At 29.3% G+C, this 121,896-nt stretch overlaps 10 protein-coding genes across 32 annotated transcripts in view; 5 read left to right on the forward strand and 5 right to left on the reverse strand.

The window, feature by feature from the left end:
• The window catches only part of LOC119605397 (uncharacterized protein DDB_G0287625), a 6,797-nt gene extending 4,668 nt beyond the window's left edge, over positions 1 to 2,129 (reverse strand). For both annotated transcript variants that reach the window (XM_037958473.1, XM_037958474.1), the window contains exons 1-2: positions 1,877 to 2,129; positions 872 to 1,259 (exon numbers count right to left, since the gene is read on the reverse strand). In XM_037958473.1, the coding sequence (XP_037814401.1) occupies positions 872 to 1,135 (264 nt within the window). In that variant the 5' untranslated portion in view covers positions 1,136 to 1,259; positions 1,877 to 2,129. The remainder of the gene's footprint in view (positions 1 to 871; positions 1,260 to 1,876) is intronic.
• Positions 2,130 to 5,970: 3,841 nt separating this feature from the next.
• Positions 5,971 to 9,204, reverse strand: LOC119605410 (adenosine 3'-phospho 5'-phosphosulfate transporter 1). The gene is made up of 5 exons (XM_037958506.1): positions 8,368 to 9,204; positions 8,037 to 8,269; positions 6,606 to 7,468; positions 6,402 to 6,527; positions 5,971 to 6,264 (listed from the first exon to the last, which is right to left on the reverse strand). The coding sequence occupies exons 1-5, from the start codon at positions 8,397 to 8,399 to the stop codon at positions 6,094 to 6,096; spliced, it is 1,425 nt and encodes a 474-aa protein (XP_037814434.1). The 5' UTR covers positions 8,400 to 9,204; the 3' UTR covers positions 5,971 to 6,093.
• A 1,966-nt stretch (positions 9,205 to 11,170) lies between these two features.
• Positions 11,171 to 13,960, forward strand: LOC119605416 (zinc transporter ZIP1). Its single transcript, XM_037958515.1, has 5 exons — positions 11,171 to 11,846; positions 12,231 to 12,487; positions 12,559 to 12,811; positions 13,315 to 13,693; positions 13,828 to 13,960. The coding sequence occupies exons 1-5, from the start codon at positions 11,589 to 11,591 to the stop codon at positions 13,836 to 13,838; spliced, it is 1,158 nt and encodes a 385-aa protein (XP_037814443.1). The 5' UTR covers positions 11,171 to 11,588; the 3' UTR covers positions 13,839 to 13,960.
• A 36-nt stretch (positions 13,961 to 13,996) lies between these two features.
• Positions 13,997 to 20,261, reverse strand: LOC119605414 (centrosome-associated zinc finger protein CP190). Of its 4 annotated transcripts, none has more exons than XM_037958511.1 (4): positions 20,060 to 20,261; positions 19,054 to 19,550; positions 16,081 to 18,546; positions 13,997 to 15,951 (listed from the first exon to the last, which is right to left on the reverse strand). In XM_037958511.1, exons 2-4 carry the CDS (start codon positions 19,456 to 19,458, stop codon positions 14,737 to 14,739), a joined length of 4,086 nt encoding a protein of 1,361 aa, XP_037814439.1. In that variant the 5' UTR covers positions 19,459 to 19,550; positions 20,060 to 20,261; the 3' UTR covers positions 13,997 to 14,736. The 4 variants fall into 4 exon arrangements, with proteins under 4 accessions (XP_037814439.1, XP_037814441.1, XP_037814442.1 ...); XM_037958513.1 differs by having other exon boundaries at positions 19,054 to 19,545; positions 20,060 to 20,253; XM_037958514.1 differs by lacking the exon at positions 20,060 to 20,261 and adding an exon at positions 19,789 to 20,027 and having other exon boundaries at positions 19,054 to 19,545.
• Positions 20,262 to 32,934: 12,673 nt separating this feature from the next.
• LOC119605406 (cytochrome c oxidase assembly protein COX16 homolog, mitochondrial) lies at positions 32,935 to 33,509 on the forward strand. Its single transcript, XM_037958499.1, has 2 exons — positions 32,935 to 33,154; positions 33,214 to 33,509. The coding sequence occupies exons 1-2, from the start codon at positions 33,027 to 33,029 to the stop codon at positions 33,398 to 33,400; spliced, it is 315 nt and encodes a 104-aa protein (XP_037814427.1). The 5' UTR covers positions 32,935 to 33,026; the 3' UTR covers positions 33,401 to 33,509.
• An 891-nt stretch (positions 33,510 to 34,400) lies between these two features.
• Positions 34,401 to 37,185, forward strand: LOC119605401 (nuA4 complex subunit EAF3 homolog). Its single transcript, XM_037958494.1, has 4 exons — positions 34,401 to 34,634; positions 34,745 to 34,862; positions 34,924 to 35,036; positions 35,904 to 37,185. Exons 1-4 carry the CDS (start codon positions 34,607 to 34,609, stop codon positions 36,953 to 36,955), a joined length of 1,311 nt encoding a protein of 436 aa, XP_037814422.1. The 5' UTR covers positions 34,401 to 34,606; the 3' UTR covers positions 36,956 to 37,185.
• Positions 37,186 to 37,771: 586 nt separating this feature from the next.
• LOC119605402 (18S rRNA aminocarboxypropyltransferase) lies at positions 37,772 to 38,778 on the reverse strand. The gene has a single exon (XM_037958495.1). The coding sequence runs from the start codon at positions 38,642 to 38,644 to the stop codon at positions 37,829 to 37,831; it is 816 nt and encodes a 271-aa protein (XP_037814423.1). The 5' UTR covers positions 38,645 to 38,778; the 3' UTR covers positions 37,772 to 37,828.
• An 82-nt stretch (positions 38,779 to 38,860) lies between these two features.
• On the reverse strand, positions 38,861 to 39,897 carry LOC119605403 (probable phosphomevalonate kinase). Its single transcript, XM_037958496.1, has 3 exons — positions 39,566 to 39,897; positions 39,312 to 39,508; positions 38,861 to 39,251 (listed from the first exon to the last, which is right to left on the reverse strand). Exons 1-3 carry the CDS (start codon positions 39,649 to 39,651, stop codon positions 38,977 to 38,979), a joined length of 558 nt encoding a protein of 185 aa, XP_037814424.1. The 5' UTR covers positions 39,652 to 39,897; the 3' UTR covers positions 38,861 to 38,976.
• Positions 39,898 to 53,366: 13,469 nt separating this feature from the next.
• Positions 53,367 to 103,881, forward strand: LOC119605398 (tropomyosin-2). 17 transcript variants are annotated; one of them, XM_037958489.1, is made up of 10 exons: positions 53,367 to 53,586; positions 58,748 to 58,897; positions 59,031 to 59,156; positions 76,637 to 76,770; positions 77,002 to 77,119; positions 88,791 to 88,861; positions 89,066 to 89,141; positions 91,044 to 91,106; positions 97,213 to 97,282; positions 103,431 to 103,694. In XM_037958489.1, the coding sequence occupies exons 2-10, from the start codon at positions 58,784 to 58,786 to the stop codon at positions 103,514 to 103,516; spliced, it is 858 nt and encodes a 285-aa protein (XP_037814417.1). In that variant the 5' UTR covers positions 53,367 to 53,586; positions 58,748 to 58,783; the 3' UTR covers positions 103,517 to 103,694. The 17 variants fall into 17 exon arrangements, with proteins under 17 accessions (XP_037814417.1, XP_037814414.1, XP_037814418.1 ...); XM_037958486.1 differs by lacking the exons at positions 77,002 to 77,119; positions 88,791 to 88,861; positions 103,431 to 103,694 and adding exons at positions 79,723 to 79,840; positions 87,983 to 88,053; positions 100,782 to 102,072; XM_037958490.1 differs by lacking the exons at positions 91,044 to 91,106; positions 103,431 to 103,694 and adding exons at positions 92,063 to 92,125; positions 97,750 to 98,548.
• An 8,107-nt stretch (positions 103,882 to 111,988) lies between these two features.
• Positions 111,989 to 121,686, forward strand: LOC119605418 (tropomyosin-2). 3 transcript variants are annotated; one of them, XR_005231584.1, is made up of 6 exons: positions 112,002 to 112,162; positions 116,333 to 116,766; positions 117,360 to 117,579; positions 117,656 to 117,833; positions 118,072 to 118,789; positions 121,211 to 121,686. XR_005231584.1 is itself a non-coding variant. In XM_037958519.1 (5 exons), the coding sequence occupies exons 2-5, from the start codon at positions 116,393 to 116,395 to the stop codon at positions 121,291 to 121,293; spliced, it is 855 nt and encodes a 284-aa protein (XP_037814447.1). In that variant the 5' UTR covers positions 111,989 to 112,162; positions 116,333 to 116,392; the 3' UTR covers positions 121,294 to 121,679. The 3 variants fall into 3 exon arrangements, 1 of the variants encoding a protein (XP_037814447.1); XR_005231583.1 differs by having other exon boundaries at positions 118,072 to 118,777; XM_037958519.1 differs by lacking the exon at positions 118,072 to 118,789 and having other exon boundaries at positions 111,989 to 112,162; positions 121,211 to 121,679.
• The last annotated feature ends 210 nt before the right edge of the window (positions 121,687 to 121,896 follow it).

The raw sequence follows: 121,896 nt of genomic DNA on the forward strand, positions 1-121,896 counted from the left end.
AATATTAGGAGCTCCGATTAAGATTCTGCATAGAGTTCTAGTGTTGTAGGTACCCAGGATACAGTGTTAAGATCCAATAATATTCTTTTTTGGCAGCAATACTTTGTTGTATCTCTATTCCCAAGCAGTATGCTCTTTTGCAGGATTCTGGTAACTGAGTATGAAGTGCGAAGCTATATTCTCGCAAATATATGAAAAAACTAAGATTTCTAAGGAAAATTGTTGAAATTTCTGGATCCCAGGAAACTTTAAAGATTATTGCTTTTCCCAATTTGTTTGAAGATCAGCAAGTTAAACGCATTTTAACTTAATTTAAAATCCCTGCAAACATTCGTCAGAAAACGTTATCCTCACAAATTCTTCCCATTTATTTCCTTATACAGAATTTGTCGCAATGTCAACTAGTTAAATCGAAAAATCCAGTTACTAAGCTTTACACTTAAAGCTTTCATGAACTGTTTGCTTTATAATAAAAAATAGTTTTCTTATGGAAATCAAATTTTCCAAAACGCTTCAAATGCGTACGCTAGAGGTTAATGCCAAAGGTTAGATCATAATAAAAGTTTTAAATAGAATTGGGTTTTTTGTTTTGAAAAGGGAGTTTAGAGTTAGGCCGTGACTATTTCTACAGAATTTCTCAAAAATCATCTGAAGGAGAAGTTGAAAACTTGACCAAGGCCGTCAAAGTAAGTAACCATAAGTGGCTGCTTATGCATTTGAGTTTATGCTATTCATGCGCAGGCCACATTCTTTGCATTTCAGATGTTTCAAAAGAAAGTTTTTTTTAGCTAAATTCCATTTCATGTAGAATTTTTAGTATTTCTTCCTTGTTTTTAAATAAAAATTTCTTTAAGTTTCATTTAACACATACACGTTTCAATTTTAAAGCAGCTTGTACTTTATGTTTCCTCTGGAGTTGAGCCAATAACCGTTGATTGGCTCGTGATGTTACACGTTCGGCTGCAGCTGGAACGGGTACTTGTCGCTGTACACTACGGCTGCGACTACGGCTGCGTCGGGTTGTACCAATATTGGTTACAACTTTTGGTTGTGTTGATATGGCCGTAAAACGTTCATTTAAAGAAAGACCCGTTGAATTTGTCACATGGATTTTACTTAATGTTGAAGACATCATGTCTTTCTTTTAATTTTTTTTAAGGTATTTTTATTTTATTACGATTTTTACTTCAAAAAATATTTTTTTTTTTTGTTGTTCTAGCAAATAGTTAGTTGTGAATTAACTAAATTAAAAAGTCAAACTGCAATAAAGGGAAAATATAAAAACTTATTTATTTTTTGAAAGAATTGGTAATGTAATATAGGAATATAGGAGCCATAAATCCTATATATAGAAGACTAGACTACTCTATCCTCATTATGATGATAGGTTAGGTATTATTTATAAAGACTCGACCTACCAATCAATTGGCTTCTATAGAATCTTATAATAGGGATACATATAGATATACAGTATGTGTATTAGTTGTTATAGGAAAAAATGAGTTTTTACAGAACAGAAAATGTACCAAACTATTAAAATGTCCCTATTTAACAAATCATATTGATTTTAAAATATGCACATATAAAAACGTCTATAGCTCTTCTTTGTTTAAAAACCAAAGTACATACTATTTGTTATTATTAGATATTTAATTATAGCTTGTGACTCATAAAATATTGAAAAATTATGCATTTTTGTTTTTGCCCCCCAAAAAAAAGTGTACATATGTACATACAATATGGAAAATGGCGAGAAGATGAGGACCTCTCACTAATTGAGGTTATACGTATACTAAATCATTTAAATGATTAGTTTTTCTCGATTATAATTAAAATTAATAGATTTGAAATAATTTTTTAATCTAAAATAACTTACCTTCTTTGTTAATTGCAATAAATGTTCTTTGTTCACAGCTAATTATAAATTGTTCTTAAAATCTTTAGTTTTTATTTATTCACTTTATTTCAATAATATATTTTGATTGTTTTTAAGTTTTTTTTAAGTTCTTTTGTAAATTGAATAATATTTATTTTTCTTTTAAAAAATGCACAGCGGAGAAAATATTTTCTGTATGTACTTAATTTTTTCTTCACAAATTATGAAATAAAAAATGGCTGACAAATTATGGGTCGGCTTTAAAACAGGGTTGTTTAATTTACTGTAAGAGACTGCCAGACTGTGCAAATCTATAGAGTAGCCATATTGTGAGTACTGTTGTAATATTTGAAATTGAAGATTTAAAAAAATTAAAAATTATTAAACTATAAACCAAATTTACTGAAGCAAACATATTGATTACAAAACTAACAAATAAAATTTTGTTTATCAAAAATTAAGTTTGTGTGAGAATATGAATAATTTAATTGGATGCAGTTCATTAAATATGCCATAGATAGATAGATAGATCTATCTATCTATCTATATCAGAGGAGCGCAAGATTGCCATTACATAGCACGCGTGATAGGGTAAGAAAATTCTGCTGACGCTAAGTTGATACACATACACTATAGGTTTAATTCTTCTTCTTTTTATAATGAGCAATATCAGTGGGTTTGCTCTCAACTTGAAAAACAAAATCAAATCAGTTGCTGATCAGCACTTGTCGAAGCAAGGTCTGTACGCGACGTTTTTAAAATACACACAGAAATACAACAACAAAATTTTGAGAAAGCCGAATTAATGTAGGAGAACATGAGAGAACAGTTGTTAGTTTTTTATATATAGACTTTGATATACGCTGGCTGTCAAAATCCATAATAAACATTTGACAGTTAGCATATACTTTATAGTTTATAGTAATTTTATTAGTATACTTTTATTTTGAATTGAATTCTGTTCTCTGCTGCTTTACCAACACAAATAAAACTATGGTACTCTATGGTAGTATGTGTTTGAGCAACACTGATCTATATATATATATATATATATATATATATATATATATATATATATATATATATATATATATATATATATATATATATATATATATATATATATATTTAAGAAGCAATAAAATTATGAAATATGATTGTGAGATTTAAAATTTATTTTTTGAGATCGCTAAAATAATTTGTATAAACTACATTTGTCAAGTATTTACCAATTAAACATTTATAAATAAAAATATATCTTTAAAACGCCATTAACAATAAAATCTCAACTTGCAGACAATTTAAAGCCAAAAGATTAAAATATTGAAAATTTTTATTTAAAAAAATTTTCAATATTTTAGCTATATGTGTACATTTGGCACTTAGTTAAATTTCGAAACAAATGTTTATTTTGTTACAATTTTTAACTAAGAATTGTTTAAATTAAAATCTTATATTTTATAAACTACTTTATCTCACTATTGAAATTTTTTTCATATAATTTGTTGAAAAAAATTAAAAATGAAATAAAATTATTTACAAAATAACCCCGCAAATAAGTTGTAACTTTATGTTAAGTTTTTTTACTGAAAATGGCGCTAAAAGCGTATTTCCCTTAAGTCTTAAAATACAATTAAACATCTTCCGATTGTTCATTATTCTTAAGAGGAGAAATTCGTATCTCACTTAATTCTAAGCGCAAAGCATCAACATGATCGAACAAACGTTGCTGGGCTTTTTGATAACGTTCGACCGTATCTTCCAGAGCTTGTATACATAACTCTTGCTTCTGTATCACCTGTAAAAGTTGTAATCTATTCAAATTTTGATATTTATCATTTTGCACGGCAGCTTCAGCCAACTCCTCTCCTGAAATATCAAAATCTGTTGAATCTTGAGTTTTCAAAGAATTACCATCACAAGATTGCTGTAGACAAGAGGCCGATGAGACTTCAGCTTCCGATAACAAATTAGATTTGATTGGTTCTAATATAGCGCTTTTTTGTGGATTTTCATCGAGAGCATTAGTCCAGTCGGATTCGATAATTTCCTCGGACATAAGGACCTCAACATCGGAATCGGTGCCGGAATAAGTGGTTTTACGTTTTTCTTGATATTCCGAATTGATTAACATTAAAACTTCAGTAGATTCTTCACAATTACACAAACGCCGGGTTTTGTGGGGTTTTTGTAGGACAGTGAAGTCTTCATGTTTATCCACAACATCAACGGCCCGTAAAAATACTTCATCACCCTCCTCACTTTCAATAAACTCATCAGCTACACCATCGTCTACTTCGTCATCATCGTCCACATCATGATCAGGCAAGAATTGTATATCATCATTTGTGTAGTGTGAGTCCAAAACACAAATGTCCGTATTATTGGTACTAGCCGAACTAATAGTGCTCTCTTGCAGAGGTCCGCGATAGGTATTAGATGGGGTCTCTACCACTTCTATACTCTCCGATTCATTGCCATTAGGTGAGTTATCTTTGCTGCCCAAAGGAGTCTTATACTGGTCATCTTTAGCGTTTTCATTATGTTGAAAATGATCAAAACAAAATTCGGCAAAGTTCAATTGTAAATCCGTATCGTCCATTGTTATTTTGTGCTGTTTATCGTGTTAGTGCGTGTGTTTTTGAGGAATGTTTTTAGTTTGTTATCTATTTTATTTTAATTTGTTTATTTTTTTACATTGTTATTGTGTTTTATGTAAATAAACTGCACTTTTTGTAAAGAAGCAAACAAAAAACAATAATAATTTTTGTATTTTATTTATTATTCTCTTTTTATAGTGAATTTATTGAGGTGATATGAGTGATGAATTCATTATTAGCTTTTTTACATACAGTTTGACATTTCAGTATTAGATGGATTTTTTATGTGAATGCTTTGACATTTCACACTTTAATTTTCTTAATCAAAAAGCTGTCGTTGTCACCTTTTTTATATTGTCGTTATTTTGCTTTTCTCTTTTTGTTTGAAAGTTGCCACTAATAACTTTGATAACATTAGCATAATGCTACCAGACTATATGGCTGCTGACAAGAAAAACAGTTGTGGCTAAAAAAGTTGGCCGCATAAAACAGTCTGAGTACAATTGACACAGTCTACCACAAGCGACTGTTGAGAGGACTGAACAAGAATTGAATTAAAACTAAAATAGAAATGAACTAGTAATAAACTAAAATGAACTAGAACTAAACTAGAACCAAATTAAGATTAGCCTACACTAGAGAGTGTTTGCGAAAAGTAAAACAGAAATACTATTGATTTATGTATATAACTTTGTATCTTTTTGTTACTTTATTTACTATTTTTATAAAGATAAGTATCTTTAAATTATTAAGGGCGGGTTTCTTACTACTCAGTTAAACTAGGCTTAACTTGCTGTTAGATTAAACTCGGAACAAATTTAGGCGGACTTTAACCGATGATTGTGTTTTTCAGTTATGGATTTAAGTTCAGTTAACTTTGTTAGTATTGCCAACTTTTCACTCAAAAACATAAACAATGAACAGCTGTTTTTTGCAAATAATACTTTTGTAAAATGAAAAATTTTGGATAAATGTTAAATAAACATTTAAAACAATAATAAATAAAACAAAACAAATCGGAAAATTGCAATTTACTTAAAATATTAAGTTTATGTTCTTCCGAAATCATTGTTTTATTGTTTTTATTAATTGTGTCTTCTCACTTATAACTTAAGTTTAATTGGCCAATAACACTCAGTTAAACTAAGATAATAAGTAACGTTACTGTTTACTGAAAAACACAAAACATATATTAAACTAGGTTTAAACAAAGAATGTAGATTATCTTTATCTGAAAAACCCGCCCTAAGTATTTCTTTAAATTAAATTCTATTTTAAAAACAGAGGTGTGCAAAATAATATATTTTTTAAAATTCAATCTAAAACAAATAAAATTCGATGTTTTAAGTCTGGTTAAGATTCTTATGCTCATTTTGAATAATAATAATAATAATTATATTATATACAAACAATTTACACTAATTATACTAAAATTATAAACGATTACTATAAAAGAACTTATTAGCACTTATTTTGAGCCTTGGTTTTGTTTTAAAGGTATTTTGCTTACCAGAAGCTTATAATATAAATTAGGAATAATTTAAATCTTGTTTATTCGAATAAATACTTGTAATCAGCCACTCTATTGCTACGAACGCAACATTCCGATAACAAATACTACACCGCCATTTTTGGCTTATGAGCCTCAGCACGCTTGCGCATGGCCTTCATGCGTTGGTTACAATAGACCCTCATAAATATGGCAAAGAATACTACCATAACACCAAATATGCCCAGCACTGAAATGCTGTGATGATAAATTAGACAAGAAAGTAAAATAGCTGCAGCCTGAAATTGGAGAAAATAATTAATATTAAAAAACAGTTGTTTAAATAAACCACTTGTTTTGGAATTAAGCAAACAAATGAAATAATTTGGAGCTTGTATGGAGCATGATGAAAAAATAAAAAATTATATTTACTTACTTGTCTTAATGTCATAATAATGGTAAATACAACTGGTCCAAATACAGATATGGTATAAAATATAAACAATTGACCGACTGCTGAACTAATAGACAGTATAACAATATCAAATACAAATTTGGGATGCTGTTCAAATAAAAAAGAAAATTAAATTTAAAATATGTTTCAAAAACCACTTTTTTCGTAATTTCCTTCGTATCTTACCTCCGTTGCAAATTGTAATGAATCCATAAAACCTCCCTGTACACTTAAAGAGGCTGCCGTAAATATGGTGGAAAATAGATTTACCCCACACATCATTTGTAAAGGAGTCATGCCGTATCCCTTAAACAAATCACCCTGCCAATTAGCGGTAAAACTATCGAATACCATGTACATCGCCAGCAGAAATATACCCGTCATAGTGGTTACACCATTAGCCTTCGAACTATCTGCCGAACCCATCATGAAAAATATCATACCAGTGGAGATTAGAACAGCCGTAAAGTATTCATAACATTGATATTTATTTTTCGATAGAATTTTGCCCATCAACATGACGGGTATAATTTTACATGATTTCGCCAAAACTTGTGTAGGAAAATTGACAAACTTCAAGGCTTCATATTGAAACCAGGCGCTCATTATATTTGAAAATGATGCAAAGGAGTATTTGTAGAGCGGGGCCTTATGACGGGTGGGTGGTCGTTTGTATTGTAATACTATTATAGCCACTATGAAGGCTAAAATACGATTAGAAAACACTAAGAATTGTGAATCCTTGAAGTGAGACGTCTCACCATCAAAATTATAATATTCTTGCGTCATAATTTTCTCCTGTAAAACGCCCCATGTTAGATAGGAAACCATGAGACCGCCAAAACACCATAGCAGAAGCATGGCTTCGTGTGAGTTTGAACGTTTAGGTGTTGCCGCAATAGCCGCTTGAGGTGGTGGAGGTGTACTTAAGATTGTGGCCGTTGGATCATTTGGTAGGAGGGTTTTTTCCGATGGTTCGTCACGATCGGGCTCGTTACCAGTATTACCGTTAATACACATGCTAACGGCCATGTGTATATAGGATTTGTCTGAAATTTTAAAACAAACAAATTCGATTTTTAAAAGAACTTTTCAATATATAGTATAGTACTAGTAGTTTATACCAGCCATCGATATTTGTCAAGACTTTTTCTTAAGAACTCAACTAGATCTAGAATCTGATCTAGAACTGAACAAGGACAGAAATAGAACTGAAATAAAACTAAACTAAACTAGGACTAAACCAGCGATATCTGTATCAACCGAAAGTTTTTCCCCAGGAATGAACTATCGGCCACAATCGAACTGTCACAACAACAGAACTAAACTAGAACTAATTTAGAACAAAACTAGAACTGAACTTGAACTAACAATTAAGACTATAGACTACACTAACCCCTATCATCTCAATGTCTGGTTATATTTTATCGTAAGGTTAAATTGGCTGTTTTCATACAAAAAATATTTTAACCAACAGAATATCTGCAGGTTAAACTATAACCGGAGATGCAGTTAACAGGGCTAAGTATATACAATACTATAGGCTAGATGCCAGACTATACTATAGTCTTGACTATATACTTAATTGCAATCAAACCTATAGCAGAACAAACTTACCGCTTTTATCCAAATAGTTTGTGCGTTGAACATATTTATAAATTAAAAACCCAGGTACAAAAACACAACTATAACCAAAACAATTCACTAATAGTTTTAATATCCAAGAATAATCTTTGGACTGTGACTCTATCAATTGGGATAAGGTTTTATGCGTATCATAGCCACCCAAGGCAGACCGTAAAACATCGGAGAAGAAGTGTATGACGAGTAAAGTGATAAGAAAGAAGCCGCTAAAAATATAAATAAAAATATTAGATTAAATTAATTAAATTTTAAGCACTTGATTAAGTATTATACTAATGAGTCTTTTGATAAAATATAAATTTACCATATTATGATATCCGGTGTTTTAAAAGCCATGTTTTTAATAAAATATTTCTTTAAATTGGTTTTTTTGATATACTACAAATTGTGCTGCAAATTCTAAAGTTGCTCTAACACTCGTCTGTTTAATGTTTACTTGAGCAATTGTTATTGTTGTTAATTTTAAAAAATAAATTGTTTGTTTAAAAAAACACTTTGTATAATTAATAATGCTGAGTTAAGCAATCGCACGTAGCAGCGGCAGCCTAAACAACAGCTAGAGTTGTACCCAAAATATTACGATGAATGCCTTTTGGATTTTTCAAATTTTGCAGGGCTATTATTATAACATTTAACTTTCCACTATTCTAGTTTTGGTTGTTGTTTTTCTAAAAGTTATTAACAAAAACTAGCAAAAACCAAAAGACTCAGAGGTTACAGCGATGATTTCTTCTTTCTAGAGATTTTTTTGGCCTAAAGTTCATTAACCGTTTCAGTCTGTATTGACTGATATTAAGAAATATTTGTTGTTTTGTTTAGAATCCAAGCAGTTAATAAAAAAATGTATTAATAATGTGCATAACTTTCGTTCGTTTGTTTATAGTAGAGGTGTGTGTGTGTGTGTATGTTTGTTGCTACACATACGCACACTTATTTGTTTATATTTCTTTTTTAATGATATTTCCATCTACTATATCAGCAACTATCCACTTTAGCTGCCAATGTTTTAATAAACTAATCAGTTCTATCGAAAATATAATTAATAAAAACTAACGAAATCGAGCCAGAAGAAAAATGTTAGAAAACTAGTTCTAACTATTAGAACAACAGCTGCAAGAGGAATTAATAACGAAGTGAATTCATTAAAACAGTTGTCTGCTTTTGTTTATATTGTGGCTGTCAAATTCTGTATATAAAAACAATTTCTCTCTTAAATAACGCTGTCAAACTCTATTTATAAAAAAAAAGAATTTGTTTTTAACTACATCTTGAAATATGTTATGAGCAACAGCTGTTGCGGTAGAGTTGGTCTAACGTTAATTACTAATATATACATATTTCAAATATGGTACTTTTCAATAAGTAATACTATGTATTTGTTTATATTTATATTTTTTAAAGGTTTCTTAAAAAACGAACATTACTGATTGTAGTGTTTTCATTTTACCGTTACACAGTGGTGCAGAATAAAAATTTGTTGAAAATAAATATGACATGGACATAGCCAAGGAGTAGTAGAGTTGAGGTTTTTAAAATGGAACCCACAAATGCTCTAGGGCGGCGCTTTAGGGGGCAGAATTCGGATGGAAAACCTATCAGAGCGAAGATCCAATTATCGTGAGAACGTTACCAAAAAAAGTACTGTTTTACCACATACAAAATCTAGTACCATACATGCTGTAAAACAGAATAGAGATGCCTTACATATATGTACATACACTAGGGTTATATAGTTGAAACGAAAAGTCGACTTTTTGCATTTTATGAAAAGTCGATTTTTCGACTTTTTTTATTTAATAAAAATCGACTTTTAGACTTTCGACTTTAAGTATTTTATAAATAGTAGACTTTTCGACCTTTTTCCGACTTATCGATTTTTTTCGAATTTTTGACTATTTTTTGACTTTTTTCGAGTTTTTCCGACTATTTTAGAGTTTTTCACTTTTTTAAAATTTTCGACTATTTTTGACTTTTTTCTACTATTTTCAAATTTTCGACTTTTTTCGACTTTTTACGACTTTCGACAAAATAGTCGACTTCGACTTTTTTCGACAAAAAGTCGATTGTACATACTTGAGATTAAAGTTATGTAGTCGACTCTACCATTAGAAAAAGTAGTTTTTTCGTCTTTTAAAATTTTTAAACCGTTTTTTTCGACTTTTCTGATATTTTAAGCCAAAAAGTCGTCTTTAATTTTGTTAAAAAGGTTTGCCGTTTCATTGCTTATTTACAGCAGTGTTCTTTTTTCATTTTGTTTTGTTTCGTTCAATTCAAACAAAATAAAAAAACAGCTGACCCTGACAGTACTAAAAATTCGTTATTAGCTAAACATTAGTAATCTTTGAATTAGGGTTCTATAAATCGACTTTCGAATAATCGAACAATCGACTTTTTGTCGAAAAAAGTCGAAAAGTCGAAGTCGACTATTTTGTTCCAAAAAAGTCGATAACTCGACTATCGTCTGTGAAAAAAGTCGGAAAGTCGACTTTGTGAATAAAAGTCGAAAAAAGCCGAAAAGTCGAAAAGTCTGAAAGTCGAAAAAAGTCGATAAGTCGAATAAAGTCGAAAAAAGTCGAAAAAAGTCGGAAAAAGTCGAAAAAAGGCGAAATGTCGGAAAAAGTCGAAAAATCGAAAATTGTAGAAACAAGTCAAAAATAGTCAAAAATTTAAAAAAAGTGGAAAAAAAAGTCAAAAACTCTAAAATAATCGGAAAAACTCGAAAAAAGTCAAAAAATAGTCGGAAAAGGAAAAAGTAAAAAGAAGTCGAAAATAGTCAAAAAGTCAAAAAAATCGAAAAGTCGAAAAAAGTCGGAAAAAGTAGAAAAAAGTCAAAAAGTCGAAAAGTCGAAAAAAGTCGAAAAAAGTCGAAAAGTCGAAAAAAGTCGAAAATTCGAAAAAAGTCGGAAAAAGTCGAAAAGTCGACTATTTATAAAATTCTTATAGTCGAAAAGTCTAAAAGTCGACTTTTATTTAAATGAAAAAAGTCGAAAAGTTGAAAAATCGACTTTTCATAAAATGCAAAAAGTCGACTTTTAACTAAATGAAAAAAGTCGAAAAGTCGACTTTTCGTTTCAACTATAGAACCCTATTCGTTATTAGCTAAACATTAGTAATCTTTGAATAAGCAGAAAAATAATAAACTGAAGTATCACTAGATAATAATAAGCAGAAAAAAGAAAAGTGAAAAAAGAGATGAAATTTTGAATTCCTTATCAGTTTTCAGATAACATTTGTTACAGATTCAAAAAAATAACACAAGGCCTATTAAAAACAACAATTATACTATTAATTAACAAATCATTTGTGCTGAAAAATGTAAACAAAGACAGCGGGCGGGCAAGCAGACAGCAATAACAAACAATCTACCCTCACGAGATTTTTTGAAACTGTTATAAAGATTTTACAGATATTAGAGAGTAAAACCATTTGAATTCAGTACCATAATAAACGTTATACAATAAAGTTAGAAAAAAGTAATCACTGTCAGTCAGTACTCCTCTAAATCGAACGTAACGATACCACGAAATGAATTTAACACAAAATTTTGAATTAGTATGGCCGAAATTAAAAACTTTCAATGCAACTGCTGGACAGGAGGGCAATGGTGAAATGGAAAAAGTATTGGCTATGGTTGTATTGGGTTTGGGCAGTTTCGTAGCTGGTATTTTACCAGCATTTATATCTGAACGTAATCGTCGAAGATTTCCTTTAACTACATCGCTCATGTTGTGTTTTGGTGCGGGTATATTATTGGCCACTGCCCTGATTCATATATTACCGGAGGTAAGAGTTATGATTTAATAATATTTTAGTCTAATTTATAGTCTAGTCTAATGTCCAATCTGGTTCACACAAATTCGTTTGAATTTAATCTAGACCTAAAGTCGTGGGTTCGATTCCCATCAGAGACATTAGTAAAGGAGCTCACAACAGTCTCGCTGCTTGTACTGAACATGAAAAGAACTAAAAATGAAATTAAACTGAACAGAACTAGAATTGATCTAGAACTGAATTAGAACAGAACTAAAACTGACGTATATAATAGACTATTCTATAAACTACACTACACTTGCTTTTAGTCTGGCCTCTAGTCTAGTTTATAGTATTCTACAAATTTGTCTAAATGTTTGCGAAAAATCCAATTAATCTCTTTAAAACTTCTTGCAGGTACGCAATCAAATGAAATCCAATTGGGCTGAAATTTCACTGTGTGCAGGATTCTTTGCTATATACTTTATCGATGAATTTATTCATTATTTCTTCGGCGAAGCTATACAACATTCTCATTCGCACGATAATAACCATAGCCATAATACAACACCAGGAAATACAACTACAATATCAAGTAATCATCGTCATAATTATGGTTCTTTACAAAATTCTGAGTCAGCGCCTTTATTGGGTGATCACAATACAGAGGCAAAGTAAGTTTATATCAATAACATTATTATGTGTACATACTTGTTTTAATTATATTTTTCTTATAACATTTAAGCGGGAATTCACATAGTCATAATCATCACAGCCATGAACATGACAATGGCAATCATCATAGCCATGAGGTAGATCATGAACATGCTCCATGCACTGACGAAATAGTTGAAGATGCAAATGCACGTATTTGTCATACTAGTCATACTGAACCCTGCTCCCAATCAATGACCGGTACATTGGGTTTATTTGTTGCCTTATCTTTGCACTCAGCCATTGAAGGTTTAGCTATAGGGGTACAAGATTCTTCAACAAAGGTTAGTTTTCTTTCAGATATTCAAATAAAAAGTTTTTCTTCAAACGACTTAAGAAAAATATAGGTCACGCAACAATATTTTTAAGGAAAATTTTCACTTTGTAAACGCTTAAATATAAAAAAAACTATTCTAATCTAAATTTAACATAAATACTTGCTCTTGTATCTACTTAAATTATAATGCGAAATGTATAATAAACAAAACGCTTCTTACGTTATCTGTTAAATAAGTAAATACTCTACATTTTAAGCAAAAATTTGCATTATAAAATATAATCCTCCTACAAGTAGAGCAAAAAATGCTTCCATTGATAAAAATAACTAGAACTAACAGCTTTATCAACATAGAAGTTTTGTAACTAATCTTGACCTATATTTGATAATATTTATGTGTGTTTAACTATAAGTTTATTGGATCATTCTTTGTAAATACATGCACACATCCATACACAAACAATTATAACTTTAAAACGATGTCATTATTAACTAAATTGTTTATTTCAGGTTTTATTTCTTTTGGGAGCTGTGGCGTGTCATAAATTTGTTATGGGTTTTTGTTTGGGTTTGGAATTCCGTTCAAACCCTCAAACTCCTTTAAAATCGCAAATAATTGGCATATCAGTTTTCGCTTTGGGAGCTATATGTGGCATTGGTTTGGGCATGATTATAGTAGATATTCCTAGCTCGTGGTCAACAACCGCTTTACCCGTTATACAAGGTTTGGCAGGAGGTACTTTACTCTATGTAACAGTGTGCGAGGTAATACCTCGTGAAAAAGCTAGATGGCATTTGAATTCGGAGAGACGTTTAGCTGGTTTTGCTCAGTTCCTAGTAGTAGCTATAGGCTTTACCACCATGTGCATAGTAAATTTTTATTTAGATGGTAAGTTTCATTATAACTGATTCTTTTTTATATTTTTTCTTTTAATTTCTTTTTATATTTCCAAATATACTATATATTTTTTCTTTTTATTTCGTTTTAATCTTCAAATACATTATTTTCTTTCTTCATTATAGATGATGCTTGAATATTATAACCTCACGCTGCTGTAATATAAGATTAAGTTAATATATGTATAAGGATATTTTGTTATTTGTTTTAATCGAAAATGGAGTAACTAATAAATTCTCATATTTTTTATATATAGAATAAAAACTAATAGTATGTTTTGTTTTCTTGATTTTTTCATTTATGTCTTCTTATTACCTACAAAAAATTTTTCAAATTTATCTCATTCTTCAAACTATAAATAGGTGAATATGTTATTAATATGTATGTATATATTATTGCTAAGCCTAAAAACTTTTGTATGGTCTCTTTTGAATATGTTGTGTTTTATTTATTTTTTTTTTTCTTTTTCTTCAATCTGAAACCAAAGGCAAGTTAGTTTTTTATATTATTTTGTTTCAATTATGAAAATTCTATGAAAAAAAAACTATATTTTTTCGAGAAATATTTTTAACAAAGATTTAATCTTTTGTTATAATTCATTCAGTATTAATTGGGTAAATTTTTAATTCATTTGGAAAAATTCATGCTTAACTACAGTTTTATAATTATTGCATATATATTTAGGTTTATGTACGTATGTATTAAAATAAAAACAAGATTTTTTAAAAATATATTTTCAATTTTAAATATTCCAGAGAGAAAAGTTAAGAAAATATAAAAAAGAATAACTAGTATATATCTAAATCAGATATAATCTACTACACACAAAGATTTTTTAATTATGTTTAAAATTAAACAAGATTTTTAATAGTTAAAATTAGGCTTTAAAAACTAATAAAATATTCAAAAGAGAAAATCAATTGATTTTATGTATTTTTTGCTCTAATATTAGAAATACATGTATGTATGGGTTGGGTTTGTGTGGTTGGTTATATTATATGAAATTTTACTTACAAAGTAAATAAATCTAAAATTCATAGATTTGCTGTTAAATCTGTATCATTGTCATCCTCATCTTCATCATCACCCCATTCACTAATAAGACTTTTAACACGTTCCTCAGACGATATTGTGGCATCTTCCTTAGCTGTAGTTGAAGAAGCCTCTGCCACCTCTGTTGTGTTTGCGGATTCAGTCGCAGAAACAGCAGCTGTAGTAGTAGTAGATGTGGTAGCAGTTGTCGTGTCGTTATTATCAATTGCAGTTTCTTCGTTTGTGGTTTTATCGGCTGCAATATTTAAAAATTCATCTTGCAAAGAGGGAGTATCCTCTGCTAGAGCGGTTTTTGTTTCTTCCGTATCAGTTTTAATTGCAGCTGAACTATCTGTCGCGATTTCCATTTTGTCGACTACTTCTTCTATTTTTGCTGCTGTAGTTGTTGGGGGTGTTTCAGTTGCAGTGTCTTCCATAGTTTCTGCCTGTTCGCTTAAAAGACTATCGATTAATTCTTTTTTAGTTTCTTCATCTACTTCCATAGCCGTGGATGATGTTTCGGGTTCTGCAAGTGTTTCTAGTTCTTTTACTAGTTTTTCTTCGGGTTTATCCTCTTCAACAATTTCAGTATTTTTTGTTTCTTCTTCCGCTTCAGTTTTTTCTTCAATAACTTCATCTTTTTTAGTTAATTCTTTTGTTCCTTCATTGGCCAATTTCTCTACTACTGCCTCCTCCATTGTTTCAACTGTCTTTTCTTTTGCTTCGTTTTCTTCTTTCACCAGAGTTTCTTCGATTACCTCTGCAGCTTTTTCCTCTACCTCTTCCAAGTCTTCTTTGTGTAGACTTTTCAAGGCCATGTCAATGTCATCTTCATCGATATTTTCTACATCATCTTCTACTGCTGCTTGCGCTGTATCGGTTATTACTTCTTTATGTTCTTCTAGATCTTCTTTGCCTGTACTTTGTAAAGAAGCCAATAATTCGGCATGATCTTCGAATTCTGGAGTTTCTTCTTGTTCTTTTGCTAGTCCGACGCTTTCGCTTTCTTTCTCTTCTTCGGCTTCGGCCATTTCAGCATCCCCTGCTTCCGCTTGTTGTGGTTTTTCCTTTACAATTTCTTTCATTTGCGTTATTTCGGGCAGAGGCTCTTCTTCAGGCATATCATCATCGTCATCATCTTCGGACCAATCTCCGGTAAGTTCTTTAAGTTTCTTACTTATTTCATCTTGGGACTTGTTATCTTCGTCCTTTAATTCCTATAAATAAGAACAAATATAATAAAAAACGTAATTACGAAAAAATTTCACGAAAATAATTCTAAAAAGTCAGCTTTTGTTTAACATCCACTTAAAATGTCCAACATCTTATTTTCCTCTTATGCTTACCTCTTCCTTTTCCTGTGTCTTAATGCTTTCTGTATTTTCATTTGTAGCCTGGGATGATGACACTTCATCAGCTAAATCATGTTCCGAAAGTAAATTTTCAGCCCATTCCAGATTATCTATTGATTCTTTACTTTCTTCCAAATGTTCAGTGCGCTGATCATGTTCCGCTGCCCCCTCTTCCTCTTGTTCATGTTCTGGTTCCTGTTCTTCCTCGTTTTCCGGTTCTTCTTCCGCCTCAGCAGCCGCGTCAGTTTGACTTGTGGAATCATCTTCTAAATTTGAATGTAATGCTTTCATTTCATTATATATTTGATTATCATCATGTTGATCATCTTCCTCTGTCACCCGTTCATGTTCTTCTTCAACCTCTTCCTCCTCTTCAGGACGTTCTTCATTGGTAGCTGTAGTAGCTTGCGAAGTTTCATCATGACTTATGGCACCTTGATCCGATTGTGTCTCACCACTTGTATATTGTGATTGTTGTTGTGGATTTTCATTTACGACCATGACAACACCGGCACCTTCGTGTTCTTGATTCAATTGCGATAAGATTTCTTTGCGCTGTTCTGGTGTTAGGATGACCTCACTGCCATCGGCCGCTACAAATTTCGTTTCAGTATGTTCTTGCTGTTCGTGTTCTTGATCTTGCAAATATTCTTCGGAAGCGGCGGAGGTAGTCGACTCGTGTTGCTGTATAAACGAGTCCGTCTTAATAATCGAACTAGCAATGGGTAAACTTATATCGGAAAGTATGTTTATTTTCTTTTCCTGATGCGCTTGATCTTTATGTTCTACTTCCATTTCTTGGTCATATTCCGCTGGTGGTAGTTGTAGTGTGGCTTGACCTTGATTTTCATCATCAGAATAGTCAATTATGCCATCTTCGATGGCTTGTTTCTTGTGGAACGTCTTCATGTGCGTGTAGAGCTGTAATTCCTCGGGGAAGATTTTATTGCAATAAATACACTGTTGTTTATTTTCATCCGGATGACTGTCGATCAAGTGCTGATTAAGCCCATCACTATCGATGCACATTTGTTGGCATAATTGACATTCGGGGAATATGTATAGATTGGTTTTAACTTTATGCTCCAATTGCATGTGGAAATGTAATTCTCTCTTGCTGGACGAACGCCAACCACAGTGTTCGCATAAAGCTGGATCGATTGTTTCCTTGTGGGTATTAATCAAATGACGACGGAAGCCACGATATGAAGGTATACTAATGGGATGTCCATTCCGGCCACAGCGCAGACATAGCCAGGGTCCAGTGGTATTCTCAGCTCCTAAAGCTATAAGAGCATGCATGGTTTTACTATCTATACGACGTTTTTGGGTTTGTGCCGTAGTTGCTGCTGCACTTGCTCCACTGGTCGGCTGTGCTTTATTTATACCAGATTGTGTGGCTTTGGCAGCACTTGAAGTTATCTCTGCTTGTTGTTGTTGCTGCAGTGGTTTTGGTCTATTGGCCACTATGCTGGCCGCTAAGGATTTTGATGACTGCTGCTGCTGACTCAGCTCGCTTATTTTTGGTACTACTGGCAATTTAGTGGGCGGTGGTTGCATTTGTTTTTCCGGTTCCATTGGCTCTTTTTTCACAATAATCTTTTGTGCCTGTCCGCCAGCATTGGGCATAATTTTCAACTTAATATTTTTATTGCTCTTAACTAAATGCGGATATTGACGTAAAACTTCCGAAATAATTTTAGCATGATTCATTTTTGAATTGGAGTTATCCTTAACCACTATGGTGGGTGGTTTATCGGGACCCTCATGTTTAACAATAATGGTGGTAGTGCCAGGAGGATCTTCCGATTGTTGCTGTTGTGTTTGCTGTGACGATACGGTTTGTACACCAGCTGATGCTGAAGTGGCTGATGTTTGTGGTGTTATCATTTCATCGTCGTCGTCATCATTGTGTATGGTATCGTCGTCCATAATATTGCTGGCATCATAATCATCATCACCATACTCGGCCGCAATTTGTTTGCGCATACGTTGTTGTTCAGCAAATTCTTTAACATCTTCCAAATTTGGCTTTTTTGCTGGTGGCGAAACGAACGTCGAAACTGCCGGGCGTTTATTGTTGTTGTAACCCTTTCGCAATTGTTCAAAAGGTGAAGTAGGTTGTTGGTGTTGTTGTTGTTGTGGCGACTGTTTTAGTAGTGTATAGCCTCCTGCAGATGTTGGTGTATTACTATCATGATGTTGTTCATTTTCTACCTTAATGCGTGTGAATGTTGTCGAGCCAATTTGTCTAACAGGCAATTGTCCCGTGGTGGGTAGACGTGTTAGGGTATTACCAGCGGAAACATGACGTTGCTGTGATGCAGTATTATTTGATCCAATTACCAAACGTTTCCCTTGACTTGTTTGTATCAAAGAACGTCCGCCTGTGTTAGTGGGTAAACTTGCGGCGGCTGGTGTTTGAGCTGCTGTTTTGCGTCTTGGTTTAGGGCTGGCAGGCTAAAATTTTTAAAAAGAAAACAATAAGAAAATGCAATAGGGTAAACTAGATAGATAGATAGATAGATAGATAGATAGATAGATAGATAGATAGATAGATAGATAGATAGATAGATAGATAGATAGATAGATAGATAGATAGATAGATAGATAGATAGATAGATAGATAGATAGATATATAGATAGATAGATAGATAGATAGATAGATAGATATATAGATAGATAGAATCGACTCAGAAATCGACTTTCAATCAATAATCGGAAAGCAATTTTGAATAAAGTCAGAAATAAATTCCGAATGTATCCAAAAGTTGTTTTGAGTTAACTCTGAAAATGATTCTAAATCAATTGAAGGACTTTAAGGTGAGTTTTTGTTCCATTTTTTATTATTTTTTTTTCAAAATATCAGTATATAATTACTATACCCACCGTTTCCTATAGAGGTTTTGTATAGTAATACCTATTAATATTTTAAGGTTAGAAACAATTTCTATAATTAAAACTTACAGCTGCAGACTTTTGTGGATGCATTTCCATGGTACGTCTATGAGCTTCTAGCAATTTTAATAACACAGTCATGTTCATATCTTTAGCGGTACGCAGCAGACGATTATACATTTTCAACTCAAATTCCAAAGTGCCGGTATACATGAAATTAACAATTGGCACCACAACATCTGCCTGTAAGCCATTGGGCATAATGATGGCATCATCGACCACTTCACAGGTCTGTTCCAAAACATTGAAGTAATCGGTGCAAGCACTCAACACCAAACGATGGACTTTCAACTGGGAATTGTCACGAAATTGTAGAGTCAAATCACAATAATCGGTTTTATTAAAGAAATTCTGTAGTTTCTGTAGGAAAAATACTCCCCAGTTGTCAACTTTAACAGATTTTATTTCACCCATGATGCAGCAATTGGTGGCGGAAAATTGTTATAAATTTGGTAATTTTTTTTCTCGGTTTCTCCTCTCTCTTCACTCTTTTGTTATAGACTGTACTGCAGGGAATGGAAAGAAGAAAAAAGGAAATTTTATTGTAATTTATTAAAAAATAAAATGGATTTTTACTCGCTTTTTAGCACAATTTTTTCTGAAAAGCTTACGGCTAACACATTTTTTATCCAATAATATTAATAACAATAACACAGTGTGAAAAAAATCAGCACACAACCCAAACAACATTCGTTAAAACCGTAGACCCCCCTTAACCAACAGAAAACCCAAACGATGCTGTACCTTTATTAACTTTACAACTAGCGTCTCGTTTTATATTTATAACATTTACTACAAATATCCTTTAGTTTTAGTTACTCTGAAATAAAGGTTTTCCACAAATTTTTAGCAAAACTTTTCTATCAGAGAAGTTTTAGTTTTGTCATATTTTTTTTTTTCTTTTTCACTTGTCGATTTTGCTTGTGCGACTTATTGGACGAAGAGACGGCCTTTTTATTTTTGTTCTAATTTTTTATATCGATACTTTTTATATTTTAACACTTTTACCGCATACCTTATGGAAATTCTTAAATGCTGTTTATGTTTTTTTAAAGGTTTTTCTACAAAAATTTGCACAATTTTCAAAATTTAACAGCTCTTCTTTTTTTCTGTTCTTTGCACAATATTTTTTCTTACACTTTTTCGCTCAGTTTTGTTGGAAAAATATTTCAGCGTTGGTTATTTTCGCTCAATGATGCCACCATTTTCGTACTAAAGCAAAATGGCGACTTAACGAAAAGTGGCATTGGTGTGTGATATACATAGAGAAAATAAACGAAGAAAATATATTGCATACCAACGGAACAGCTGATCGCTTTTAATAAACATTGTTCGTGAGTGGTGAATTATTTTTGTTGCAGTAAACATGTTTATATACATTGAAATGTTGCAAAATATAAACCCCTTCAAAGTTAGCCACATCGGGCTAAAAATCGTTCAAATTCCTTTATAATACATCTTTTAATTTTTAAGATGTAATTGGCCTATGAAAGGTCGGAAATGTTTTGAAAATATGTGCTTTTCCCTCAGAAAAGTTAGACGTATTCAAAGTTAGAATATGTAAAAAAGGACCATTTAACCTTGACCAATTTTGAAAAAATAGTCAGAAATCGTAAAATAATGGCTCAATATTTATATAACAATTTATGTTCCTTAAATATATACAAAAACTATTTACCATCACATGGTATATAAAGTCTCAGTGGGCAGATTAATTATTACTGAATTGTTTAAAATTTAACACTTTTTTCCGTTTTAACAAATATTTTGACCTTTAAAAAATATGTTTTAAAAACTTAAGAAACCGCATATCTATACAACGTCAAATTTTTAAATTTTACCTTCGGCTAAGTTTTGGCGGACAAAATGTATTGCCTCATTACAGGGGTGAAAGTTTAAAATTTCGGTATTTTGTTTATTTCGATGATAATATGTTAATGCTGTTGCTAAGGGGTTTTGGTCTAGGGTTTTTTTGTTATTAATTGCCAATTAAGGTTAGGTAGCACACTAATTAACTCATCAATCCAGAAAGAACGATCAATATATAGATTTCAATTCATATCACTTATTCCCAAAAACTCATTTTTAAATTTTTCTTAAAACTAAATTCTTACAGATAATTTTTCCTTACATACTAAGCAGTATCGTCCCAGGACTTATCATCTAAGGCATTATACATATTTACAGCATATACATACTATATAATAATAAATCAATCAAGTGAGTTTATCTTATTATATATTAACCAAAAAAGGTAAAACGGGATCAATATATATATTTTAAAACTTAAAATAAAAAAAAAAATAAAATAATTAACTTTTTGCTATATCATTGCCCTGTTGGCTATTAATTTTATATAAAACAATTGGCAATTCTAATTTGATTAACGAATGCATTATTTCAGTCTGGCATCTTTGTCAACAGCTGGCAGAGACTTGCGCCGATTCGGCTTAAGCCGACTAAGTCTAGCCGCCGAACAAAATGTCAAAGCCGCCGCCGCCGAAAATTTTTCAGCTTAATACGGCTTGAAAATTTCGCCATATTTTGTACAATTTACAGAATACTTACGCTAAATTTATGGAATTTTACAATATAAAATTAATTTGTTTTCATTTAAGCAAGTTTTCTTTTATCTAATAATAAGCCGCTCATTGAAATTTGGCCGGTGTAGAACTTTGCTCAACGTTCGATGTATATGCTTCGCCTCAGATATTTTCATGTTTTCGCGCCTAATTCGAGTCGCTGCTTTGACTTCAAACCAGCTTCGTTGACGTCAACGGAGCTACACCTTTTTACATTGCTGGTATGTCATACCGTAAAGGGCTAGGGTATCGAACATGTGTATTTCAAATGGGAAGTGCAGTTGATGTCAATTCTGCCGACTGCGAAAAGAAATTCTGCTAGAATTTTTCGCGCCAAACTGTTTTCTGCATTTTTTATTTGCAAAAAAAATCTGTTGTTGTGTGTGTGCAAAAATCTAAAATGACAGAAATGATATTCTTTAAATAAAAAAATAATTTTTTACTAACAATTTATATTAATAAGATTGTATGCTATGTTACTATACCGAGGGTCATTGTGCGAAGAAACAGCAAGTGTTGGGTTTAATTTAGTTAAATTGTTAATAACTATGATGAAAATGTTTTTCCAGGCGGGGTTTGTTTTCGTTTAATACCCAAAAGTGTTTATTGAAATCTAGATTTGGCATATTTGTGAGATCTAGAAGATTAAAAAATGTAAGTAATGGTGTTAATTATTTATTTATTTGTCTGTAAAGAACGTCTTTCTTTTCAAGAAAGAGGAGTCATCATGATGGTCTCCTGGAACAATGCCCACAAGAGAGTGGCAATTGTATACCTCCCTAGTCAGCTAGGCGGGTGGTGGTCGGTCGGCTAGTGGTGACATGGTATAGAGGCAATGGACATACTTATTATTATACCATTGATCTCAGCAGAATCACTAACATACACCCATAATAGAGCGCGATGTCTGTCTGGTGTGCCTTTCAGTGAAGCTCTTGTTGTCTCCAAACACTATGGTGGCCGAATATTTACAAGAAACAATTGTTAAGCCGCCTTTTATACAAATTTATAGCTTTGTAGAGAATGTCTTCACGTACCTAGAGGATATAACCTGGCTAGGTATGTAGATGTTGTTTGGGCAAAATATTGGTACTAACCATTGTAGGCAGGATGTTAGTCTCCCCCCAAATGTATCCAATAAGACGGGATTTTTGGAAATTCGATTTTTTTGGGGGTTAAAAAAGGGTAAAAACGTAAATTCGGTAAATAAGCTAATGGGGTGTTATTTGGAACACCGGTACCAAGTGATATTTTTTGGAAGTTTTTCATTCTCCAACAGGTACTTTTTGAGTTTTCTATGATATTGAAATCGAAACATGAAATTAATAATTAAGGGACTTTTCGGAACTTTTTGGTTCTACAAAGGTACTTTTTGAGTTTTCTATAAAATTTAACCTAGAAACATGAAATTAAGCAAGTAGAGTCCGGAGTAAATGAGAATCTATAAAATGGGACTTATTGGTAATTTATCGTACATCGGCTGGTACTTTTTTGACTTAGAACTTAGAAACATGTAATTAAGCACTTGAGAATCTATAAATATGGACTTTTTGGTACTTTTTCGTTCTTCAAAAGGAACTTTTTGAATTTTCTATAATAAGAAACATGAAAGCGTTTAGAGCCCCGATTAAGTGAGAACCTGGTTCTTCAAAAGGTACATTTTAAGTTTTTGTATAATAATGAACCTAGAAACGTGAAATTAAGCATGTAGAGCCCGGATTAAGTGAGGTCCTATAAAAGGGGACTTTTTGGTACTTTTTCGTTCTTCAAAAAGTACTTTTTGAGTTTTTTATTAAATTGAACATATAAACATGAAATTATCTATAAAATGGCACTTTTTCGTTCTTTGACTGGTACTTTTTAGCTTGCTACAAACTTTGAACCTCGAAACATGAAATTAAGCACTTAGAGCCTGGAGTAAATGAGAATCTATAAAAGATGAACTTCGACTGGTACTTTTTGAGTTTTACATAAAATTAAACATAGAAACATAAAAATAAATATGTAGAGCCCGGAGTAATCTATAAAAAGGGACTTTTTAGTACTTTTTCGTTCTTCGACTGGTACTTTTTGAATTTTTTATAATATTGAACCTAGAAACATGAAATTAAGAATATACAGCCCGGATTAAGTGATGACATATAAAAGGTACTTTTTCGTTCTTCGACTGGTACTTTTTGAATTTTTTATAATATTGAACCTATAGACATGAAATTAAATCTGTAGGGCATGAAGCAAGTTAGAACATATAAAACGCGACTTTTTGGTGCTTTTTCGTTCTTCAACTGGTACTATTTGAATTTTCTATTATAACGAGCCTAAAAACATAAAATTAAGCAATCAGGGACTTGAGTGAATGCAAATTTAAACTGGAGTATTTCTGGTAATTTTTCGTTCTTTAACTGGTACTTTTTGAATTTTCTAAAATATTGAATATATAAACATAAAATTAAACACGCAGTATCCTAATTGATCGAAAATTTATCTCGTACGTAGAAACGTTAAAATTGATTTTAACGTTTTCTACGTACTTAATAATCTATATATATAAAATTCTAACGTTACTGACTGACTGACTGACTGACTGACTGACTGACTGACTGACTGATTCACTGACTGATTCATCATCGCACAGCCTAAACGGTTGAAGCTAAAGAGCTGAAATTTGGACAGGAGGTTGGTCTCCCGCCAAATAGATCCACTAAGACGGGATTTTTGGAAATTCGAATGTTTAGGGGGTAAAAAAGGGTAAAAACGGGTAAATTCGGTAACCTTATATCTCCTAAACTAGAAAAGATACAAAAACAGTTTAAAGCTTATCGCCGTTCATTTAAAAAATAAACGGACAGGTGTCTGGTACTTTTTTAAAATTCGGCCCCTTTAGGGAATAAACGGGTAAAAACTGTATTTTGGTACTTTTTTCGCACCCCATGTATCTTTTAAACCAGTGCACATTCAAAAAATATTTTTGACTCCTTCATAACTTAACGAAAAAATAAAAATATAAATTTAGTACTTTTTGGATATTCGGACGTTTAAGGGGTTAAAATTTTACCTATTTTTGGTACTTTTTTCATAAAACATTGTTTTTGGTTTATTAACTTATACATATGAATACATAATAAGGGGCTCCCACTACGATGTTGCAACTTTTTGGAATAGAATTTTTATTTCGTTAATGGGGAGGAAAAAAGTACCAAAAGGGGTAAAAATGGGAAATTTGATTTTATTCAACCACAATGATCGAATTTAGATAAAATTTTTAAATTTAAAAACACTACATATCCTAATGGGGTGTTATTTGGAACCCCGGTACCAAGTGATATTTTTTGGTACTTTTCATTCTCCAACTGGTCCTTTTTGAGTTTTCTATGATATTGAAATAGAAACATGAAATTAATAATAAAGGGACTTTTCGCTACTTTTTCGTTCTACACAGGTACTTTTTTGAGTTTTCTTTAAAATTAAAGCTAGAAACATGAAATTAAGCATGTAGAGCTCGGAGTAAATGAGAATCTATAAAATGGGACTTTTTGGTACTTTTTCGTTCTTCAAAAGGTACTTTTTGAATTTTCTATAATATTGAACCTAGAAACATGTAATTAAACATGTAGAGACCGGAGTAAATGAGAATCTATAAAAGGGGACTTTTTGGTACTTTTTCGTCCTTCGACTGGTACTTTTTGAGTTTTCTATAAAATTTAACCTAGAAACATGAAATTAAGCATGTAGAGCCCGGAGTAAATGAGAATCTATAAAAGGGGACTATTTGGTACTTTTTCGTCCTTCGACTGGTACTTTTTGAGTTTTCTATAAAATTTAACCTAGAAACATGAAATTAAGCATGCGGAGGCCTTAGTTAATGAGAATCTATAAAAGGGGAATTTTTGGTACTTTTTCGTCCTTCCACTGGTACTTTTTGAGTTTTCTATAAAATTTAACCTAGAAACATAAAATTAAGCATGTAGAGCCCTAAGTAAATGAGAATCTATAAAAGGGGACTATTTGGTACTTTTTCGTCTTTCGACTGGTACTTTTTGAGTTTTCTATAAAATTTAACCTAGAAACATGAAATTAAGCATGTAGAGCCCTTAGTAAATGAGAATCTATAAAAGGGGACTTTTTGGTACTTTTTCGTCCTTCTACTGGTACTTTTTGAGTTTTCTATAAAATTTAACCTAGAAACATGAAATTAAGCATGTAGAGCACTTAGTAAATGAGAATCTATAAAAGGGGACTTTTTGGTACTTTTTCGTCCTTCGACTGGTACTTTTTGAGTTTTCTATAAAATTTAACCTAGAAACATGAAATTAAGCATGTAGAGCCCTTAGTAAATGAGAATCTATAAAAGGGGACTTTTTGGTACTTTTTCGTCTTTCGACTGATACTTTTTGAGTTTTCTATAAAATTTAACCTAGAAACATGAAATTAAGCATGTAGAGCCCGGAGTAAATGAGAATCTATAAAAGGGGACTTTTTGGAACTTTTTCGCCTTTCGACTGGTACTTTTTGAGTTTTCTATAAAATTTAACCTAGAAACATGAATTTAAGCATGTAGAGCCCAGAGTAAATGAGAATCTATAATAGGGGACTTTTTGGTACTTTTTCGTCCTTCGACTGGTACTTTTTGAGTTTTCTATAAAATTTAACCTAGAAACATGAAATTAAGCATGTAGAGCCCTTAGTAAATGAGAATCTATAAAAGGGGACCTTTTTGGTACTTTTTCGTCTTTCGACTGATACTTTTTGAGTTTTCTATAAAATTTAACCTAGAAACATGAAATTAAGCATGTAGCCCGGAGTAAATGAGAATCTATAAAAGGGGACTTTTTGGAACATTTTCGTCTTTCGACTGGTACTTTTTGAGTTTTCTATAAAATTTAACCTAGAAACATGAATTTAAGCATGTAGAGTCCAGAGTAAATGAGAATCTATAATAAGGGACTTTTTGGTACTTTTTCGTCCTTCGACTGGTACTTTTTGAGTTTTCTATAAAATTTAATCTACAAACATGAAATTAAGCATGTAGAGCCCAGAGTAAATGAGAATCTATAATAGGGGACTTTTTGGTACTTTTTCGTCCTTCGACTGGTACTTTTTGAGTTTTCTATAAAATTTAACCTAGAAACATGAAATTAAGCATGTAGAGCCCAGAGTAAATGAGAATCTATAAAAGGGGACTTTTTGGTACTTTTTCGTCTTTCGACTGGTACTTTTTGAGTTTTCTATAAAATTTAACCTAGAAACATAAAATTAAGCATGTAGAGCCCGGAGTAAATGAGAATCTATAAAAGGGGACTTTTTGGAACTTTTTCGTCTTTCGACTGGTACTTTTTGAGTTTTCTATAAAATTTAACCTAGAAACATGAATTTAAGCATGTAGAGCCCAGAGTAAATGAGAATCTATAATAGGGGACTTTTTGGTACTTTTTCGTCCTTCGACTTGTACTTTTTTGAGTTTTCTATAAAATTTAACCTAGAAACATGAAATTAAGCATGTAGAGCCCAGAGTAAATGAGAATCTATAATAGGGGACTTTTTGGTACTTTTTCGTCCTTCGACTGGTACTTTTTGAGTTTTCTATAAAATTTAACCTAAAAACATGAAATTAAGCATGTAGAGCCCGGAGTAAATGAGAATCTATAAAAGGGACTTTTTGGTACTTTTTCGTCCTTCGACTGGTACTTTTTGAGTTTTCTATAAAATTTAACCTAGAAACATGAAATTAAGCATGCGGAGGCCTTAGTTAATGAGAATCTATAAAAGGGGACTTTTTGGTACTTTTTCGTCCTTCGACTGGTACTTTTTGAGTTTTCTATAAAATTTAACCTAGAAACATAAAATTAAGCATGTAGAGCCCTTAGTAAATGAGAATCTATAAAAGGGGACTATTTGGTACTTTTTCGTCTTTCTTCTGGTACTTTTTGAGTTTTCTATAAAATTTAACCTAGAAACATGAAATTAAGCATGTAGAGCCCTTAGTAAATGAGAATCTATAAAAGGGGACTTTTTGGTACTTTTTCGTCTTTCGACTGATACTTTGTGAGTTTTCTATAAAATTTAACCTAGAAACATGAAATTAAGCATGTAGAGCCCGGAGTAAATGAGAATCTATAAAAGGGGACTTTTTGGAACTTTTTCGTCTTTCGACTGGTACTTTTTGAGTTTTCTATAAAATTTAACCTAGAAACATGAAATTAAGCATGTAGAGCCCTTAGTAAATGAGAATCTATAAAAGGGGACTTTTTGGTACTTTTTCATCCTTCGACTGGTACTTTTTGAGTTTTCTATAAAATTTAACCTAGAAATATGAAATTAAGCATGTAGAGCCCTTAGTAAATGAGAATCTATAAAAGGGGACTTTTTGGTACTTTTTCGTCTTTCGACCGATACTTTTTGAGTTTTCTATAAAATTTAACCTAGAAACATGAAATTAAGCATGTAGCCCGGAGTAAATGAGAATCTATAAAAGGGGACTTTTTGGAACATTTTCGTCTTTCGACTGGTACTTTTTGAGTTTTCTATAAAATTTAACCTAGAAACATGAATTTAAGCATGTAGAGCCCGGAGTAAATGAGTATCTATAATAGGGGACTTTTTGGTACTTTTTCGTCCTTCGACTGGTACTTTTTGAGTTTTCTATAAAATTTAACCTACAAACATGAAATTAAGCATGTAGAGCCCAGAGTAAATGAGAATCTATAATAGGGGACTTTTTTGTACTTTTTCGTCCTTCGACTGGTACTTTTTGAGTTTTCTATAAAATTTAACCTAGAAACATGAAATTAAGCATGTAGAGCCCTTAGTAAATGAGAATCTATAAAAGGGGACTTTTTCGTCTTTCGACTGGTACTTTTTGAGTTTTCTATAAAATTTAACCTAGAAACATAAAATTAAGCATGTAGAGCCCTTAGTAAATGAGAATCTATAAAAGGGGACTTTTTGATACTTTTTCGTCCTTCCACTGGTACTTTTTGAGTTTTCTATAAAAATTAACCTAGAAATATGAAATTAAGCATGTAGAGCCCTTAGTAAATGAGAATCTATAAAAGGGGACTTTTTGGTACTTTTTCATCCTTCAACTGGTACTTTTTGAGTTTTCTATAAAATTTAACCTAGAAACATGAAATTAAGCATGTAGAGCCCTTAGTAAATGAGAATCTATAAAAGGGGACTTTTTGGAACTTTTTCGTCTTTCGACTGGTACTTTTTGAGTTTTCTATAAAATTTAACCTAGAAACATGAATTTAAGCATGTAGAGCCCAGAGTGAATGAGAATCTATAATAGGGGACTTTTTGGTACTTTTTCGTCCTTCGACTGGTACTTTTTGAGTTTTCTATCAAATTAAACCTAGAAACATGAAATTAAGCATGCAGAGCCCTTAGTTAATGGGAATATATAAGGGGACTTTTTGGTACTTTTTCGTTCTTCGACTGGTACTTTTTGATTTTTCTATAAAATTTAACCTAGAAACATGAAATTAAGCATGCAGAGCCCTTAGTTAATGGGAATATATAAGGGGACTTTTTGATACTTTTTCGTCTTTCGACTGATACTTTGTGAGTTTTCTATAAAATTTAACCTAGAAACATGAAATTAAGCATGTAGAGCCCGGAGTAAATGAGAATCTATAAAAGGGGACTTTTTGGAACTTTTTCGTCTTTCGACTGGTACTTTTTGAGTTTTCTATAAAATTTAACCTAGAAACATGAAATTAAGCATGTAGAGCCCGGAGTAAATGAGAATCTATAAAAGGGGACTTTTTGGAACTTTTTCGTCTTTCGACTGGTACTTTTTGAGTTTTCTATAAAATTTAACCTAGAAACATGAAATTAAGCATGTAGAGCCCTTAGTAAATGAGAATCTATAAAAGGGGACTTTTTGGTACTTTTTCATCCTTCGACTGGTACTTTTTGAGTTTTCTATAAAATTTAACCTAGAAATATGAAATTAAGCATGTAGAGCCCTTAGTAAATGAGAATCTATAAAAGGGGACTTTTTGGTACTTTTTCGTCTTTCGACCGATACTTTTTGAGTTTTCTATAAAATTTAACCTAGAAACATGAAATTAAGCATGTAGCCCGTAGTAAATGAGAATCTATAAAAGGGGACTTTTTGGAACATTTTCGTCTTTCGACTGGTACTTTTTGAGTTTTCTATAAAATTTAACCTAGAAACATGAATTTAAGCATGTAGAGCCCGGAGTAAATGAGTATCTATAATAGGGGACTTTTTGGTACTTTTTCGTCCTTCGACTGGTACTTTTTGAGTTTTCTATAAAATTTAACCTACAAACATGAAATTAAGCATGTAGAGCCCAGAGTAAATGAGAATCTATAATAGGGGACTTTTTTGTACTTTTTCGTCCTTCGACTGGTACTTTTTGAGTTTTCTATAAAATTTAACCTAGAAACATGAAATTAAGCATGTAGAGCCCTTAGTAAATGAGAATCTATAAAAGGGGACTTTTTCGTCTTTCGACTGGTACTTTTTGAGTTTTCTATAAAATTTAACCTAGAAACATAAAATTAAGCATGTAGAGCCCTTAGTAAATGAGAATCTATAAAAGGGGACTTTTTGATACTTTTTCGTCCTTCCACTGGTACTTTTTGAGTTTTCTATAAAAATTAACCTAGAAATATGAAATTAAGCATGTAGAGCCCTTAGTAAATGAGAATCTATAAAAGGGGACTTTTTGGTACTTTTTCATCCTTCAACTGGTACTTTTTGAGTTTTCTATAAAATTTAACCTAGAAACATGAAATTAAGCATGTAGAGCCCTTAGTAAATGAGAATCTATAAAAGGGGACTTTTTGGAACTTTTTCGTCTTTCGACTGGTACTTTTTGAGTTTTCTATAAAATTTAACCTAGAAACATGAATTTAAGCATGTAGAGCCCAGAGTGAATGAGAATCTATAATAGGGGACTTTTTGGTACTTTTTCGTCCTTCGACTGGTACTTTTTGAGTTTTCTATCAAATTAAACCTAGAAACATGAAATTAAGCATGCAGAGCCCTTAGTTAATGGGAATATATAAGGGGACTTTTTGGTACTTTTTCGTTCTTCAACTGGTACTTTTTGATTTTTCTATAAAATTTAACCTAGAAACATGAAATTAAGCATGCAGAGCCCTTAGTTAATGGGAATATATAAGGGGACTTTTTGATACTTTTTCGTTCTTCGACTGGAACTTTTTGATTTTTCTATAAAATTGAACCTAGAAACATGAAATTAAGCATATAGAGCCCGGAGTAAATTGGAAACTATAAAAGAGGACCTTTTTGGTACTTTTTTGTTCTTCGATTGGTACTTTTTGATTTTTCTATAAAATTGAACATAGAAACATGAAATTAAGCATGTAGAGCCCGGAGTAAATAAGAATCTATAAAAGGAGACTTTTTTGTACTTTTTCATTCTTCGACTGGTACTTTTTTCAGTTTTTTATAAAATTTAACCTAGAAACATAAAATTAAGCATGTAGAGCCTGGAGTAAATTAGAATCTATAAAAGGGGACTTTTTGGTACTTTATCGTACTTCGACTGGTACTTTTTGAGTTTTCCATAAAATTAAACCTAGAAACATGAAATTAAGCATGCAGAGGCCTTAGTTAATGAGAATCTATAAAAGTGAACTTTTTGGCACTTTTTCGTCCTTCGATTGGTATTTTTTGAGTTTTCTATAAAATTCAACCTAAAAACATGAAATTAAGCATATAGAGCACGGCGTAAATGAGAATCTATAAAAGTGGACTTTTAAGTACTTAAAATTGAGTACACATATACAATCATCATTTCTTCAAATTAGGGAATTACCAATATTTAAAAATTTGTAATCTTTGTAATACATATTATTTTTTCCTTGCTAAATGAAGAGCCAACATATTTCTCATTCTATAAAAACCCTCGCTAACAAAGTAGCGGGTAATAAGCTAGTACCATAATAAAACAATTTTTGTTGGAACGAAAATATGTAATGTAAATATGTATATGAAATCTTCTTCAGAAAATGACTTAAACGCACATAAATGGCTTTCAAATGTCGATGTCGAAGAAAAAACATTTTTAGGAACCGAAACCTACATTTATGAAAAATAAAATTTTGAGGATCGGTCCTCCAATATAACCCTCTTACAGAAAATCAGTTTATAGCTAATACATCATTCCAAAAGTTATCATTATGATAGATTTATGGTAGAATTAAAAAAAATACTTTAAATTATAGAGAACTTTGTCCATAATTGACCCAATTCCACATTTAAGTCTCTAATCCGAAAATCACGGTGACGTTCTTATTAATCTAATGATCAAAGTCCATATATATATGTATATGACCACTTCCGAAGTTTGCTTTTTTACGACAAATGATTTGCCGAATATAACACTTCTCCTTACTTATTTTAATCATAAAGAAATTACCGCTAAAATAGGAATACTCTGCCTTTAGAGTTGCGAGTTTTCATACACTCTAATAATGTTTTCAAAGTGAAACCTTTGGAATATTTTTCAATCTCTTTGTGATCCCTTTAAATGATGTTGTTCTGGAAGAACTTTAACATCCATGTAAACATTTTGGCTAATAAACTGGGGGACTACCAATGAGGGGAGCGGAACCTCCCATATAAATTAAATACAAAAATTCGTTTATCTGGGAAACTAATATAACTAAATTCTTCAAATTTTGCACGAAGAACTTTAATATTCATCTGAACATTTTGGAGAAAAAAGGGCGGACTTTCATCTGGGGGGCTTGGAGCTCCCATATGAATTAAATAGAGAAATTCGTATATCTGAGAAACTATTAGAGCTAGAATCTTCAAATTTTACTGAAGAACATTTAGAGAAATTGCAATAATTTGCGTGGAATCTCCCATATGCAACAAATTGTATATCTGGAAAACCATTGTAGTTAGAATCATCAAAATCGTTAACTGGATTTCTTATTTATATTGCTTTTAGGGTAGCACAGCACAAGTAAATAAACAAATAAAATATCTTTGTTTTTACGTTTTATATGGAGGATAGGGTTAAATATCGGCAGATCCTCGTAAAACTTGGAGAAAGGATTTGTTTTTAATTTTTAAGAATTTTTTTATTCACCCCTGCATAATTTCTCACACAACTTTTGAGCTTGATCTGTTTTGTTGCTATAAACAATATATTTGCTTCCAAAATCCCACTTTCTGATCTCTCTGATTCCGTTTTTATTTAAAATCGTTGAAAATTTAAAAACTAAACGTTGTTGAAAACTTAGCCGGCTTACAGTCGATTTTAAGCCGCCGCCGACATATTTAGTGTCAGTCGCCGCCGCCGTTAATATTTGTCGGAGCAGGGCTCTGACAGCTGGCTGCCCTCTGGGTTTATGTAAACACAACATTAAACTTAATTAAAAAATAAAAATATGGAAAAAATGTCGTTTGCACAAAAATTTAATAAATTAAAACGTAATAAGAATTTTAAATATGGTATACCATTTTTAATACTTATGGTTGGCGGATCCTTTGGTCTGCAAGAATTCAGTCGCATCAGGTTTGTTTCACAAATTTCCGTAAAGTGTCGAAACGTTTAATAATCTCTCCTTCCCATAGATATCAGTTTTCTAAACAACAAACCGTAACGCCTGATGAAATGGAAGAACTTGGTATTCCTATGAAAAAACCTGAAGAGGTCACCATAGATAAGATTTATGAAAAAGTGAAAACTTTAAATTTAGATGACTGGGAAAATAAAAGAGGACCCAGGCCATGGGAGGAAAATTTCAATACCAACAAGTAGTAATCAGTCATATAAGTTTATTATAGTTTTATTTTAGTTAAACTTAATGTTAACGTTATGAAAAAATGATAACTTTATATTGTAAATAAATTTATTTAGATAAAAGAAATTTCTATATTAGTTTTTATTAATTTTTAGTAGAACTCATGGTATAACTTTTTTGATAGTTAATCGAAGTGATCACAGATATTGATTTTATCGATTTATTGATCGAAGGTTTTTGTTATTTTCTCAATTAGGCTTCTATTCAGTAGTTTATTATTATTATTATTATTTTATTTATTCGATTAATCGAATAAAATTTGGTCGATTATTTGAAAGTCGATTTTTAAAATTACGAACAGGCATTCATGTTTTTTTTTATCTGGCAATATGTCTAATTACTTTCGTTTAATAATTTAACGAAGCTACACAACAGAGATCGAGCAGACTAAGCCTAGCCGCCCAAGCAATTTTAAAGCCGCCGACGCCTAAAATATTTCTTATTTATAATTAATGGAATTTTACAATACATATTTTTTAAAATTTAAGCAGGTTTTCTTTTTTCCAAAATTAAGAAAAGTTCTGCTGCGCTTACGAAGAAAAAACTTTTTTATCATTGAGCTTTTTTATAAAAATTAATAAAAAATAAAAATCAATGTATAAAACGATATAACACTTTACAAGGATACCATTGATATAGTTCTTATGGCCAAATCATGTTTCTTAAGTATGATTTTTTCCGTCAAAATTTTTCTATAATCGTAACTTGCGATTCCTGTAAGATATAAAATATGATTTTAGCTATTAAAATACCAAATTATTAAAATATACTAGGCAGCAGAAAAATTTTCATATATAAATGCTGATTATATATATGACAATTTTCAAAATACCTATTTTTTAACACTTGGATTTCGCCATTATTTAAAATCGTTGAAAAATTTTACATCTGCTGAAAACTTAGTCGGCTTGCCGCCTTCGAAATTTTTAGTGTTATACGCCAACGACGTTAATGTTTGTCGACGCAGGCATCTGCTACACACAGCTGTGTGATTTTAACGAATGCAACAACAACTATACAAGAATAACACAAAATCCAAAGAAAAAGTTTGTGTTTATTTACAAAATTTGTCAAAAACAAAAAATATACAAATTAATTGAGGAAATTCACACTTTTCTTTAACGAAATTATAAAAAGCCGCCAAAATAACGTCGACAACAGAAATGCAACCCAAATATAAATTCGCCGAAGGTAAGAAAGTGCGCCATTATTGTGGAAGCGTTTTGCCCAGAAAAATGTTGGCCACCTAGAGCAGAATTCTGCCTAAACATTCAGAAATAATTTTAAATTGTTTATTACAGGCGAAAAAGTATTATGTTTCCATGGTCCGCTGATCTATGAGGCGAAAGCATTAAAAAGTACCACCACCAAGGATAAACAATTGAAATATTTTGTACACTATGCCGGTTGGAATAAAAAGTGAGTATGGCAGTTAGCCGTAGAGATACTTATTAAAATGCTAATATTTTTGTCTTTACAGTTGGGATGAATGGGTACCGGAACATCGAGTTTTGAAATATAATGAAACTAATTTGCAGCGACAAAAGGAATTGCAAAAGGAACACGATGCCAAAAAGGAGAAAAATAAGAAAGGTAAGTGTTTTTGTATGAGTGTTTATGTGGCAAATGACTGAGCTACTTATAATTTTTTTGATTTACTTTGGAAAAGATCGAATAGTTTAGAATTTTAGTTATTTTCTTGGCCGTTAATTAGGGGAACTGAAGTCAAGTAGTTTTCCTCGTAAAATGTACAATTCATACAAAATATAAGTGATCCGAAAAGTTTTCGATTGGGCGTCAGTATAAGATAGTACTGCTAATTAACAGATTTTTGCTTTATCCTCGATTGGACGTCAATTTAAACTACAGATTAAATCTGTAACCATTGATTGCTTCAGGAACGGTAAAATTACAAAATTTTCTGAGTATTAGATATATAGATTTTATCGCAAACTTTGTCCTGTTTTCGATTTATCTAGGAAAACATTTGAAGGTCGTAATTCATAAAAATATTGTTTAAAAGTAATAACCATTTATAATGTTTAAAAACATCAAGTAAAAGTGAAACGTATTGAACAAAATCCTGCAAAGAACAGATAATTTCTAGATAAATGGTGTAAATGGAAAAGTATTATGAGTCTCTTTAGTAATAATGGGTCAGGGTAGAATAGAATTAGAGTAATCATCGATGTGATATCGAATGAAGTGGGAGGTAAGAGGGAAAACGGTTTTGGTTGTCTCCTAATAGTATTTAGAAAGTTAAACACATCTGAAGAAATCGCCATGGGGTTATTGGAAACCTCCGAAGAAAGACACAAAATTTTACAAATAGAAAAACGTACATTACATTAACAAATCGACTACTATATCCAACTAATGAAGGACCAACACATCTAAGAATAACTCGCCAATCAGAAAAAAAAACATAATAATAATGTAAAAACCGCATAAAACTTCTAGGTACTCCCAAAGGCAAAAAAGGAGATACAATGGCGGCAGCTCCTAAAGAAAGTGGGGCGGTTAGTAGTGGTGGTAGTGAGTCAAGAGCATCTACGCCTTCAAAAGAATTAAATACGTCAGCAAGTGCTGCAGCAGCTACAGGTGCGGCCACTGCTACTGGTGGTGGCCGAGGAAATCGTTCTAAACAGAATGCTACACCCGTGCATTCCACAGAAACGAAGAAAGATAACACAGCTAAGGAGGATACAACAACAAAAGACGATAAAGATGAACCAGCCACTAAAAAGAAACGAGGAACTTCCACATCAACCAATCCCGATAAGACAGCTAACACAACAACAGTAGAGGCAAAATCTTCTAACACAAGTAGCACAGCAGCCACTAACGTGACTACAAACACAACAGCAACAACTGCTGCTACTACTACAGCCACAACAACAGTAAGTGCTGCAAATTCAGCTTCAGCTGCTTCCACACCTTCATCTGTAAATCGTTTGGATTCGTGTGTTGAAAGCGAGGAAACATTTTTGGCTAAAATAGAGGTAAAAATTAAAATACCCGATGAACTGAAACAATGTTTAGCCGATGATTGGGATGCCATAACGCGTCAGCACAAACTTTTAGATATACCTGCTAAGATAACAGTACAAGATATAGTTGATCAGTATATAAATTTGAAAAAGTCAGCCAAATCTTCGAATGCATGTAAAGAGCTGGCTATATCAGATGTATTAAATGGTGTTATAGAATATTTCAATGTTATGTTGGGCTCACAACTTCTCTACAAGTTTGAACGTCCTCAATATGCCGAGATTTTGCAACAATATCCAGATACTCCGCTGTCGAAACTATATGGTTCTTTTCATTTGCTGCGTTTATTCGTTAAACTTGGCTCAATGTTGGGCTATTCAGCCTTGGATGAGAAATCAATGCAAATGCTGTTAGTGCATTTGCATGATTTTCTCAAGTTTATGGTTAAAAACAGTGCTACATTCTTTAGCATGTCCAGTTTTGTTAATGTTACACCGGAATATCATCGTCATACTCAATGATTTTAATTGATTTTATTTCTCATTAATTCACTTACGTTTTTATTATTCAAACGCTTTATTATTTACACATAGTTTTTTTCTTTTTCTAGTGTTTTCATTATTTCGAAGTTTATTTTAAGAGTTTTCTTTTTTAAAAAGAATGAAGGATGTTGGTATTGTTTTTATCTTCTTTTTTTTTGAAATCTAATAATTACAAATAATTTTCTCATAATAAAAAATTTAGCTATCAATTATTAGTTTTATAAAAAAAAGAATACAATTTATTACACATAAGTTTATTTTCTTCTTATAGTAGAACATTTAAAAAGAATAACTAACAGTAAACGTACATAGTTTTTTAATGAAACAACATTTTCAACAATCTTGTAAATGGTAATAAAAATTTTAGTATTCATTTAAATTAGTGATCATCATTTTTGTTAACCGAAATCGTGAACATGGAAGTAAGTGTACGAAACATTGCTGGAACTTGTTTTGATGTCAAACTTATTTAGAAGATCATGAGCAGTTGATGACCACGTATTTGAATAGTTGATATCAATCATTCACAAGAAACCTTTTACCGTTATTTCTGGATATCAATTTAACAAGTCAAGTCGCCAAAAACATTCATCCACAGATAGGAACGAAAAGAGTTTTTAAAACTCGTCTTTCCGCATTTCTTTGATGGAAATTGTCCTTGGAAATTGTTCTGCTGTCTCTCAAAATTTTGGGGTAAGCTATAATTTACTTACATTGTATGTACATATGTATTTTAATTTCAATTTTATTGAGAAGAAAAAGTAATTGACCCTATATTTTAAGTTTTTGTGGGAATTTTATTTAAATTTTCTTTATTTGTTTTTAAACACTTACACTAATTATTGTCAACTGTTACGTAGTTTTTTCTTTAGTTTCTACCTCGTCATTTTCCTCCTCTTCCTCACTACTGCTGCTGGTGGGATAGAATTCACTGTAATCCTTAGGTTTATTTCTTGCACCCTGTTCCTCTTCCAGATAGGAATTTTGAACTTGTAAGATTTCCTCACTTGACTTACAGGCCGCATAACGTTCCAACAATGTCTCATTTAGTTCCAAAAATGAATGACCCCATGAAAATTTACCCATATACCATTTAGCTTCCTCACGAAAGCCGCATATAAATAGGGTAGCAGCAATTGCCTCTACACAACTTAGTTTACAGGGTTTGCCATAGTTAATGGGATTGGCTGCGACCAAAAATGGCAACAAACGTGGATGAGGGCTACGCATTCTAGAAAATGGTGTCTCATCCAATTTAGCCCAAGAACAATCCACAACCGCTACACCAGAATTAGCCACGATATCTTTATCCACTGGACTGACACAACTAACACCGACTGGAGTTAATACTAGGCCGGCAAATTTTTGTCCCAAACGTAAGTTCTCTATAAGGCCTAATCTTGATAGTTTGCGACCTGAACACTTTTTAGGATCACAGTGATTTAGATCCCACATGGCTATTGGGAAATCTGGCGCTTTGCCGTGACCCTCAATTTCCACAGATGAGGAACTTTCTGAACCAGAACTATCCTCTGTGTCGGAAGCTAACTCACATTCTCTCTGGGCAAATGAACGTTCGCAGTTACGATTCGATTTTACATTACGATAGGGACCATGTCCACCACCACCTCCTCCACGCCTACCCTTTCCACGATTGCGGGAACTCATTGAAACAGCTTAGTGTTTTCGTTTTTATATTTAAGTTGACAATAATTAGAAATTGTTTACAATAAAATATCACTCGTGTTTTAACGCAACATCTGGTTTGTGGTATAAATAGAGTGGCCAGATTGTTGTTTAAAAACTAATATAATTATTGGACAATCTGGCATAGAAATTATTATTCGTTTACAATCTAGTTGTTAATAATTCTTTCGCATGAAGTCTTTTTTAAAGTTGCATTTATCAGAAGTTGTCCAAAATATATTTACTTTCGCTTATTACTACTTCTTTTTACACAAATTCATCAATTAACTAACTAAAAAAAACGGTTAAGCATATTAAAAATCAAATTTATTTACAATCAAATCAATAACTTGATCGCCGTCCAATTGATTATTGTTTTCAATAACTAAATCCCACAAATCGTAATCATCCAAACCGCATTCCGACTCTATATCATCGATGCCGACTGTATAAATCCAACCTCTTTCGGCTCGTATAATTTCGGGGCAAGTTAAACGTATAGTTAGAATTTTATTGCCATAATGTTGGCGGAAATATTTTATATCATTTTTACGTCTTATATCGCTAACAATGATGATTTCGGCTTGAGCTAAATTAAAAAACATTAACTTTATTAAACACCTTCAGTAATTTTTTTTAATAAACTTACCTTTTTCCATGGCCACCTTACAAAAATAACCATATTCTCTAGCTCTAACCGCATCACTCCATGTTATCATATCTTTACGATATTTTTCCTTTAAAGGACCATCACTTAATAGTTCCTTCAAGTCGAGATTCATTTTACGTGCCCATTCTGATTTTATAGGTTCAGAAATTCTTATAATTTGACTGCGTTCACCTAAGCTTTAAAATATTAACAAAATATTATGAAATCTTTATAACACAACTTCATCATCTTACCGCTTTTGTAATTTCTCTGATAAATAGTCTTTGCCACATTTTCTTTTGCCGCTTATCAAAACAACTCGTTTTATATTATTGGCCATGTCTCCCGGAACTTTCACTTATTCTATCGCAGTGATGATGTGTGCTTAGTCGTTATGTTGTTAGTAGTTATGTAGTCCTAAGCTATTTTCGTACTAAATACATCAATTTTTCTTTAAACAAAAACAATTTTGTTTTGTATTCGTATAATTTACATAGTTTTTATTAAAAATAAATTTATTTGCATTTGAATGGGGTTATATTTTCGTATGCAAATTGTAAATAAAAAAAAAACAAAATCTGTGGTGAAAATGAATGTGTAACGTGTCTGTTTTTAGAAAATGACAATTGGTTTATTAGTGTTGTCACATTTTGGAATACTCGTGGTTACTCAAGGGTGCAACGCCCATTATTGTAAATTCACCATTTTTTCCAAATATTCATATGTATGTTTTTCAATAATGCTCGTGCAAAATTTGATAATTTCAGCTCGAACGCTTTCCCTGATATGTATACGAACATTAGTAGTTAAGCTTCCACGGCCCTTATTTCTTATCCGCCAATTTATTACACAAATGTTAACAAACTTGTTCACGAAAAAGTTCAAATGGATATCAACGTTGCTCGTGCAAAAGGATTTTTTGTATTTAATTCATATGGAATGTGCCACGCCCCCAATTTTTGTCTTAAATATTCAAAATAATACTGTTTTATTATCTCAGATATACTAGTTTAATATTTTTTATATGGTACGTGCACCTCCCACCATAGCCAGTCAATCCATTTTGTACCCAAATAATCATAATGAGGATTCTAGCTCTAAAAGTTACCCATATGTACGAATTTTTGTATTTATTTCATATGTGAGTCCCATGCCCCCCATTTCTAGTTCGTCAATTTTTACCACAAAAGTAAATTTTTAAATTAGAACAGCATTCAAAATTTTACTTTTTTTTGATTCCAATTGTACCAAATCTTTATTTTTGGGCAAATTTGTATCAATAGCAAACAAAACCACTTTAAGCAGACTCCCTTAGTCAGTTGATAAATCAAAAATAATCCATGAATTTGTCAATAGTGTAATCAATAAATACGTTAATTTAGTCTATAGACTAGTCAATATACTAGCCCATAGACTAGTCAATAGACAAAAGAAAATACTAGTCTAGAAAATACTAGACAATATACTGGTTTATAGGCTAAACAATCGGTTAGTCTATAGACTTCACAATAGACTGGTCTATAGAATAGCCCATGGACTAATTCACAGACTAGTTAGAGCGGGTTTTTGAGATGGTAATCAAATGCCAATTAATAATCAGATTAGTTAATCTAAAAATAAATTTAATCTTATGTTAATCCCCTTTGATGTTTTTGAGTACAAGATTAAACTTCGCAGTGTTGCCATACAAAACAACAGAAAACTTCACTGTTTGTTATCAAAACAATGCATATTTTATAAAAAAGAAGAAGACAATTGTAAATTTAATATGAAAATTAATGAAAACTTTAATTAAAAACAAAGAAATGTATTTTGAAGTGTCCATAATTTATACTAATCAATAAATAGAACATTTTAATGTTTATATTTATAAAAATTTTATTAATTTTTTTTTGCATCACCTGTTTACACTTTTGCATTTCGTGCTTAAGATTAAACCACCTCCATTGGGCGCTTAAACTTGCAAACAAAATTAACTAATTGAGTACTCAAAAACATCTTTCGAGGATTAATTTTAATTTAATCGCTAATCTTTCACCTAAAGATTGGCCCTTAATATGCTAGACCATAGAAAAGTCATAAGACTAACCCATAGTTTAGCAAAAATGCACTTTAAATACCTTTGAACTTTGTGTTAGAATATTTCAATCAGGAAATCAATTTAAAATTGTAAAAAATAGGTCATTTGTATGCATACTATTGTACTATTAAAGATTGAATTGTACCAAAAAAAAGTAGGTACAATTGTACAATTTTGCCAACCCTAATACACACATATCTTCTTCCTATATTCTAAATCTGAAATATTCGAAGTAATAGTAAACTTTTAAAACAATACAAATATGTTTGCTCTAGTTTCAATTCAAAATAATAAAAATATTTAATTAATGATGCAAAAATTCTAAAACAATACATATTTTTATTATAATGTTAAACAATTTTGTATCTTTTATTTTAGCTTTTTTCAACATTTGATTTCCAAAATTAAATTTATATAAATGTATCTATTCTATACATATTTTAACCAAATTAATTCATCTGTAGATATTTTGTTTGTCTACTTATAAAGTTGCATTAATACCAACGTAAAATTAAAAAAATTTAAGAAAATTATTCAACCCACACAATGACGTAATAAATGAAAAGAACCTAAACTGAAATATTTAAAAATTTCTTTTCTTTTAAAACAAATGATTTTGAAATAAACACAAATCAACACAGATACACACACGCATGCAAAGATATTTTTACGATACAGATTATAAATAAATAACAAATAAATTTACACGATTTCCAAAAAGATAACAAAACAGAATAAGGAAAAATTGTTTAAATTTGAAAATATTGTAAACATTTTCAATAAAGTAATTATACAATTGTTTATTTAAGCTGTGAGGAAAATGGCCTGTAAAGCTTTATAATTTTGTATGAACTGCGCATCTTTTATATTCAGATTTTTTTTTTTTAAATATTTTTTTTTGAAAATGAAATTCCAAAACCTTTAATAAATTGATTCAACTAGGGAACATTTTAGAACTGGGAGAATCCACGTGAAAGCGAACAGCAGTCGGATTAACCATCTCCGATTTTAATAAACTTACCACACATATACTATATATAATATGTTCCACATAACATTGACTTTTTTAATGGAAACTCATTCCAATGCAACATACACATAATTGCCCATAACTCTGAAACTACTTAAAGTCCAATATAATTTTTGATTTCATATTAAAGCCAAAGATATTGTCTTTAAAATCGTTTAAATAGAATATTTTACTTCCTAAAGTTTAAAGGTCAAATTTCATAGTACATATTTCAATGTCAAATAGGTCAGACAGCCCCATGTTAAAAATTGTAAAAATAAATGGTATGAGGATACCTAAACTCTCTTCTACATTCTAGTGAAAACATTTCGAACTTTCGACTATCGACTACACTATAGACTAGACTATAGACTAGACTATAGACTAGACTATAGACTAGACTAGACTATAGACTAGACTAGACTTTAGACTAACCTATAGACTAGACTATAGACTAGACTAGACTAGACTAGACTAGACTAGACTAGACTAGACTAGACTAGACTAGACTAGACTAGACTAAACTAGACTAGACTATAGACTAGACTATAGACTAGACTATAGACTAGACTATAGACTAGACTATAGACTAGACTATAGACTAGACTATAGACTAGACTATAGACTAGACTATAGACTAGACTATAGACTAGACTATAGACTAGACTATAGACTAGACTATAGACTAGACTATAGACTAGACTATAGACTAGACTATAGACTAGACTATAGACTAGACTATAGACTAGACTATAGACTAGACTATAGACTAGACTATAGACTAGACTATAGACTAGACTATAGACTAGACTATAGACTAGACTATAGACTAGACTATAGACTAGACTATAGACTAGACTATAGACTAGACTATAGACTAGACTATAGACTAGACTATAGACTAGACTATAGACTAGACTATAGACTAGACTATAGACTAGACTATAGACTAGACTATAGACTAGACTATAGACTAGACTATAGACTAGACTATAGACTAGACTATAGACTAGACTATAGACTAGACTATAGACTAGACTATAGACTAGACTATAGACTAGACTATAGACTAGACTATAGACTAGACTATAGACTTGACTATAGACTACTTCATCTTCACAAAACTAGCTTCAAAGCAGAAGTTTGTGGAAACAACACAGAACTTAAGTTTTGAAAATCCTGCCCTTTAAATCTTACACCGTATTGGAGTGTAAGAGAGCCTAAACTGAAAACTGTTCCAAAGGTATTGGTACCAGATCTCTTGGGAATAAATAATCGTGAACGAAAGAGCTAAAATACTTGCTATATTCAAAGGGAAGGCAACTCAAGGAAGTAAATAAGATGAATGTAAGTCCGTACGACACAACCGGGGGCTGAATTAAAAACATAGGAGGGAGAATTCCATACGATCAATTGTAATAACGAAACGGTGGGTAGGGCCTCAAAGAGAAGAAAAGCCTCCTTTAGATCGATTTTTATTTTTTTATTATTAAATTTAAATTTTTTTAATTAAAAAATAATTTTCAAAATGGTGTTGAGAGGAATATATGTATATATATGTACATAAAATATATACTGACTATACAAAATTGTTTAATGTTTTAAAAAAGTGTTGTTTTTTTATTCACAAATAAAAAATTTAAATTTAGAAATTGTGTGAGTGTAAAATGCGAAAAATACAAATTTAAGGAAAATATATTTGAAAAAAAGAAAACAAAATACAACAAATTTAAGAAAAATATTTAACAATAATATTTTTTGTTTGTTTTTGAATCTATTTTTTTTTTTTAACAATAACACTTCAAGTTCATTTATTTAAACAAAAATTTTTTATTCAATATTTTTTTTGTAATAATTAGTTTAAAGTGTCACAAAATGTTTGTAATTTTCTATTTGGTTAATAAATATTAAATTTATTTAACAAAATAACAAAAGCAACAAAAAAATTAATATATCCAACTTGTTGGAAAATTATATTCCTTTTTTGGTAAAAATCAACGCTTTAAATTTGAAAACAAGCAATGTCAACGTACAAAATGCACAAAATTGCCATGACGACAAATCGACAAACAAAAATTGAACGATAACGTCAAACTTTAATTCACAAAAACAAATTTTAGTTAACAGATACTCGTATTATGGGAAAAATTGTTGATTGAATTTAATGATCAATGAACGAGTAAAAACATACACATACAACGTTGTATATATGTATGTATATTTCGATATTTTTGCGCCTTTTTGACGCCATAATGTGATCTTTATAAGTGTATTTTTATACCCCTAACAAATTTATACAGTTTGTGTTCGAATAGGCTCGATTTGTCTGGTAAACTACATTGCAATTATATTTACTCTATGACTCAATTCTATATACATATACGCTATAAAACTCCTTTAGATTTTCAAAACATTACAAGTTTTTTTCAATAGTTTTTTTTTTACTTAAATTAAGATCATATGTTATTATTTTTTTTTGTATGCTTTGTATTGATTTTACAAAAGGAAATCTAACTTTGAACTACTTTATTGACCAAAAAGATAAATAAACTTAATGTACTTTAATGGTCAAGGCAAACAACTTTTTAAATAAACTTCATGTTTTTTTATTTGTTCAAAATATCATTCAATAATTGACTAGTATTGAGTTGACATTTTAGCTAATTTAAAAATATAAGTACATATAATGTTATAAAGATGATTATTTTGTGATTAATCAATTTATTATTAAATTATGATGCTTAATGTTATATAAGAGCTTTAAAAAAGGTTTTATAGGATTTTCGTCATATTTAAAATAGGCTTTTGATATACAGTGCTTTAAAACTATTTTTGGATATAATTCGGTAGTTTTGGGACTTTTGGAAATATCCTAACGAAATTTAACAAGGTTGTGGTTTAGGACCGAATGCAGGCCAGTGTGTAGTAGGGATGCCAAACGGGACTGGCTTTTACAAATCCCGGGATTCGGGATTTTGAAAATTGCAATCCCGGGATCCCGGGATATTTCGGGATCTCGGGATTTTTCGGGATCCCGAGATTTTTCGGGATTTTACGGGATTTCGGGATTACATGAATTTAATTATTTTATATATGAAAATTTTTAAATCATCATATTTGTAAAGAAAATTGTTTAATTTTGTGGAAATTTAGCAGACAGAAGATATATTTAAATTAAAACAATCCAATTAATTCCAATTTTTAAATAAAAACTTTCAGAATTGCATACACAGAGGGAAAATGAAATATACACTCCTGGTACCAAATTGACACCAACCTGTTTATAATTTTTCAATACCATCCGTTGTCAAAGTATATACATAAGTACGTACGACAACACTATGTAATGTTGACAACATAGCAACAGTTCGTTGTCGAAATCTAAATTTTACACACATCCGTTTTCTTAATGTTAACAAACGTGGTAAGCTCACTATTGACAAACAATCCGTTGCCAATAGTGAGCTTACCACGTTTGTTAATATTTAGACAACGGATGTGTAAAAAATTTAGATTTAGACAAGGAAGTGTTGCAATGTTGACAACGTTGCGTTGTCAACATTACATAGTGTTGTCATACGTATGTATATACTTTGACAAAAGAAGTTATTGAAAAATTATAAACTCTTTGGTGTCAATTTGATACCAGGCGTGTATATTTCCTTTTCTCTCTGTGTAATTTCTGAAACTTTTTAAATACATACTTACTTCCTAAATAAATATCAAGTTCCGAAATTAGACATAAGCACTTTTTAAAACCTCATACTGTTCCATGTGAACTAATAATTATAACAGATACCAATTCAATTATTCGTACATCAATTTAGAACCTATTCTTTGAAAAATATTTGGAATTTTACACATAATACATGTTAGTTTTGGAACATGTTATTATATTCGTAGTATTAATTTAAAATTTTATGTGCATTCAGAACAAGGTAATTTACCTTTACCGGTATCATTCAGATTTGTAGAAAGTTAGAAATGTAAAATCCTCTAGTATTGAAAAATAAAGTTTGTATTCGACTGTGCCGAAATTAAATACCCACCATCAAAATATTGTAATGTATTGATATTAATATCAGCATCAATGTGATTTTCAGAGGAGGTCCAATTCTTGTGTCAATTTTGGTCCAAATTTGCAGCACAAATAGAATCAGTCTTCTAACTCGTGTTTTTAGCTTACAGACACAGAATGTGTATACTTTTTGGGTCGGTCTACGACCAACATTTCGATGTGTTAACAAGTAAGAAGTTATAGTTGGGCGAAGCCTACCATATAATACCCTACACCAGTTATAAAATAAAATGTGATTTATTGTTCATAATAAAGCATCTAAGTTGAATTGTACCTTGCCTCAGATATACTTTAGCTATTTTTTGTTGAATAAAATTGTGTACATTTAAGTCATATTTCGAAGGGGGCTTTGTATAGGAGCTAGGGTCAAATGAGGCCGTATCATCAAAAAATACATCAGGGTCATGAAGGCTAGTATAGAACTTGGCTTTGCAGCTTTTTGTCGAGATACGAGTATATTAAACATAATTATGAACTTAAAAGCCCTATTCGGCGGGTTCAGTTGTATGGGGGCTAGGTCAAGTATTGGACCGATGTTACCCATTTTCAATAGGATCCGTCTCTAGTACAATAGAAGATCATGCAAAATTTTATTGAATTATCTTCAAAATTGCTGTAGTTTGATTACAAGGTTTACACGGACGGACGGACAGACAGACAGACATAGCTTAATCGACTCAGAAAATGATTCTGAGCCGATTGGTATACTTTAAGGTGGGTATAGGACCAATATTATTGTGCATAACAAACATCAGCACAAACCCAATATACCCTCCCCACTAAAGTGGTGTAGGGTATAAAAACGAAGTGAATAAATAAATTTATATGTGCTATGTGTATGGAATCATACCACTTTAAAAAATAAAAGGTTTAAATATATATAAAATTAGCTCTGCGGAATTTAGTTTTGCATGAGTCGAAAATAAAATAAAATCGTAATTTTCAAGTTAATGAAAATTATGGCTCAAAAAAAGAAAATAAAAACAGTTTCTGAAACAAATCCCGGGATTTATTTTGAAAAATCCCGGGTTTCGGGATATTCTAATCCCGAAAAAATCCCGGGATTTATTTTCCAAATCCCGGGATTCGGGATTTGCCAATCCCGAAAAATCCCGGGAGTTTCGGGATCGGGATTTCGGGATTGGCATCCCTAGTGTGTCTCAAAGTTGGTCATAGTTGGTGATACCCGATCACATTTTTCTAAATTGTTAAAAATCCATTTATTAACCGAATGAGCCGAATCTTCAAATTCTACTCCTTAAAAAGATCTGATGCTTGCAAACACACAAAAATATTGGCCCTACACCCACCGTAAAGTATATCAATCGGCTCAGAATTACTTTCTGAATCGATTTACCCATGTCCACCTGTCCGTCAGTCCGTCTTGTCTTGTGCCCACGCTACAGTTCGAAATTTTCAAGATAATTTTATGAAATTTGACACATACTCTTCTTTTGACGAAGCTGGTTAAAATTGTTCCATTATTTCGCCTAGCCCTCATACAACCGTACCCCCTCCCCGGATACTGCTTTTGAGCTCATAAATCTGTTAAATGTGCTTGTATCTCTCCAATCGACAAAACTTAGTTTTATATAAGTCTAAATGATACTGCCAATTTTCGTAATGATTGGGCCTCATTTAACCCTAGCCCACATACAAAGTCCCCTTCAGAAAATGACAAAATTCACTTATAAACGCTAATATCACAATGAAATTCTGCATAAATAACTTTAATGTAGACGTAAATTCCTCTACCGAAATTTATAAGAATTGGGCCATATTTATCCTTAAGCCCATACAAAATCCTCTAGTAGAACATCTTTTTTTGTCAACAAATATTTCAGAATTAAGGTAAAAATTTTACCACTTTCTCCGTTTTAACTAAAATGTTGACATTTAAAAAATATTTTTAAAAATTTTAAAAAGAAATTAAATTCTTTAAAACTTATTATATAATTATTTTATGTAAAATCTCTAACTATTTTCATAAGAAATTTTTTAATCTACAGAAATTTTCGCTTTTAATTTAAATTTTTGTTATTTTTTATTTCAAGGTTTTGTAAAACGAAAAAAAAAAACTTTTCAAACATTTGTTATAGACAAATATTTATTTATTTTGTTTTATGAATATCAAATAGAATTAAGCGAGTAGATCAGCTGCCAGGAAATGTAAATATAAATTACAAAATTTTTATTGTATGGCCATTGTCATTTTATTTTGATTTTTTAGGACCTAAATTATAGAAGAAAAATAATTTTTGTTAAAAGCAAAAAAAAAATTTTTTTTTTTTTAATTTTAAAATAAAAGCACATAAATATATAGTATAATAAGTATAAATTTATTTTGAAATAAAAAAGTTTTATTTTAAAAGTGATTAAAAGGCGATCTGGCAATGTCCATACGTCCGTGTATCTGTTGAAAGCAGATGGGGCTTAAAATGATTAAATTTTCTCAAAATATTCTTTCTATTCAAAAGTTTTGTTTGGTATTGAAAATGAGCAATATCGGTGCCCGATTTTACCTATATCCTATACAAATATCATATACATACATATATATGTATTTATTACGAAGAAATCACCATAAAATGTTACATAGGATAGATTTATCTACCCAGAAATGGCGAATATCGGTTCATATTTCAATTTAGGTCGACGTAAACAAATTAATTAAACAAGATTATGGTCGATCCATAATTGACAGCAACCCTAATATGTCTTATATGTAAAATCAGTTTATTATCAATAAATCGTTCAAAATTAAGATAGAATTTGACAAAAATGATTTGATCTATGTTTGAACTCTATAGAATTTTTTTAAATTCTAGAGAATAAGGTCCATAATTGATCCTTGTTCTCACTAAAGGATAAAAACATTCTTACTAAGTATATACGGAATATAATACAATAATCATTAAATGTTTCAGACAATGTTTTGGACAAAGAAAATAATTATATTGCAAAAGCAAATAGAATGAACTGCCAATTTCTGATTTTTTCATATACGATAATATATTAACTTATTTTTTAGTTTCTCTAGAGCAGTGATGCCAGGAGATTTTTTCCAGAAATCCCTACTCTTATGAGAAAAAATCCCTTTTTTCCCTACACTCACTTTTTATTTTCCCTACATTTTTCCCTACACTACTTTTTTCCATTTTTTTTCAAAGTTTATCTTAAAAAAATACAAAAATAACATAAAAAACTAAAATATTAGCTCCGTTTTATAATATACATATATATGTATTTTTTTAATTTTTAGGAATGAAATTTCTAGAATTTAAATTTAAAATTTTTTTCTTTCAATTTACATCATCCAACCCTGACTCTTCAGTTAAGATTAAAAAAACAAGACAATTGAAAGATTTATGGCAGTATCACGATTCGATGTTAAAAATTTATTTTATGTACCTCCAACAAAAAAATTTTCATAAAATAATTATTTTGAATAAGGCTTACTTTTGCGTTTACTTTTTGCGGTTTACTTTTATAAATTTTCAGAACATTAAATTCATTCTTTCAATCCTGAGTTACTGCATTAAGCCCCCGACTACTCTATCTATAAGGAGTCAGAATATATCGCCCTACAGGATTGGCATAATCCAAAAAGTCGTTTCAAGAAAAATGGATATGAATATTTAATGACATTTAACAATTTTTTTAATAACTTTTAAACAAATCAAGGGATTTTAAAAATCCAGATTCAGATAGTTGAGGTTAATATGTTTCTCATCTAAATTGAAATTAAATTTTTAGTTGTCTAATATTACCGAAAACGTGGGTTTTAGTTTTTACGTTTACAAAAAATCGATTTCACATCGAAAATAATAGACATATTTGAAATTTGATAAATCTATATAAAAGATTTTAGTATGTTTTGTAAACCTCAGTTCAAGAAACCCGAATTTTGGGATATGCCAGTCTTGTAGCGATATGTAGGTACATGTATTGTAGAAATTACAAGCGGAATTTTTACTAACGATACACTTAAAACTGATTTCATTTTTAATTTTAACGTTTAGTACATGAAAGAGTATATTTTTAGTTGTTAAAAACTATGAAATTGAAAAATCCCTACAATTTTACAATAGTAAGAAAAATTTCCCTTTTTCCCTACACGTGAAATTTTTGAAAAAATTCCCTACAAAAAGGGAAAAATCCCTACACTTGGCATCACTGCTCTAGAGCAACCCTTTTTATGACGGAGTGACCTTAATATCATAAGGTTCCATTCCTATTCCATTCGAATTGTGTTACAGACTAAGAGAAAATTATAAACGGTGATCTTGAACAATTATTAAATTTATAAAATAGGTCCTGACAAATTTCTATATGGTGAATTTATAGATAAAATTGAATTGAATTTGAGTAATTGTAATTCTCAAACATAGAATATTGTTTAAACTAAATTCTTCATATACAAAGTATTCCAAATTAGGTTAATAATTATTAATTAATTAAATAAATTTTCAAATTATAAATTTTTTACTCAAAAAATTTTACATTTAATAAACAAGTGTTTTCAATAAACAAATATTGCAAAATAAATATTCCAAAACAATTTCCAAAAACAAAAATATGACATGAATTTATTTGTTATTTTTTTCTATTTTTCATCTACAATTTTGGTATCGATAACGGAAATTTAAAAATAAATTTTAATATTAACAAATTCGAGTACAAAAAACAAAAAAAAAAAAACTTTAATAATCTGAAAAAATCTACTTGTATGTATAGTATATAAAAGAAATAAAATATAAAGCAAGTCAATAGTATTTTGCAAGAAGAAAATCCCACATAGATTTCAAAATAATTGTATAATTATAGAAATGGGAATGTTTGTGAGTTTGTTACGCTTTGGCGTTTAAACAATTGAAAAGAATTGTACGGAATTAGTTATACCGATAGATTTGGTTTTTTGGGAGGAACTACAGCTTTTTTATTAATTGTTTGGATGTCATGCCCTGTTTTACGCCCATTCTTTGCAAAACTAGTTCTATGTCATATTTGTTAATAAAACTTAGATAAAAGATTAACGAACTGATTAGATGCCACGTCTCTTTTTGCGTCAATTTCTTCAAAGTTATGCCAAATCTGTATCCCATTAAGTTATATAATATGCACGGTCCATTGTGAATCTTAATTCTGCGGAAGTCGTGCTGCATTCTCATGTCCAGATTTGATACCTTAGAAAGATAGATAGATAGATAGATAGATAGATAGATAGATAGATAGATAGATAGATAGATAGATAGATAGATAGATAGATAGATAGATAGATAGATAGATAGATAGATAGATAGATAGATAGATAGATAGGTAGATAGATAGATAGATAGATAGATAGATAGATAGATAGATAGATAGATAGATAGATAGATAGATAGATAGATAGATAGATAGATAGATAGATAGATAGATAGATAGATAGATAGATAGATAGATAGATAGATAGATAGATAGATAGATAGATAGATAGATAGATAGATAGATAGATAGATAGATAGATAGATAGATAGATAGATAGATAGATAGATAGATAGATAGATAGATAGATAGATAGATAGATAGATAGATAGATAGTAGATAGATAGATAGATAGATAGATAGATAGATAGATAGATAGATAGATAGATCGCTCTCGCTCGCTCGCTCGCTCGCTCGCTCGCTCGCTCGCTCGCTCGCTCGCTCGCTCGCTCGCTCGCTCGCTCGCTCGCTCGCTCGCTCGCTCGCTCGCTCGCTCGCTCGCTCTCTCTCGCTCTCGCTCGCTCGCTCGCTCGCTCGCTCGCTCGCTCGCTCGCTCGGTCGCTCTCTCGCTCGCTCGCTCGCTCTCTCGCTCGCTCGCTCGCTCGCTCGCTCGCTCTCTCGCTCGCTCGCTCGCTCGCTCGCTCGCTCGCTCGCTCGCTCGCTCGCTCGCTCGCTCGCTCGCTCGCTCGCTCGCTCGCTCGCTCGCTCCTCGCTCGCTGCTCGCTCGCTCGCTCGCTCGCTCGCTCGCTCGCTCGCTCGCTCGCTCGCTCGCTCGCTCGCTCTCTCGCTCGCTCGCTCGCTCTCTCTCGCTCCCCCCTCTCCGTCGGTTCTTGGCCTCTTCCTCCCCTCCGGCCTCCCCCCCCCTCGGTGCTTGCTTTCCTTTCCCCTCAAATGTAGATCATGATTTTGATAGTGATATTCCATCAAAAATTTATAAAAAATTTAACCTTACAGCAGGTTACACCCGGGCAAGACCGGGTATAATTATTTAGTAAAAATATAAATACGGGGACACCATGAATACAGAAGAAACCCCAAAAATGAAATGAATAAAGGGAAATTTTTCAAATACAAACGATTTTCAAATTTTAGAATTTTCACTTGAAAAGAAAAAGAAGAAGGAGAGTAGCACTAATACCTAGACAAATTCACAAATACTCATGTAAAATGTAAGAGTATGAGTGATCTTAGGGAAAATCACAGGTAAGATGAGATGAAAAGGAAATTATAAAAAATGGGAGAGTAAGAAAGAGAGAGAACTTAAAAATAAAAAGTTGTGTGTCAAAAAAATTTTGTTTGGACTTAAAAAAATCATAAATAAAGCTAAATGCACTCGAAAAGCAGTGCATTGGGTTAGATAGAGAATTACCCCCAACTTATGTATAAAAAAAAACTTATGTAGCAGCTAAATGGGTGGTGGGTAGAGGTTAGAGAAAAAAGTGGGTGGTGGGGAGTAAAAGAAAATAGAACAGCTGCTGAGATGCTTTAATGATTCTTTTTTATTTTTGTTGAGAAGCATTGCATTTTGGCTAAGCAGTTGTTGGCCTAGCTAAAGATCAAAACGAATCAAAGAAGAAACAGATTTTTATAAAATAAATAACTAATTTAACACATGCGCAAATACATACAAATATAAATTTAATTTTCTTCTTCAGTTTCTTCTACAAAAAATAATAAAAAAAAATTGATCGCTACTAATACATTTATACAAACGCACACTTATACATCTGCATGCACTAACACATAACGACTAGCCACTGAGATCGCAGCCAGTTGAGTCAACCGTTAGCACACAAATTTTAGTTGAACATCACAATCCGTTCAAGTCGCGGATAACTCCGATATTTAGTATTTTTATATTGTAAGTAAAAGAAAAAAAATTGAAAAAATTTATGAAAATATAAAAAACATATTTTTTATGAAAAAATATAAGAATTTTGAAAAGAATTATATTAAAAACAAACTAATTTATAATAAAAATATATAACAAATGCAAAAACATTTAAAGGATTATTAAGAAAGTGGCAATATTTCAGTGTTTGACAGTTATAAAAAAAGGTTTTTAGTGGGACAGTGTTGTATACTAACGGTTTTTCATATTTCCTGTTTAAAAAAGAAAACAGTGTTGTAAAGTGTTTTATTATTTTAAGTAATATTTTTTTCTCTAAAAATATATCATTTTTTGGCATTAATTTATTAAATTATTTTTATTTCTTTTTAAATATAAACAGTTTATTACTAAAACCACAGGTAACTTATATTATTTTGTATATTTACATGATTTTGTTAAAGAACTTTAACTAGTTTAATTGAGGTTAAAAACCTTAGTTTGTTTTCAAACAAAAACAACAACCATAAATATTGAAATTGATGTCATTTTCAATAATTTTTAATGGTAAAGTAAACCACAAGTTGTAGTTTAAAGTTTCCAAATTTGTTGGGCAAAAAAAAAGAAGAAAACTTAAAAAATAAGTAATATAAGTCAAAATAAAGGCAAAATTTAAAGTTAAATTAAAGAAAAACTTCAATTGAAAATTTGTAATATAAAAGTTTTGAAATTTGAACTCTAATCTGTAAATTCTAACTGTGAAGCTGTCTAATATTAGACAAATTTTTATGGAATTTTCTTCTACAAAATGTCTATTTTTGTTTCAAAATATTTAGAAAACCCCTCTCTTTAATTTGAAAATATATTCTTACAAAATTTGGAAAATCCAAAACAATTGGTATTGATAATAAAATTATGTTCTTTACAAAGTGATCGCTTCAGATTGTGTGCATTTTAGATTTGTTTATCAAAACTTTAGTTTTTTTCTACGATATCTGTTTTTGTTTAATCATATTTTTGCTGGAATCGAACAATTTACCGGCTTTAGTCTGAAATAGTATGAAAAACAATAACTTTGAAATCAGTAGATCATCAATTTTGAAGAAATTTTGAAAGAAATGTTAATAAAAATGCATTAAAAACGATCGTAATACCATTTGAATTATAATAGAGATAGCGATAGCTTTAGAATGCCGAAATTTATCTCCCAGAATTCAAGATTACTGCAATAATAACTTTAATTTAAACTAATTTTTAATATCGAAGGAAAAACGTTTACGAAAACGATCGACAGTTTGATAGACTTGAAATAAATATTACGAACGCTTTAGAAGGCCATAGTTTTCCCTCCCAGTATTCAGGATTTCTGCCATAACTCCTCCACTTAAAGTGATTTCGATAAAAAATCCCTTTAGAATACTATAAGAATTCAAGACGACTTTAAAAAAATCTATAGAAACTTTCAATACAGAAAGCATTTGCCGTAAAACTTTCATATCGAGCAAGTTTTGAACTAAAGCTATAGGGAAATTTATTCAAAACTGATTTCTATTCAATTTAATATATAAAGAAGAAAATTATAATAGTCTTTCTGATTAAGCAAAATCTATAAAATTTTGCTATAACTGTACCCTTAAAAATAAAATATATATTTTTTCAAAATCCCATTCTTCTTTAAATTAGGTTAAGAATAAGCAAGTCTGTACACCTTAAAGGAAATTTTATTTATAAACAAAAAATTTTCAATAATTACGTAATTTAAATTGAATCAAAAAGAGCCAGAAACTAAATGAGAGCGAGTGAAAAGGAGAGAGCAAAAGGAAAACCCAACCTAGCTACATATAGGAAAAAAAGCTTTTTTTTTTCTTTCAAATTTATATATATAGTCCAAATTTTTCTTTTAAAAATTTTCTATAAACACAAACCACCAATAGCGTAAAATAATTTTATAAAACAGATGCCTTGAAATTATATTATTTTTAGCTATTTAGCGAAAAATAACGAAGAACGATCTTTAAAAACACAATATCTATTTCAAAATTTTTGAAAACTCAAAAAGGTGTATATGTATGTATTGAATAAATGTGTGTGTATATGATTTGATCTCAGCATAACGCCCCATAAGTGTTAGAAAAGGAGAAAGAAAAAAAGCTTTCTTTTCTAACACAATTCATTCTTCTCTCTGTATATGTGTGTGTAACTATATAAAAAAAAAGATTCTAAAAATATCGCCAGCATTATACTTATTTTTTCGGATTTGTTTGTTTCATTTTAAATTATTCCATGATATTATTTTTTTCATACATATTATACATAATTTCATTATGTATAAGTAGTTCACTTGTTTAAAGAATTTGACACACTTTATAGAGAATAAATCGACACTTTTTTTTTTATCTTATTCTTAATACGAATTTCGATTAAAGAACCTTCTCTTGTTTGAAATTAAAATTGAATCATTATGTATTACTACTATATGGTATTAAATGTATGTGATTGGAATTAAATTGACAAAATATAAATTTACAATATTTGCTTAACAAACATTTAAAATACAAATAACAAAAAAAAAAAAAAAAAAAAAAAAAATCAGACATACTCCATACATATAGTAAAGTACGTACGTTTTATACAACAAAATTATGCGTTTTTTGACTGACAATAAGTTTAAAATGCCAATAGCCCCCCCTTCAAAATGTTATGGTAGTATAAAAATTAACCCGTAATGGGGTTCGAAAGAAATTTTATTTAAAAATTAAAGTTTATATTGTTTTTTTTTTATTTAAAAACAATTCAATTTGTCAAGTTTATTTTTATTTTTAGTTTTTTTTTTTGTGATTTTTTTTTTCCTTTTTCAAAACAAAGTTTTTTGCTGATCTTAGCTTAAGTTATTTCTTATTTGCATTGTCATTAAATATCTTTAGATATAATATAAAAAGAAAAATATTTACATGGCTATGGTCGCATTTTATACACCCTTGATTATAAGTAAATAACATTCTCTTTCATAATAACTAATACAATCAGATTAGGTGATCTTACTCCAACTTTGATTTAACAATGAAGCCCCCATATCTAAAATTTATAAAAAAATGTTTTCATGTCTGAATTTCTGTTCGGAATAAAGTTATTCGCAATGTTTTCAAATAAGATTTCAGTAAAAAATCTTTGTACCAGATGTTCTATAGCTCAGGCTATAGTCTAGTCTAGTCTATAGTTCAGACTAAAGTCTAGTTTAAAGTTCAGATTTAAGTCTATTCTGTAGTAACACTAAAATCTAGACCACAATCTAGTTTATAGTTCAGACTATAGTTTAATCTACAGATCAGACTATGGTCTAGTCTATAGTTCTGACTATAATTTAGACTATAGTCTCATCTACAGTCCAGACTATGGTCTAGTCTATAGTTCTGACTATAATTTAGACTATAGTCTAGCCTATAGTTCAGACTATAATCTAGTCTATAGTTTAATTTATAATCTACAGTCTAGTTAATAGTTCAGTTCATAGTCTTGTCTATAGTTCAAAGTACAGTCGAGTTTATAGTTAGGTGTATATCTCAAGCTATAGTCTGGTCTATACTTCAGATTATAGTCTAGTCTATAGTTAGACTATATTCTAGCCTACAGTTCAGACTATACTCAGACTCTTATCTACATTTCAGATTAAAATTTCGACTATAGTTCAGAATATATAGTCTAGTTCATAGCTCAGACTAAAGTTTAGTCTATAGCTCAGACTAAAGTTTGGTCTATAGTTGAGACTTTAGTCTAATCTATTCTCTAATATATAGTTCAGACTAATCTATAGTTCAGATTATAGTATAATCTATAGTTAAGAATATAGTCTGATCTATAGTGCATAATATAGTCTAATCTATAGTTCAGACTATTGTCTAATCTATAGTTCAGACTATTGTCTAATCTATAGTTTAGATTATAGTCTGGTCTATAGTTGATATTATAGCTTAGTCTATAATTAAGACTACAGTATAGTCAATAGTTCAATTTATTGTCTGGTCTATAGTTTAAACATTAGTCTTACAATTCTAACACACCCTACTTCTGTTATTATTTCCAAATAATTTTCTTCCGATAACAAATACCGTTTATCACTTAAATAATAAGTTGTTGTTGCAACAAACAGGGGGGGGGGCCTGAGCAAATACCAAAGTTTTGATTCATAAACATATTTTGTTGAACGTCAACTCTTTTTCTTGTTATTATTTTTCGTTATTCACACGAAAAAAATTGCATTTTTTTCGTTTTGCAAGAAAAATAAAGCGAAAAAAATTAACTGCAACAAGGTGAAATTTAAATTTATGGAGCGATCATGTGTTTATAAAATTTAAGCTTGAATTTTTGTTTTACGTTAATTTAGGCTTAATAAAAATTTAGTTTGCTTGATTGATAGTATTTTTTGTTTGTATTACTCATATATAAATAAATAGTAGTGACCCTTATTTGGCAGGGAAAAATGATAAATGTCTAGCAGCTACTAGAAGTTTGAAAGTGGTCACGTTATGTTTGAAAATAACAAATAATATTTTAGAATATTTTCATTATAATTAAACTGGACCCGTCTATAGTTAGGATTATATTATAGTCTTAAGTATAGTCTGTTGTTTAGGCTATGGTCTAGGATATAATTACAACTCTAGTTTCGTCTTTGTAGTTCAGACTATAGTTTAGTCTCAACTATAGCATAGTCTAAAGTCGAAACTATAGTTGAGACTAAAGTCTTGTCTATAGCTGAGACTATTGTCTAGTCATGCTCAATGAAAATAGAGCCAATTAAAAAAAACTTGACAACAATTTCATGTACAAGTGCATGTACTGTCAAAAAAGTTATTTGTGTGACGTTTATACATAAATTGCACTATTTCACATTTGTATTTGTCATGCATTTTAAACGTGTCTGTCTATCGATATTCCCGTCTCTGTTTACAAGGTGTCAAGTCATGAACATCAAATAAAAACACTTTGAAATGTGCCACTGTTTTTTTTTGCCATTAATTATTCTATATTAAAATTATAAACCATAAAATCAATTTAAACATTTAAATTATGTTTAAAATGTTAACGCACTGAATTACTTCATTTTCTTTAATAAATACGAAATGAAAAGTAATAATACTTTTGTAATATTAAAAAAAAAAACTAATTATATATTATTTTAATTATTTATTTGCAGTTTCTTCTCGAGTAAACACACAAAAAACCAACAGCCATGGATGCCATCAAGAAGAAGATGCAAGCGATGAAAATCGACAAGGACGCAGCTTTGGAACGTGCTGCTACTTGCGAACAAGAAGCACGCGATGCCAACATTCGTGCCGAAAAGGTAATAATAACAAAAACTAAATAATATTAAAAATAAAAACTATAAAATTTTACAAATAGTTACAACAATTATGTCTACTTATTATTGTTAACTTAATTTATTATTTATTTTGTATTTTTTTTTTTAAATATAGGCCGAAGAAGAAGCTCGCCAATTGCAAAAGAAGATCCAAACTGTTGAAAACGAATTGGATCAAACACAAGAAGCTTTGACTTTGGTCACCGGCAAATTGGAAGAAAAGAACAAGGCTTTGCAAAATGTAAGTAAATTTGAGTCCTCTTTTTTATTAAGAATTCAATTTTTAAGTATCTAGTGAAGAATGAGGGAAATAATATGTTTAAATATCTGAAAGTATCTGAAGGCAATTAGGAAAAATGTCTGTTTTAGTGGTGTTTTTACATTTTTTGCAATTTTTGGACTCAATTTTATAAAAATTTCTTATGATATGTTTGAGGAATTTGAAAAATGTAAATTACAACAAAACTATGTACTTTTTCCTTGTTGCCAATGATATACATACAATATAAATATTTGTTTTAACATAATTGTTTCCCTATTTCTAAAAGTAAGTGTTAAAATATGTATTATCTCATGATTGTATATATTTCAACACGTACACTTAAGTAATTAAACATTTAACACCTATGCGGTGTTTAGTTTTAAAATAAACCTTAAAATAAACTCAAATATATGCAAATGTATAGGAATAGTTTCAATTTCTAAACAAAATCTTAAAAAATAAAGCCCTTAGGTATAAAAACACACAAACAGTTGAAATCTAAACAAATATTTTATAAGAAACTAGTTTTTCTATTTTTCTTAATATAATTATGTTTAAACAAGTACTCATAAGCAATTCGCTTAAATGCTAAGGTATTCCCTTATATAAATATAAGGTAATACCATTTCATACATCTGGCATCATTCTAAGTTTGTTGTCACACGTTAGACGTTGCCAACTGTAAATTTATACTAAAACAACGGTACATATTTACTTTATTTCAACATATGGTAGCACTATTTTATAACTAACGGTTTTTTTATATTTTAAACAAACATGTGGCATCATTCTTAGCTACATCTCATGCATTAAATGTTACCAACTGTTAAAATTTTTTAAATTTCTGCTATTTTTACACTCACAAAAAGATATAAGACATAATAACACATTTTTGCACATTCCTTTTTTGTTTTTGTCTCATTTTCCTACACAAAAATGTATGTATCTAGCCAAGTACTTTGAAATTATATAGTATAGAGTTCAAATACAGAAAAATTTACTTTTTTATGTATTGAATATATCAAATAACCTAAAACAACTATAACAAATAGTGAAAATGAATGAAAAATTAAAAAACGTAATAAAAGTAAAATGTGATGGAAAAAAGAGCATGCGTTGCAAACACAATGTATTTTTTGGATAAAATTAAAAACAAATATGCAAAATGTTTAGACTAGCGACTGACTAATTGTTAGGAATTTTGTTTTGATAGGTAATTTGGAAGGTTTCCAAAAAATATTTCTAAAAATTGCAGTAGAACTATAGTTTTTAACAAAATTATTCATCATTTGGAATTTAGTATTGATGATTAAATATTATAATATGCAAATTTTAAATGGGTCATTTTAACACTAATAATCAGCCCTAAATCATAACATATTCATACATATTTTTCAGTAAATATTAAGAAAATTATTCAAGGTAAAAACAAATTTTCAATAATATGTATTGGATTAATTAAAAATGTCTTTTAGCATTCAATAAAAAATCTTTCATACTTTTATAGAGTATATGTATATTCGTTTACTCCAGAAATAAATATTACGTGTTTATATGAGTAATAGATTTTTCATATACAGAAAAATATATTTCAATTTTCCGGTGATTTTTTTTTCATTTGAATATTGTATACAATGAACAACACCCCAAAATATAGTGAGAGTTTGTTTTTTTCTATAGTTTTATTAAAGAACAGAGAGTAAAAGCAAAAAAAGCTAAATGTGTGGGTTGTATAATGGCTTGTGAAGATCAGTAATTAGAGCGCACTTACGAGGAAATTATATTTGAAAAGAGAAAAGAGATTGTGCGCCTTTAGTATTTGGGGGAGCATGACTTTTTTTTGTTAGTTTACTCTTTCTAACGCATGAGTGTAATGAGTGAGTGTCATGGTTAACTTAAAGTAAAAGAATACGGCAACGTTTTATAGCTTAGACGATCGGTCGATCAGATTTTTTGTGTTTTTTTTTATATTTTTTGGGGGAGCACATTGTTGGCTGGCTGCTAATATAAAAAAATCATATATACCAAATTTAAAACACAACAAGGCAGCGCAGAGCAGACAATCTTCAACACACTATTTGTCTACAATTAAACTAAAATAAGTTAAACAACTTTTCCAACAACTTTACCCCTGCTGAACTTTTATAATAAAATATTAATTAAGAGAATTAATAATAATAATTAAAGCAAATTTTTAAATAATTACAAATTAAATAAAATAATTTTGCAAAAAAAATACAAAATTTTCTTTTAACATTTGACGCAAATGGATGATGAGTCTCTATCTATCTATATAAGCAAGCCGGAAAGCCAAAATACAACAAAATATAATTAAACTTTTTACGCTATGTTGTAATAACACATATAAAAAGCCATTAAAAACGCAAAAAAAGTGAAAAAAGCAAAAAATGTTATAAAAAGAAATTAATAACACACAAAATATATAGAAATTAAAAAAAAAAACTCACAGCGTGTAGTGATGATGATGTTATATATAATGTTATAAACTTTTAAAAGAAACTACGAAAATTACACAAAAAACTTGCTTTTATTTTTGAATTTTAAAAATAAAATAACAAGTTTTTTTAAAAAACAAATTTAATACGAAAGTTAAATTATACTTAATTTTTCAGTTTTTGCTAAAATTAAAGTAATTAATTTGCAGAGTTTAAGTTTAAACGTTAAAAATAAAAGTTTCTCAAGTAACTAATAAATAAAAACTTAAATCATCACTTAAGCTGTTTAATAATTAAAGTTTTTTTTTTTATAAAAATCAATGGACTAGAAACATATTCCATATTTTTCCATAATTTTGTTATACAATTTGAAATAAGTTTAATTTTTTATATATTTAAAAAAAAGTATAAATAAATGAAAAACCCTATAAAACACAATAAAGAACATTTTGTAACATCAAATTGATTAAAAATATACAATTGAACATTTGCCAAAAACTTGACATTGCTTTAAAATTTCACAATATCAAAGATATTTTTTGATAAAAATGTGTTAGAATTAAGTTTTTAAGTGAAATATTTAAAAAAAAAAAAAACACTTTAGTTTTAAAAACTAACACAAAACAAAAAATAACTGTTGACTTTATTTTGAATTAATATGGTGGAGAAAATATTACAAGAAACTAAAACAAATAATTATTACAATAAATGGCATATTGTGACAAATGGCAAAACAAAACAAATAACAACAAATACAAATAATAATAAAAGTTGTAAAAAAGACATAAACATTAATAGTAAAACAACAACAAAAACAAAGACTATTATACCCAAGCAAAAAACGTTAACACCCAAAAAATTAGCGGTAAATAATAATAAAGATTATCGTGTGGCAACCCTGCAAGCAAAACAAAAACACAAAGAGAATAGCCAACAACAATTACAGTTGAAGAAAACCACAACATGCTTAACGGCAGTTGGCAATACCAAAGCAATACAGCAGCAACAACAAGCACGTAGACGGCGCTCGAATCAACAAGAGATACGTCAAATTAAACGTGCTCACCGCCATCTATTGACGAGTGGAGGTTATGATAAACAACAGAAAACGCAACAACAACAAAAACAAACGAACTGTCAAAATAACAGCTGCTCACCAACATCATCATCGTCGTCTTCTTCTTCGTCAACCTCCTCCTCTGCACTAAAGAAAACACAAAAAAAATTAAAACTTAGCAGTGGCAATAATAAAAACTCTCTAGAATTAAATAATAATAAAAATAAAAAATTACAAAGTAAACAAAAGAATAAAAATTCATCATCACCCTCATCCTGCGTCAGTAAACAACAGCAACAACAAAAGAAATTAAAAGGAAAAAAATTTAATGATCAAGAGTCGATAATATCATCGCGTTGGTGTTCCATAGAAGAACAACTAGATTTATTGGATAAATTATTGTATTATTGTGATGAAGATGAGAATGCAGCTCTGAAAGAGTGGTACGATTCCATAAATAAAGAACATTATTCTTCCGGTGGTGAAGAAGAACCCGACTCCTTAAGTGATTGTGATTGGAGTTGGAGTGACATTATGTCCTCCTCTTCCTCAGCAGCAGCAACTCAAAATGAGGATGCTCAGTCTACCATAAGCAACAGTAGCCTTACATCGTCGGCCTCGTCGTGCAACTCATCTCTAGTGCCGTCCTCTCTTAAACGACGTGGTCATCAACATCATCCCCGCTTTTCGGGTACAAGACGACCCAATGTACCGCCCAATGTTCAGGAAATCCTAGCAGCCTTATACAAAAAAGAGGAAGAAACAGCAGCAGAAGCAGCTTCTGCCACACAAAATGATACTAATAGCAATACACTGGATACAGTTGCAATGGACGATTCCTATACCCATGACTACAACGATGAACCGGAAGATGATCCTATAACAGCTCAACGTATTAAAGCCTCATTAAACTTGCCTTTAACCGAATCGGTAACCACCTCTATGGGTAGTAATAGTCCCACGCCTACTGATGATAGCAGTATGCTGGACGAAGGAGTTGTATCAGCTCAAACACCTACCTCAGCTGCCGGCGGCCAGGCACCCAAAGAGAAAAAATCCAAATCAAAACGTGATAAGTCTGATAAAACAGAATCTACGAACAAAGAACAAAAGAAATCGAAAAAATCCAAAAAAGATAAATCAAAACGTTCTTCCGCCTGTCTAGAGTCCACAGAGACCCTAAACGATGCCGCCTCTGCTGCCACCGATGAAGGCATAGCCATCGATGATGATGATGTGCAATCGGCCGAATGGGCTAAATTGCGCTGTACTAGTGAGGCGGCCGAAATAGTGGCCGAACGTGAGGCAAGACGTAATAAAAATCGTTGTGCTGATTATCCCGGTTTGGCTTTTGGTCGTTCGATATTTTCATCGGACACGATGATGAAATTCAATATAATACGCAATGAACTACACAACATCATGAATACACAATTAAAAAGGGTAATTGGAAAAATCTAATTCAAAAAATAATACAATTTTATTTTGTTTTCGAAATCGTTAGAAAAAAGTTTTTGAAAAACAAATGCATTGAAAAAGCAAGAAAAGTGATTCGGTTGGAAGTTTTACTTTTCTTTAAGTAATTGTAAAATTTTAAATAAATATGAAACAGTATATGATTTTCTTAAAACTCTAGCATTTGTTTTCCAATTCACTATTTTAATATTGAGTTTGGAAACAAATTAACATTGTTTTCTCTAACAAATTTTTTCATTTTATTAATATTTTTTGAAAACTATGCTTCAAATTTCTATTATTTTTTGGTGAAACTACAAAACTATGCAAACATTTATTTGGATTTTATAAAAAGAAAGATTATTCTTAACGATAAGATTAGTTCACAGTGTTATTTGCGAAAACTTTTTAGAAGTTTTGAAAACGAATTTAGTTGTGATTCTTTGTTTTTTTTTTGTTATTTCATTAATTATTTTTCTTAAGAACAATTCACTGTCATTATTATTATTATTGTTTTGTCTTCTTTGTCGTACTATGTACATGTTTAGCATGTTAAGACAATTAAACATTTTAATAATTTCAAAATGATGATTACATTTGTCCATACACTCACTCATATGGGGACAATTAATTTAAAAGAGGTTTTAGTAATTTTATGTTTGAATTTATAAAGTCTTTGTTTGAAATATTTTTAATTCAAAGTTTCAAAATCTTTAAATTTTTTATTAAATGTTAATAAATATTTAATGATTTAATGATATCTTGAAGTTTTTAAATTTTTGAATTTTTCAAAAAATTTTTCATTTTTTTTTTATAAATTTTAAAATTTTCTCAAAATTTTAAGATTTTTTAAATGTTCTCAAAGTGTTTTAGATTTCAATTTCTTAAATTTTTAATTAAAAATTTTGATTTTTTAAATTTAAACTTTTAAAAATTCAATATTTTTTACAATTTTCTACCGAAAAATGTTTAACAAACAATTTTCTTTAATAAAAAGTGTTATACACACCATTTTTTACGGAAAAAAGTGTTATACACTAATTTTTACCGAAAAAGTGTTATACACACAAATTTTTATAGTGAAAAGTGTTATACACACAAATTTCTATAATGAAAAGTGTTATACACAAAATTTTTTACTGCAAAAAGTGTTATACATATAATTTTCTACCGAAAAAAGTGTTATACGCAAACTTTTATACCGATAAAAGTGTTCTACGCCCAATTTTCTACCGAAAAAAGTGTTATACGAAATATTTTGTTCCGTAAAAAGTGTAATACACAAATTTTTTACCGAAAAAAATGTGTTATACACAAAATTTTTTACTGCAAAAAGTGTTATACATATAATTTTCTACCGAAAAAAGTGTTATACGCACAGTTTTATATCGAAAAAAGTGTTATACGCACAATTTTCTACCGATAAAAGTGTTATACGCCCAGTTTTCTACGGAAAAAAGTGTTATACGCACATTTTTCTATAGTGAAAAGTGTTATACACAAAATTTTTTACCGGATAAAGTGTTATACGCACAGTTTTCTATAGTGAAAAGTGTTATACGCATAATTTTCTGACAAAAAACTGTTATACACAGAATTTTTCTACTGAAAAAAGTGTTATACACATATTTTTCTACCGAATACATATAATTTCCTATATAACTACTGTTATACACACATAGAAAAAGTGTTATACGCACATTTTAAATAGGAAAAAACTTTTATACACACAATTTTCTATAGAAAAAGCGAATAAATCGATTATAAATCAAAATAGTTACAATTTTTAGAGAACACATTTTTCACAATTTTAAAAATTCGAATTTTTTTAAAATTTTTAAAAAATCGAAATTTCTAAAAATTCGAAAATTATTAAAATTTTAACTGAAAAAAAATTTTAATTTCGAAATTTTCAAATTTTAATAATTATTTTTTTTTAAATTCAAAATTTTGAAATAAAAAAATCTTTAAAAAATTTGTTTTTGAATAACAATTTCAAAAAACAAATGATTAACTAAGTATTTAGCTTAATTAAAACTTTTGACTAATTCTAATTGTTCTATTTTAATTAATTATAACATTTTAAAAACATTAGTTTTTAATAGGAAATAGAAAATTTTTTTTTTAACATTAGCATTTCGTTAACTATTGAACAATTGCCAATTTTACAGCAAGTAATAAACTTTACAATTAATTTATATTCCTAAAACATCTTCCCTTTTTACAATTCCTACTTTTATTGTGGTTTTTGTTTTTTTTTTTAATATTTACTACACAATAAATTATTTTCGCAAATGATTACGTAGTATTTAAAAGAATTTTCATTTTTATTTGCTCTATATAATTGAGCTCTTGCTATCTCAACTCAAAATAATATACATACTCTTTAAAAAATAATGTACATGTATGTATAAAGATTTTTAGTTTTGTTTAAGTTATTAAAAAAAATTTGTATAAACAATTTGCCGGTAAAGCAAAAATGGTTGTTTCTTTTTTTTTTAGTTCTTTACTCTTTTTAAACGTTTTTCACTTTATAATACAATTAAACAAAAGATAAGTTTATTTAACTATATATTTATATACATTTATTAGTATTGGCAGAACAATACTTAAAAAGTATTAATTTTTTTTCCTTATTATGGCTTTCGTTAGCTTGTCTTTCTTTTGGTTTTATTTTTTTTTTTTCATTTAACATTCTTCTTAGTCTTGGCTAGTTTCTTATTATTATTATTGGTTTAGCAATTTCTTTCAGTATGCTGTTCAACTACATTGAATTTTGTTATATAGCATATACCTATTTTTGTCTTTGAACTCGTTTTTTTCTACATTTATTATTTGTACAATGACCCACTTTATTTGTATACTTCTAGATAGTTTTTTTTTTGTATTTTTTTCGCTACATTCTTTTGTCACACTTGTAATCGTTATATTGTTTCGTATATATTCTTTAGAATAAAAAATATATATATATGTATATATAAAAGAGCAGATACAATAGACAATCTGCAGTTATACTCTTCTCTAGACATTCTTTTCTTTGAGCAGTCTTCTTAAGGTTTTTGTATAATTTTTCAATATCACAAACATTTCGTTTCCCCAGCAAAAGAAGAATACTTTTTCTTAATCAACACAACGTAAAGAAATGACCTTCTCATTCTTTTTTTGTTTTCATTTGTAGAGATAATTTTGCATTAAATTTTTGTAGTTATTGAAAGAGCTTAAGATCTTGTGGATTTTTAGAATTTTGACTCTCTATATACAATGATTGCATAAATATAATTTTGTGTGTTTAATTATTTTTTTGTTTTTTATTTTCTGCTGTTAGTTTTTATATTTAAAACAATTACGCAATAGTTTGAAGAATTCTATTAATTAAGAAAAATAATTTAATTAATGAAAATTTTTACGCAAAATTTTGTTTAAAACTAAATTTTCTATTTAATCTTAAGTTTTTTAAATTATGTTCTCATTTAATACCCTTTATCTGTATTAATGTTTAAAATGTCTAGAAATATTGTTTATTCGCTCACTTTTTGAAATTTTTACTACAATCGGTCCATAATCTGAGCTATAGTTTCACTATAACTTCTTCTACTAGAAAACTCTTTATATAGTTTTGTTTAAAGACACAATATTTTATAGGAAAAAATGTTATACATAAAATATTCCATAGAGAAAACTGTTATACTTATTATTTTTTATAGAAAAAGTGTTATAAAGAAAATTATCTATAGAAAAAAAACGGTTATACTCATTATTTTCTGTAGAAAAAAGTTCTATACACATAATTTTCTGCATAAAATAGTGTTATATATAAAATATTGTATGAAAACAAACTGTTACACTCCAAAAAATAAAACTGTTATACTCAGGAAAAACTGTTTTACTCATAATTTCCAATAGAAAAAGTGTTATATTCAAAATTTTTGTATAGAAAAAAGTGTTATACACCCAATTTTTTATACAAAAAATTGTTATACACACAATTTTGTATAGAAAAAAGTGTTATATACACAATTTTCTATAGAAAAAGTGTTATACACACAATTTTGTGTAGAAAAATGTGTTATATATACAATTTTCTATAGAAAAAAGTGTTATATATACAATTTTCTATAGAAAAAAGTGTTATACACACAATTTTCTATAGGAAAAAGTGTTATATACTCAAAAAAATAAAACTGTTATACTCCGGAAAACTGTTATACTCATAATTTTCCATAGAAAAAGTGTTATATTAAAAATTTTGTATAGAAAAAAGTGTTATACACCTAATTTTCTATAAAAAATGTGCTATACACACAATTTTGTATAGAAAAAAGTGTTATATACCTAATTTTCTATAGAAAAAAGTGTTATACACACAATTTTCTTTAGAGAAAAGTGTTATACACATTTTCAATAGGAAAACACTGTTATACAAATAGTTTTCTATCGAAAAAAGTGCTATACATACAATTTTCCCTATAAATCCTGTTATACACACATAGAAAAGTTCTATATAAAAACATTTTCAATAGGAACAAACTTTTATACACACAATTTTCTATAAAAAAATGCATATCCCCATTAAAAATCGAATCAGTTTTCAAATAAAATTCCACATAAATTAAGTTTTATATAAACAGAAAACTTTTATTTTAAACGATCTTTAAGTGGTCACAGCGCTTTAAATGAGGTCTACATATATATGCCATATACTACCTAGGTTCGGACTCTATTTTTGTTCTAGGTTTTATATTATTATAAAAAAATCTTTTATTAACCACAAATAAACAATTAAGTTTGTGGTTTTATAAAGACAACTTTGTTTCAGCAAATTGTTTTTATAATAAAATAAAAGTTTAATAATTTGTTAAATAGTTATAAAAAACTTATTGTTAAAGTTAAATACATAGAAAAAATTTTAAGGATTTTGCTCTCATATTCCTAGCATTTCTTTAAATTTTGAATAAATTTCAAAATTTTCCTAAAATATGTAATTCTCTTAAACAATTTTTTTTTTAAATACATATACAATTTATTTAAAATTTTCTTTATGTTTGAAAAATTTCCATAACAAACATAACTAACAAACTGTTTTGGTTTGAAATTTTCCAAACCATTTTTAACCACAATTATTATTTTTATCCTTTTATGGCAAAACACAACCAATTACAAAAAAACTAACTAATAATTCTTACAAAATGTTTACAAAACCAAAAAATTATTATAAATATTTGAAAAAAAAAAAACGTGTTTGTTTTTATATGTCACTGGCAAACATAAATTGTTTTGTCAACGACCTTCCTAATGACGCTTGTAACCATATTTGTTGCAATTTACTCATTTTTTTTATTTATATTTATTATAAAATATTAAATGGTGTGTATGATTTTTGTATATTTTTTCTGCTGCCGTTTTTTTTTAGTTCCATAACAATACATATGAGGAATTCACTTTTAATTTCTTTTCATTGCCAGTCAAGTGTAATTAATTGTATTTTTATTTAATCATAATTTTAAACACTTTTCTATACAATTTTCTATGAAAAGCTTTTTATGGTTTTCTCGTTGTTGTGTGTGTTTGTGTTTACACACTTTTGCCATTTTAATTAAAAAGCGAGCCAAGAATACCTTATTTGGCTAAATTTATCAGTATTTTTGTATTCAATACGTTTAAAAGTTTTGAAACTTTAAACGGTTATTTATTTTTTGTTTTTGTTTCGTTGCAGACGCGTCACATTTTTATACTAATGATTAGTCATGTATTTATTTCCTTTTACTACCTTTGGTATTATTACTAAATTCGATAAGATTAATTAAACAAATAAGCAACCTTTATTTATTTTAAGAAATACTTTTGAAACTTTCTTTAAAGGTTAAGGTTGTTTATGAAAAAGAAAATTAAGTTTTTAAGGAAAAAACTGTGAATTTATTTATTCTTAGACTATAATCTAGTCGATAAACTAGTCAAGAGTGTAGTCCATAGTACAGTTTATAGTCCAGTCTATGATCTAGTATTTAATATAGTCTATAGTTTAGTCTTCTACAGTGTAGTCTATGGTCTAGTTGATAATCTAAACTATAATCTAGTCTATAATCTTGTTCTATAGTCTAGGTTATAGTATAGTCTATGGTCTAGTTTAATCTATAATCTGGTATATAGTCTAGTCTATAGTCTAGACTATAGTCTATTCTATAGTTTAGTCTATAGTATAGTCTATGGTCTAGTTGATAGTTTAATCTATAATCTGGTATATAGTCTAGTCTATAGTCTAGTCTATAGTTTAGTCTATAGTCTAGTCTATAGTTTAGTCTATAGTCTAGTGTATAGTCTAGTCTATAGTCTAGTCTATAGTCTAGTCTATAGTCTAGTCTATAGTCTAGTCTATAGTCTAGTCTATAGTCTATTCTATAGTCTAGTCCATAGTCTATTCTATAGTCTATTCTATAGTCTAGTCCATAGTCTATTCTATAGTCTAGTCTATAGTCTAGTCTATAGTTTAGTATATAGTCTAGTCTATAGCCTAGTCTATAGTCTAGTCTACAGTCTTCACTATAATATAGTATAATCTAGTCCATAGTTTAGTTTATAGTCTAGCCTATATCCTGATCTTTAAATTCCGTTTAAACTACAAATTAACTTTCAGTGTATTTTCGTTTGCACTCATTTTCTCTTTTTAAATATTTTATAAATCAAAGAGAATTTAAATAATTTCATATTCTCTTCATAATTAAAAATTCCAATAAGATTAACAATTAACTAAAATCTAATTACAAATTACTCAATTTTGCAATTATATATCAACAACAACTGCAATTAATATTGATTATTTAAAATATAAAATTCATATTTGAATTAATATTTAGTCGAAAATTTTATTTATAATATTTAAAAAACAACTTTTTAAGCGGCATTAATACAAAATTTTTGAGTTAATGCATGCTTTTGTATAACATAATACCTGCGAAATAAAACTATACAGTTATCTCTTTCTCTCTCATGGAAATTTATATAAAAAACAAGTGTTTTAATAAGAAAATAAACAGACAGATAGACAGACATTCAAAGAGTTCGAGTACAAAATCTAGGCGAGGCTTTTTGTTGTAGATTTAACTCATAATCGCACACACACATTCCCAGTTTACTCTTTTTGCTCTTTTTTTACATTTTTCCAAGCAAAAGCCGATATGTTTTGTCAACGTAATCGTTTGTCAACGCCGCCGCCACTCAAAGAAATAAATTTCAGTAAATGAGCTCATTCGCTGCAAAAAGTTCGAGACGTAAGCTTCGTTTTGTGTGTAGAGTTTTTATGTTGTTGGCATTTTAAAAAGAAATTTTATAATTTTTTTATAAAAAGAAATACAAAATACCTAAAATAATTTATAAAAAATAACATATAATTGTTAAAAATTATAAAGTGGATAGTTATTTATTAAATAAAAAAGTTTACTAAAAGTAAGAAAGAAAAAAAAAAAACGTGAAATAAAAAACCACTCCATAAGATAAAAAATTAAAAGAAAAGTAGAAGAAGAAGCAGAAAAACCGGTGGTCGTTTTTTATCTAACGTTCCGCTTTAAAAATTTATTCGTTGTCTCAGTCTGTCTTTAACACTACACTCTGTGTTCAACATTCTGCTATTACTTTAGAAAAAAAGAAGAAAATTTCATAAAAAGGTGCTTAAAAAAAGAAATTAAAACTACTTGTTTAAAGTAAAAAAAAAGGAAGAAATAAAACAAAAACAAGTGCTAAAAGCCATAATTGTTCATTTATTTAAAAAGTACTAAACCGGAAAAAAAACCCAAACTACACAAAAATGACCACCAACATTCCACAAGGCACTTTATTGGATGTGCTGAAGAAGAAAATGCGTCAGACCAAAGAAGAAATGGAAAAATATAAAGACGAATGTGAAGAATATCACAAGCGCTTGCAATTAGAAGTTGTAAGACGAGAGGAAGTAAGTTGGCCAGATTTTATGTGTAAAAACCAGCTCCAAAATAGAAAATATACTTTTAATAGGTAGTTTTTTTTTTTTTGACAAAATCCCAGAACATTTCTTTTTTTTTTTTTCTTGTTAAAAAGAAAAAAAATAGATATTTACATATTAATTACATTTATTAGTTGTATTCTTTTTGTAAAACATTTGGTTGGTAATGAGAGATAAGGATAACTGTATAGTTGCAAGAAATTTGAGTAGAAAAGAACATGACAACATTTTACTCATGAGAGCGAGAGAGAGAGTTTTTTAAGAGTTTTATTTATTAGTGCTCTTTGGAAATTTGTTGTAATTTTAATATTTAAGAGTTTTTAAACATGGTATTCAGCAGGGTTGGAAAATTCAGTATAGATTAGTTGTAGACTAATAAAATAGGCAATAGATTAGTCAATAGTCTAGTCCATAGACTAGTGAATAGATTTTTCGATAGACTATTCAATAGGCTAATCAATAGACTAGTCTATATACTAATCAATAGATTAATCCATAGACTAGATAATTGACTAGTCCATAGTATATTGCCTAGTCTATAGACTAATTTAGTCCATTAGATAAGACTAGTCTATAGAATAGTCCATAGACTAGTTCATAGACTAGTCCATAGACTTGTCAATAGACTAGTTCATAGACATGTCCATAGAGTAGTCAATAGCACATAGATTAGTCACTACACTAGCTCATAGACTAGTCCATATATTAGTCACTATACTAGGCCGTATATTAGTCACTACACTAGCCCATATAATAGTCAATAAACTGGTCAATAGACTAGTACACAGACTCTTCCATAATTCTCCTTATAAGGTCTTCTCAGACAATCATTATACTTTTTCATATCATCGGTTTTAACCGACTATAATAATTTCTTACTTTGTTTTCATTTGCATTTCCTTATTTTCTTTAATATTCTTCTCATATTATAATGTTATTGTTGGGGGTGTTTTCTCTATCTCTCTTGATGTGCGTTTTATACTTGACACTGTGTGTTTAATAATTTTTGTATGACCATCATCACAGTCAGTCGCCACTAAGCCAGCTCATTCAGTAAAAATGGGCAGAAAAAAAAAAGTAAAATTAATTCTTTACCTTTTACGGCCATTTGTTTTATTCTTTATAATCCAAGTCTATTATAAATGGAAAACATTAAAATAAACCATGTTTGTATCGTGTTTAAATATAGAAAAAAAGTTCAATGTTAGGTTTTTATTTTTATTTTTCAATTTTATTATGTTCATCATTCTCCCCCAAACGTAGTTTTTCTACTATGGTTTTATGTAGTTGTTTAATTTTGCTATAATTAGCGTACATTTTTATAACAAAATTTTTCCATTTTCATTGCTATACGACTGTGCCCAGTGAGAAATTTTAAACCGTGTGTGTATGTGTTTTTTTTTCGTCATTTGACAATTAATTGAATTTGTCAATTGGCCCATTAAAAATATGTAATTTTATTGATTTTATTTAATCTATTTTTTGGGGGGAAAATGTAGTCACATGAGTTTTTTGGTGGGATTTTGATTAGAAGAAAAGTTTTAGGCAGTTTTATAGTTTTTATATACAAAATTATTTATTAATAGGAAAAAATATAAGAAAAGAAAACATTTTGATAGAAATTACATAAAAATTAACAAAATTTTATATAAAACAAATAAACATTTAGGCTGCTCACAGATTTTATAAGTTTATTTAAACTTGGTTTCAAATATGACATTTGAAGGCTTGATTGTTTATCACTTTGTAACTTTAAAGGTTTCTTGATATTCTTTCTGTTATACATAGTTGTCGACCAACAGCTTCTTTGTCCATTCAATGTATTGAATCCTTTTATAGATTTAACTTGTCATCTGTAGAGGCAATTAGCTTCCTAAAAGAAAAATTACAGATAATTAAAGATTTTTACAGCCAAAATGGCATTCTCAACATAAAATTTCTGATAAAACTACTTTGACTGATTGAAAACCCGATTCCTAGGTTCAATGATCGCCAAAGGAGATAAAATTATTGCAATTCTTTAGAGAAATATTTCAAATTGAGGTTTTCAACTAAAATTTTTTTAATAAAAGGTTTCAAAAACGTCAAGGAATTAGACAGGGATATAGTAATTTCAGATTTTTGTAGTAAACTTATTAAAATTTGGATTTTAAATAAAATTTGTTTAAGAAAAGCACTTAAAACCTTAAGGAAACCAATTTCCTAAGTTCCCCAAAACATTTTTATAAATAAACTATTGAGTATTTTTAAAAAAGTTTTCATTAAAAGTTCTTAGACCGTTCGAAATCCCAACCCTCATTTTATAAAATTTCTTTCTAAAGGGTCAAGAATCGGTAAAATTTAGACAAATATCGAGGAATTAGTGAACAATGTATTCTGTATTATTATTTGGTTTCATAACTTTATAAACAAGTTTGGAATTCTGTTTCCAATTGTAAACTGTTTTCGTTTTATCCCAGATTTAACTATATTCTCCATTTTGTTACAATTCAAACTTTGGACATGTATTAAAGTTTGTAACATTATTAATAAATTTGAGCTGGATTCGATTATATTGTTTTCAAAGAATTATAGATATTTTTCTTAATAAATATGATTGTTTTTTTTAAACATCTTTTCATTTCTTTGTTTAAAACGATACTTGTTTTTAAAATTAACCGTTTTATTTGTTATATTATTTATGATATTTATGATTTAAACTGTTAGTAGCTAAATAATATTTATTTCTATATTTAAATATTATGCAAATCTAGAGAAAAAAAAAACAGTTCAGCTAAGTTTTGTTTCATAAATTCTACACTCGTATTATCAATGAACAAAAAAATTATAGAATGAATAACAAATAAACCACACTGTTGCTCATCCCCAAAGAAAAAAGGAATGAAAGAAGAAATATTAGTAAAGCAGAAAAAAAGTTAAATAAAATTTAGTCATATTTTTTTATCAACTTGTGGCAAAAACAAAAATTATAACAATTTGAAATACCCTACACCATTAACACAATGGTTAGGTTTAGAAAGCTTGTTTGTTCAACCTAATACTATATATTATTAGGTTGCAATATCAAAGTCAAACTATTGAAATCAATAGAATTAAGATACGATATTGGACTTTAATTTTCATGACAAACCTTTCAAAAAGAAAACTTTTTGTATAGATCGACACCTAATTGAACATAGAATCAATTTTCGAAAAGGAAATCTTCTTAATTCTATAGAGAACGGTTCCTAATTACACCTAGTTCTTGTATAATTATTATGAATAAGGGATTTCTGTGATATTCACTTTATAATTTGTTATAGCTGCTCTCTACAAAAAGTCTGTGTATACTGTACAGTATCAAAAAGTCGGTCTTAACAGATCTTATTCTCTTACTTGCTTTCTTTAATATTTATTTAAATGAACAAAACCGTATATGTTTGCTCATTTTTTTTCTGTTTATTTTGTTTTTGTTGGGGGATTTTGTTGGCTGACTATCTTTGCTGTATGTTTTTTTTTTGTAACACTATATGAGATTGTTGACTAGTTGTGGCTGAATATCCATGTTCCAAAATTTAGCTGATGCCCCATGGCAACGTTTTATACATACAAACTGCTCATATAAATATAATCATTCAAATATTTTTCAACATACAGACACATACTTCACTCCCTTTTTGTCAATGACTTTTTTTATTTTGTTTTCTCGAAATAACAACAACAAAAATACAATTTTATTAAAAAATTTCTATACTTTGAGTATGTTTACAGACACACAAACTATTCTCTCTCTCTCCCTACCCCAAAAGCAAACAGCCAGCAAGCTTGTTATAATGATGACGTAATTTTGCGCTAATATTTTTTTAAATAAAGGCATTTTAATAACATTTTTTCTTAGTTTACAAATACATATGCATGTAATGAAAAAAGAAAATTAAAAAAGGTGAAGAATTTTAAAAGTATACTTTAATTTTTTATAAAAATTTCTCTCTGAATTTGAGATTTATTGAAGGAAATAAGGAACTAAAAGATTTCACTTGTTACAACTAAAGTAATTTTTTAACAAAAATACTTTCAACAGCTGTGAGTTAAAGAAAACGTCACAGTTTGCTCATAAAGGATGATGTCAGTTTCTACTTTAGGGGTTTTTTATACCACAATGTTTGCATAATTTTGTTAAATCCAGGAAAGAAAGAAAAAAGCATAGTTTTCTTTTCTAAAAGTTTCTTTTACAGCTCTACCACACAAAAGGATAAAAACAACCAAAGAAATTCTTAAGAATTTCGAATAAAACTAAACTTTTACACAAAATTTAAAGCAAAAAAAGAGAGCATATTTAAACCCAGTTATAGGTTATACATTTCTTAGAAAATTGGGCTTCCAAAAACCTATTAAAAGTATATTTTATATTAAATCTATTGCGGAGCATATATTTGAGTTTATCCCTTAAGGTTTTAAGGCTAATTTTAAGTTATTTTATAAGAAAAAAAAAAAACAAAAATATTTATTTTCTCTTTTTATAAAACCAAAAAAATTTTAGGCTGAATCTGAAGTTGCTGCTTTGAACCGTCGTATTCAATTGCTCGAAGAAGACTTGGAACGTTCAGAAGAACGTTTGGGTTCCGCCACAGCTAAGCTCTCTGAAGCTTCCCAAGCTGCTGATGAAAGTGAACGGTTAGTATTCCATTTCAATGCGAACTGTATTGAAATATTTTATTTATTTATTACAAATAATTTTTTAGTATTTTTTAAAGTGAAAAAAAAAGAACAAATTAAGTTTAAATTTTAAGTTATCCAAGGTGAAGGTTTATATTTTTTTAAATAATTTTTGGGTTTTTTTAAAAATTTCCAAAACTAAGAGCAATAATTAAAAAAAATATATATATATATAATCAAATAAATTAGGATACGAAAGGCTCTTGAAAATCGTACAAATATGGAAGATGACAGAGTAGCTGTTTTGGAAGCCCAATTGGCACAGGCTAAATTAATTGCCGAAGAAGCCGATAAGAAATATGAAGAGGTATTATTTGCTACAAAAAACAAAACCAATTATATACAAATTTTATTTACTCTATTAGGGTATTAGGGTTTGAATTATTTTGTTTTAAATTGAGGTTAGGTAAAACTGGGTAATGCTCTCTTTTAACTTGTGTAAATGTAAAGGTAACCCCCCAACAACACTTTAAATGCTCCTTAAAGTGTTGTTATATTAGTTTTAATTAAATTTAAGTTTTATTTTATTATAAAAAAACTGGAAAAAGCTTTCTTTTCTTTGTTGTAATTAACAAAAAAGAGAGTTTTATTTATTTTATATATAAGTATTTATATTATTATTAATTTTTAAGTATTAGGCATGCAACAATTTGTAACTTTTTGTTTGTTTTCCTGGAAAATGTTTAAAAGTAGTGTTTTCTTAGAAAATATTATTTCCTGTTTTTCCATCCATATACCCTCTCAGCTATTTGTAGTACAAATTTTAGAGCTGCCAAATAATAATAATAATAATTCCTTTTTTTTTCATTAATAATATTTTTAATATTTAAAGAGATTGTTGCACTCCTAAGATTTTTCTAGTTTATGTCTCGATCGTATTATCACCATATAGTTTAAGTATAAAAATTTATTTATTTATTATCTGAAATATTAGTATGTTTATGTTAAATGTCTGTTAACATGAAAGTGCTGTAGTTGTAGATTTATATGTTTTTCTTTCGAAATAGAAAAAAAGGTACATAAAGCAAAACTTTAATTATAAAGTATTATTTTCAAAATCTTGAAGTTCGAAATTGAAAAAATCCATGTAATTGGTCTCAAATTTAAGCAAAAATCCATTTTTATGATTGCTCGTGATTTAAAGGTCATTTTGAGAACTTTAAATTTTTTTCGAACATAAGTTCGAATTTTCGAACATAACTTAAAAATCATATATTCCGAAACTAAATTGATTATTCTTCAAAATTTCAAGAAAATTTTAAAATTATTTTCAAAATTTACTAGTTCGAAATTCGAAAATGGTAGAATTTGGTTTCAAATTAAACTAAAATTGCATTTTTATGAATCCTAGTGACTTAAAGATCATTCTGACTGTTTTAAATTTTTTTCGAACATAACTTCGAAATTGCGAAAATGTTCTGAGAAGTTCGAGTTTTCAAATATAATTTAAAAATCATATATTCTGAAATTATATTCAAAATTTTTCTGAAATTTTGACAAATTTTCAAGTTATTATCAAAATTTTCGAGTTCGAAATTCGAAAATGTAAGAAATTGCTTTCATATTAAACGGAAATTAAGTTTTAATGAATCCTTATGATTTAAAACTAATTTTAGCAGCTGTAAAAAAATTTTTGAACTTAAGTTCGAATTTTCGAAAATGTCCTAAAAAGTTGGAATTTTCGAATATAACTTAAAAATCATATATTCTGAAACTATATTAAAAATTTTTCAGAAATTTAGAAAAATTTTCAAATTATTTTCAAAATTTTCGAGTTCGAAATTCGAAAATCTAAGAAATTTATTTTCAAATTATAACTAAAATTAAGGTTTTATGAATCCCTATGATTTAAAACTAATTTTAGCAGCTTTAAAAATTTTTCGAACATAACTTCGAAATTTCGAAAATGTAAAAAGTTGGAATTTTCGAATATAACTTAAAAATGGTATATTCTGAAACAATATATTAAAAATTTTTCCGAAATCTAGGAAAATTTTCAAATTATTTTCAAAATTTTCGAGTTCGAAATTCGAAAATAGAAGAATTTGGCTTTAAATTAAACTAAAATTCCACTTTTATGAATCCTAGTGGCTTAAGGATGATTTCGAAAGCTTTAGTTTTTATTCGAACATAACATTGAAATTTCGAATTTTCGAACTTTCAAAATTAAAATTTTTAAATTATTATTCGAACATAATATGGAATTTTCGAAAAATGTTTAAAAATCCTCATAATCTATACCGACTGTTTAGATCCTTTGAATTACATTCCTAGAATCCCCGAGAAATCCATTACATTCTAAAACTATGGCTTTTGTTTCCAACATGAAGGGTCTGTTAAAGATGATGTTAAAGAATTCTAATAAAAATTTACCTTTTCCATTAAAAATCGAAAAGAAAAACATATAAATCTTTAGAGAAAATGGCTTAAAAATTTAGTTTAAAAATTTGCAAAATTTTCTTGTTTTCCACCGTCAACATTTATTTTGGATGCTATAAAAATAAAACTACTATTCTACTACTACTACCGACTGCTACATATACAACCATGTGAATGGCAAATTATCACCATCAAACTATATAAAAAAACCAAATCACAAACGCCGCCAACCACTACTGTGCACCGCAACCAAACAACCAACCAATCAAAACACCAACAAATTTCTTGTCTATGTTTTCTATATAATATATATGTGTGTGTGTATGTGTCTCCATTGTCTGTGTCGCCTCCATATATATATCCTACGTCAAATGTCTTTTCATCAAATCCGACTTGTGGACGATGAATGACACAACATCTGGAAAAAATGGTTTATCAAATTGCAATATACTCCGCTATTAATCTTGGATGTCTTCTATGGGCAATTCTAAACGATGTGATTTTATAAATAAATATGTGAAAACTCAACAGTGCTCGCAAGATCCTTGAGAACCGCGCCCTTGCCGATGAAGAACGCATGGACGCTCTTGAGAATCAATTGAAGGAAGCTCGTTTCCTTGCTGAGGAGGCTGACAAGAAATACGATGAGGTGCAAATTATAACCAATTTAAAACATTTACTTATTGCCGATGCTAGTTGTTCATCATCTACCAACAATAATAATAACAATAACAATGATAATACTGATGCAAATCAAAGTGCTACCACTACTACTACTACTAATAATAATAATAATGAAGATGATTCAGTTTGTACTAATACCAAAACTAATAAGGATTCAGATATTATTGTACCACCACCAACTCCTGAAACTTTGCAACAAACTTGATTCTTTTGTATTTTCATTTATACATAATTGTAGATTTTGCTCTGCATTCTAAAACAAAAAAGAAAAAACAGTTTTGTTTTTTGTAAACGAAAAAAATATCAGAAAAAAACGATCATCACTGTTAATTTAAAAATTAAATTCATACTCGTTTATTATACATACTCTCTTAGCTAATAGAGTTTGTTGGTTAAAATAACAACAACACCAAGCACGAGCATGTCTTTATATTGTAAAGCTTTGTAAAGTAAACTTTAGAACAAAATAAACTTTAGAAAATTCTAAAAACAAATATAAAATCCTTTAAGGATTTGCAAGTTTGTTAACATAATGCAAGGAGTTGGTTTCTTATGACTTAAGAAGAAACAATATGTACTATTAACTAACTATCCCCCGAAAAACATAAAAAGGTGTTTACCTATTGAAAACTTGTGCTGCTTAAAAAAATATGAAATTTTCTTTGTAAAAACAAAATTATTTTAATTTGTTATCTATAATGTATCTTAAAAAATAACACAAATACTTATCAGTTGTATATAATTATAATTGATTAAAATATTGATAAAAAAACAATTCTAAAATTCTAAAAAAACCTAAATATTATAAAGAATGGCAAAGCCTTAAAATAATTTAAGAGAATTTTAAATTATTTAAAGAGTTTCTTAAAACAAATTTATAAAAAAATATACTAAAGCGTAAAAATTGAAAAAAAGAAAAAAATTGTAAAAAAGTTTAAAAAACTTTTCTATAAAACAAAAAAAAAATCTGCAAAATAACTAACAAATTTTAATTTTTTTTGTGTTAATTTATCTTTATAAACAAAATTCTATGTTATTTTAAATTGTCTCTTGTTAAATTGTATTCTATTTCTATTATTTTTTTGGTAAAGTGTATTTTTTATTATTATTTTTTTCAAATTTAATTATTATTATTATTGTCTATAAAAACATATTTATTCTGAGCATATTTATATAAAAAATCCCTTTTTTTTTTGCTTTAATTATTATAATTTAAATTTATTTTTTTCTATAAACTAAAATAAGTTTAATTATAAAGAAAATTATTTAAATAAAGATTTAAAAACAATGATCTTCATATAATGAAAAAGCAAAAAATACTTATTGAATTTTGTATTATTTCTTAAAACAAATGGAGCATTGCACAACAAAAAGAGAGAGAGTAAAGAGTAAGAGAGTTTGAATGCGTTTTTTTAAATAGAGAAGAGTATAAAAAATGTTCTTGAAAGTTTGGTTTATTAATAGTGAACTTTTTAATACTGATAATTTATTTATTTGCTATTTTATTACTTTATCAATCTACTATTTTTTTTTATCAATCAAATATTTGTTTAATAAAATTTTACGCTAAATAATGACTTAGGTTTTTAAATATGTGAACGAACGTAAGAAAATTGTCTAGTTTAACTATTATAAAAGTTTGACGATCACGACACTACATGCCAGGCATGGAAAATTTAAATATTGAAATTGTACTATAGTCAAAAATTTTACTTTTTTAGGGTAAAGTACTAAACTAATTTTCCACTAGATTATAGACTAGACTAAAAACTAGACTAGACTACAGACAATAGATTAGTCTATAGACTAGACTATAGAATAGATTAGTCTATAGACTAGACTATAGAATAGACTAGACTATGGACTAGACTATGGACTAGACTATAGACTAGATTATAGACTAGACTATAGAATAGACTATAGAATAGACTATAGAATAGACTATAGAATAGACTATAGAATAGACTATAGACTAGACTATAGACTGTACTATAGAATAGACTATAAACTAGACTATAGACTAGACTATAAACTAGACTATAGACTAGACTATAAACTAGACTATAGACTAGACTATAGACTAGACTATGGACTAGACTATAGACTAGACTAGACTATAGACTAGACTATAGACTAGACTATAGACTAGACTATAGACTAGACTATAGACTAGACTATAGACTAGACTATAGACTAGACTATAGACTAGACTAGACTAGACTAGACTATAGACTAGACTATAGACTAGACTATAGACTAGACTATAGACTAGACTATAGACTAGACTATAGACTAGACTATAGACTAGACTATAGACTAGACTAGACTAGACTATAGACTAGACTATAGACTAGACTATAGACTAGACTATAGACTAGACTAGACTATAGACTAGACTATAGACTAGACTATAGACTAGACTATAGACTAGACTATAGACTAGACTATAGACTAGACTATAGACTAGACTATAGACTAGACTATAGACTAGACTATAGACTAGACTATAGACTAGACTATAGACTAGACTATAGACTAGACTATAGACTAGACTATAGACTAGACTATAGACTAGACTATAGACTAGACTATAGACTAGACTATAGACTAGACTATAGACTAGACTATAGACTAGACTATAGACTAGACTATAGACTAGACTATAGACTAGACTATAGACTAGACTATAGACTAGACTATAGACTAGACTATAGACTATGCTATAGACTAGACTATAGACTAGACTATAGACTAGACTATAGACTAGACTACAGACTAGACTACAGACTAGACTATAGACTAGACTATAGACTAGACTATATTATAAACTAGACTATAGATTAGACTATAAACTAGATTATAGACAAGACTATAGACTACACTATAGACTGTTGATTATACTATAGTCAACACTAGAGACTAGACTATATACTAGATCATAGTAGACTAGATTATAGACTAGGCTATAGACTACAAACTAGACTGTAGATTAGACTGTAGACTAGACTATAAATTAGACTATAGACGAGGTTATAGTCTAGACTATAGGCTAGATTAGATTTTAGACTAGGCTGTAGACTAGACTACAGACTAGATTATAGACTAGTCTATAGACCAGTCTATTTTCTAGACTAGACTCTAGCCTGGAGTATAGACTATTGACTAGACTATAGACTACTCTACAGACTAACTACTATATGGACTACTTATCAAAAGTTTATCAGTTAGAAAAAGTATCGAAGAAGTCACCACACATTATTTTGCGATATCAAAAAGTATTAAAGTACTGAATTTTCCATGCCTGCTATACATACTATTAATTTGCTGACATAATATATGGTTTTTTGACTTTTTTAATTAGATTATAAGACTGACGTAATAGTTGTTTGATTTTATAGTTGTTTAACAACTAACTGTTCCTTTATATTTATTAAATAATCCATTTCTTTTGCATTAAAATTTATTTTTAAAAATTTTGTTTTATACCGTGATTCATTGTTATAACTGATCAAAAAAAGGTTTTGAATATTAAGAGTGATTTGGTCATTTGTATTAAAAGTTTTGTCAAATGACTCATTACAATCATTTGGTTGCAAGATGTTTGGCATTAATTCATTTTTTTTTCGAAGTTTTCTTTAAAACACTTCCATTGATCTAGTAAAGAAGTTGTGTCAATGAACTGCTTCTAAATAAAAACACTTTAAAAGTACTTTAGAATCTCTCTGGAATATGTTAGAGAAAATGAATCTAAATGAACAGACCTATGATTTGATTATCAATCCTTGATAGGTCCTTCGAATCGTACGAAAAGTGACTATCAGAGCAACTCCAACAAAGTAGGATGATGAGATGGTCAACTGTTTTCTATTCGTTTTCACTGTAACAGCTTCTACAGATGTCTATTTCTATATTCTTATAAGAATTTTTTTATAATTTTAACACGAATGAATTAGATTTTGAATTAAAAACCTTCAAGCTTTATACTTTCGTATAAAAATTTGATTGTAATATATTTCTCAATTGGTTTTAAAGAAATGTATTGACTAATTGAAGGTCTCAAGAATAGTTACTTTAACAAAACAATTAAAGAAATTCAATAATTTTCACTGAATTTTACAAATACATTAACAGAATGTTTTTTGTGTTTTTATTTAAAGCCCTAAATAAACAAAAAGTGCTTCTTAATAGTAATTTCTTTATAAAAATACTTGTTTATGATACTTTTTTCATATAATGACGTCAACTTTTTCCCCCCAAAGTATATAAATAAATGTTGCTTATCGATAATAAAGAAAAACTCCCTGGTAAATGACTTCTTTACGACATAAACTCAAGCAAAAGTATGAGTAAACATATACCCTCCTCGACTTATGTAACATAATTGAGTAAAAATTTATTCTGGGAATTAAAAAACAAAAACAAAGTGTTACCTAATTTTTTTTTTCTTTTGCTGTTTTTAAGTATCATCAAATATTTCTTGAAACAATCATACAAAATTTGTTTATTAAATGATTCATACCACACACCACTTGATAACTGAACTGAATGACTGGTTGGTTGAGTGACTGAAATTTTTTTATTTATTTAAAAATATGCATACATACTCGTATAATAAAGTAAAAGAAAGCTCTGGAGCTGTATGTGCTTTAAAATATTTTCATGTTTGTATTTTAAAAATTTATGCAAAAAAATACAAACAAATCTTAAACATGCATATGTTAGGAAAAAATAAAAAACAAAACAAAATACTATATTTGGCCATGAATGATTGACCACTAACAACAGCTTCTCAGCAGCTGTGTAGATAAATTCCATATACATTCATTAGTTATATAGATTTTAATGGTTGGACTACTAGTACTACCTCGTACCTCTTACATTACACACTATGTTTGATTTTGATTTCAATTTTTTTGCTTTTTGTTATCATAGCCAAATGAAGTAATGATTGAAATGATTCATTTAAATTGTATAAATTTCACTTTTTTTTTTTTTTTTTTTAGAAAACAAAACAGATTGAAATTAAAAATTATTTTTTAATTTGTATAAATCTTATACAAAGTAGGTTAAAAATACTTCTTTGTAGAGGCCAGTTCATTATACTTTTTGCATTATATTGCAATAACCACAAAGAGCTAATTAGTTAATTATTGATTTTGTTTAATCTAATATTTAAAAGAGTCAAATCTAAAAAGGCTTACTTTAGGACATAAAGTATTATTGCCTAACAGACTATATTGGCAGCTTATTCCCTAGCTTTAATTCAAAATTTGTCAAAATTTTAAATTAAATCAAAACTCAGTTGTTTTGAAACATTTAATTCCTTTAAATTTCTTATTATTAACATAAAAGTGAAGGAGTGTTCTCGCTGCACTTTAATGATTTGCTTTTATAGCCGATTATTTATATTTATATATATTTACTTTTCGCTTTAAGAGGAGAGGTTTTGCTGTCGTAGTTAACTATAAATAAAAGTTATCACAGCTGTAGATCTGAGCGCAAAGTTTTTATTTTCTATTTTTTTTATTAATTAAAAGTGACAAGGTGTTAAAAGTATATTAATATTAATTATAAATTTATTAGATCTACACACACTCTCAGGGATCTATTGCTTATACTTTTTTTCGCTGAATTTAGAAAAATAAAATAGCAATTTTTTTAATAGTTTTGTATAGTATTTTTAATAACTTTTTTTAAAGAAAGGTAAAAAATCGTCTTTCGCTGATTGTTAACAACAGTTAAAGGTCGGACTTAATACTCAAGACTGTCTCATACACTCCCCGGACAAAGTTTTTTTGTTTCCATAAAGCTGCAAACTTTTTTTAAGACAAAAAAGTCGACCTTTTTATTCATTTATTTTCAAATTTAAATTTCTTAGAATTCGACCAAATTCTTTTCACACCAACGACAATTGGATTTTGAAATTATTCTAGTTCAGTTCTAGTTAAGTTCTAGTTCAGTTCTAGTTCAGTTCTAGTCAGTTCTAGTTCAGATCTAGTTCAGTTCTAGTTCAGTTCTAGTTCAGTTCTAGTTCAGTTTTAGTTCAGTTCTAGTTCAGTTCTAGTTCAGTTCTAGTTCAGTTCTAGTTCAGTTCTAGTTCAGTTCTAGTTCAGTTCTAGTTCAGTTCTAGTTCAGTTCTAGTTCAGTTCTAGTTCAGTTCTAGTTCAGTTCTAGTTCAGTTCTAGTTCAGTTCTAGTTCAGTTCTAGTTCAGTTCTAGTTCAGTTCTAGTTCAGTTCTAGTTCAGTTCTAGTTCAGTTCTAGTTCAGTTCTAGTTCAGTTCTAGTTCAGTTCTAGTTCAGTTCTAGTTCAGTTCTAGTTCAGTTCTAGTTCAGTTCTAGTAGTTCTAGTTCTAGTTCAGTTTCTAGTTCAGTTCTAGTTCAGTTCTAGTTCAGTTCTAGTTCAGTTCTAGTTCAGTTCTAGTTCAGTTCTAGTTCAGTTCTAGTTCAGTTCTAGTTCAGTTCTAGTTCAGTTCTAGTTCAGTTCTAGTTCAGTTCTAGTTCAGTTCTAGTTCAGTTCTAGTTCAGTTCTAGTTCAGTTCTAGTTCAGTCTAGTTCAGTTCTAGTTCAGTTCTAGTTCAGTCTAGTTCAGTTCTAGTTCAGTTCTAGTTCAGTTCTAGTTCAGTTCTAGTTCAGTTCTAGTTCAGTTCTAGTCAGTTCTAGTTCAGTTCTAGTTCAGTTCTAGTTCAGTTCTAGTTCAGTTCTAGTTCAGTTCTAGTTCAGTTCTAGTTCAGTTCTAGTTCAGTCCTAGTTCAGTTCCTAGTTCAGTTCTAGTTCAGTTCTAGTTCAGTTCTAGTTCAGTTCTAGTTCAGTTCTAGTTCAGTTCTAGTTCAGTTCTAGTTCAGTTCTAGTTCAGTTCTAGTTCAGTTCTAGTTCTAGTTCAGTTCTAGTTCAGTTCTAGTTCAGTTCTACTTCAGTTCTAGTTCAGTTCTAGTTCAGTTCTAGTTCAGTTCTAGTTCAGTTCTAGTTCAGTTCTAGTTCAGTTCTAGTTCAGTTCTAGTTCAGTTCTAGTTCAGTTCTAGTTCAGTTCTAGTTCAGTTCTAGTTCAGTTCTAGTTCAGTTCTAGTTCAGTTCTAGTTCAGTTCTAGTTCAGTTCTAGTTCAGTTCTAGTTCAGTTCTAGTTCAGTTCTAGTTCAGTTCTAGTTCAGTTCTAGTTCAGTTCTAGTTCAGTTCTAGTTCATTTCTAGTTCTGTTCTAGTTCAGTTCTAGTTCAGTTCTAGCTCAGTTCTAGTTCAATTCTAGTTCAGTTCTAGCTCAGTGCTAGCTCAGTTCTAGTTCAGTTTGAGTTTGAATAGGAAGGATCTATACAAAAAACGAGTTTTGTTTGAAGGAATTATGGAATCATTCAAATATTAATTAATGGGATTTCATTTTTTAAATTTTAGAAACTTTCAAGAACAATGTTTTACTTTTTAAATTAAGTTTAAGGATAAACTCGAAACAACTCTTTAACTCTCTCTGAAAATGCTAAGAAATATATGAAATCAATATTTAAAATGTTGATCAAATAGAAAATATTTCTAATAATTACTTTAAGGTTATGCCATCTTTAAAAAGAAATACAAATAAATTTCTTAATATTTAAGCACAAGTTTTTAATAAGACACTTAAAAAAACCTCACCCCACAAAAAAATACTACTATGTGTAATTTGTACATGTAAATCATAAACCATAACAACAGCTAAGATGCTGGCTGTGCTCCTAATAAACCTATAAACAACTAATGCTATTAACCAAACGGCTACTGCTGCTGCAAACACAAAAAAAAAGAAAAAAAAAAACAAGCTGTGTTACTTAATAATTGTATCTTAAACGCTGCTGCTACATTGTTTATCATCATCATCATCATTGATTGTTGCCAAGAAAAACAAAATACCAGCGTTTATTTTTCTGTTAATGTTGTTGATGGATGTTGCGTTATATGCCTGCCAAACCACCCACCTGGAAAGAATTTTCTTGTTTACTTATAAATGTTTTATTTTTTTGTTTCATTTTCCCTTCTTCTTACCCCACACTAAATCACCACTGCAATGTTTGTACGCGTTATATTTGAACCATTGAATTGTGTGAAAATTTTGTTATTTAATTTACACATATGAATATTAAAAGGTTGCCCGTAAATTGGCCATGGTTGAAGCTGATTTGGAACGTGCTGAAGAACGTGCCGAACAAGGAGAAAAGTAGGTTATTTACAGATTTCGAAAGCAAATGTTTATTTTTCAATGTTGACGTTTAAAAGCCTGGACTAAAAAATCTATAAGATAATTGTTGTTTTATTTTAATATTAAAAACCTAACCTCAAAAATGAAAGAAAAAAGAAAACAAAATTTAGCTAGCTAGTTTCTTTTGTTTTTAATTAATTTATTAACAACTTGTTTTTGTATAAAAAATGTGAATAATGAACTTTTAGTTTATAGTAAAAGCATGTTTTATTTGTTTAATATAAATATGTATAAAATTTTGTAAAAAAACAACATTTTACTTCATTAGTTCTTGTAAAAAGAAAAAAACGTTTTTAAACAAATAATTACATTCACATTTTTTCGCCATAAATCAAGTTGTAATTTAATAATTTCCTTTTATGAAATTTATGAAATTTCTTAAACTAATATATTATTTTTTTGTTTGTTTTATTTTTGAATGCTTTCAATAAAACATTTACAAAATTTTATTTTGTTATGTTTTAAATACGCTGCTCTAACCTTAAAAAAAATTCCCGCTCCTGTGTGTGCTAACTTGTTTATAACTATTTCAAATACAATTTCTTAACAAATCTGTTTTTGATTACAAATTGTTTAATATTTGTAATTGTTAACGGGATTTGTTAATGGGATTTGCTCGTGTATTTGATGTGTGATGCCTTGCCATTTTTTTTGTTCAAAAACCATAAACTAACCCCAAACAACCAAATATAAAGGTGGCCAGAAAACTAGTCCTCATGGAACAAGATTTAGAACGTTCTGAGGAAAAAGTTGAACTTGCTGAAAGGTTTGTTGCAATTGTTGTTAAAAACTAACTATTAAATGCTTTAATTTTTTGTTGAAATTTAATGTTATTATTGTAAAAAAAGGTAAAATGTTTAACCACCAAAGACTTTCTTTTATTATCTATTTTACCCTTTTTTACATTAATGAATTTAAACTCCTTTAAAACTCCTTTTTATATTAATTTAAAACTTTTAAATTTTCTTAGCAAAATTGTTGAACTTGAAGAAGAACTCCGCGTCGTTGGTAACAACTTGAAATCCCTCGAAGTTTCTGAAGAAAAGGTCAGTATTCAAATTTTAAATTAAACTTGTAAATAATTATCAACTTCATATTGTAATATAAAATAATTATTTTGTGAAATCTTTAGAATGAAATTGAAAATGTTTTGAAATTATATTTATAAGTAAAATTTATAAATTTTGTTAACTCAAGGCCTCCAGTTTAAATAATTTATTTAAAATTTCATAAGATCTGAAATGGTGTAATATTTTGGATATCTTTCTCAGAATTTTATAATCTAAAATCTGATTCTAATCTTCAATCTTATAAAGAAATACTTCAAATTACTTTAGAGTTCAGTTCAAGTCCAGTTTTAGTTCAGTTCTAGTTCAGTTCTAGTTCAGTTAGTCTAGTTCAGTTCTAGTTCAGTTCTAGTTCAGTTCTAGTTCAGTTCTAGTTCAGTTCTAGTTCAGTTCTAGTTCAGTTCTAGTTCAGTTCTAGTTCAGTTCTAGTTCAGTTCTAGTTCAGTTCTAGTTCAGTTCTAGTTCAGTTCTAGTTCAGTTCTAGTTCAGTTCTAGTTCAGTTCTAGTTCAGTTCTAGTTCAGTTCTAGTTCAGTTCTAGTTCAGTTCTAGTTCAGTTCTAGTTCAGTTCTAGTTCAGTTCTAGTTCAGTTCTAGTTCAGTTCTAGTTCAGTTCTAGTTCAGTTCTAGTTCAGTTCTAGTTCAGTTCTAGTTCAGTTCTAGTTCAGTTCTAGTTCAGTTCTAGTTCAGTTCTAGTTCAGTTCTAGTTCAGTTCTAGTTCAGTTCTAGTTCAGTTCTAGTTCAGTTCTAGTTCAGTTCTAGTTCAGTTCTAGTTCAGTTCTAGTTCAGTTCTAGTTCAGTTCTAGTTCAGTTCTAGTTCAGTTCTAGTTCAGTTCTAGTTCAGTTCTAGTTCAGTTCTAGTTCAGTTCTAGTTCAGTTGTAGTACAGTTCTAGTTCAGTTCTAGTTCAGTTCTAGTTCAGTTCTAGTTCAGTTCTAGTTCAGTTCTAGTTCAGTTCAAGTTCAGTTCTAGTTTAGTTCTAGTTCAGTTCTAGTTCAGTTCTAGTTCAGTTCTAGTTCAGTTCTAGTTCAGTTCTAGTTCAGTTCTAGTTCAGTTCTAGTTCAGTTCTAGTTCAGTTCTAGTTCAGTTCTAGTTCAGTTCAAGTTCAGTTCTAGTTTAGTTCTAGTTCAGTTCTAGTTCAGTTGTAGTACAGTTCTAGTTCAGTTCTAGTTTAGTTCTAGTTCAGTTCTAGTTCAGTTCTAGTTCAGTTGTAGTACAGTTCTAGTTTAGTTCTAGTTCAGTTCTAGTTCAGTTCTAGTTCAGTTCTAGTTCAGTTCTAGTTCAGTTCTAGTTCAGTTCTAGTTCAGTTCTAGTTCAGTTCTAGTTCAGTTCTAGTTCAGTTCTAGTTCAGTTCTAGTTCAGTTCTAGTTCAGTTCTAGTTCAGTTGTAGTACAGTTCTAGTTCCGTTCTAGTTCAGTTCTAGTTTAGTTCTAATTCAGTTGTAGTACAGTTCTTGTTCAGTTCAATTCACTTCTAGTTCAGTTCTAGTTCACTTCAGCTGAACAGAAAGGAACAGGATCTATTTAAAATTTATTTGTTTTTTTAATTGATCTCAACAAATTTAATAAAATTTACTTTGAATTTCCATGTTTTAAAACATTTCTTGTTTTAAACTAAAGATTTCATTTAAAATTCTTTATATTCATTATATTTATTTAATAACTATTATATTTTTTATTTATTCCTCCTCCTCCTCTTTATATATAAAACACCATCTACTCCTACTTTTACCACTTACATTTATAAATATAAAACAAATCCAACAAAAACTCCATTAAATTCCATAAAACATTGTATATTATACCAAAAAAATATATATTCCCATCCAAACGACCGACCAACACCTGCTGTAAAAACCACAAAAATAAACAACAACAATAAATAGGCTAACCAACGTGAAGAAGAATACAAGAACCAAATCAAGACCTTGAACACCCGTCTCAAGGAGGTATATATCTGAAAAAAAGAAAATCAATCACTTTTCTTATTATAAACATAAGAAAAGCTGATGCAAAAAAAAGTAACAAACTTCCCAAAAGAAAAACAAAACACTTTCTTTACACTCTACACAAGTATTGAAAAGAATGTCTTAAATGAATGAATTTTTATAATCTCTAGAACCAATTTATTTTTCTATAACAGAATAATATTGGTTCTCCCAAAGTCTAGGGGTTTGGTTTAAATGTTCTAACCAAAAAGAAAAATATTACTGTTTTTATTGTTGTTGGATGTACGAAAAGGAAATATGAAAATTCTTTTTAATGTTTTTTTGTTTATGAAAAACTATATAAAAAGAAGAAACGCACAAAACCGTTAAACATTTCTTTTATGATTTTATGAAATTGCTCATTTTTATTTCACTTCTTTCTAACTTTTAATCATCTTTTATCTGTCCTTTTACTTATTATATAACTTTAACCCTTATTTTATGTCTATATTTATATAAAAAACTATAAAATATTTATAAAATATCTACCGATGTTTTTTTATATACAATTAATTATTAATTACTTTAACTGTTTTTAATATAAATTTTGCATTTTTTTTATTTTCATATTTTGTTTGCTGCTTTGAAAAAATAAAATACTGAATTTGTTTGTTAATTAAAAATTAAATCAACAAACAAATTTTTAAACGCATTTTTGCCAACGACAAATCTAAAAAATATATTGCTTGTGGTTATAACTCCTCCTAATTGTGCATGCTTTTTGAAAATTAACCCATTTTTTGTATGCAAATACTATTTGTTAAATGCAAAAAATACTCTACTTTGGTGCCACCAAAATATTTGTTAAATGTGTTGTTGTTATACACCCCAAAAACCACACCAACCAACCTATCAATCAATCCAACACGTTACCACCAATTTAAATGTTTATTTAACTTAAACGTAAATAAAAAAAGGCCACACAAAAAGAGGAAACTTTTGAAACACAAATCAGAGTTTTGGATCATCAATTAAAAGAGGTATCGAATCGACACAAGATTTTTCAATTATTTTTATAGTTTTTAAGGTGGTGTGTGGTAGTTATTAGTTTATAAGTTATAAAATATTTCGTTTATTATTTCATTTGGTGATGGTAGTAATTTTTAGTATTAGATTTTAGTTTCAGAATGGATTTTAGATTAGAATATATAAAAAATGTACCATAGATTGAACTGTTTATGTTAGACTAGATCTTAGTCTGAACTATAGTCTAGACTATAGACTGAACTATAGTCTAGACTATAGACTAAACTATAGACCAGATTATTGAATAGACTATAGAACAGACTACTAAATAGACTATAGACTAATGTATAGATTAGACCATAGACTATACTATAAACCAGACTGTAGGCTAGACTATAGACTAGACTATAGAATTGACTATAGACTAGACTATAGACTAGACTATAGAATTGACTATAGACTAAACTATAGACTAGACTATAGACTAGACTATAGACTAGACTATAGACTAGACTATAGACTAGACTATAGACTAGACTATAGACTAGACTATAGACTAGACTATAGACTAGACTTTAGACCAGACTATAGACTAGACTATAGACTAGACTATAGAATAGACTAAGATATAGACTAGACTATAGACTATAGAATAGACTAGACTATAGACTAGACTGTAGAATAGACTAAGATATAGACTAGACTATAGACTAGACTATAGACTAGACTATAGACTAGACTATAGACTAGACTATAGACTAGACTATAGACTAGACTATAGACTAGACTATAGACTAGACTATAGACTAGACTATAGACTAGACTGTAGACTAGACTATAGACTAGACTATAGACTAGACTATAGACTAGACTATAGACTAGATTATAGACTAGACTATAGACTAGACTATAGACTAGACTATAGACTAGACTATAGACTAGACTATAGACTAGACTATAGACTAGACTATAGACTAGACTATAGACTAGACTATAGACTAGACTATAGACTAGACTATAGACTAGACTATAGACTAGACTATAGACGAGACTATAGACTCGACTATAGACTAGACTATAGACTAGACTATAGACTAGACTATAGACTAGACTATAGACTAGACTATAGACTCGACTATAGACTAGACTATAGACTATACTATAGACTAGACTATAGACTAGTCTATAGACTAGACTAGACTATAGACTAGACTAGACTATAGACTAGACTATAGACTATAGTCTAGACTATAGACTAGACTATAGACTCGACTATAGACTAGACTATAGACTAGACTATAGACTAGACTAGACTATAGACTATAGACTAGACTAGACTATAGACTAGACTATAGACTAGACTAGACTATAGACTATAGTCTAGACTATAGACTAGACTATAGACTCGACTATAGACTAGACTATAGACTAGACTATAGACTAGACTATAGACTAGACTATAGACTAGACTATAGACTAGACTATAGACTAGACTATAGACTAGACTATAGTCTAGAGTCTAGACTATAGACTAGACTACAGACTAGACTATAGACTATACTGTAGACTTCACTATAGACTAGACTATAATATAGACTATAGACTCGACTATAAACTATACTGTAGACTAAGCTATAGATTATGGATTAGACTGCAGATTATACTATAAATTTGATTAGTCTTTAAACTTGTTTTGGACTCTAGACTGTTTTATAAAGTAGAAGTGATATAAGCAGCATTACTTGAGGAAAGCGTTAATAGAAAATAAGAAGAACAAATTAAATTGTAACTGTGATACGTTTCTAAAACCCACGTCTTCTCTATAGACTTAACATATCCCTTAGATTTCCTCCAATTACCCTTTATTTAAAATATAATCATAATATAGAAATTATTATAATACAAATCCTATATAAATATTGACCCTTATCTCCCATTTATCAAAAAACAAAAGAAAAAAGAAAATATTAAATTGCACAAATTGTTATTCTCAATTTTAATTAAAAAATGTACATATGAAAATATTTAATTAAACAAAAAAACCAAAACAAATTGTTTATGTATAAATCTAAAAAAATTATTTGATATTTTCTTTTTATTTTTTAAATAAAAAATTAACCATAACACGGACCCCTCTAAAAATAAAGTCATGACAAAGAAACATGAGTATTTATAACATAAGAAATTCAAATACCAAGGATTTAAAAAAAGAAACCAACAAAAATCTTAATTAAGCAACTTGTCTCTGTTACACTCAATTAAATTTCTTAAAGTAATGTACACTTTTTTTTGCCTAAATATAAAATTGAAAACAACTTTTTGTGCATTAATTGCAAGAGAATTTTTTTCTAATCAACTATTAAACAAAAACCTTTTACTGTAGCAGGAATGTAATAAAAAGGAATGTGAATATGCATAAATACTATAAATCTCTTAAGTATTTGGAAATTAATCTTCTAATTTTGGTCTTGCGAAAATAAAAAGTACTTAAAACAATTAAACTCAAATCGGTAGTTGTTTTGTAAAGAAAATTTTCTTTAAAACAAAAAAATACTCATGTTTTCTTTTAACATTACTTTAGGCCCGTGAAGCCCAAAGTCTTATCGAACAGGAAATCAAAAAAGAAAAAGAAACTTTAGCCATTGTAAGTTTTATTTTGGGTTCTATTCTACTACAAATTGTAAAGAAATTAAAAATAATTGCTTTTTTGTTAGCTGAGTAGTTAATATAATTTAATAATAATTTCTTTATTATAGGATTTAAAAAACAAAAACTTCCCCTCCAAAATAAAATTTAAATCTAAAACGTAAAACAGAGTATTAAACTAAATAGTAAAGTATGACAAAGTAAAGCTAAAGATTTGCTATCTTTGAACGAAATTTATTTATTTAATTATTTATTTTTATGGTTTTTCTTTTTTTACAGCATAATTTTTTAGTATTTTGTTTTGTTTTAATAATTATTTTATAAAGCATGTTTAATTTTTTTTTAATTTCTAGTTAGAGCTTGAATTATTGTTTTAATTATAGCCTATTCTGTGTGTAAAAATGGTCTAAAGACTAGACTATGTGTAACACTGTTGACTAGATTAGAATACTTACTAACTAACACCTAGACAATGGACTACACTATTGACTAGACTATAGCCTATACTATAGATTGGATTATAGACTAAACTATAGACTAGACTATAGACAATACTGTAACTAGAACAGACTATAGACTAGACTCTAGATATAGACTAGACTATAGACTAGACTATTGACTAGACTAAAGACTAGACTATAGACTAGACTATTGACTAGACTATAGACTAGACTATTGACTAGACTATAGACTAGACTATAGACTAGACTATAGACTATAGACTAGACTATAGACTAGACTATAGACTAGACTATTGGCTAGACTATAGACTAGACTATAGACTAGACTATAGACTCGACTATAGACTAGACTTTAGACTAGACTGTAGAATAGACGATAGACTAGACTATAGACTAGACTATAGACTTGACTATAAACTAGACTATAGACTAGACTATAGACTAGACTATATACTAGACTATAGACTAGACTATAGACTAGACTATAGACTAGACTATAGACTAGACTGTAGACTAGACTATAGACTAGACTATAGACTAGACTATACTCTAGACTATAGACTAGACTATAGACTAGACTATAGACTAGACTATAGACTAGACTATGGACTAGACTATAGACTAGACTATAGACTAGACTATAGACTAGACTATAGACTAGACTATAGACTAGACTATAGACTAGACTATAGACTAGACTATAGACTAGACTATAGACTAGACTATAGACTAGACTATAGACTAGACTATAGACTAGACTATAGACTAGACTATAGACTAGACTATAGACTAGACTATAGACTAGACTATAGACTAGGCTATAGACTAGACTATAGACTAGACTATAGACTAGACTATAGACTAGGCTATAGACTAGGCTATAGACTAGACTATAGACTAGACTATAGACTAGGCTATAGATTGGACTAGACTATAGATTGGACTTGACTATAGATTGGACTATAGACTAGACTATAGACTAGACTATAGACTCGACTATAGACTAGACTATAGACTAGACTATAGACTAGACTAGACTAGACTATAGACTAGGCTATAGACTATAGTCTAGACTATAGATTGGACTAGACTATAGACTAGACTAAAGACTAGACTATAGACTAGACTAAAGACTAGACTATAGACTAGACTAAAGACTAGACTATAGACTAGACTATAGACTAGACTATAGACTAGACTATAGACTAGACTAGACTAGACTATAGACTAGACTAGACTAGACTATAGACTAGACTATAGACTAGACTATAGACTAGACTATAGACTAGACTATAGACTACACTATAGACTAGACTATAGACTAGACTATGGACTAGACTATAGATTAGACTATAGACTAGACTATAGACTTGACTATAGACTTGACTATAGACTAGACTATAGACTAGACTATAGACTAGACTATAGACTAGACTATAGACTAGACTATGGACTAGACTATAGACTTGACTATAGACTTGACTATAGACTTGACTATAGACTTGACTATAGACTTGACTATAGACTAGACTATAAACTATAACTTTCTTACTAATTTTTACAAAACTTTATTTCGCATTAAAAATTAACATTGTATTGCTTTACGCTTGTTTTTCTTAACTAATCTTTAAATGGAATTTTGAAAAAGAGAAAAAAAAAAAACAACAAGTGAAGTTAAAAATGTGTATGTTTAACAATGGTTTTGGTAGTAAATTATTATAAATAAATAATTTTGGGAAGCTTATGTTATTTTTTTTCAATAAAAACAAAACTTAAAACAAAGAAAATAAAGACAAAAACTAAAATCTTAAGAAAAATTTGAAATAAAATTATATAAAATATACAAAAAATTATTAAAATCTATTAGCGATAAATATTTTCTTTTATATCATAAATAAATTGTCTTTATTTTCTTTAAAAAAAAGTTCTGTTTTTAATCCCTTTTCTAATAAACAAAATACTTATACAATTTTCTTTTTATTTAACTCATAAAGGCTGAAGCTCGTGCTGAATTCGCCGAACGTTCCGTTCAAAAATTGCAAAAGGAAGTCGACAGGCTCGAAGGTAAGTTTTTCTTTAGATTTTGTTTCGAATTCTTTATAGAAAACAATATTTTAAATTAAATGAATAAAAGTAGGATTTTTTTTAGTTGATTCATTTTTAAATATAAAAATAATCTTTTAGTTTGAAAAAAGTAGGAAAAATTGAAATTTATCCTTTTGTTTAGTGTTTTTTGCTAAAAATTTTGTATTTTTTATTTTATTTATAATTTTTTTATGTTTTATTAATAAATTTTTTATTTTTTTTTTAATTTTTTTATATAAAAACGCTTAAATTTATAAAACTTTGCCTGCCTGCCCAAAAAAAAAAAACTTTTGTTTTATGTTGTTTACTAATAAAATAAATATAAAACCTGCTCAATAAAATCAAAACTCAATATCCTGCGTTAAATGTGTGACGTGCTGCTGCTGTTTGCCTTTTAATAAAAATAATATAATTGTTTAAATAACCTTTGTTTAAAACATAACCAGATGACTTGATGAACGAACGCTCCAAAAATAAACTATTACAAGAAGAAATGGAAGCCACTCTGCATGATATTCAAAATATGTGAAAACACACTTAAATTATTAATAACATTATATAATAATTATTGCAACAACAAAAGAGAAAAAAAAACAAAACTACCATACTAGCCTAAAGGATTCATTTAAATTTTATTTAAAACAAAATTCCAACAACAAGACAGACAAATTTAAATGAATTCTTTTTATATATTTTTTTTTTGTAATAAGAAAAGAAAAAAGTAAAAGAAAACTATTAAAGAAAATGCAGCGTCAACTTAAATTCTCAATTCTTTTAAAGAGATTTACTATAAAAAATTTAACGTTTGCTTTAAACATATTTTTTAACTTCTATGATGTTAATTAAAAATACATGCCGCCGTATTTTCTTCTTAATTTCTCTGTTAAAAAAGCATTCCATTTAAATAAAACTTATAAACTTATTCTTTTTGTAGTATTTGCCAGTAAATTTTAATATTTTTCTTTCTTTCGCGAAAAAAATCTTTTTTTTTATTTAAAAAAGTTTATAATTTTCTTTTCTTTTTTTTTTTTGGTTAAGATTTGTATGTATTTTTCCTGTATTAATATTTTTCTTTTTTTAAATGTTGTAAAAATATACAATTCCATTTTTTTTAATTTCATTGTGTAATATTTTTTAAGTTATTTAATTTTTTTGTTTAAATCAAAATTTTTTTCTTTAGAAAAAAACCCCACACACACTTCCAATTATTACTATGACAACTAAGCAATCAAAAAAACTAGCATTCCTTTTTAAGCAAATTAATTTCTTAAAACAAAAAAAATTTGATTTTTATAATAATACAAATAATAAATTATACTTTATTAATGTATTTCTTTTAAAATATATTTCTAAAGTTATTAAAATAGTAATTATTTTGCATAAATTATAAAAAAAAAAAAAACAAATCAACAACAACATAAACAATTAAAAAAAGACAATATAGTATATTTTCATTATTTACAACTACTTTTTTTAATTATTATTTATATATAACTATTATTTACAAAAATAAACTACAAAACAAATATAAAAAAAAAAAACAAATTTCGCTGCAGTTTGCACAAAAAAATAAAAAGTATTTTCAGAAAAATAAAAAAAATAATAACTTTGCAATTTAAAACAATAGTTTATACTATAAACTAGACTAGACAATAGACTAAACTATAGACAAGAATATAGATAAGACAATAGGCTAAACTATAGACAAGACTATAGACTAGACAATGTCTAGGCTATAGACTATAGACTAGCCTATAGACTAGACTATAGACTAGACTATAGACTAGACTATAGACTAGACTATAGACTAGACTATAGACTAGACTATAGACTAGACTATAGACTAGACTATAGACTAGACTATAGACTAGACTATAGACTAGACTATAGACTAGACTATAGACTAGACTATAGACTAGACTATAGACTAGACTATAGACTAGACTATAGACTAGACTATAGACTAGACTAGACTAGACTATAGACTAGACTATAGACTAGACTATAGACTAGACTATAGACTAGACTATAGACTAGACTATAGACTAGAGTATAGACTAGAGTATAGACTAGACTATAGACTGGACTATAGTCTGGAGTCCAGTCTATAGACTTGATTATACTCAGACTAAAGATTAGACTATAGACCAGATATTGACTGGACTATAGACTAGACAATACATTAGACAATAGGCTACAATATTGACTAGACATAGACTGGACTATTGACTAGACTACAGACTAGACCATAGACTAGGCATAGAGTAGACTGTAGTCTATACTATAGATTAGACTATAGACTAGACTATAACCTAGACTATAGGCTAGACTATAAACTAGACTATACCATAGACTGGACTATATACTAGTCTATAGACTAAACTGGGCTATATACTAAACAATAGACTACACTATAGACCAGACCATAGACTAAAGTATAGTCTAGAATATAGTCGGGACTATAGAATAGTCTATAGACTAGACAATAAACCAGATATTGACTAGACTATAGACTAGACTATTGTCTATACTATAGGCTGGACTCTAGACTAGACTACAGACTAGACATAGAGTAGACTATAGTCTATACTATAGACTAGACTATAGATTAGATTATGGACTAGACTATAGACTGGACTATAAACTAGACTATAGACTAGACTATAAACTAGACTATAAATTAGACTATAAACTAGACTTTAGACTAGACTATGGACTAGACTATAGACTAGACTAACGACTAGACTATAGATTAGCCTATAGACAAGACTATAGACTAGACTATAATCTAGACTATACTATATACTAGGCTATAGACTATACTATAAACTAGAATATAGACGATGGATTAGACTGTAGAAAAGACTATAGGCTACACTATAGACTAGACTACAAACTAGACTATAGACTTGACTTTATACTGAACTTTAGACTTAACTTTATATTCAACTTTAGACTGGACCCTAGAGGGTACTAGAGACTAGACTAGACTATAGATTGAACTATTAACAAATTCTGTACTAGTGTTTTTATTTGTAATAAGTATATGTACTTGAAAATGGTTTTAACTGTTTTTGTTTTTCCTAAACAAATGCAATTTGTCTCCTTCCTATTCCATTCATTTCCTTTCCTATAAAGTTCATTTATTGGCCATTCTCTAGATTAGTTAAAAAATAATAATCCCAATTTTTTTTATTTGATTAAAATTCCTTAATTTTAATTAAAATTTTTTTATTTTTTTATTCTTATTTTTGAATTTATTAAAATATTGCTACGCTCTCCTGCCTAATAATAATAAATAAATGCTCTGCTAACCATAAAATAAAATAATAAAATTAATAAATAAAAAAATGCGACCCAACCCTTGATTTAAAAAAAAAAAAAATATTTGTGTCACACCTCAACCACCACACACCTTTTCTTTGTAAAACGATCTACGACGCAATGAAAACAAAAACCAAAAAATACTGCCGAGCAGATGAAATTATAACGGAAAAAGAACATTACGCCATTATAGGCGACAGTTTGGATGTAACATTTGTAGAATTAATGGGAATGCCACCATTCTATACTGATCGTAATCCTAAACCACCAACACCTAAACTGCCAACACCAACAGCTGAAGAAGTGGCTGCTGCAGAAGCTGCTGCAGCTGAGGCTGTAGCAGCAGCTGAAGCTGCTGCGGAAGCAGCCGCAGCGGCTGGTGAGGGAGCTGCGGCGCCTGCAGCAGCAGAAGGAGCTGCTCCCGCCGCAGAGGGTGCGGCTGTGGAAGCTGCTGCACCACCACCACCCAAGGAACCAACTCCCCCACCACTACCTCCACCACCATTTGAATATGCCATCGATTTGCCACCAGAAGGTGCTGAAGTGCCATATGTTAAGAATTATGAACCCGGACAAGAGCCACCGCCACCAGCTGAAGGTGCAGCCCCAGCCGAAGGAGCGCCTGCTGCTGAGGGGGCTCCTGCACCAGCGCCAGCCGAGGGAGCCGCACCTGCTGAAGGTGCCCCTGCTGCTGCACCAGCTGAAGGTGGTGCTCCTCCAGCAGAAGGTGCACCGGCCCCAGCTCCAGCTGAGGGTGCCGCTGCGCCAGCCCCTGCTGAAGGTGCACCTGCCCCAGCTCCAGCTGAAGGAGCGCCTGCACCAGCTGAAGGTGCTCCTGCCCCAGCACCTGCCGAAGCTGCTGTCCCTGCTCCACCAGCTGAAGGTGCAGCTCCTGCCCCTGCTGAAGCTGCTGCTCCCGCTCCACCTGCCGAAGCTCCACCAGCTTAAAAAGGCTGCCTTAATTATAAATATTTTTCATACAATCTCTTCACTCTCTTCAAAAGCTGTACAATAAAGCTGTGATTTTTTTGTTCTAAATTATGCCAACAAAATGTGTGTGAATTGAAAATCTCTTTCATTTCATCAAATATTGACTAATTTTCTATAAACCCTCCCCTAAAACCTGTCGGTGTTTTTCTTTTCTTCACTCTACTGTTTTATGTCTTATAAACCCAGTATCCTGATTTTTCTCTATTTCCTACTTGAATTTCCGTTAAATTCAATTCTCTTAGCTTTACTCTCTATACTTTCTATCTATCTCGCTCTTTATTCCCTCTATAACTTCTTTTTCTATAAAAATTTCTTTCATTCTTTTTTCTTTTTATTTTTATAAAACATTTTTTAATTATAATTTGCTTCTGTGCTTCATATTGTAAAACAAAATCATTATTAAAACCTTAAAACAAAATAAAATAAACAAATACAATTGGGGATTATAAACATAACAGACGATATCATTGTTGAAAAGGAACGTTATTGTTTGATTGGAGACAGTTTGGATTTGGCTTTTATGGATTTGATTCCAGGTTTAGAACCCTTCTATACACCACGCAATCCAAAGCCACCTACACCAAAATTGCCTACACCTACACCCGAAGAAATTGCCGCCCAGGAAGCGGCTAAGGCTGAAGCGGAAGCTGCCGCAGCAGCTGCTGTTGAAGCTGAAGCCGCCGCCGCTGCAGCAGCTGCTGGAGGCGGTTCACCTAAATCGACTGCTGAGGGTGCTGTTGAAGGCGCTCCGGCTGCTGAGGGTGAACCAGCTGCTGCTCCAGAACCACCTAAGGAACCAACACCTCCTCCACCACCTCCACCACCATTTGAATATGTCATTGATTTGCCACCAGAAGGTGCTGAAGTGCCATTTGTTAAGAATTATGAACCTCCACCACCTGGCTCTGAACCAGCACCAGCTGCTGAGGGTGCTGCTGCACCAGCTGAAGGTGCTGCTCCACCGGCTGAGGGTGCTGCGCCAGCACCACCAGCCGAGGGAGCCGCACCACCAGCTGAAGGTGCTGCACCTGCGGCTCCTGCTGCAGAGGGCGCTGCTGCACCAGCGGCTCCTGCTGCTGAGGGTGCTGCTGCACCTGCGGCTCCAGCTGCTGAAGGTGCTGCACCAGCCGCACCGGCTGATGCTGCAGCTCCTGCAGCCCCTGCTGCTGAAGGTGCTGCTCCAGCGGAAGCTGCACCACCAGCACCAGCTGCTGAAGCTGCTCCGGCACCCGCAGAGGCAGCTCCAGCACCCGCAGAAGCTGCCCCAGCTCCAGCGGAAGCTGCACCAGCAGAAGCCGCCCCCGCTGAAGCACCCGCATCTTGAACGTGTTAAATGACCCTTTTTGTAAAAAATCTAACATCGGAAAACAATCATCACAATCGCTAACACTATGCTGCCAAAAACAAACAAAAACCGTGCAAATGTTATGTTTTTTTTTCATAAGCATGATTTTATAAAATATATATTTTTTTAACTCAAGCAAACGTCTACCAAATTTTTTATTTTATTAACAATTAAAAAAAAACTAAAAAAAAACTTTAGCTCCAGAATTTATAACGGCTGCGCTGATGCTTTAAAACAACAAGCTTAATTTTTTTATTTGCTAAAAAAAGGTAAATTTTATTTTCCAAAAAAAGGAAACGTTTTTGTTTTAATGTCCAGAAAAGTAATGTCAGACAAGTGTTGTAACAAAGTTTTGTAATTTAGGAAAATTTGTCCTAAAATTTTTTATGTTTATTGTTTAAATTTTTTTTGTTTTAATTTATTAATTTTATTTTTATTTTTTTTTAATTTTTCTCTTAATTTAAATAGACGACCTTGTCTTGGAGAAGGAAAGATACAAGGATATCGGCGACGATCTCGATACCGCCTTCGTCGAACTTATCCTCAAGGAATAATTTCACACAATCAAGCCTTAAAAGCTCTAAGTCCCTGGCAAATGCCGCCCGTCTGTTCTGCAATTGTTATTGCAGTGGCAGTACAGTAGTAGCAGCATTGAAACTTTGGTTTTAGAGTAGTAATTACAAATTAAAAAAAATAAAAAATAAAATAAAGAAATTTATTTGCAAAAAGAAACTTCCCTCCCCCCCTAAACCTTTATTTATATATCATTAGTTGCTAAACTATACTTTTTTGGATTTTTGTTGTTTAACTCGTATTTATTTATCTTTCTATTTAGCTACAATGTATTTTTTGTGTAATTAATGAAGAAAAAAAACAAATGAAATAAATAGTTGTCAGCATAATATTTATTTAATAAAAATTATCTTTGTGTTTTTTTTTATTTATTTGTAGTTAATTTTACTTAAATTTTCTTTTAATTTTTAGTTTAATAAAGTAATTTTTTATTTTTCGTAAAAAAAGTAGTAAATTGTGTTTTTATACCCTTCGCCGTCGTGAGAAGAGTATAATTTCTATATTATAATTTGTTGATCCTATAAAGTATATAGATATATTCTGAAAACTTATAGACCCGATTTGTATGTTTATATGTAACTTCGTGACTCAAATCTTCAAAAATTCTGTCAGATATGCTTTCGAGAAGTTTGCTGTTTAAAATCCGATAAATCGGTCCGTAAATAAAGGAATACAAATCCTTATAAATAGCAAACTCGATTAAGTTCTGTCCGTCTGTTTGTTTGTTGGAATCAATATTTAAAGGCGCCACATATATCTGTGTAACTAAAATCTTCAACAATTCTGTCATATGCTCTCGAGAAGTTTGCTGTTTAAAATCAGTTAAATCGGTCTCTAAATAAAGCAGTCCGAATCCTTTTAGGTAGCGGATAGGATTAAGCTATGTCCGTCTGTATGTTTATATTTTCGACTCAAATCTTCAACAATTCTGTCAGATATGCTTTCGAGAAGTTTGCTATTTAAAATCTGTTAAATCGGTCCCTAAATAACGCAGTAAGAGTCTTTATAGGTAGCGGATTGGATTAAGCTATGTCCGTCTGTATGTTTACATATATCTTCGACTCAAATGTTCAACAATTATGTCAGATATGCTTTCGAGAAGTTTGCTATTTAAAATCAGTTAAATCGGTCCCTAAATAAAGCAGTCCGAGTCCTTATAGGTAACGGATTGGATTAAGTTATGTCCGTATGTCTGTATGTTAGTTGAAATCAATTTCCTCAATACCCCAGATATTTTCGTTACCCAAATTTTCTACAATTCTGTCAGACATACTTTCGTGTAAGTGTCCATTTGTCTGAATGTTTGTTGAAATCAATTTTCTGAAGGTCCCACATATCTGGGGGACCCACAGCTTCTACAATTGTGTTCGATATGCTTTAGAAAAGTTCAACGAATATATGAGCAAATATCCGAGACAACCTCTGAAAATTTCGTCAAAAAGTTTTAGCTCCGGAACGATCCAATTCCCAATCGGCCAAAGATTGTACACTCAGCCATAGATAGCTGTATCATCCAATCTGTTACAACAACAACAAGTCACATATAAAACTATGTGTTGTTATTGTTTTGTTGATGCCAAAATCAGAAATGGAAAATTGTGTGCGGGAAATTTAGCAGGGATGGGAAAAATTATTTTAAAATGTTTAGTTTTAATTCTTAAATATGCTCTTGGGGTGTTATTTATAATTCTGGTACTTTTTCGTTTTTCAAAAGGTACTTTTTGAGTTCTCTATATTATTTAACCTAGAAACATAAAATTAAGCATCTGGAGCACGAAGTAAATGAGAACCTATAAAAGGAGAAATGTGGATACTTTTTACTTGAGCCCGGACTAAATGAGAACCTATAAAAGGGACTTTTTCGTATTTTTTCGCAGCATATAGAACCGGAGTAAATGAGAATCTATAAAAGGGAACAGTTTGGTAACTTTTTGTTCATCAAACGGTACTTTTTTGAATTTCTATAATATTGAACATAGAAACGTTTTGTTAGGCGTTTAGAACACGAAAGTAAATGAGAACTTATAGAGATGACTTTTTGGTACTTTTTCGTTCGTTAACTGGAGTAAATAAGAACCTACAAACATTTTGGTACATTTTAGTTCTTCAAAAGGTACTTTTTTAGTTCTCTATAATATTGAAACTAGAAATATAAAGTTAAGCTTGTAGAGCCCGGAGCGATTGAGAATCTACTGAAGGGACTTTTTGCTACTTTTTCGTTCTTTAAAAGGTACTTTTTTGAATTTCTATAACATTGAACATAGAAACGTTATATTAGGCATGTAGAACACGAAAGTAAATGGGAACTTATAGAGGTGACTTTTTGGTACTTTTTCGTTCATTAACTGGAGTAAATAAGAACCTACAAAAGGGGACTTTTTGGTACTTTTTAGTTCTTCAAAAGGTACCTTTTTAGTTTTCTATAATATTGAAACTAGAAACAAGAAGTTAAGCTTATAGAGCTCGGAGTAATTGAGAATCTATTGAAGGGACTTTTGGGTACTTTTTCTTTTTTAAAAAGGTACTTTTTGGGTTTTCTATAATATTGAACCTAGAAATATTAAATTAAACTTTCAGAGACCTGAGTGAATGAAAATCTGTAGGAATGGATTTTTGGTACTTTTTCGATCGTCACTTTTTGGTTTTTCTGTAATATTGAACTTAGAAACATATATTTAGACATATAGAATCATATAAGAGTAAACTTTTTGGTACATTTTCGCTTTTCAATTGGTACTTTTTGAATATGTTTTAATATTAAACCTCGAAGGATAGAATTGAACACGCAGCGATCTGATTAAAAGAAAATCTATAAAAGGGAACTTTTTCGTACTATTCTATTTTCAAACTGTTCACACTATGGTGAAGGGTATATAAGATTCGGCACAGTCGAATATATTTGCTTTTATTTCTAATACAACATTTTAATAATATAAAAAATTTTCTTACAGAGGAAGTAAGCAAAAGCAAAGAGAAGTACAAAAATATTGCCCAAGAATTGGAATATGCTGAATTAAATAATTACTAAATATATGATTTAAACATAAGGGATAATGGCTAGCCAGACAACCTGATTTAATAACTAATCCCTAAATTAGTTCTAAAACAACCTTACAACAAATACAAATTTTATTTACTAATAAAAACCAAAAACAATGATACACTTTACAAAGAAAATTTAATATTTAAAGTAAAACAAAAGAAAAAAAAAAATAAATAACATTCCATATTAAAAAAAATATATATTAACAAAAAATTATATATGTAAAACTTAAACTGCCTAATTAAATTCCATATTTTAATAAAATAAAACAAATGTAAAATGCTCTCTTACACCTACTCCAACATCACTATTAACTACACTTCCCTAAAAATCAGTTGCAGTTTTATTTTTTTTTTTAACATAAACCCCACCAATGTTTTTTGTTTTATTTCTAAACTATTTATTATTTTTTTAAGCATTTTTCCAAAATTAAACTCAAGTTTCTTTTTCATTAAGTTTTTCGTAGTAATTATAATACTAAATGTGTAAATGTAATTATGCATTTTTGCCTTTTTTTATGAAAAAATAAAAAATTAAAATATTTATAGTATTAGCTTTAAATTAATAACAAACAAATATTTAAAAGCATTAAACTATTTTTATGACAAATTACTTTTAGTTTTTTTCACAAGTAAATAAAATCAATTATTTTACAAAAAAAATGAAAGTCTTTTTTCTAGTAGAAATGAAAGGGTTTGGAAGAATCTAAAACTTTATAAATATAATTTAAACAATTTTATTAAAGTGTTAGGATAAACATCAAAGTATTTCTATGCATTAACTGCGATCGAATGGTTGGTAGAAATATGAATTGTTTGGTATTGAAAATGGTCAATATCGGTTCACATGTTCTAGTACTAGTCCAAAAACAAGCCCTTATATGCCACCCCTCAACAAAATAAAATAACATGTATAATGTTGAAATTCGACATAAACAAGTTTTATTAGAACTAAAATATACATACTAAATGGTTTCATTATAGACCCCACCCACCATATAAGGTCTGAAACGGAATGATTTTAACGCTCATAGCTAAAAAATCCAAGTACATATATCATTGAACTTCAACATAAACAAGTTTTATAGGACCGAAATCTCTCTATCAGATTTCTTCAGGATCGGTTCACATTGAATACAAGACCATGGAATTGGATTTATGTGGAATTCTTTATAAATTTGTTTTATAGCAACAACTTCTTAAACATATGTATTTAAATTAATTTTTAACATAATAATTTAAAGCATATCCATATTTTTTCTAACTGGAGCACATCTGGAAGTCATATAAGCCTTCAGGAGCATTACTTAATCCTTTGAAATATTATTCCATGGGTATTTTACGCACTCCAAGATGTGCCTTTTAGTTTTTATATTTCATTATATAAACCGATCTACAATGATCCAAAATTAATATATTGGGGTTCAGATCAGGGGATTGAGTTGTTCAATGAAAAACGTGAAAAACCCCTCCTACCTATCAACATTTATGGTATGTTTTTTTCCATTTTCGAGTTATATAATGAATGGTATGTTTTCATCGCTTAAAGAGACTTTTATCCAAAATTCGATCCATTTCATCTGTTATTTGTCAAATGAGAAAAGTTATTACAGACAATGATTGAAGTTTCTCTATGCATCTATGTACCTCTGCGTTTAATTGGTTTTCGGGTGGAGACCTTGCATGCACAGAGGGAAAAGGAAATATACACGCCTGGTACCAAATTGACACCAAAGAGTTTATAATTTTCCAATAACATCCGTTGTTTAAGTATATAAATACGTACGACAACACTATATAATGTTGACAACGCAACGTTGTCAGCATTGCAACAATTCGTATCGAAATCTAAATTTTATAAACATCGGTTGTCTAAATGTTAACAAACGTGATAAGCTCACTATTGGCAACGGATTGTTTGTCAATAGTGAGCTTACCACATTTGTTAACATTTAGACAACGGATGTGTATAAAATTTAGATATCGACAACGAATTGTTGCAATGTTATCAACATTACATAGTGTTGTCGTACGTATGTATATAATTTGACAACGGATGGTATTGAAAAATTATAAACAGTTTAGTGTCAATTTGGTACCAGACGTGTATATTTCTTTTTCTCTCTGTGTGGGAACTATGAACACAAAAGTAAAATTTGTTGCAAAATTTTGAATGGATATCATTATTTGCTAATGAGTAATATGCATTTAGGCCCGGAGTTTTTGGTATTTTTTCGCAGCATGTAGAGCCGGAGTAAATTATAACCTATAAAAGGGAACATTTTGGTACTTTTTTGTTCTTCAAAAGGTACTTTTTGATTTTCGAAAGGGGACCTTTTATGGTAGCTATGGCCAATTACCGATCATGAAACATTTTTACAGTAACATTTCTGTATATAAAAGCAATATTTATGTCATTTTGCAATTAGTTCGTAATGAGTAATACGCGTTTAAATGATTCGGAAGAGGATCTTGCAAAGGAACTATGACCAATTATAGAACGATCATTAAAAATGTGTGTAGTAACATTTATGTATATAAAAGCAATCTTTGTGCTAAATTGAATATGGATATCATTATTTCATAATGATTAATGTGCTTTTAAGTGATTTTAGGAAGGGGACCTTGTATGGCCAATTATAGATCAATTGTCAATTATAGACATTTTTTACAGTAACATTTCTGTATATAACAGCAACATTTATGTCAAAATTTTGTAACTAAATCGTTAGTTGGCAATGAGTAATACTTACGAGTTTAAGTGATTTTCGGAAGGGTGGTCTGAATGAAGAGTAATGTGAGTTTAAGTGATTTTTAGAGGAGGACCTTGTATGGGAGCTATAACCAAATGCAAACAATTTTTCTTCATATGAATTCCATTTATATAAAAAGAAGAAGTTATAAGAAGTTATTAACAATTCATTTTCGGTATAGGAATTTGTGGACCGATTTTGTTTCATTAATTTATTTCGCTGCGTTTTTACCTAAGCGTGTTTTACACAGACAGGCAGACAGACCGGCGGACGGACAAATGAGAAGGACCAAGAATATATTTACTTTGTTGGGTATCAGATGAACATTTCTTAGTGTTACACACGGAGTGACAAAGTGAACAAAAAAATCTGGGAGGATTGAATAAAAATAGTGTATTTTAGTATTTATGAAAAATTTGGAAATATTTTCAATATTTTTGTAACATATATAATACCCTAGGTAAATTAGGCAAAAAATTGCTTCTTCTTAGCATATTTAGTAAGGGATTTAAAGTCGTTAAGTCTAGTCTTCTAGTTTTTCAATTATCAAACGGTTATAAATGTGAAATATTTGGTACACATGCTATTTTTGTACCAAGGACAAACACTATTACGATTAAATTTGGTCCATGATTTCGCATATTATCTGCTAGTCTATGAACTACTGCATTGACGGATCTATTGAGTGGTATATTGATTAATTTACTGACTAGACTTTATACCCTTCTGTGTACTAATCTATGGACTAGTGTAAGAACTTGACTGTGGACTTATTTATGGACTAGTATAAGAATTAGTCTTTGGACTAGTCTATTGACTTGTCTGTGGACTAGTCTATGCTCTAGTCTATTGAGTACAAGTCTATTAAATGAACTGCAGACTTGATTGTATACTAGTCTGTGTGCTAGTATATGAACTAGTCTATAGATTAATCTGTGTAGTAGTAGTAGGTCGACTAGTCTGTATACTAGTCTATAGGCTAATATATGGACTAATCTATTGACTAGTCTATGAACTTTTATATTGACTAGTCTATGGATAAAACTATGGACTAGTCTATGGACTAAACTATTGACTAGTCTCTATTGACTAGTATATGATCTAATCTATAGACTAGTCTATGGACTGGTCGTCCTTTTAACAGATCTATTGGTTACACTTGTCTATGGACAAGACTATTGGAGGTATGCATTCCAATAGAATATGCTGTCTAAAATTATATACATATGTATAAAAACTAATGTATATCTCTTGAAGTTACAAATCTTTATCAAAATTGCAATCGTTTTAAATTGTTCATACCCTTATTATCGGGAAATTGGTTTCATAACTTCTTTGCAAATTGTTAAAAAAAAAAATTTTTTTAATATAACTCAAACTTTGTGTTGCTCTCCAACAATAACAGACGGATATTTACGATTTTTATTTATCAGAAGTTTACTATAGTCTGTTATACGATTAAAATATATGTATATTTGTATATTTATATAACTGCAAGCGAACTTTAACGGTTGGAGTTGTGTCGATGTTAGAAAATACTGCATATCAAAATTTCAAAATTTTTTTTCAAAATAAAAATTACAACAAAATGGCTAAAATGATTTAAAATGTTGGCCATAACATAAACACAACTTGTTAAAAGTTAATAAATAATTTAATGTATGGACAAAAGATATATATGTATTTGTATTTTAAAAATTTATATATAACAATTTAAACACCCACATTTATGAAAGAAAAAAACCGAAAAAGAACAAGAATGATTATGATAATAATAAAAAAAATATATGTAGATCGTATTTCTATAAACAAAATTTAAAAATATATATTAAGTTATATATAAAAATATATTTAAAATATTGAAAAAAAAACATATAAAAAACTAATAGATTACAAGATTACAAGAAATATTGACACAATTTAGAAGAATTTTTTTTGAAAGAAAATATAGGTCAAATTTTGAAAATATTTGAAACTATTTAACACTTAGTTAGAGAATGACCTGCCTTGGAAAACAATAGATATGAAATTAGTTGAAAAAACAAATATTCCAAAAATCAGATAGAATTGAAAATAAATGGAATACATTTCAAATAAATAGAAATAAAAAAAAGCTTCATTAGATACACACATTTTAAGAGGATCTATTTATAATTTTGAAATAAATTTCAAATGTGAATAGAAAATATAGAGACAATTTTATAAATATGAAGAGAGAGAGAGAGAGAGAGAGAGTAAGAGTGATCGTGTATAGGAACTAGAAGAGTTTAAAAGGAAATTTTGTTTCTGTGTGTTGCTTTTTTAAGAATGAAATAAAAAGCAGAAACGGAAAAAAGGTGAAGAATATAGATATATATATTTAAAAGAGGTGTTTTCCTAATACATATATCAGACACATTTATACATATAGACGAAAATCGGTGTACTATATGTATACGATTTGAGAAGGTATAGGTTTACATATACACAAAGAGCATCTACATGTATACATATAGTCAATGTTTAGGAAAATGAGTAGGTGCAATAATTGGGTAGATTTAGCGATTTGCTTAAGGAAGGCAGATATTGCTTTTAGCAGAGATGAGAGTAAAATTTTTAGGGGGAAATTTTTCATCATGAGATTTTGAATGAAATGAAAATAAAATATTGAAAATATGCACACACATTGAAACATTGTTGTATGTTAACTCCCCGTTACACTTAAGGTGTGTGTGAGTGTATAAGTGAAATGAAATAATTTTTTTGCGTCGGGGGCTTTGTGTGGCTAGAAAGTTGGTCTGCATCAGTGTTCTCGGGGTTTTGACAGCGTATAGTGTGTGTTGGAACGCTAAGGTTAGTTGCTGTTCTAACAGCAAAAGAAAAAAAGGATAACCTCAAAAAATATTTTATTAATATTTCAAGAAAAAAAAAGAAAAATTAAAGACCTTTAAAAAAAAAAACTAAATTTTCAAAGAAAACTATTAAAAAACAAGAAAAAAACTATAATTTATTGTAATATTTAAAAAAATATTTTAAAAATTTAAAAGAAAAATATTTAATAATTAAGCTTATATGTGTATGTGTGTGTGTAATAAAACTTAAAAAAAAACTTCCACATAATTAATAAAAAATATTAAAAATATTAAAAATATTGCAAATAAAAATCTTATAAAAATGACATAATAAACATTTGTTAAAATAAAAACAATTAAAAAGAAAATTTTAAAAATAACTTTTAAAACAAAAGTCATAAACAAAAATTTTGAAAAATAACGTAATATTTAAAAAAAATATCATATCTATACAATAAAAACAGTGTTGTTAATGCAAGTGTTTAAAAAAATTAAAAATATCTTAAAAATCCCTAAAAACTACATACATATATTTTCAAATTTTACAAATAAGGCATTTTGTAATTGAATCTCTACAAAAAAAAAAAAAATACTTTCAAAACTGTGCTGAGTGTATATGTTAATATTTGTATATATATGTGGATAATACCTATATATACACACATATACTAATTTTTACACATATTTTTTACACATTTAATTTTATATGCCCACACACACACATACATATATAAATTCACATACACACACATACATATAAGCTTATTTATAAAAAGTTTTAGGAAAAAAGTTTAAAAAAAAATCTGTATATAATATTTAATAAATATTTTTTGAGTTTTTTTTTATAAATATGCATATTTTGAGAATTTTTGAATGATATTATATTTATCTAAAAAAAGTTTAGAAAATAAAGCTTTTTTAAAAAAGCTTTTTCTATATACTATAGTTTTAAATAAACAGCCTTGAGTTTTTACGCCCACAAATCCATTTACATTTTTTATTTAAAATTAAATTATGAAGATTTTTAATAATAAAATTTTTTCAATATTTTAAATTGAAAAAAATTCTTAATGAATTTTGTTTAATATACTTTTAAAAAGCTTTTATTTCGATTATGATTTGAAATTTTTTTATTTAAATTTTTTAAAAGAATTCAAAATTTTTAAGTGAATTGAAATATTTTCAACTTTAGACAGTTTTATAAATTTATTATTAAAAATTAAAAAATTTATATAGAGTTTTTAATAAACTTTTAAATTTAAAAATTTAAGTTTGAAATGTCAAAATAATGAATGAATTTTCAAAAAAAAAAAAACATACAAATTAAAAATAAATTTAAATTTTCAGATATTTAGAAAGATCTGTATATATTTTACATGTTTTTTATATAAAATTCACGAAAATAAAAAAATTTGAAGTTTTATAATCGAACGATTTTAAAGCTTTAAGCTCAACTTTAAGTACCACCCCCTCCCCTAACAGCTTTAAACATTTATCTCAGAAACTTTTTAAATTTGTCAATAAACTTTGTAAAACAAAATTCTAACTTTTAATTAATTATAGCTCGTGATAGATAGATAGATAGATAGATAGATAGATAGATAGATAGATAGATAGATAGATAGATAGATAGATAGATAGATAGATAGATAGACAGATAGATAGATAGATAGATAGACAGATAGATAGATAGATAGATAGATAGATAGATAGATAGATAGATAGATAGATAGATAGATAGATAGATAGATAGATAGATAGATAGATAGATAGATAGATAGATAGATAGATAGATAGATAGATAGATAGATAGATAGATAGATAGATATATAGATAGATAGATAGATAGATAGATAGATAGATAGATAGATAGATAGATAGATAGATAGATAGATAGATAGATAGATAGATAGATAGATAGATAGATAGATAGATAGATAGATAGATAGATAGATAGATAGATAGATAGATAGATAGATAGATAGATAGATAGATAGATAGATAGATAGATAGATAGATAGATAGATAGATAGATAGATAGATAGATAGATAGATAGATAGATAGATAGATAGATGCTAGAATGATAGATATTTTAAATTATCTCTAATAGAAAGTGATATGAAAATAACTTCATAAGCTTTACAGACAGTTTGCTCCGTTTTAAATGATTTCAATTTAATGTATTTCAATGGTATTTAAAATAACTTCATAGTTATTACTTCATTAAGGCTCGAAGGACCATAAAAAAATTAACTTTTATGAATTGACAACGAAAGAGAAATGTATTAGCAGAGAAAACGAGAAATAAGTGTTTGCAAAGAAAAATAAAAGGGACAATTTAATAATAATTAAAATAACTTCATTATTATTAGTTCACTATGGTTCGAAGGACCACTTTTAATAATAATTCTCAAAATGAAAAGTTCGTTTAATAAACTTTAAAAACAGATTGCTCTATTTTGAAAGACTTGAATTTATTATATTTCAATAAAAAATCAAATAACTTGTCTGTTATAATTAACTAAATATGGCTCGAAAGACCATTTAAAACATAACTCTTATGGTCAGAGAGAAAGAGAGAGAAAAGCTTTTTAAATAAAGTAAAAGAGGCATTGTAATTAAAATAACTACTACTACGTAAATAGGTCACGGACCACTTCTAAGTAACTCTAAGAGAGGGGGAAATGAAAAGATATTACAAACAGGTTGCGATGTTTTGAAAGATTTGATTTATGTCCATGCTTAATAAAAACTCTTTCCCAAATTCCATGTATTTTTATTGATTTTTCACTTATTTTTCTCTTCCTAATTTCGGAAATACTAATCATATAATTGGGCAGAATAACAAGAGAAGAAGGGAATAATATATTCTAAATTTCTTTATACAAAAGTTCCAAGTAAGATATGTTTACCTTACAAATATTCATATTCGGTTCGAAGGACCATTGACTATCAATTTTTTTTACAAAAGTTCCAAGTAAAATATGTTTACCTTACAAATATTCATATTCGGTTCGAAGGACCATTGACTATCAATTTTTTTACGAGATGATAGTCACATAAGTTAATACTTTCATTTGACCTATTTTCCTTGTGAAGGTCTAACATAGGAAAACTTTAAAATAGGAAGTTTTTTTGCAAGACACTGAAAGAAAATTATAAACAACTATTTGCTAAAGATATGAAAAATATTGAAATTCCAAATAAGGTAGTATACCAAATAAAATCGCCAATCCCACACATTATTTATTAGTGGTCAAAGGTTACAGTAATAGATTTTTGGTTATATGCAATATCACCACAATCATCTGATTGTTTTTAAATCTTCTAGGAAACCTAGAAAACTATATTTTAACAAAATATCAAAAAATGCTAAACAGCATCAATTTAAAAATAAATCCAAAATGGCCTCAATAAATAGTAATATCTCTTAACATATCCATGAATACAAATTTAACCCATTTTTTATTTAGAATTTAAAATAAACAAATTTTATTGTATAAGAAATAAGAGAAGAAATGAAAAACACCCACACAGTTGTTTTTTTTTAGTTAAAACTTTATATTTCAAATATCGAAATACAAAAAATTTCCAAATATTCTTATGCATTTAATCTAGGCAAAAGTTATTTTTAAAATATTTGAAAAAAAGCTCTTTTTTCAGCAAAAACAAAAAGCTATTTGTATGTATTTGGAGAAAAAACTGTGTGGGTATGAAGAATTTTTTCGGTTTTGAGGCCAAATGGGGCTGCAAATTAAAAGAATGTTTGTTTATATTTTGTTAACTAAATATATAATAAACATTAAACAGATGTTAGCACAAACATTTTGTTAAGTGTAGACATGATAAACAGTATGAGGGAAGCTATATGATTACAGTTTCAAGACAAATTCAATATTTATGGAAATTATTTTATAATATTTTTTAAAACTTTTTCTAAATTTTTGGAAATTTGTTTAATTTTATAAAGTTTTTTAGAATTCTAAATGTAAATTACAAATTTGAGGTTATATTTTTAGGTACAAGTTTCTGATTCGATTTGAATTAATTTTAATGAAAATAGTTTTCCAAATCGTTCAAATATTCTCAAAATATTGCAGTTATATTTCCTTTATTAAAATTTAATAACGATTTAATAACAATTAAAATTTTTCTTTCTTTTTTTTACAGTGTAATATCTTCTTTAAATTTTTCCTTCCCGTTTAGTAGTAAAAACAAAAAAACACAAACATGGATGCCATCAAGAAGAAGATGCAAGCGATGAAGCTTGAAAAGGATAACGCCGTTGATAAGGCCGATACCTGTGAAAATCAAGCTAAAGATGCCAATTCCCGTGCCGATAAATTGAAGGAAGAAGTACGTGATTTGGAGAAAAAATTGGTTCAAGTTGAAGCCGATTTGGTTTCATCCAAGGAACAATTGGAAAAGGCCAACCAAGAATTGGACGAGAAAGAGAAATTGTTGACCGCCACCGAATCCGAAGTAGCCACTTTGAATCGTAAGGTACAACAAATTGAAGAAGATTTGGAAAAATCTGAAGAACGCTCAACCAGTGCTCAACAAAAGTTGTTGGAAGCTACTCAAGCTGCTGATGAAAACAACCGGTAAGTTGGAATTTGTAGATATATGTAATTGAGAGAGTTAATATAATCTCTAGGAGTTTTTAGCTGTTTTTATGCTTTTGTAGAGCTTTTTTAAGTTATATTTCATTCAAAAAGCTTTGGAAAAAGAATATAACATTCTCTTTCTATATTAAAAAGATGAAATTGTCACGAATCTCAAGGGGGTTTTAAAATTTCAAGCTTTAAAGCTCATTTAGAGCTTTCTTAGGCTCTTCTTTCTTCGCTTTTTAGGCTCGATCTGTTTAGGTAACTTTTAAGATATGTTTATAAAGCTCATTCTAAAAAAAGTCAGGCTAAAGAAGTCTAGAATTTACAGAAATTTAAGTTATCTCAAAGAGGTTTTAAAATTTCAAACTTTAAGGCACATTTAGAGCTTTCTTAGGCTCTACTGTCTTCGCTTTTATAGTCTCGATCTGTTTAGGTAACTTTTAAGATATGTTTATAAAGTTCATTCTAAAATAAGTCTAGACTTTAGAGAAAAGTTTTAGCAACAGACTTAGGTTCTTTAAAAACAAACTGAATCTTTTTAAAATCAATTAAATTAATAAATTCTCTCTTTATTCCCTATAACACAGTATGTGCAAAGTATTGGAAAACCGTTCTCAACAAGATGAAGAACGTATGGATCAATTGACCAACCAATTGAAGGAAGCCCGTATGTTGGCTGAAGATGCTGATACCAAATCTGATGAAGTATCCCGCAAGTTGGCCTTCGTTGAAGATGAATTGGAAGTTGCTGAAGATCGTGTCAGGTCCGGTGAAGCCAAGATCATGGAACTTGAAGAAGAATTGAAGGTACAATAGATAAACTTAATAAAAACGCGACTTATGACAAAAAGAAAAAAACTCATAAAATTTTCTTTTATCTCAGGTTGTCGGTAACTCCTTGAAATCTTTGGAAGTATCCGAAGAAAAGGCCAACCAACGTGTTGAAGAATTCAAACGTGAAATGAAGACTTTGACCGTTAAATTGAAGGAAGCCGAACAACGTGCTGAACATGCTGAGAAGCATGTCAAGCGCCTCCAAAAGGAAGTCGACAGGCTAGAAGGTAAGTTTGTTATTAACTTTGGTATTTAGGAAAATAACTTCAGGAAAATATTGCTTTAAATAACACTAACCAAATCGAAAAAAAACTGAAAGAAATTTTTTCATATAATTATCTTTTTTTAATTAGTTTTTGTATATATTAATATTTTTATAATTTAATTTTTTTTATTATAAAAATATGCTAAAAATGCTTTTTAATATTATTTAACCAAAAACAAACATAAAAATGCCTTTTGCAGACCGTCTCTTCCATGAAAAAGAAAAATACAAAGCAATCTGCGATGATTTGGACTCCACCTTCGCCGAACTTACCGGATATTAAAAAAAAACCAAACAAAAACAATTCAAACAAATTACAAAAACACTTTTCAATACTATTGCCACATATACATATATTTTACATCCAAAAAAAAGACAATTTACACTTACACAACTGTTTTCCCCACTTTTTTTCAAATTTTGAAACCTCTATTCCATCATAACGTTTTTGTAAATTAACAAATATTTTGGAAAGAATTCCTACTTTTTATCCCTCCAAATCATAATTTTATTATACTATATACCTCCAGCCCTGTAAATACTTTTACTAATTTATTTTCATTTTATTTTTAAAACAATTTCAATTGTTTTTTTTTTCTTTGCAAATCAACCATTTGACAACCACTCACTTGCTCATTACACATTTTATACAATTTTGTGCTTTTATCCTTAAAAATACATTTTTTTCTCTAAGTGTATATAATAAACAAACACAAAACACACTGAAAAAAAAACGACATTGTAAAAAGAATTTCAAACAGCGTTTATTTTTAAACAAACAAACAACCTGACCTGCCTTCTACGACTTTTGTAAATTAGAAAAAACAAAGTCAGTCCAACCAACCAATAGAGTGAGGTGATTGAATTATCGCGCCAGTCAATTACAAATATTATAAATATTTTGTTGTAAGCTTTTAAGTAATTTATCTTTTTTTATCATATAATTTTGAGTTGTATTTTATATATATATATTTTTTTTAAATGTTTGATGTGGCATGATATTGATTCCAAACAAAAAAACACCCTTGGTCACACAATAAGCACACGTTAAATTGTTATTTACTGATTATTATTCTGGTTCTAGTTTTAATTTTTGTAATTTAAAAGTTCAGTTTAATGAGTAAAATGAAGCTGCAGGTTATTATATATTATTATTCCAATTCGAAATTCTCAACAATTTGAATTAGAAAAATGTTTGACATTTGACGTTAAACAGTGATGCCATCTCACTTTATTAGAAAAAAATAAAATTAATTAAATTCAAAAGTTAACATTTTTAAATTTTACAATTCGAAATTTTTAAATTTTGCTACAGTTCAGACTATATATCAATCGAGACTATAGTCCGATCAGTAGTCATGATTAAAGACCGATCTATAGTCATACCTATAGACTGATCTATAGTCAAGACTATAGACTGATCTTTAGTCAAAACTATAGACTGATCTATAGTTAAGACTATAGACTGATCTATAGTTAAGACTATAGACTGATCTACTTATACTTACAGACTGAACTATAAACTGATCTATAGTCATGGCTATAGACGGATCTATATTCACGGTTATAGTCTGATCTATAGTCAAGAATATAGACTGATCTACAGTCAAGAATATAGACTGATCTATACTCACAAATACAGACTAATTTATACTTACGAATACAGACAATCTATAGTCAAGACTATACACTGATCTATAGTCAAGGCTATAGACTGATCTATAGTCAGGACTATAGACTGATCTATAGTCAAGACTATAGACTGATATATAGTCAAGACTATAGACTGATCTGTAGTCAAGACTATAGACTGATCTATAGTCAAGACTATAGACTGATCTATAGTCAAGACTAGACTGATCTATAGTCAAGACTATAGACCGATTTATAGTCAAGACTATAGACTGATCTATTGTCAAGACTATAGACTGATCTATAGTCAAGACTATAGACTGATCTATAGTCAAGACTATAGACTGATCTATAGTCAAGACTATAGACTGATCTATAGTCAAGACTATGGACTGACCTTTAGTCCAGACTATAGACTGATCTATAGTCAAAACTATATACTGATTTATAGTCCAGACTATAGACTAATCTATAGTGCAGACTATATACAGATCTATAGTCCAGACTATATACTGATCTATAGTCCAGACTATATACTGATCTATAGTCCAGACTATATACTGACCTATAGTCCAGACTATAGACTGATCTATAGTCCAGACTATAGACTGATCTATAGTCCAGACTATAGACTGATCTATAGTCAAGACTATAGACTGATCTATAGTCAAGACTATATACTGATCTATAGTCCAGACTATAGAGTTATCTATAGTCTAAACTATATACTGATCTATAGTCCAGACTATATACTGATCTATAGTCAAGAATATAGACTGGTCTATAGTCAAGACTATGGACTGATCTATAGTCCAGACTATAGACTGATCTATAGTCAAGACTACAGAATGATCTATAGTCAAGACTATAGAATGATCTATAGTCAAGACTATATAGACTAATCTTTATCCAAGACAGTAGACTTCTATAATCAAGACTTTTCTATAGTCAAAACTTTGAACTGGTCCACAGTCCGACTTTTAAACTTTTTGCAACAAAAGATCGATTCTTCAGGTTTATGGAACCTAAATTTTGAATTGAATACTAGATTTTTTAAGAATATCCTCTCTATTTGAAATAAATATTTAAATTGAAAATTTTCATATTGATTTACTACAAAGATAGTATCATCTAACTGTCATTACTTAACAATGAAGAAGCAAATAGAAGTTTTAACTCTTTTGACAGTTAGTGGTAAATCAAAAACTTGTCTTAGAGACACTGGATCAATAATATAGGTCCACTACTTAAAAGCGCTGTATATTCCAGAAACAAACTTATACAATACCAAAAAAAAAAAACACACTTATATGTGTAACCTTAAACCCTCTAATTGTTAAAATATTTCTAAAAAATATATATATTCTCCTCCACCCACCATTTTCCCCCCCTTTAAAGAAACCAAAAACAAAACTTATGATTTCTTTTAGGAAATTTTGTATTGAAAAATGTATGGGACACATTCTTTTCATGGTAAATGTTTCTTTAAGTGTTTGTCTACTATTTTTTGTATGCACTGAAAGAATTTTTTTTCTGCACAATATATTTATATAATTTCACTAACCAAACAAAGAAAAAAAAAAGAAATTAAAACAAAATATTTGTTAAAGCACCACTACACAAAAATTTTTTAAATGTTTTTTGTCTTTATCTTAAAAACCCCGCAAATTATTAATTTATCTTTTTTTTTTTCTACCATTTTTATAGACGAATTGGGCATCAACAAGGACAGATACAAGTCTTTGGCCGACGAAATGGACTCCACATTCGCCGAATTGGCTGGTTATTAAATTGTTGGTCTCTTTATAATTTGAATATGTTTTCCATCATCTTGTAAAAAAAAATAAAAAAAACAAAAACAAAAAACTTAAAAAAATCAAAATTTAAACAACAACACCATCATCTTCATAAGTTACCACCATCACACTGCATGATGCTCCCAGCAAGCAGATTAGTACTACACACACGCACACATGATCCTGAACAAAATACGATATAACTGCTCCAAAAGATTTTTTCTGAGGAGAAATCCCGAATTAATTTTTCCGGCAGCAGTCTTAAGTATCTGTGTGTAGTGTGAACGCACTCAAAATATCATGTGTGTTTCTGCAAACGTTTTTTTAATGTGAATTGAAAATGCCAAATATCGATAATAAACTTTTTTTGAAAAAGAAAATTCATAATTTATACTCGTACATAATTTAATACAATTTTTAATTTTAATTTCATCTTTTTTAATTAAAAAATACCAAAAAAAACAACAAAAACACCATAATGCTATTTATTTTCAAACGAAAAAAAAAAAATAATTATAAATTATTTAAAATAATAGTAAAAAAATTATAAAATATAATAATTTATATTTTTGTGTATACTACTATGAGGGTTTAAGA

Source organism: Lucilia sericata, unplaced genomic scaffold (assembly GCF_015586225.1).
Source record: "Lucilia sericata isolate MDLA Ls3-8-SP2 unplaced genomic scaffold, ASM1558622v1 Contig000482F_arrow, whole genome shotgun sequence".
NCBI lineage: Eukaryota > Metazoa > Arthropoda > Insecta > Diptera > Calliphoridae > Lucilia > Lucilia sericata.

Coding starts and splice junctions, on each gene's coding strand:
- LOC119605403 (XM_037958496.1), bottom strand. CDS start 39,651: ATGGCCAATAATATAAAACGAGTTGTTTTGATAAGCGGCAAAAGAAAA. Junction 39,509..39,565: donor TCAGAGAAATTACAAAAGCG/GTAAGATGATGA, acceptor AATATTTTAAAG/CTTAGGTGAACGCAGTCAAA. Junction 39,252..39,311: donor TAAGGTGGCCATGGAAAAAG/GTAAGTTTATTA, acceptor TTTTTAATTTAG/CTCAAGCCGAAATCATCATT.
- LOC119605410 (XM_037958506.1), bottom strand. CDS start 8,399: ATGGCTTTTAAAACACCGGATATCATAATATG. Junction 6,528..6,605: donor CATTACAATTTGCAACGGAG/GTAAGATACGAA, acceptor TTATTTGAACAG/CATCCCAAATTTGTATTTGA. Junction 6,265..6,401: donor TTATTATGACATTAAGACAA/GTAAGTAAATAT, acceptor CTCCAATTTCAG/GCTGCAGCTATTTTACTTTC.
- LOC119605401 (XM_037958494.1), top strand. CDS start 34,607: ATGCAACCCAAATATAAATTCGCCGAAG. Junction 34,635..34,744: donor CAAATATAAATTCGCCGAAG/GTAAGAAAGTGC, acceptor TGTTTATTACAG/GCGAAAAAGTATTATGTTTC. Junction 35,037..35,903: donor AAAGGAGAAAAATAAGAAAG/GTAAGTGTTTTT, acceptor TAAAACTTCTAG/GTACTCCCAAAGGCAAAAAA.
- LOC119605398 (XM_037958477.1), top strand. CDS start 62,292: ATGGTGGAGAAAATATTACAAGAAACTAAAACAAATAATTATTACAAT. Junction 91,107..97,212: donor TGAACACCCGTCTCAAGGAG/GTATATATCTGA, acceptor TAACTCATAAAG/GCTGAAGCTCGTGCTGAATT. Junction 97,283..102,075: donor GGAAGTCGACAGGCTCGAAG/GTAAGTTTTTCT, acceptor TAAACATAACAG/ACGATATCATTGTTGAAAAG.
- LOC119605414 (XM_037958511.1), bottom strand. CDS start 19,458: ATGGGTGAAATAAAATCTGTTAAAGTTGACAACTGGGGAGTATTTTTC. Junction 18,547..19,053: donor ATCCACAAAAGTCTGCAGCT/GTAAGTTTTAAT, acceptor TAAAAATTTTAG/CCTGCCAGCCCTAAACCAAG. Junction 15,952..16,080: donor AGACACAGGAAAAGGAAGAG/GTAAGCATAAGA, acceptor TCTTATTTATAG/GAATTAAAGGACGAAGATAA.
- LOC119605416 (XM_037958515.1), top strand. CDS start 11,589: ATGAATTTAACACAAAATTTTGAATTAGTATGGCCGAAATTAAAAACT. Junction 11,847..12,230: donor TGATTCATATATTACCGGAG/GTAAGAGTTATG, acceptor AACTTCTTGCAG/GTACGCAATCAAATGAAATC. Junction 12,488..12,558: donor GATCACAATACAGAGGCAAA/GTAAGTTTATAT, acceptor ATAACATTTAAG/CGGGAATTCACATAGTCATA.
- LOC119605406 (XM_037958499.1), top strand. CDS start 33,027: ATGGAAAAAATGTCGTTTGCACAAAAATTTAATAAATTAAAACGTAAT. Junction 33,155..33,213: donor CAAGAATTCAGTCGCATCAG/GTTTGTTTCACA, acceptor TCCTTCCCATAG/ATATCAGTTTTCTAAACAAC.
- LOC119605402 (XM_037958495.1), bottom strand. CDS start 38,644: ATGAGTTCCCGCAATCGTGGAAAGGGTAGGCGTGGAGGAGGTGGTGGT.
- LOC119605418 (XM_037958519.1), top strand. CDS start 116,393: ATGGATGCCATCAAGAAGAAGATGCAAGCGATGAAGCTTGAAAAGGAT. Junction 116,767..117,359: donor GCTGCTGATGAAAACAACCG/GTAAGTTGGAAT, acceptor CCTATAACACAG/TATGTGCAAAGTATTGGAAA. Junction 117,834..121,210: donor GGAAGTCGACAGGCTAGAAG/GTAAGTTTGTTA, acceptor CCATTTTTATAG/ACGAATTGGGCATCAACAAG.